This window comes from Malurus melanocephalus, unplaced genomic scaffold, assembly GCF_030028575.1.
Source record: "Malurus melanocephalus ecotype Western Australia unplaced genomic scaffold, MMel_1.1 scaffold_179, whole genome shotgun sequence".
NCBI classification, from domain to species: domain Eukaryota; kingdom Metazoa; phylum Chordata; class Aves; order Passeriformes; family Maluridae; genus Malurus; species Malurus melanocephalus.
Window position 1 is genome coordinate 91,349 of NW_026623411.1, and position 144,179 is coordinate 235,527.

Sequence of the window (144,179 nt, forward strand, 5' to 3'; positions counted from 1 at the left end):
AACATTAGAATAACCAGAGTATCAGAGAAGCCACAATTCAAAACAAAGATATGAAACCAGAGCAAAATCGGTGTTAAAATTGAAGCYAGAACCCAAAACCCCAAGTAGATGTAACTTCTGAAAGCAAAAGTTTTATTGTCATGTAAGAAGTGATGATTTCAACCATGTATTTACAGAGTATCTAAGCTGGTTTTGAGACAGAGGTTTACTTGCAAGTGTGACATTCTTATTTTTGGTATGTGTTTTCTATTACATGATATAGCCTAATACAGTAATTTTCCTGCATTATGAAAAAAGCCTTTAGGACTTTGACACAGCATTCTAGGTATTGAAAAGGAATTGTCTGTGTGCAGAGTAGCACAAAGCCTTCCCCCAGGGCAGAGCACCCACCACCCGGGGCTGGSTATCTTGTAAAGCTCCCTGTAAAGCCAGCCTGTTCCAAACATCACCCAACACACCCTCAGGAGCACAGCCAGCTGATCATATGACAGAGGACATGGACACAGGTCACAAGGACACAAATAAAAATCCYTCTGTTTTGGCTACACTGGTACAGTCATAGTGTTTATACTACAGTCATCTGTTTCCACAAGGGAAAGGGAGTGACTCTTTAAATTATGACACGACTTTGCAGTAGGAGGATTTCTACCAATATAATTACTCAGGAAGGAAAAGGGTATTAGGCAGAGAGCAAATTTCAATGTATTCCAGGCTCATGTTACCTGTGCTAAGATATTCATGAGCAATTATCTTCTATAAATAGCTCTTTTTTGAAAAGGTAAGCACCACTAGGCTCCAAGTCATGCATTTCTCCAACAATATAAGTATTAAATGACAGCTCTTAGGTGAATGAACAATGATCTTAATCAAATGTGCTCAACGAACCATAGCACTATAATTTGATCTTGTTCCTTTCATATTACGTGGCATTAGATAAACTGGAAGTAATTTTTGAATTTGCCAARCACAGCTGAGGTCTCTCCTTCATAATTCCTTCAATTAAACACATAAAGATGTTGACTTTCACACTGTATTTTGCGTTATTTAACTTCACAGCACATCATAGCTCATAATAATGAACACACAGTATAAACCTCCATGCGAGGTAAAGTTTTAAATATGCTAAGATCTTTCATGTTTGGAACATTCAGATAAACAGCTGGAGGAACTGGACTAGAAAAGGTTCAATAAATGTAGGCTCTTAAAAATTTACTCTCACATAAATCCTCAGGTGATGCTTTAATTCTGCAGTCCACAGGCAAATACAGAGGAAGAGATGTACTTAAAGTGATGTGGTAAGCTAATAAAAAATTATATATTCCAATCTTTCAGATTACTCTGTGACCAGCATAGTCTATTCCCAGTTTTACAGGATAAACAGATATCTATGTTACACCATCTGCTAGTAACTGCTGGCAATAAAACATACCATTGAGAGCAAGTCCTGGAGGAAACAAGCATTTATTTTTCATTAAATGGGCACTTCAGGATATGCCTACCCTTATGATTTGTACAGTTTCAACTTTCTTTTGGAGGCAGTTTGGAGCTCCCTGTWCCTCAGGTCCCACTGCTGGGAATAGACACATTAGCCCAGCTTCTCTGCTGCCAAGGCAATGTTCGTCAGACTTTGTTAAACCTGTGCCCAAGGCTAACCCTGTTCCTGACATTGTCCAAGACACTCATTTCTATTCCACATTGGAAACACAAGTAGCTAGCTGAGAGACTTTACTCTGACAGCACTAGAGCACTTTGCTTCTGGGTCCTACCGTATCACATAACATATCATGTCAGTGGATGTCTTCCCTGCCTTACTTCAAACTAGTCCAAAGAGCATATTTAGGATAAAAAAAGTTGCTTCATACTGGCAACATCATCAACAGAATAACTAACTTCTTCTACTCTAGGCTCAGTTGCTSTCTGTGTGTCAGGTATGCTCACTCTTTCAAGGCAGAGTTTAACCACCACTCAGGTCAACACCTCATCAAGAAACATCAGCAGATTGATACAGAACTACAATATTTGCCAGCAGAGCACAGTTTTGTTCTGTTGAGTGACAATCACCTGGCATACATGGAGTATGAGTCAAAGTACTTCACAAACATATTAGAGCAAATTCATAGTCTCAGCAAGATCAGCCAGGCTTACAGACTAAACAATCCAAGTAATTCTTTGCATCACAATTACACACTTATCTTTCCTTACTTTAAATTATTTTTAAAATAGCCTGGATTTGGATACTCCTAATATTTCACAAGAAGGTATTTTAAGATAGGGAAAAAAAACCATAGAAATTGTAATTAGGATAGAAAGTATCACGATATGCTGTGTAACAGGTAGTCCCTGCCATAGAGTCTTACTGCAAATATGTCATATTGAGCAAAGATTTCACCTGCCTTCTGTAGCACAGATTATTACTGCCCAAGCCTTCAACTACTTGATTACCTCCTTGTTACTAAATCAACTAAGCTTTGTCCTACCAATGCTCCTTTATGACCTATGGTGATTAAGGAGATAGATGATGATTCAAGAACAAAGCAGTCACTGAGTGCAGATATGCTATGAGTTTGCAGAAGGACAATAAACCTACTGGCCTGGATGCCACCAAAACCAGGAGTGCCACAGGGGACTGCCCTGGAATCTGTCCTGTCCAACATCTTTATCAGTGACCTGAAAGAGGCAGTGAAGTGGTTGCTGTTAAAGTTTGCAATGATATCAACTGGATGCAGCCTGAGAGAGAAAACGATATGCTGCTCAAAGACAGGGYTACCTTTTGGATGGACCTAGGCAGCCTGGAGGAATGGGCTGATAGGAACGTCACCTAAACAAAGGACAAGTAAAAAGTCCAATACCTGGGAAGCAGGAGCCCCTTTCAATCACAGGCTGGCAGACAGCTCTGTGAAAAAAAGGCCTGTGGATATTGGTAGAACATGAGTCAATATTATCTCTGGCAGCAAGAGAGGCCAACAGTATTCTGAGCTGTATCAAGAGGAGCACAGACAGCAGAGCAAAGGAAATCATCCTCCTTTACTCAGGTCTCATTAGATCCCACTAGAATATCACACACAATTTTGGGTTTGAAAATATAAGGAAGACATCAATAAATTGGAAATTGGAAAGAATTCAGTGGAGGGCTACTGCAGTGGTCAGAGCAGGGGCCTGTCCAGGTAGAGAAAAGAGAGCTGCCAGGGGACCTATTCCCATAGGGAGATGTATCAAGGTAGAGCCAGGCTATCCACAGGTGCATGGCAGGAGGACAAAAGACAACACCATACACTGAAATAGGACCGACTCATGTACGTAAAGGAAATATCCCACTTTATGTAAAGGAAAGACTCTGCCCCCTGAGGACAAACACTGGAGCAGGCTGCACAGAAAGGCTGTGCCTCCACATGCCTGACTGTTTCTGAGAGCTGACCAAACGAAGCTCTGAGCAATGAGCAGTGACCCCTATTTGATCTCATAGCTGACATTGTTTTGGGTAAGAGGCTGACCTAGACATACATCCTGAGGTCACATCTGATCTGCTGTAACACCAGTCTTTTGCCCTGACCATTAGAAAGGAGGCATGCAAAAYTACAAGTTTAAAGAATTAATCGATTCAGTGAAGACATAAACAACTGAATAGAAATTTCTGCACACAATACAAGCATGAACAATCATATGAGTCACAGAACCTCCTGTGACAGCTACTACACTGCAAATGGCTATTGGGCAAGATTCACAGAATATTGCACTGCCACACCATCATTCAGCACAATTCAGAAAAATACCTCAAGGGTCAAATGAGAGCTCTTTAAAGTGAAGGTCAACAGTGACAAAATCACAAGTGTGTATAATTGAATATTTCTAGGCTGCAATCAGAAGATTTTTAGCCTTCTGGGGAAWTAAATTCTGGAACAATCTGGTAATAGAAGTAATAGGGAATTAGAGCTCAGTGCGTTCAATAGCTAAGGAACTTTATCAAAGTGGTAAGTTAATCAACATCCATAAAAAAAATTAACAAATACCTCATACATAGAAGACTCAGGAGAGTGCTATTTGCTATGCTGAAAAAGTATCTGGCAAAATTCTACATCCTATGTGATCAAAGTAAAAATTGCCTTTAATATAYAATATTGAAATGCAAAGTAGCACTGATATGCAGTGTTTGATGAAAGGATCTGAGACAAAAGTACACATTAGTATTACTCTTGCCCAGTCCTTCCCAATCCAGAATATTTTCCCTGAAACAGTAGATTTTTTTTGTTAGGATTAAAAAACCATACAAAATCCAACCCAAATATCATTATTATTCTGTATTATACTGGACTAAAGTTGTAGGTGTTGGATTATTTAGAGAAAAGTCACAAAAATTACTAATGCACTGGTTACCATCTTCCAGATTACAGAGGAGAAATGGCCCAATTGAACATTGTGGCCCAAACCCTTCAGACATACGTTTTTCTGAGAGATACATGGATCACTCCATGGGAACTTGCTGCTAAACAGACTATAATTGCCCATAACAAAGAAACAGTGTGACTCAGCATTCATGAATGTTTTCTCCACTGCAGGAGATACAAAAATTACAGGAAGAGAYGTCAATGTTTTGGTCAGATGAGGTCTTCAGCATAAGACCCACACTTCCTCCAGAAGAGACTACATGGTCTGCCCTTACTAAAAAAGTGATCTCCTGCTGTATYGAGGGAACAATAACATATAGCTACTACTTTTTCTAACCACCAATGAAAAAAGAAAATTAATCATCTAGTGGCAGACTGTTTTTATTGACCTGCTGGAAAATAACACTATCTCATCTCACCTACACCTCAGGCAAACAGTGTTAAATACCTTCTCAACACCTCCCTCAAACCAATCACATYACTGCAAAACAGAGAAGTAAAACAAATTATGCTGATATGAATGACACATTCAAAGAATTTTAAATCTGACACTCTTTCTATAAATACTGTACATTCTGCCCATTAGTTGTCTGCATTTCAGGATGCTAAGTACTTTTCAGATGGCAAGCTTCATTTGGAAAAATTGTTACTATATCATCATTGGAAGTTATTTTTCTCACCTGTATTGTCCTTGTTYCAATACAACTGCACTTTCCAACACATGAACGATGCATATTAMTGATAGAACATTCACCTTCAACAGCTATTTAACCACAGTGTCACAGCTTCTTTCACATCTTCCAAGTACAGAATACAGCTTCTCACATTAAGTTGGGAAGAACTCACACCAACTTCAGTATCTTAACTTCTCTATCAATATTCATCTGATACTCCCAATCATGTCTGGCTTCTTGCAAAGTGCTGTGAGAACAGTACAGTGCCAGAGGCAATGAAAGCCAGGTTCCTCACAGGGTACAGAGGCTGACTGAAACAGGGATAAGTTGCTTTCAAATACAACTATTCTATATAGATATTGTTCAGATCGTCAATATTCTGAAAAAAAATTACCCAATTCCACATTCACAGAGCATAAATGTTTTTGGCTGATGTGTGTGACAAGTTTTCACATTTCACAACTCTTCAACTGTTTCTTTCTTTCTGATTTAATAGGCACCAGTCCCTTGTTTTAAATGTAATCCCATTTTCAGTGGTTTATGTACAGCTGTAAGAATTTATTTTCCTTTTGAAAATGAGAGATCAAAGCTAAAGCAACAAAGCAAAATGGAGCAGCACAACTGAATTCTATTGTCATTTCTGCAGCTAGAGTACACTGAAACTGAGCTGTRTCTTCTATTAGTAATTGGAGTTAGCATAACACATCTTGTCTTTGCCATGTACAGAGTTAATTAAAGTTCTGATAAACATTTTAATCCAATAAAGTGGAGTAAAAACCACACTTAGTACCTGGCCATCAAGAATACCTATTACTGGGAACATCTGATCACAAGACTGACACAGCAAGAGCAGTGAAATGTCAGAGTAGAACATCTGTTTTATTCCATGATAACTGGGCTAAAATATTTTTTAATTAGCAGACTGGGGAAAAAAATATCAATTTTGAAGACAGTTATTTTGCATTCAAATAGCACTGGACTTTGTATATGCTACTCTAGTGCCCCAGTGAAAAAAAMCCCCACCGTTTCCTTCATGGCCTATCAAAATTGTAAGCATTTCTTGTAAGCATTTTCCCTTTTATTATTCTAGTAAACAAGTTACTTTGCTAAATAGAAAAATAGCACAAATACAGTTAGACTGAGACTTAAATCTATGCACAGTCAATTTAGATTACAGCTGTTATAGCAGAGGTATAGCCATTCACCTAGTAATTAACAAAATATGCCTGGGATTATTTTGACCATAAAAAAATACAAAATATGATTTATTTCCTTTAACTTCTGCAGTTTAAAAGCACATGGTATAAATGCAAAGAATTCAAGATCCCATGACAAACTAAACTGTCTGAAAATTACATTAATATTTTCCACATAATWCTTAACTATGCACTCATTTTAGTATAGAAATAATCAAGTTACACAAAAAATTGCAAGGCATTATAAACTGAATACAAACATTTTCCTCAGAGGCAGGTGCCAAACTTCTTTTAGACAATCTATAGTTCTCTGTTGCTATTATATACCTAATCATTTGACTCCCCACAGTTCCTGTTTATTTGAGTACACGAAAGATTTATTTCGTGTATATACTAGATTCTGGAATTTCCAGAGTATAATGTCCATCAACAGCCACATGCTTGCATGGAAACTGACTTTTTATGGTGTCTCAATCTTGTGGTAAAATTAAGTATTAATATGATTTCTATSCCTTTACATTAATTTGAATCATTCTCAGAACAAAATTGCAATTTAAAACCAGAACAGACCAACATAAGCAAGTGATATAAAGTAAATAGTGAAAATAAGAGTAATTATGAGTCTTTATGATTGTTTTTAAGGATAGCACCACAGAGCTTTTCATATGCATACCACACTATAAGGTCAGTGTCTATGGGTTTGGTGTACCTTCCATGCTTTAGCTGCTCTCTGGCAATAAGTTGCTCAAAAATATTCCAGTAAGAAAAAAAAACAAACCCAAGAGAATACCCCAATAGTTGCATAGCAAGCAGAAAGCTAAACTGAATTTAATTGTGCATTTTGTCATTCTTCAGGCTTACATACCTCTCAAGAAAGTGCTTTACAAGAGTTGGATCAAGTCATGTGATGAAGAGCCAGTTGAATTAGAATTGTTCTTCAAAACAGCACCGATAGAGAATCACTCCAAATGATATGTTCCTGTGTTTGCATAAAAGCACTGGAGATTTTTCTGTATGAAGTTTCTTCTGATCATARTGACAGAAAGAGACTGTACATCCTGTACTGCCAATTATTTCAGCTACCAACCTTCATTAATTATTTGTCTGTTCTCTTGCAAATATCTCTTCAGATTCACCTCAAGCTAWATCTTCATGTATCTAATGCCAAGTACATCTTAAGTATAAGATTTGTCATTCTTGTGGTATCARTTTGCAACCCAATGAAAATATGTTGTTAATACTACCTTGGGAAGCCATATTCCCCCCACAAGTTTCAGCTGCACAAGGCTCAAGCCAAGAGATTCTGCAGACAAAATTCCAGCAGTGTTTCTTGGAAGAGCAACCTTGTCAAGTAATCCTCAAAACACTTTGTATAGTTGTTGCCAAAGACTTAAAAAGAACGCACCTGCTAGTGACAAAAAGAAAAGCTGCATTAAAATATGTATGTGAGTATCTATCAGAAGATGTTAGACCAAGGAAGAATTTTAAATGAAAACATGACAATTTCAATCAGATTTTAATACAAAATTCTGAAAACCTGTAAGATAAAACCACAACATTTCCACCTTTTGTTTCAAAATGATTTTAACTCTCAAGAATATAAAGGAGAAAAAAAAACCTAGTCAATGATAGTATAATCAATTTGGCATATAACTTTTAGAATAATTTAAACAGGAAATTCTTTTTTTTTTTTCATTTGGTAAAAATGTTATACACAAGTCCAAAGCAAGAAAAACACCTCATTAGAATTGCACTCCTAATTTCAACAGATTTTTTCTCAAAAGCTCTAGCTATAATYCTAGCAAAGGAAAGCCATGAACCAGGGACCTACCAGTTCACAGGTTGGCTCATGTCCAACTTGCAAAGGACAAAGCTCCTCTGTGACAGGTTTGTCTCAGCAACAGATAACCAARAACATGCAAAATAGAGACACAATTCAAGCTAGTAAATAAACAGTGTGCATGACCTGGATCCAGTGCTCCTTATCAGCTTCTTCCCTTTAACTACACAGACGTGGCCACACAAAGTTCAGGAGATTGCTTTTGCTGTTACTTTTGATGAACTAGAAGTTAACAGTCACATGAGTTTTGAAGACCTATCAAGACATGGTAACTTCTTCTGAACACAAAAGCAAAATAAATTAACRTTGTTCTTGTGCATGCAATTTTTAYTACAGTATGACTGGCAAATTATTATATTTTTGGTTTTGATGGACTATGCAAATCAAGAATATAATTTATATACCTACCTAGTTTATCRTCTGTTGTTTCCAGATACAGGGATCAATAATCATGAATATATGAATTCTTGCTTTTCAAAACAGGTTGATACAATAAGTTTTTAACTATTTAAACAACAGTTCTTCAGATCCTGAAAGCTTTCAGAATATGCTATTTCAGTTGAAACCAAAACAGAAAAAAATAATAAAACATAAAAAGGCTGCATAACTTTTCAAGAAGACTCTGGAGCTGTTTGCTTACTCGTGCTTTCTAGATCCACAGAGGACATGGTYTTTTCTGTTTTACAAAGAAAAACAACATTCTCAAAGAATGAATTCTCAATTCATTTGTCTACAGCTGCACATACATGCCACAATCTCAGAATGTCACAGCCACTAGAGGAATGCTGTTTTGTATTTGTAGAGTCTTAAAATTTCATAACTAGGCATTTATTTTTTAAAGTTCACTAAATCAGACTGTAATTTTCGGAATTTTATGATTTAGTTCACAGAAAGAAGGAAAGGTCAAAAAACATAAAAGTTATTTTAATTTCAGAAATTGCTTTGGTACCATAAACAAGACCATAGGGCTTGTTTAATGTGCATCCTATTTGCAAAGCAAAACCACAACTGCTTAAACCAATGCTATGGCTGCATTTCTTTATGAMGGTGAATAGCTGCTGTCAGTGGTCTTAGCAATAATTCTGGAAGTAAAGCATCCAACATACAGAGTATTAGATCTACAGTTTATTTATTTGCTGGTACAATTTAGCAGAACTTACCAGGATGATTCATACTATTTGGAAAGTGGTTTCTAACGTAAATCTAACAAACTTCATAAAATTGCTTGCATGTTTGTTGATAGTGAAGAACTTCAACATTGTACATCTCATGTTTTATACTTCCAATTTTTTTTAGAATTATTAGTAAGCTTCATTGTAATTATGAAGAAGCTGCTTAGGATCCACTAAGACAGCAAAACATTTCATTCCTTACTATTCTGTAAAAATTTACGTGATTGGTAAGATTTGACTGCATTCAGATAGTAATCCACATTCTGTACTGCAGATACATTCAATTACATCCTCAATATAAAACTTCTTATAATCCAAATAAACAAGGTTCTATTCAAACAGTTTTGTATGAGCACTCAGAGAGAAATTTAGYGGAATTAACTGTACAACTTATACCATCAATATACCAACCCAAGAATAATTCTATCTTTACAAAACTACCTCAAACCATGCGTGCTATTTCAGTCTTAAACTATCAGAATAAAGCTTAAAAGGGATTTGCATGTTACCTAGATTTTGAGTGCTTCTCAGCTGAAGAAATAGTGAAATTTCAACTATTTATCATAATTACATAAGATTCAAAGATAACACCTTAGAATGAAAAGTAGTTTGACATAAGATTCTTTCAAGCATTTAACGACAGTTGAAAAAACTCTAGTAATATGAAGCAATAAAAGCTACAATAAAATTAGTACCTACTATCCAACAGATTGCACATATGTGCATTTATACACATATTTATGCTTAAAATACCAATGTGCATCTTTCAGTATTTTTTGTTTAAGTGACTTTTCTGTACCTTTTAGAAACGTTTCTATTTCTTTAATATAAATATTCCTATAAAGAAATTATTTACTTAAAATTATTTAGAAAATTATTATTAAACTGATGACTTTTCTTTTTTCTTCCCTTTGACCCACAGATCATGAAAAATGCAATAAGCAAATCTGCAATTTGGCCTTCAGCAACTCTGGAAAATAAACACAGAAAACATAGTCAAARCCTATTCAGAATTTTACTGTACAATTAGCTGAATTTTTTTTTTAACACATTTTGCTGATGCTAGCCAAAAATCTAAATTAAATGCCCAATCCTGTCAGCTTTTGAGAAAATATAAATTTTMATTTTATTTTACTAGAAGCAATATTAGAAGCAGAATCAGTTCAAAATTTAAAAAAATCATGATGCATTATTATGTTAACAATGGAGGCTCAGTAAAAAGAATACAAGGCAAAGAACAGAATAGTGCACTGTGGTTTTATTGATGGCAGCAATGACAATTTGCCTCTTTCATATGTAAAAAGTGTTCAGCTTCATTCAACTAAGAACTTTAAAAAAGTCTTTTGTGGTGTCAGGTCCAAATTCCTTCTGCTCACACGAGCTTTCTTTGTTCCATCCTGCTGCTTGGAAAAACCCAGGATTTCTTCTAGAAGAAGTGTTCAGCAAGTTGGGAGCTGCCAGTGAATTTCCCCCGACTCCAAGAAGGTTTCTAAATTAAAAAACTAAAATACAACACGTAAGGACAAAAAATATTGGCACTCAAGAAACCATAAGTATCCCCTATCCCCAGGCTCTTTGCACAACTTAGGCTTCACTGTCACTTAATTTTCATCCTCCAAAAGAGTGGATATCTCCTTTYCAGTACTTACAGAGACACAATTCTTTAAAAGAATAAATCAGTAGGCTGCACTTCAATGCAACAGATGTGACTGGTCTACTACAAAGAACACTTTCTGATAGACCTCTCTGTCACAGAAACACAATTTCTCCATTGTTAAGGACTTCAATACAGATTTTATAACAAATGTGACAAGGTGTAGATTAGTTTTGCAATGAAGCAAAGGAAGACCCAAAAAACATATAATGACCAAGCACTTACAGGTTCACTCTCGTAGGTTCTTTCAATCTCCTCCAAAAGCTATGACCCTTCAAAACACTCATTTCTGATTACTTGCTCCCCTTCTATTTCAGACTATTCTGACATTCTATACAAAAATGCAACCTCTGGATGTATTTCTATTATTGTTAGATTCCAATTCTTATATCTTGACTCTCTATGAAGAGTATTTTATTTTTCAGAACCTGTTAAACCTAGTATTTGACTCATACCCACAGAAAATTCCCTCTGATAAAATTCTGAGTTAGTGTTCTCCACCTCACACTGCTGGATATTAATAAAGGATAATTTCTAGGTCAACTGCAACAACAGTGAGGTACTGACTACTCCTTATTTCATTATTTCACCTTAACATGTCTACTTTATCYCTCTGTCTTCATAAAAATCACCTGGTCAAAACTTCCTGCAAGTCTGAAGTAATTGCTTRTCCCTCTCCATTGTTTTTAGAATTMCCCTTTTTAATTACTGAAATAYTGCRTTAAGGTCCCTTTAGAGACTTCYCTTCCCCAGACTGAACAGCTCCATGGATTCAAATTCCATTTTTAAAAAACAACTCAGAATTTATAATCTTGAACATCCTCATACTTAAGACTCCTTCCACTACAAATTAAGATTTTGAACAGATTATTTGGTAATAATAATTCCAGATTTGGATGCCCAAATTCAACACCTGAGCGAGTGTGCTGAACACTAATYCAGGAAGCAGTACAGCTTCGTTTCTGCATTGCTGCACCACTGCACTAATAGTCCTCCTTGTGAAGTGATATAAGATTACACAGGCAGATCTAAAAGGTTTTGGGTATGAGGTGAAGGGTTGACTCTATGGACTCATGCTTCATCTTTGATACAACCCTATCATACCCAACACAAATACAGCAAACCTCAGTTTTAGTATTGTCTAAGTTGCCTTTGAGAACAAGATASCTTGGAATTTTAAATATTACAAACTACAACATTAAATTTCTATAGTATTTACCATCAACTGGTATCAATAATATTAAATAATAATCAACAAGGATTTTCCATCCCTTCAGGAAAAAACATTACATCACTTTACATAACAGAGAGGTACTCCCTTTCAGTAAAGGTGTCATTAATAAATGATCTGTTGAAGAGGTAAAGCATCCTGCAGCAGAAAGTTGTGTTCACACTATGTCTCACTGGATCCCTTAAAACTTCCCCAATAAATCTTGTTTTCATTTAACAGGTTATCAAAAACTTGAAATAAGAACAATATGCCATGCTCTCAAAAGATTAAAGAAKGAAAAGGAGGGAAAATCCATACAGAAATCCACTTCTAGGAACTGACATTTAATATTCCTGAACTTCTACATGTCAAGACATTAATGCTACATTGTTGTACAAGTCCACATAAGCTGAAAACAGTTTAGAAAAGGACTGTGTTTGATTTTATGCCTACATTTAAAATCAGTGAAGAATTAATTACAACCATTTATTTTTGGGAAAGCTCAATAGAAGGGAAAAGCTGTAAAGGTTTATTTTCTAAGCCAGATAGGTTTTAATAGCAGATGTGCTGTCCATTTAAATCAGGATCCTATTATAATCTTTAAATAAAGTACAGGAACACCTGCAAGGAACAATTGCCTGTGCCTTAGAAAGGTTGTTCCTTATCTGCCAACAATTAATTTGCTCCTGAGGTACAGGAGTTACTATCACTCACCACTCTCCCTGTGGTGCCTCACAGCTGACCAAAGCTAAGTACAGTTTTCCAGATTTATACTGTAAAATTAGAGAAATACCAAAAAAATTACCTAAAGATACAAAAAATTCCCTGGCTTTGACTGCTGTGTACACTTCACATATCTCATTCAACTGATCACCCTGACACTGCCCAGAGCCARCTGAGCTGGTTAAAACTCTGCTCAGTGCATATTCCAGAATAATTTCTACACAAACTATCTCAGGACATGTTTAYTGATAGTGATTCATACATGTACTTAAAACGGAAAATCAAATTATATTGGCAAAAGTAGAATAATTATCACCTTGGCAAGTGTCAGATATTAAATACACTCTTACATTGCCAGTACTGCCACAAATGAAAAATGTGKTTTAGCATATAATAAAGAAAGTAGAATCATATGTTATTGCATGTCAGAAATATCAAAAGGTACAGAGATCAGCAGCACCTGTTAAGCCAACAAAACATGGACGACTGGAGCAATTGAAGGATTGCTCTGGCTAGTAAATAAAATTAGAATCAAGATAAAGACACCCTGTGGATGTACATCAAATAGCATGTGACTAACCAAAGCTTTCTTTAGTCAGAAAAAAAGACTTTTGACCATCATTTGTAAATTAAGAATTTAAAATATCCACAAGTGAAATGAAAACAGCTCAGCTTATGAGATTTGTTCAGTAAAATTATTCTCTCTTATCTGGGTGGCCTTTTTAAATTTATGAATGTACGTAGCAGGTGTCTTTTCTAAGGATGATATCTAATCCCTTAACTTCTGGTAATTAATAAAGTATAGCTGCAAGTATATCTTCAAGATCCAGCATGTGGTAAATATTCTTTGTCTTTGCACCTCCCCATTCAACAGTGAATTCACAGATTTTATATTTCTTCTCATGCAAGCAAAACAACAGAAAATATATTTATTTACATAAAWGGCTTCTAAAAGTAGAATATGAGACCTTGGACAGAGCTGGATAGTCCTGAGTTCAGCAGGGACTGCAGCCACTTATTTCAGAGGAGCTGGTTCAATGTATGTGAATGAGCTAATTTTGCTGCTGCTCTCAGGTGGAAAATAATCACGTAAAAATCATGCTCAGATGACATGAGTCTTGACATAAAGCAAAAGTCAAAAGCTATTTGCTGAAGTGTCGTTATTGCTTTCCCTCTTTCCACAGGTATATTAAGTCTTCCTAAGCCACAAAATTCAGAGAAACAGAGATATCCAACTTCAGTAACAAATTTACCAATATCTCTAAGAAAAGTTTAGAACAACCCAGATTTGTTTTTCTTGAAATCTAAACCAACACACAAAGCACAATCATTTTATATTTACCTTTTTTTCTTTAATAATCAGTTTCTAGCTCGGGGGGGTTGATAAAATTGTTGAGTGGGTCGTGTGGACCTTCGTGGCTGACCATCACCTCCTCTGCGGAATTCCAGAGTTTGCTCATATGTTTCCTCTTCGTCCTCCTGCAGGTAAATAGCATTGTTTTAAATGAAAGAGCTGGRAAATGCATTAGGCATGAGCTGGTATATGAACACACATAAACACACACCACATACAGACATACACACGTAAGGGTGAATCCATGCACATACAGCAACTGCTGCTTCTGCGCTGATGACCACTTAATAAAATAAGTGAGGTATGGGAACAGACTTTTCAAATCTAGGAAAGCTAGCAAAATCAAGGTGGAGAACCTCAAAACTCAATCTCCAGATCAGCAGCAGAAGTTAATAGGTATTTGCAGGGAAAAAAAAATGTATGTATTAAAAAAGAATTATTTTCCAAGAGTCATACAGGAAACAAACTCAAGAAGCAAGGTAACCTCAATAACTTGCCAGAGCAAGAGAAATATCAGCTTTTAGGAATTCACAAATGTGTGTGGAACGAAATAAAAGAATTAGGAAATAGAATTACAAGGGACAGCATCTGGAAATATGCATGCTAAAAACACACGTCTGAAACAGCAGATAAAAACCTATGATGCAGTAATAATGAAAAAAGCCTACAAGTAGAGTGAACAACAATTTAGAGSCATATCTGCTATGTGCAGCAGTAATAAATATACACTCTGAATAATGAGAGGAGAGGTAAATGTATTTGCAATATTCAATCAYTCCTAGGCATCTTCCTACCAGAAAGACAGTCACAAAGTACATGGAATTCAGAGGTGAAAAAAAATTTAAAAAATAACCAAGATACTGAAGAACAAATTACAGAGAATGATTAAAATAATTACAKCTATATTTTGGTCAAGAAATATCGAATGGAAAAATATTCATGCAGTGGAATATTTGAAGGTGGTAAAAATTAAAGATAGAAAAACTTTATGAGTGTAAAATTTTATATCAAAGAGAAATAGAAAAAAAAATTGTAGACTGAAAAAAGTTCCTGAGAATGAGAATGATTGTCATATGCTGTCTCAGAAAAAGTTTTAATTTCTTTAATGTCTTAACACTGTACTGTAGCAGACACCAGGTCCAGTGGGAACATCACTGGAAGAAAAGTGGGGAGTAAATCACTTTTGAGAAAAAGTAATGAATATGTAACTCTCTTTTTTATTCACAACATAGGAACATAAAGCAACAAAAAGCAAGAGCACTGAATGATTCATCAGAAGTTCATCAACCATTCCAGCACCCAGGAACTGTCACAGTGCTGCATGCACATAACAGAATAAGCAAATCACAGCGGTAAAATGTTTCATTGTAAGCGACARAAAGGAAAACCTACAGCCTAAGTTWCTTTCTRTTGTGAAAARTGAGATCTTACTCAAGAAACCTCTCTTTCTGAATTATCCTGAATATCAGTAAACATGCATTTTTAAAATAACAGGTACAAACAACCACATTTCTCATGGTAAGGTCTCCTATTTACAGGGTACATCTGTGGTCATAGCTATATTTCCAGATTAAGTATTACTACAGAGAGCCTGAAACAACTGTGGAAAAAACACCATATTTTCAGCACTGAATACAGCATAATTGATTCATTCCTCTTAGTTTCACTGTAGCCAAAGGCTGAGATGCAGAGTTCTGGCATAAAACTTAGTTTTCCCAATTGATTTCTTTTACCACCTGTAGCACTATAAATTCCCTCATATAAAGAGGTTCAGAGACACTGATTATCAAAAAAAAAAAATCTATAGAGCATTAAATGTCTGTCACAAAAGTCCACAGAGTTTGCAATATTGCAAGACCTAGTGCAGTCAACTTAGTATATGAGACTATCTCCCATCACTGACAATGCAAGCTGTAATAGTTATCAAATACTAAAAGATTAGTTAAATGCTTGAAATGCTAAACACCTTTAGCTCTTTCAGTATACTTACTCTAAGAAACATGAACAGCTAAAAACAGCACACAAATTAAATAGTTCAGGGTATCGCATCTCACCTGCAATAGCCAACCTCTTTCTGAGGGTAAGCACATCAGAGTAAATTTCTACAGCAGCAAATCTTCATAAAATCTCAAATGTAATGTTGTTGTCCTTTGAACTCAGTAAAGTCAAATTAAAACCAGTATTTGTCTTACACTCTTCTATTTTGGCATAGTTGTCCTTACACACAGAATGAAAGGCTTGATATTCATGCATTACAAATCAAGTATTTTTACTGCAATAGGCAAGAGTGAAATATGAAATCACATTCACTTTCTTGAGGCTCTTAATAATGTGGAAGAGAGCAATGCAGCAAGTGGTAATAACGAATGAGTAACAGAACACTTTTCAAGTGTTCCTCATTCCTTTCTAAGCACAGTGGCTCCACACACTTACTGATCATCTTGTTGAATTCTGCCATCTTCACATCACATGATACATTGTYATTTCTTGGGTCTTACCAATTCACCTTTGATCCTAAATGGATCCGATGCTCTCCAAAATAAATTTGCCAAGTCACATGTTCATTAAAAATTTCTTACTTTACAAGTAACTGAATTTCTTTTCTGTCACAATTTTTTAATAATTTACCCTCAATTCACTACTGCTTATCTTTGASCTTCTATTGCCATTTTATTTCCACAGAATCGCAGAATGGATCATGTTAGAAGGGACCACTGTGGGTCATCCGGTCCAACCTTCTGCTCAGGGAGGGTCAACCCAGAGCACATGGCACAAGATTGTGTCCAGACAGTTCTTGAATATCTCCAGTAAGGGACAGTCCACACCCTCTMAGGACAATCTGTTCGAGTCACCTGYACATTAAAGTTCTCCCTCATATTTAAGTGGAATTTCGTGTGCATCAGCTTTTTCCCATTGCCTCTTGTTCTACTGGTTGGAAGCACTGAGAAGAGCCTGGTCCATCCTTTATACACCCTCCCTACAACGTTAAGATTTCACTGTCAGTCTTGTTCAAGCAAAACAGGCACAGCCTATTTATCCTTATTTCTATTTTAAGGATATTTCTTGCTACCTTAAAGAAACATTTCAATTTTATGGACTTTTATCTCACTTTAAAATCTCTTCACCCTACACTAAAAACTGCCATTTTCTGGAACAGCATGCACTCCTTGCTGGCAAAAACAGCTATGCCTTATGTTGACTTCCTTGTTTTTTTCTGTTTTTCAGCCAAAAAACTTCATCTGTCATCACTTTGTCCATTATAACTGCAGTCAGTTAGGTCACACATCTGGCCACYAACTCTACTTCTCCTATCTTTCTTACGCTTGCTCTCAATTTATCAGTTGGTTGCGACTCATTCCAAATTATTCTTATCCATATAAATCTAGATTACATTTTATAAAGCAAAGGTGGTCACAAATCTCTCTTAGAGCATCTTCATTCTCCTTCTATTACCAATRGAGGTTTTATATTAATACACTGCTCCAAAAACTGATATATTTTATTATCTCTGTACTTCAGCTTATTTGTCATCATTTCTCTAAAATTCCAGGATCCAGGACTCACTTTGTTAGTACTTACACAATGCTCACCTCAGACTATGAACACTAAGATTAAATTATAGGAATAAGCACAGCTGCAAAAGACAGGAAAAACTGGGAGATCCACAGGAAAAAGCAAGAAAGGTTCACAATGCAAACAATGAAATGCACAAAGAAATTTCTGCACTAATAGGTTAGAATTAAGAGAGAGAGGGTAGAGGATGCCAGCAATCTTTAGATAATTTAAAAAAGAGGACAAACAGGCAGGTATAGGTAATTTGAAAATCTTCCATTCAAAGTATTGCTGTAAAAATCTGCTGTTACTTTTGATGGCTTTGTTCCATTTCATAAGAGAAGGGAGAACTACACAAGGGTAAAATGGGAAAATGTGCACACCCAGTGCTTTTATTTTGGACCCATATACTCTGTACCACCACYATATCTGACCAGCTGAGTTTAGTGAATAAGAAGTAACTTCAGAGCTGGCAAGCAATTACCAGCCTGCTTTTACATAAAAAACTCAATTGATTTCATAGCTGCAGAATACAGTTATAAATGCAGCATTTAAAATACTTCACCAACCAATTTACTCTTCAAATGAACAATATTAGAGCAGAGTAAATTCATACYTCATTAAAAGCCTTCTCTCTGAATTTCAACTGCAAGACTTCTTTCATTGCATTCAAAAGAACCGTTTAGAAACTTTTTTTAAACAGTCCTTTGAAGCAAATACTTACTGCATAACTTCTGAAAATGAATAGGTGGATTATAGTAAAGAACCGGACAGAAGTTATGCATTGACACAAAAGCTTTGCTGAATACTGTGCTCACATATATTTAGGAAGCAGTTGCAAGTCACAGCTGAGCAGCTCCTGCACTTTTGCCACTCACAAAGTAGTTACCTCTGTCTGTTACTGCTTACGGACAGAAAATTCTGCTCCATTCACTGCGCCCTTCTGCTGTAGCTTTTCAATTATAGCTCTCTGTGGGCTATTAAGGGATGAGCACCCGAGCCCGTGCAGGGAGGCATGAAGAAGCAGCATGAAGAAGCAGCATGGGGCCAGGACTGTGGGACAAAGAGGAGACAGAAGGCAAAGAAGGCAGAAGACATTTTCCATTTCAGTAGCGTCAAACCACTCTTTCAGTTAAGCTGTAGTTTWGACTTCACCCACACACTGAATGCATGGGGAACTTGCTGGTTCAGTACAAAGAGAGTGTTAGCTTCCTTGCAAAATGACCTTTTCTTTCATGTGCATTTCAAATTCCATTTCCTGATCCAGATTTAATGCCTCTTTGCACTGCCCACTCTGCAGACAATAGCTGTCTCCTGCTGTTAACACACCAAGTGATCTCTTTTTTTCCTGCTTAAATTCCTTTCTCAGAATTTGCTTCTTTTACCTAATCATCCAGTGTTGAGCTCCTTGAGTACTTGTTTTGGTTTTTGCATTTTCTACTTACCAGTGCTTGGATCAACCAAAAAAAACCAGACTGCACAATTTTCCAGATGAATCAAAAAAAGAAAGCAGACAAAACTCATACTATGGCCATATTGAGAAATTCACAAGTACTCTAGAAATAGATAAATGTAATTATTTTTTAATTATTTTATATGCAATATATTATATATCCTACACTTGCAAGGAAAAATATAATTTGCAGAAGTGTCTACATTATTGTCTTGAAGTTTTACTTTACCTGAACACTTAAATGGATTCTCTGAACTCCATAATAACTAAGAATGAAGCAGGATTTTGTGGGGAAAAATAGGTTTGTTATACAATTTTAGAGTGGCTTTAGGCCATATTTTCAAAAATTACTATCAAATGAGGTGTAAAAATTTCAAGCAAAAGAGAAATTATGACTAATGTACATTTTTCAAGGGTCTTAAGCAAGTACTGACTTTTTTTGAAGCGTCTATTACAGAATAATTCAASATATTTGTTCTTGATCAATTTTCTTTGCAAATTAGGCTTGTTACTTAAAATATCAGCTCCTTTCACAGAGTCATCTTCTCCCAGAGTAATCTTTTTAAGCCTGCAGATGCTCACTTTTTTTCCCACAATGCACAGTCCATCTATATTAGACTGAGCSTACAGGCATTCAAATTCCTGAGTTAAATTATGATGAGAAGAGCCAGTGGGGTTCAAGGTCATACTGCTAGATCTGCATACAGCTGATCCCGAACTGACATCAGATCATTAATATAAACTCTTAGCCCTATTAATGCCTTGTCTTCTGTCTGTAAGGAACTCACAGGATAAGCAATTGTAAAGGATTGATAGGGTATACAAGTGTTTCTCCTACTCGAAACTCATGACCCAATAAGCACCTCACTGCATATAGGACTTGGCAAACATTAGGTAATTAGTACAGATAAGTAAGTATAAACTCATATATGCTGCATGTACAGTCCTCCATTTGTAACCCTGATTTGACTTTTGTATCAAAACCATCAGTAGCTTTGCTGAAGTTTTTAGCCCTAGCTTCACTCCAGTAAAACAGATTATGTAAAACCATGGTGACAGAAATGGAAATGTCAAATGTATTACAGCAGCTGCTAGGAAATTTATTTGTTCTTTAAGGGATAAAATTGACTTTCTGTTGGGTACTGTATKATTTACTAAAAACATCCTGCGACTCTGAACTGCAACTGCACAGTTATTATTTGCTGCCATGCTATATGCAGCCAGAACAACTCCTACCCATTCACAAAATGTTTTAATCTGCTATACTAGTGACATCTTTCTCCTCTGTTTCTCTATGAGATCTAGGAGATTTTGCTGTACAAATAAAACTCTACATTGTACTTTCAAGCTCTGTACAAAGCCTTTTATCCAAAAGAGAAAATCAGTTCATATTTCCCTAATGCAGGAGCAGTCAATTTCAATAGCTAATATGTTCCTAACTATGGTATGTAAAACTAAGTGGCATGGAACTATCCCACAATACCTGTTGCTTTTCCGCTTTCCAAATAATAATTCCAAGATTACCCTTCCCCAAGCAGTCTTTTCTTTAGCATCTGGAAGAATTTCATGATAATAATTCTTTTCTGTTGATTTTTATTAACCAAAACTCAGAAAATTTTATATTTGCTTGGCCAGTTCTTGCAAAATTTATAAAGCACTCTTCAGGACAAACAATTTTTCACCTAATGTCCTATTATACACCAATAAAAGATACTAGATTTATAAGTAAATTATTTGGTAATCMTGAAAAAATTTAATGTAACTATTTATTTTAATTAAAATCAACTCATTTTTCCTCTGCTTAAAATATAAAGAACCTGAGCTTCAAAACCATCTAATTTTTAAATGATCCTTTTAAAACTGTACACAGTCTGAGTTTCAAGTGAAGCAATAAACATTAGATAGCAAGTGACAGAAAATATGTAGATTTTTCGGAAAAAAAAATCAAGAAATGGAAAATGAATGGATGGGTAAGAAAAATAATTACACACTTAATCTGAGACAACTAAAACCACAACAGTTAACTTGGAATCAGACATGTCTTTGTATTTCATTGCTTCAGCTATGGAAACAAAGCACTCATTTGTTTTTTAAATAGACAATTTATCGACTACATTTCCATAAAACTAGGATAATGTAAGCCTGGGGCATGATTATCYCACAGACATCCTGTTGGCTCATTGGTTGCCCTTCAGGGTATTGCAGTTTATTCATACTTGCAGTCATTCCCTCTGGCACATATTGAAATAAACATGGAACTCCTCTTGTGAGGTTTGTGCTTGAAATAAACGTATTTTCCTGCAAATTTGTCACTGTATTCTCAATACAGGAAAAAGTAATGGATTCTAAAAATTCCTTACAACTACATATTTAAGCCATCCAGACCATATTCCTTTCACTAGTAAAAGCTTCTTCACTGAGCATATCAATATCAAACTATAAATATCTAAAGGTTTATTTTCAGCTTTGAAAAGAAAAATCAATACACTAAAGTGAGATATTCTATATAAATTAACTCAGAACCAACAGACACATCAGGTTTTCTCAGTTCATCCAGAAAAAGCCCCCTGCTGGAAATGTTTTCAACAGGCTGGTAATACAGACAGTCCTAAACTAYAGTGAAGAAGAATACTTGCATAGACTTTGAAAGAAATCAGCACTCAGTTTCTCTGCACTAAGTGTACTTGTGAGGAAAACCACACAAGTCCACAGAAGGGTAGGGAGGAGGGAGAAGTACTTGCTGTATTGTTGAACTTGTTTTAGCATGTAAACAGAAAATCCTGCCAACATACATTTCAGAAAGAAAACACTAAGTGATGCCATGAGAAACCATGTCATGCTTTCCTGTTAGGACACAAAATCACTATCAAAATCTAAACAGGGAATTAGGAAATTTTGGTGACATTTTACCAAATTTTTTTGGTTTACCATTTTTTTTKGTGAAAAAGAAGGGTGTGTGCACACCCTCACATGACAGAATTTGACATACGAATCCCCAAAGCTCCACAGAGAAATGCATATTTAGTAAACACCTATGTGAATTTATTTGTGAATGACTGACTACACACAAAAAAAATTAGAAAGTAAAACAGGGCAAAATTTATTTCCATAAATATACAGAAAAAATTTAATGAAACATATAAAAACCAACATCTAATTAAAAACCAAAACAAAACTGCAAGGTAGTGCAGGGACATAGGAATCTAAAAGAGTCTTGAAACAGAATCTGTCCATGAGACAACACAGAACAGCCCCATAAAAGAGAGAGTATCTAAACCTGAAAGTCAGGATCTCTACRTTACCTACACCTTGTATGCTTTACATTTTAAAATAAAATTTTCTGAACTGCACCTATATTTTAGCTAACAACCAAAACGTTAAAAAAAAAATTACCATGTCATCTTGCAAAAACTACAATATGCTCAAAAGACAATGATGGGCAAAATATGCTTAAAAACATTAGAAACTTTTTATACTGCTACAGGATAGAACAGATGGTGACTGGTCACAAATGGTGTTCTCCATTTGAGAATTGGGACCAGTTCTGCTTGATATATTTACCAGTGATCTGGATGAGAAGATCAAGCGCACCCCCAGTCAGTTTGCAGATGACACTGAGCTGGGTGGGAGTGTGGATCTGCTGGAGGTTAGGAAGGCTCTGCAGAGGGACCTGGACAAGCTGAGGCAAATTTTAAGAGGTTCAACAAGACCAAGTGCTGGGTTCTGTGCCTGGGTCACAACAACCCCAGGCAGGGCTAAAGGCTAGGGGCAGAGTGGCTGGAAAATGGCCCAGCAGAAAACAACCTGGGGTGGTGGTTCAGTGGCTGAACATGATCCAGTGAGTRCCCAGGTGGCTAAGAAGGCCAATGGCATCCTGGCCTGTATCAGCAACAGTGTGGCCAGCAGGAGCAGGGCAGTRATTGTACCCCAGTACTCAGCACTGGTGAGACCACATCTTGAGCACTGCATCCAGTTCTGGGCCCTGCATCCAAAAAAGGCATTGAGGTGCTGGAGCATGTCCAGAGAAGGGCAACAGAGCTGGTGAAGGGTCTGGAGCACAAGTTCAATGAGGAGCAGCTGAAGAAGCTGGGGTTGTTTAGCCTGGAAAAAAGAAGGCTCAGGGGAGGCTTTATCACTCTGTACAACTACCTTAAAAGAGGTTGCAGCAAAGTGGGGATCAGCCTCTTCTCCCAGGTAACAGGATAAGAGAAAAATAACCCAAGTTGTGCCAAGGGAGTTTTAGAYTGGATGTAAAGAGAAACATGAAAGGGAGGTCAAGCCTTGGAGCAGGTTGTCCAGGGAAGTGGTTGAGTCACCATCTCTCAGAGTACTTAAAAGACCTGTAGATGTGGAACTTAGGGATATGGTTTAGTGGTGGACTTGACAGTGCTGGATTCATGATTTTCATCAATGAAGATTGATGATCTTCAAGTCCTTTTCCAACCTAAGAAATTGTATTATTCTAAAGCTATAATATCCAATCTTCAGAAATTTTTACATCTACACAATGTTAGGAACAAAGTAAAAAAAAAATAAAAAACTCTACACAATCTTCCATGTGTAGAAGTAACCACTGTATAATAACCCCACAGCATCAATTTACATTCACAAGTATTTCCCTTCCCCCTTTGATATGAAGAGAAGTCCATTTCCAGGTTGAATGATGAACCTTTGTTGAGTAGCTCCCTCCTTCAACTGGCCTGGACTTGTGGAAGATTCAGCTCTCACTGGGTCTCAACTTTACTCCTCCCCCTAGCCACTGATGAAACTGTGATTTCAGTCAGCTGGGCCTCGAAATGACCAGGTATGAGGATTGCTGATGTAACCTCATGTATGTCCGACATCATCAAAAAGAGGCTAATTAGGTGTATGTGGAAAGAAGCGAGACTGGAAAGGGCCAGAAGGAATGCAAGCAAGAAGAGAAACCCCACAAGTCTGCATCCAAATCTTGTAAAATACTACTGTCAGTTCAAGCATTCAAGAATGTTCATCAGCAGCATCCTACATTGAAATTGGACAGTGGGAGAGCTCCATCAGGAAAGGAACAAAGATTATAGCAATAATTTAACACCACTGCTTTCATTTGCTCCTATATGCCATGTGACCCACAGTGGAAGTCATTTATGAGCACATGTAGGGGAAGAAGAAAAATTAGCAGATCAGAGAAGAAATGAAACAAGGAACAAATTCAAAAAGGGAACAGGAATCTATTACATAACAGGAATCTAYATACAAACCTTTTCAGCAAAAGATTTTATTAACTTGAACCTGCATGAAAYAGGATCTCAAGATTTTCAGTAAGAAGTCAGAAACAGCATTTCCAATTAGGTACCAAAGGAAAAAAAAAACAAAACAGCAAAACCAAATAGACCCCACAAAAAGAAAAGACCACTGATAAACAGGATTCCTAAGCATATGAGAATCTGAAGCTGTATTTCTGAGCAATGAGATAGTCCCTGATATCCTCCTGCATGCACAGCAGCATGTTCCAAGTGAGAAAGTTAGAAGGTCCTATCATGTTTGATGTTCAGTATGTATGGCATACAAATTAAATGCACTAAAAGTGGAAAATAAGCCCCTCTGTGTAGCCATCATATATTTATTGCTTTTTTATTAACCAACTCTCACTCTCATTAGACAAACATGCATTCCCCTTGRGCAAAGAGCTCTTTGACACTGAAAAAAACCCCACAAAAAACATACAACCCAACTCGCCCAATCTCCCCCCTTCTCCCCTCACCCCCCACAAAAAACAAAAGGGTAATTTCCTATGCTCAAATGTTTATGAAAAAAACAAATCACCTAGCTGTAAAAAACTGCCTCCATGGTAAACTTTTTTAGTTCTTATATTATCAAAGATTTCTTTATTAGATATTATTACTGATAACMCCTGTGAGCCATCAAACAAGGAAGAAAAACCCTCAAGCATTCCAGATACTAAACACCTATACAAGGGAAGTTCAGAACATTAAGTAATGTATTTATTCAACATATATTGCATACAGCTAGGGCTGTATATAGAAGAATTACTAAGATCTTGAATCATATACACATACTTCACATACCCCATAGMTTATATTCATCATTGCTTCTATTCTGTAACACCAAGCCAACAGTATCGYGTCTCTCCTCCCTAGAAAGCAGCCAGCCCAGAACACTGCATCAATTCCTCTAATTTCCTCTTTATTTAAAATCTTTTGAATTAATCTGTGAAATGTGGACAAACTCAAAACATAGGAAAGTGAAGGACACAAGGAAATCAGGAGAGAAACACTGATGGCAAGAACCATCCACACATTTTCACACAAGACKCCTTTTACTCAATATATTCAATCTCAACACAGGCAATACAGAGAAATCTGAGCATAATACCTTTCAGAATTCTCAAAATGAGATTCTGAAGAACTTTAATCACATGAGRGCAGGATCAAAAACAATACTTAAACCAGGTGAAGCTATGCTATCTCAAAACTGCAACTCAGTTTAAAGGAGAATATTTAATGAAAAACAGTCTCTATCAAACAACCCTAAGGGCCCATGTGCAGTCTCCAAATAATGAATCATTATTATGAAATTACAATTAATAAAAAGGGGAGAAGGAGAAGAACAGTGTAATGTTTCAAGTGTGCTGCTTAAACTGTCACAACTATTTTTGGTAATTATTAAACCTAAGAAGTATATGTCCTTAATCTGATTTGTAGAGCTGGTGATAATTTGTAACAGTATTTCATAGTCTGATGAATATGAAATGCTCAAGACTCAAATATATTTTATAATACCTAATGAAACACAGAAAATTGAAAGCCCATGGTTTATGTTCATTTGGTATCTATTACCTCCTCAACTGAAATTTGCCTCATTTTAGTTCATTAAAAATTAAAATGCAGTTTTTTAACCACCTTTTAATGTCAGTTACCACATTTCAGCTAAGGACTAGTAACTTTAGGAGCAAGAGCTAAATTGTGAACATCTGTCAATATTACAACATGGATACAACAAGTTAAAGACTGAAAAACTATGTAGATTCTCAGATGATCAAGGTGGTAAAGAAAAACACTTACTAGTAGTTCATCAGGATAAGTGATTTTCAAAAAGTTTGTCTCTAAATAACTCCCCTTAAAAGAAGGCTGAGGAAATAAATAAATTACATGAAGAATTGTCTTGACCGAACCTGACGGTTAATTGTGTGAAAGGCAAGTAGGACAGTGTTCTGTGAAAGATGTGATGGAATTTAAGGCTATATTTCCAGTGAGTACAAAAAGATTCAGGTTAAAAAGAAAAAAAAAGTGTAAGACTAGGAAAAGCATTTTTTCAGCCTAGCAGGACAGGGGGAATTAAAATCACATCTTGACAAGATGGAAAGTAAGGCACATCCCAACAAAATTACTGCCTATATCTCAAGTGCTTTCGTAAAGCCAAAAGAGATCCTTTTGTGGAAACTAAATTAACATTAKTAATGTTTTAGATTCATTTCAATAAATATCCACCACAACACAGGGAAATGAGTAATCCAAAATACTCAGCCTTCATTTGATGAATTGAGTCACTGAACTATTTTGAACTATAAAATTATCCTATAGATTTTCCTAACAGTATAGAAGCCAAAGCATTAAAGATAATTGAAGTCTTCTCTAATGCAATACTCAGGGACATTTTTTCTACAGGGGTCTTAGAATGGATCAAGTAGACTGCACAATTCTCTTTCACCAGCCTTGTTTTTAGTGTGATCAATGAGAATAGAAGATCCAACCAGGACACATTTGTCTACTGCACCTACTTAATTATTCAGTGGAAAAGATTTCCTGCCTGCCACACAACACAAAAAGACTACAGTGCGATGCCAAGGCCATCCAGGCCTAAGTGCCATAAAGAAATGGAACCCAGTCCTTCAAGCCTGTCATAAAGAAAGATACTTGAAWGGGTTTAAAACCTCCATAAAACAGGTAGGTAGAAGTCTTCTCCAGCATAAAGACACAGCTGTAAGCCTTTGCCTTAGTGGTTTTCAGTGCTGCCCTTTATATTGCTGGGGAGAGATTCGAACACCTTCAGAAAACTAACCCAAGTTTACCTCCTCACATACCTGAAGCGGGTCAGGTATAATGAAGCCCTGAATGATTAAGGTAATTCAYCACACACAGAAGCTCTTAAACCTCTGTGACAAGACACAAGGTTATCAAATTTGAACCCTGAACAGTCTGCCAGCAAGAATTAACTGCAATCCAAGACCCTTTGTTATTTCCTTTCCTCAGCTCATTCCTTAATGGGGGAATGAGTAGAGAAATGCTGTGAAGTGGACTTTCAGTCTCCACAAAACAAAACAAACTATAGAAAAAATGGGGGTATGTATATTTATGCCTTAATTATAATTGTCTTCTTATACCTGTATGCAGAAATACAGTGCAAGGTATGGCAGGAAAAGAAAACTAAGGTAAACTATAGGCTTCACYTCATAATTAGAATTTTTAAGTAATTAGACTAATCGTAAGCAAGGCATTTGTATGAATTCCAACTTGGTTTGAGAGCAATCAGATAAGGCCATAACATATATTGATRAAACTATATAACATATATAGGGAACACTATGATCTTTATTTCCTTCATACAGTAATAGAAAAGGTAATTGTAGTGAAAATAGGGTGGAAAAAAGCCTATGACATTACCAATGAAACAGAGAATGGAAAACAAAGCAAAGATTTACTTCSTTTTGGGGATAAATGTCACAAGATAAGCAATTACACTACACATTTTCATAGTTTATTAAGGAAAAATATCCTACAAATTAGAGAATAAAATTAAGACTTAAAGTTTAAAGTATTATCTTGACTTTATTTCTTTTTTCCACAGAACAAATTATTAAGTGATTCAGGAAGGACCTTTAGATGCTTTTGAGGTGTTAGTATCATTTTACATCAYTTACAAGAAAAAACAAGCAGTTTTTACTTCTACAATGGCTTTTCAGTGACTTTTTTTTTTATTTGGATTATAATACTTCCATTAAGTGACCCCTGCTATATGGAGGGAACTAGTGGAATACAGTATTGTAGTGTTACATACAGGACATTTATGAACTCTAGAACAGTGGAATCCAAATGCAGTTTTATTATTAAAAATATTTATKAATTGCATACCTAGGACATATTTTTCAGGCACTAAGAAAAACAATAAACAGTTTCAGTGTTCTTAAATGTATTTATATTGGTATTGTATGTGATTATGGAAGAAAGTTCCCCACCACCTTTCTCGTTTGCCTAATGTAAAACTCAGCTTTATCTTCTATTTCTAGCCATCTGAAAGATAAATAGCTGCATGTAAGGTGTCAAGACAGACAGAAAACTTACAAGGACTCTGGGCAAACTGGTAGTRGACAGTACAAAGCCAGTTATCAAGGGGTCTTGGCCTTCTAGTTAGGCTTTTTTCATTAAGGTGGTAAACACAATGTATTCTGAGAATATGAGGCAGATCTGACCCACAGTCAAGACAAGACAAGACAAAACAAAGCCAAAAAAACCCAAAAACACAAAAGCAACAAACAAACCAAAAAGCACTCATAAAGGTTGCCAAAAGCAGACCAGAAGCTCAGGTGCTTAAATACTATGTAACRTCATCAAAATAAGGTCACTGTGGTACTTTGGCTGTTCTTTCAAGTGACTTGTCAAGCGAACCTGAAGGTTTTGTTTAGTTTTCTTGGTTTTTCCAATGTTTTGTTTTGTTTTCTTGGTTTTTTTCTTCCTCCCAGTAGTATACTTTCATCTGTTTTTATTTTTTGGACAAAAAATTAAATTCAACACATGAATACGAAATAAACTGTGCTGAAATAAACAATAATGAATAATAAATTCTAAGACATAGACTAAATTTATGCCTTAATAGGGGTCACTAAATACGTTCTCAATATCAACAACTCTTTCAAAAAGGAGTCTGAATTAGGACATCAGAACTCACATGCAGTAAATCTCCACAAGTATTCAGCACGGATAGCTAAGAAAGATTAAGAATCATGTAATCACAGAATATGTTGAATGGAAGGSACACACAAGGATCATTAAGTCCAACTCCTGACTCTGCACAGGCCACCCCAAGGGTCACACCATGTGCCTGAGAGCGTTGGGCAAATGCTTCTTGAACTMTGTCARTCTTGGTGCTGTGAYTTGCTTCCCTGGGGAGCCTACTCCAGTGTTCAGCAACCCTCTGGGCATAAAACCTTTTCCTGCTATCCTCCCTTGACTCAGGCCGTTTCATGCCATTTCCTTGGGTCCTGTCACTGGTCACCAGAGTGAAGAGATGGCTACCTGCCCCTCCTCTTCCCCTCATGAAGATGCTGAAGACCCCAATGAGGTCTCCCCTCAGTCTCTTCTTCTCCAGGCTGGACAGACCAAGTGACCTCAGCTGCTCCCCACAAGGCTTCCACCAGATCCTTCACCATACTTGTGCCCTCCTCTGAATGTTCTCTAACAGCTTAATGTCTTTCTTAAACTATGACGCCCCAAACTGCACACAGGACTCAAGGTRAGGCCCCATCAGTGCAGAGCAGAACCATCACCTCCTTTGACYGGCTGATGATGCTGTGTCTGATGCACCCCAGGACACAGCAGCMCCCCCCGGCTGCCAGGGCACGATGATGACTTAACTTGSCATTGACCAGGACCTCCAGGTCCCCTCCTGCAGCACTGCTCTCATTCCCTAAAGCATCCATACAATCAGAGTTGCCCCATCCCAGGTACAGAATCCAGCACCTGTCCTTGTTAAACCTCATATATTTGGTGAGAGCCCAGCCCTCCAATCTGTCTGGGTCTCTCTGAAGAGCCCCTCTGCCCTCAAGGGAGTTGACAGCTCCTCCCAATTTGGTGTCATTAGCAAACTTATTCCTTTGAGACCTATGTCCAAGCCACTAATGAACATATTGAAGAGCACAGGGCTAAGTATGAAGCCTGCAGAACCCCACTAATGACCTGTCATCACACCTCTGATGTCACCCCATTCACTACAGCCCTTTGCACCTGACCTGAGAGCCAGCTGCTCACCCATCACATGATGTGTTTACCCAGCTGTGTGCTGGACATTTTGTCCAGAAGAATACTGTGAGAAACTGCATCAAATGCTTTAATGAAATCCAAAAAGATTACATCAACTGTCTTTCCTAGGTCAGCTAGGTGGGTTATTCTGTCATAAAAGGAAATCAGGTTTGACAAGCAGGACTTTCTCCACACAAAGTCGTGCTAGCTGTGACTGAACAGTGCATTGTCCTCCAGCTGTTTTTCAATATCTCCCAGAATAATATTTTCCATGATTTTACCAGGCACTTAAGTGAGACTGAAAGGTCTGTAGTTTCCAGGGTCCTCCTTGCCCTTCCTGAAAATTGGGACAGCATTCACCAGCTTCCCGTGAGCTGGGACCTCTCCAGATTCCCAAGACCACTCAAAAATCACTGAGAGAGGTTTTGGGATAACACTGCAAGCTCTTTGAGGATTCTTGGATGAATCCCATCAGGCCYCAAAGATTTGYAGGAAGCCAGCTGGACCAGTAGATCCCACACTAGAGTCACTCCCAGAGTCAACTGGGAGTTGAGCATTCTCACAGTCATCATTCTCCAGCTCAGGGCACTGAAACTCCCTTGATCCATCATCCATGTTGAAGATGGAGGCAAAGAATGTGCTCAACCCCTGAGCCATGTMCAYATTGCTGTTTGTGAGGTGACCATCCTCAWCCTGGTAACAGGCTGATGTTATTTTTATAYTGCCTATTGCAATTAATATATTTGAAACAACCCCTCTTTTTTATTGCCCCCCACACATCTAGCAGCTTCAACTCCTTTTGGGCTTCAGTTACTCGAATTTTTTCCCTACAGTGGCAAGCAGCATCTCTGTATTCTTCCTATGTCACTTAACCCTGCTTCCACTAGGCATACACCTTCCTTTTTGCCTTATTTCCAAGAGAAGATTCTTGTTCAGCCAAGCCAGCCCTCTGCCTTGTCTGCTTAAMTTCCAACATTTGGGAATTGCTTGTTCCTGTGCCCTTAGGAAGTGATGWTTAAAAAGTGACTAGCACTGATGGACCCAAGCACCTGCAAAAACATTTTCCCAAGGGACTTTACTTAGCTATCTAGAAATTATCTGRAAGGGCTGGAATTAAAATCGACATAATATTTCCAGTAACACATGCCCCTTGATGCCAATAGCATCGATCAGTGAAAGAAAAGTAATTACTGAAGTCAGTTTAAAATTTGCCTTGTTCTCTTGTAAAGARGAAATGCAACAAAGCTACCTGAATCTTAAATCAAAGAATCAAGCATGATAACTTCATTTTGCCTTTATGCACGTTATCTAAATTTATATATTAGTAAGAACACTGAGACAAAAATGACCAGCAGTGTTCAGCTTAAAAGACAAAACCTGAGTATCAATGCATGACTCCAATGGGCGATTAAGAACTGCAAACGCATAATGAGGATTATTCTTAGCACCCAAACACAAATGAAGAGGTAAGTCCTAATCAACTTTCCACTGCAAAAATCCTATAGCTGCAAGGACCTTCTAGCAACAAAACAGTAATTTGTCAGAAAAAAAACCCCATTAAAATGTTGTTTACTGTGGAGATGTCGATTGGCATTTATCTTGTGTATCTATAATGATTTTGAAATTTAGTTGTTTTAATTCATGCGATTCAACTAGGCTACCTTAAGTGAAAAAAAGAACCTTGAGAAAGATATCTCTCACTTCTGAATGGACTTGGAAATTCCTCATTTGTCTCCAGTAACAACAGAGGAAACCTCAATGATTCAATCAGGATGTCAGGACTATGGTACTTAGTGCCAGAATCCCCTCTCCCTATTGTCCACCCTTGTGTCAGCTTTAACAAACTAACTCTGAAATAAAACAAGCCAACCTGTGGTAACAAAAACATGGTCCATTTCATTCCACTCATCCTGTGGCCACATGACTGACAACCCAACATAGGAGGAGAGCAATGAGGAAGAACACATGGTAGACATACACAGAAGAGGCAGGGAAAATGACCACCTCACTGCTAGGATCAAGTAGGAAATGGTACCTTACTACTAGGATCAACTCAGTCTYAATACCAGGCCAAGTTCTTAAGAGTGTGAAAGCTAATTTTCAGTGGTTTCAAGTAAAATGAAAGCCATTCCTCAAAACTGTAATCAAAAGCATGAAGAAAAGTCTGATTTTTAACTCAGAAGAAGGGTTAAAATAATACAACCATACAGCAAGTAACTAGAACCTTACAGGTCAGCTAGCAGGACAAAAACAAGGGGGAAGAAAGGTATATTTTCATAAAAACAGCAATGCATCAGCTGGGAAGAGCTTCAGGTATCTTTTTAAGGACAAAAAGGCCATCTCAGAATCCATTAGGGCATCTGAGAGGTACAGGCAACAATCCTGTGAAGAAAGAGGAGCTGACTGTTCAGTCTCTGTACCAGTAGTAACATGGTTCTGTGACCCAAAAGTAACAAAATAAGCACAATCAACTCATCATTAAGGAATCAATATGCAGATGTGTATTTTTTTTGTGCAGCTTTTTATAGTAAGAGTAAACAGCAAAGAATTGTGCACTCCTGATATTTTTTAATCAAAATGTTATCTGTGTTTCCATGATATTCACTAATAAAGCCTTTTGAAATTTCCAACTTCCATARGGCTAATACATTCTAAGCTTCATAAAACAGATTTTGAAGCATACAGGACAACCACAATATTTGGCAAAGAAGAAATCATTGAAACAAGAATAAAATCATGATACAAAATAAAGGGATACAGATGTCTATTTTTAGTCATACATAAACATGTAGTGAAACGCTTCAGAACACATGTTTTAAATGACTGTTTCCTAACCTTACAGAACAACATACAATGTACATGAAGTAAAACAAAAAACTGGGTTGGATAGAGTAAGTAACAACTTTTAAGAGAGAAGACATGCATAAACTGTTTGGCTGACAGATCAATTATTCATTTTCAAACAATATAATTGGAATTTATTATACAGGAAGAATATCATATCATAACACACTTCTGTCAGGTTTCATATAGACAACTAAAACCTGAAATATTGTTCATGTATTTGCGCAACTATTTTTCTACACATGTAGGTAGCATTCTTTGCATGAGTAGGCATTAATTCCTTAACAGTTACATATTTTGTACAGACTATGTAGTTTATATTTTTAATACAATTTGTTATCACATACCCATGTGTCTGCATGAACAGGCCTGATGTTGCTGAGAAGGACCTCTTCATAATTTCCATAATCACTGAATTTAACAACTGCAGTTGTCCCAGAAGAATGGAGAGCTTCAATTTCTGCCCGGTAGAACTTAAAAGAGAAATTTTCAAAGGTCATAAAATATTACCAGAAACACCACAAATACTTAACAATTTCCTTTTCACATATGTCTCTCTGTGTGTATATATATATTTAACCTTAATCAGTATTACACTTCGTTTTAAATTTTTACCAGATATTAAACCAGATATCTTAAAATTCCACAKGGCAGACTCTATGGGCATGGCAGAATGTATTTAGAATACTCACTGAGAAAAAATGCAGTTTATTAAAGTAAACTGAGCTTTAAAAAGACCCATTTTCATCTCTCTGAAAGCAGAATAAATTTGTCTCTAACACAAAGGCTCCTGTATACAGAAGTGCTATTGTAAGATGTTTACTTAAAATATACATTAGTAAGTGCTTATCAGCCATATACACGATACGTATTTGTACATCTAACCCTCCTAATCACATAATTAAACATGAAAAAATATGATAAAAATRTGATAAAACTGCCCCTTCAAAAAGTCCTTTTTCTAAACACAAAACTTGATTTTTATACATTTATGAAAATATAGCTTTCTTGAAGGTATTCAATCACTTTTATCTGACTGAACACAAAGAAATCACTGCCTCCTAACATGGTTAAGCTCAATACTGTATTTATCATCACATTTCAAAATTGGACTAGAAGTGAGTAGCAGCATTTATTTTAACTACCAAGAAATTGRTTACTGTCCAAAACACACCTTCTACTCTGCTGAACACTCTTCAGGTAACCCTAGATTATCTCATATGTATTTATCTTGCAAGTTTCACACTTTCCAAAATTTCAAAATCTCATCTCACAGTAATGCAAGTACGCTTCCCAAAATAGGAAACAATTCAGTAATATGCCATTATACTTCACACTAATCCATCCACTCAAACTACATGTTCCTATTTAAGAGAGTCAACTCACTATATACTGCTACCATCAAAAATCCATGATATTTTATCATTGGTTTTAGTCATACCAACGAAAGAGAGAAAAATAAAATTATGCTGCTGAGCTAATATAGACCCCAAAAAAAGGAAAATGCTTATAATAAATGACATGAAACAGACATAACAAAAAATTCTTAAAAAGCAGAAAGAGGTGTGAATAAAACACACTGAATGAACAACAATATTTAAGGTAGTTCTCAGACTATCAGAAAGGGTCAAAACCCAAAGAAACTACCCACGAAGAGCGACAGAGAACTCCTGAACCATGTTGACAAATCAAAGAAAACAGCCTAAAACTTTCTTAGCAAAGAGAAAAAAGAAAAATGCCATGCTGCAGGAGAAATCTTATTAATGGGGGAAAGAGCTGAAAAGGAAGTATCTAAACTTGAAAAAAATCAGTTAAACAAAACCATCATGCAGCATAATTCATTTGTTCCACAAATTCTTCAGCTAGTAGGCTACCAGTGCTAATCAAAATTAAGCCTTTTGTTGTTTATGTTCTGCAATGATTGAAATAAAGCAGCAGGTTTTTTACAGCCCCGTTACTGCAGACTTTGGTCTTCCTTTGCACTGCTAAAGGTTGCACACTGACTTGGTCTAGAAAAAGGTATTACACATCTACCATTATGGATATTCTAGACAGCACAGCATCCTGGTTTTGCTCCTAAGCAAAGAATATGGGCACCCAGATCCATATTCATCCCTTCAAATTTTTGGCACTAAAATGCTTCAGTGAAGAGCTTAAGTCATCCTAAACTCCACCTACATGAGAGAAACAGGGACTTGATTTAAGCATTTAAAAGTTTCATGCAATGAATAYAAATGACACATCTCATAAAAACATAAAAAACAGATAGCAGAGCCAGGCAAGAAGCACACTACAYACCTATGAATAAAGGCCATGTCTGATTAGTTGTGCTAAATATCTCCCATATATGCACAAGAAAATAGAAGTACAATTTGAGATACTTCTCATTTGGCAAAAGCATACCTTGTTGTCTTCCCAATAAAGAGCAAAACATTCATCCCCTGGTCTCCAACTTTTTCCATATTCCATGTGAATTGATGGTTCCAATATTTTCTCTGGTTTGATGGGCCCAGTTCTCCTTTTGGGACCGGTGTTGTAATACAACATTTTATCATCAAAAGATGGGATCGTAGTGGGTCCTGATGATTTGATAGGTCCTATTCGTCTTCCTTTCTGATGATGCTCAGTATCTCCATTTGGTACAACATTAAAATTGTCTGTTCTACTGGGATTTTGGTAATCATTATTAACACCAAAATGCTGCTCGCTTTTTACCATAAAGGCTTCACTACTTATTGTCCGTGCCTTCCTATCACAAAAATTTTCAGAATTGTGTGTTTGGTTTTCCCTTTTCCCACGTTTCTGGTTATTGTTGTCTGTCACATCTTGAGCAACAGAGTTTTCCTTGAATTCTGTAAAAGACACTCCTTTTCCTACTCTGTTTTGCAGGTTGTTATCCCTTTTTTTGAAAGTAATATCACTCTGGTGAGTGGTTATGGGATAACCCAAATCCTTTGACCTATCATTTCTAGGATAATGTCTGTCACTTTTATTTTTTTCATCTGTCCAGTGTTCTAAAGAGCTGTGCCTTTCAGGACCTCTGTTTCTTGGTAACCCACCACTTTCCAAAGCCTGCCTTGAATTCTGAAAATCCCTTTGAAAACGAGGGGGTTTCTCATTCCTSGGTTGTCTCATGTCATTGCGAGAAACATGTCTTGAATGATTCTCTTTGATGCCATTCTGTTCCGTATTCATAACTTTGTGCTGTACTTGATGTGGTGGCTGAAATTGCAATTTTGGTTCTACAAAGAAAAAAATTATTTCAATTAACATATTTTACACAAATATATTTTAGAARTTATGTTTCAGGCTCTGATAAAGCAAGAATGTTCTTTAGAAATGCATGCATCTGTGTGACACAGAAATGGAATGGTATACACAGAAAATGTAGCAGGCACATTTCAACTGCAATTCCTAGTTACTCGAAAATATACACTACTCTGGGCTGTACTTAGAACTAAACCACCTATGAGCAAGAGAAAAACCAGGCATAAATTTCCAGATTACTCATTCCTCTCTATGGACATCAACAACTGACTTGACTAAGAGCCATTTAAGACAGTAAAATAGAATTCCAAGATGGAGAAAGGGAGGAAAATGAGGAGGACAAAGGAATACTTCTAATCTGAATTGAAACCTTTATGTAAAAATACCTTGTTAACAGCTATTCAGTATAAAAGAGAAAAGCAAGAAATAGAAGTGATAAAATGAATACAGCTGACAAAAATGTAGGTAACAGGAATAATACCAAAGCACAGAAGTCTGGAAACTTTGATCAGTGAGCCATAACAGAAGCTGCTCAAGCATCACCTTTCAGAGCTTCAATCAGAACTTTTAACTGATGAGAACAAAGACAAGATTATCATGAATATCATGAGAAAGAGGAAATGAGCTATGGCCTGCTGGAGAGGAGGGGAAATGTGGGCATCTGTGAAGCTTTTTATGAAATTATCAGCTTTTTAGGCAAACCCTGAATTTTTAATGGGTTGTTTAGGTGAAGAGCAAAGGGAGGGGAGAAATGAAGATGAGTCCAGGGAAAATAAAGAAGAAATTTGATGAAACAGGAGAGCTGCAAGTAAGTAGGTTCCTGGCCAACACACTCCTGCATGTGATCACTGTAACCTGTCTCATCTCCTCATTAAATTCTAAGTTCTCTGCTGCACATGTGACGGGACATGTTTTCAAACCTACTACTGGCAAATTTGAGGCAGGATAATCTGATAATGGGGACAAGGAAGACCTGGCAGCTGAATACGGGGGAGACAGACCATGGGTCTCAAGGGCCGCCCAGCAAGGAGATGCCAGGTCTGGGCTCTCCTAGTGGCCAGACCTATGTAAATACACTCGTGTAACCCCCTACCAGCTCCAGGCTGCACCAGCCCACAGGCTGGACCTTGTGTCTGAGGTGGGTACCAGAGATCAGGGGTCTCCTGGACAGGAGAGACTCACATGGGGGRGGCCGGGTTGGTGGCTGGGTAGGAGATCTGCTAGCAGACTTTAAACCAGGTGGARAAGGAAAACATCAACCCATTAGAGAGATTCATGTTTATATAAGCAATTTTGTGCCATGTGGGTGGTTGCAAAGCTGTCATTCTCTTGCCTGTGTCCATGAGCCTGGTGTGTGCACTCARGCTCTCATACACTCCCATGGGAAAGAATGTTACCACCAGAAACAATGAATGCTGATACCTGACAGCAAATGGATCAACTTTCATAATTAAATGCTACATKGCAAGTTAAAATCAACATGTAAATTTTACCTGGTTTTGTTTTTTTTTAGAAAAATACTTCCAAGCATCACATTATTATTAGTACCTCACAGAATTTTTATCAATTTAGTTTACTAAATTGCCTTACAAGAATCTAGCTCTATTTTTACATATATTTGACACAGCATAACCTTTAGAAGTCATATTTGTCATACTAAAATGACCTAATGTTTTCATTTTTTAACATGACATAAGCATACATAAGGCTTTGCATGAACATGATCTTGGTAAAAATACATCTTACTCTATAATTGATTACTTTGAAACCCATTAAATTTTTAATGCATGAATATGTAAATATATACTACTCAGATACAAGAGTTACATAAATACACATTTTCTTTTTGAAAATGCAAAGATGACTTTAAATCTTGTATCATCTATTTTTTTTGTTAGTGTAAAGCCTTTAAAATTAAGAACACCTCTTTATTTGTTCTTACAAATGGGAYATGAAAATACTGTTTTTCTTCACTTTATAGCTGTAACTTTTCACTAAGTATCTTCTTTACACTTTTCCACTTCTGTATAATACCAATCTTCAGACTCCCTATTATCTAGAAAGATTTAAYTTCCTAATTAATTAACTGTCTTTGTTCACAACATTCTTAATKTATACCTCTTTTCCTCTGGTAGTAAAATGCTCAGGCTTCCACTCTTCCCATGTCCTACCTAAGCTCTTATGTCTGTTCCTAATGTTAATGACACATGGAATAACTGAACAGTTTGATGACTGCTGAATGTTAACTCCCKTGTACACACACCACTAAATAAAAAGGTGCATAAAACTCTAACCTGATTCACTATAAATCATCTTATTTAATATTTTGTAACATTAAATTCATTAAACAAAAGTCACTGTTCCAACTGAAAATAAAAGCAGAAATGGGTTCATGACTAGACTGGGCATGGTAATACTTTGTTAGGTGGCAGGATTTTAGGTTTGACTTAGACTCGAAGCATTTTCTCTTGAGAGCTGTCCTTAGCCCCTTTTTCTAAATGAATAAACATTTCCTAAGMTGAGATGGGTAGTGACCTCAGACAGTATATAACACATACAAGGACTCTATATGACACAAAAGCATGCAAAGCAGTTACATTTTAGTTAAAGCCTCAAGGAAAAACTGAAACATAGACATATTCTTCTATAATTGAAAAAAAATTACTGAAATTTCTATTCAGTTTCATAGCAGGTAATGAGTAGTTTCAGCTATTGTCTACCCAACATAATGTGATCATAACATAAAAGCAACAAGGTGTTTTGAAAGTGTGTTGGATCCTTTTTTTTATAGTTGTGGAAACTTAAAATAATACTACATGTTAGATAGCAGGTAAGGTCACTGGAGAATTTGTAAACCGTGAATACGGGTTCTTTTTTTTCTAGGTCTCTTTACTGTGATATGCAAAAGCTGACACAAAGCACCTGGTATTTTTCTAGTCTAACCTTAAGGTATGCAAAATCCAATAAACATGTTTTCTACAGAGGTGCAGTTCTTCTCACAGTCTCTTTCCCTGGAGACTGTGTCAGACACAGCAGCCTTGGATGAAGCAGGACACATTAACTGATTATTTGACCTTTAAACGTAAATCACTCACAAATGGAAACTGCCATGTGACAGTAAATGCTATTTTGACAACAGCAGTCAACAAGAAACACCACAGGAGATGAGAACAGTACTGTTTCTTTGCATATTTGTGCTGTCTTGCCTGGTCACCAAAAAAATGAAGAGATTCTAAAGTTTCCTTATGAGAAACAGGGATCAATAAAAGCATCAAAGGATCCCATTAACAGATTGCCTACCACAACAACTTCTACTTCCTGTCCCAACTCCAACAAACCATTAGAAAAAAACTGTTCCCAGAAAAGTAATGCTTCCTACAGGGCAATAACTATTAATTTGGTATTTAACAAGAAGATTTARTAAGCTACTCTCAAACAGCAAGATGGGTCAACTCAGTCATCATCATGGTAACCAGAGGTTTGGGAACATGGTCCAGAAAAAATACAATTCAAAATTAATGATAAGGCTCTTGTCATCTAGTGGGAAGTTTTGAGATGACAAGTAGCATTTGTGAGTTTGGAACCCCTCACTCACTTACATTACTCATTCTGGCTTTCGTATGYGATGACGCAAAAAGACCATACAGAACCAATCACATTCCCCCGATTACAAAAAACCAGCAGGACCTGCTGCACTTGGAAATCAATACAATTTATAAAGCACTGCTCAAGGCACAATGGAATTTAAAGCATACGGTTTCCTGTGGTCCTCTCCTGTGGATTTTATCGTGTTTAATAATGTGGTTAAATTCAAAGACCATGGCCCTTCCCACACGGGCAGCAATGTTTTGGGTTTCTCCTCTGGAACAGAATAATATTTTTATTTAACTGTATGGAAGTACATCTAACTATATGGAAGTGTATCTTTGAGACAGCTACATCTGGGGCATGTTCTATCTTGTAGTGGCCAAAAGATTTTAAAAAGTATATGAAAATTAGTGATTTATTTGCACACACTTCATGTCATGAAATAAAATTCCCATTACTCAACAGCTTTGTCAAGTTAAATAAATATCAGTATAATTCTTTCCAAAATGTAGCAACACTGAGGAATGGGGACCTGAGTGCAAGTTTMTGTTGGAACAAAACAAATGCAAGCTGAAGGGGAGAGTGATAATAAAGAGGTGGACAAAAAAATCCAAAATATTCTCCTGCTGCACTCACTACAAACTTTAACTAACAGGATTAAAGGGCTGGAACAAAAACTGATGATTTTTTTAATATTCTTTGAAATGTATGACATGTACTATCTTTTTCTCAAAATAAAAACACAAGCCTTGCAACATATATCATCAATGCTAACATACTACTACAATAAATATATGTGATTTTCTTGATAGTCACAATTAGCCCTAACTGGAGTTCAATTTTTAGAAGTAAAGCTGAATAAGAAACATGACTATTACTCAGTTTGCATCACTTGTCAATAGTGTATTTGCTGAAAACATGGCTACTGCATGGTAGATTTCAATGTTATATATTTAACTCCAAAAAGTCAGACTTTTCTTCCCCCCCCCCAAATACCCTCACTCCCAGATATCCAAATAAATTGTGTGACCCCAAAATGAAACAAGTATTTTTAATTATATTGTATTGCATTACCAATTTATGTCAAACTTTTAATTTATTTGGGACTATATAATGTTCATTATTCCTTAACACTACAGCCAGAGCTCTTGGCACTGTCTTATTCTCTCTCATAATCCTTGTGTTTACTTATTTAAGYTGGCAAAGATAGATGAGTTGCTCCTCATAACAAAAGAAAACAATAAGGAGATTAATGRAAAAAATCTTTTGTGCTCAGTAGCAGAAATTACCCAAGTGCAAACATAGGCAGCTAATTGAAAGCAATTTTGCCTACTATTTTTGTTATCTCTTGCAGTCAGAAGGTTTCACTTGCCAAAATTCAAACTACTTAATTTCAATACAGAAATATTTTTGTAGACACCACCAACCATTCACAGTTAAAAATAAATAAATAAATACGCAGCTTAAAGCTATGGATATGTTTCTKTTATGTCTGCATTTCATTTAAATAAACTGTTCACAGTACACAATGTTTTACAATTAAAGAACTAGCAGATCATGAAGTCAGGTATTTAATATTTTGATAGCTGTGATTACTTAAAACAGTCTTTCATTAACTCAAAAGAGGAGATAAAACATAAAAAAAACATCACTAGACACCACTTATGGGGCAAAAGACAAACATGCTTTCTCATAACTAATATGTAATTCTTTAAAAACAAAGAACACCAAACAACAAGAAACTTAATACCTTATCTTTTAAAATTAATATAAGTACGTCATAAAAAAATATTAAGGTATTTCAATTCATATATGTTTTTCTACTTGGTCTAAATGCAAGTATGAAAAGGTACCAAATCAAAGAAAAAAATTCAACAACAGTTCTGCAGTTCCTGTTCAGGAACAGAACCACATAGCCAGAAGTGAATTTAGACATTCTCCACAGTGCTGMGGTTTTCAGGTACAATTAGAAACAGAGGATAAGAAAAACAAGGAGGGATGCACCAAGCAAATCAATCCTCCACATCCTTTAAAAGAGAAACAATTCTTCTTTTCAGACCCTTTTGCTCCCTAAACCACGTAAGATTTTGTAGAAAATGTGATGCAGCACAGAATTAAAAAAAAAAAAAATTAGCTCAATTCAGCAAAACTTTTGTTTCTTGGATTTTACATCAATTCTTAGTCATTTAGAAAGAATTACAATCTATCTGAAGTGTATAGGACTTCAGTGTTGGCAATAATGAGAAATACAGCCATTCCAGGTAATCATCTGCTCTGGGTCATATGCAATCATGTAATAGTATCAGCATGCTCATTTACTCAAAACCACTGTCCCTATACAAGCCCCTTTCTTTCTGAATACCTAAAAACAGTATAAGATTTCAGAGACCATACAGGACACTGCAGAGAAATCTATCTTCTTTTATATGTAATATAGCACAGTGTCTGGTGAATACAAATGGAGAAAAGCCTGCCAGCCTGGGTGCTCCTTTTTGTACTACTGTGCAGGAAAATCAATGAACAGACATCCTTGGCTATGTAACACTACATATTTGAATTGTTTCAATCAGTTTCTCCAACATGTCTTTCATTTCTGACCAATACTTTCCTAATTCTAAGTGAAACTGTATGTCTCTACTGCTCACAACTGAGRGGATCAAATTACATTTAAGACATACTAGTAATATATATGTTCTGTTTTCTGCAGACATTTGGATGCAGACCTCATGACTGAAGAGTTCACAGTGCCAAGTATGGTCACTGCAGATAGATCACTCTTCAAATACTTTTAAAACTCCAGCCATCTCAGTTTGAATGGAACTTCAGACAAGTATTAATTAAGAATTTAACTGAAATTATTTTCAACTGCAGAGGCAGTAAAATGGCAGAAAATTAACTTTTAATACATGATTTAAAGGATATGTTTGAATTCACCAAACTGCAGAGTTTTTTTCAAATTTGGCAAGGAGAAAAGCACTTTTAAAAGTAAAAAATGCATATGCCTATGTACCTCTTGAAAAAATCCATTTAAAAGACCCTGTAAGCAAAAGTAAAACCTGGCATAGAAACAGACATGCAATCCTATGGGCTACAAACACTCAATAAGGAAAATAAAAGCTAAGAACATGAAACCAAGCAACCACTTCAAAGTCTTAAAAAGTAAGTCTACTTTTTTTTTAGAAGAAAAAAGGGCAGAAAGATTGAAAAGGACTTCACAGAATAATCAGAACTCTTTCAAAAATGTTAGGAAGTTGGTTTTGGGGTTTTTCCAGGTAAGCATGATTCAGAAATAGTACACTGGATTACTTATTGATCATTCAGATAAAGCGAGAAAAACATACATAGTGATAAAAAATATAAAACCAAAAACCCCGTGTGTCAGGCTAGGAAATATGCCAGAACCTTTGAAGGTAATAAACTGAAGTAAATGTAACAAACATATCTATTCTTTTACACATATAACACTATACTTTATTGTCTAYATACATGTGCTAAATCCAAAGGACCATATAAGTCCCTCTAAGCAATCACTAATATAATTTTAAAAGAAGCAATTCACTCATTTCACAAGTCTTGATAAACTATTACTACTTTTACAAAAATCACTGACAATCAAAAATATATATAACCCACAGGGATTATTTCTTTTATTTTCCTTTAAATGTCTTTCAGTCAAACATAGAAGTTTTCTSTATCATCTCAATATAAGCACAAAATGTTTGAATAAGAAAAATCAATGTTTGCAATTTAAGTGGATAACACTACCACTGTTTTCATTTCTGTTCACTGTAAAAAAATCTAATGTATCTTTGGTAAGTAAAATGAGTGACCAAGAAATACTTCAAACCTTATTCCCTATAACTGCTTTCTGAAAAGATAATTATATTCATTACCTCAACACTTTATAAAATTTTATCAGCTAATGCAGAATGCTGGTATATTTGTAACRTATTTTCTTTGAACATTTTAGATTTCCGATAAATACTGTGAAGACTTCCGATGAGTGAAGACTCACTCAGGAAGAATCCAATCAGAATAAAAAACTGCAATTTATGTAATCTTATTTCAAATTACTGACTTTTAGACATCTAACCACCACATAGCAATTTATTTGACCGTTCTTCAAAGAAGAGGAACAGTTCTCCAAGCACTCATTTTTTTTTAATGACTGACTGTGGAGGAAGTTCTAGGAATCAACTTTTAGATGACAGAGTCAGGAAAAGAATTCTATCAACACTGTCCAACATTTGTTAATTTCAGTAACTCACCCTCTACTGTTAGAGTACCCATTTTGGATTCCAGAAAATCAAACAGTGTGCTTGGTGCAGATGGTCTGGCATTTCCCAGCTCTTCTTCATCTTCAGGCCTTATTCGGCCTCGGCCCTTCCCCTTACCTAAAAGCATTAAAGGTTTTTTGTGAATGGGGAATTAAAAAAAAAAAGCATATATACTCTTTCATTTGATTTACAAAACTTTCGCATTTTCTGTCTCTAAAAAATTCTGTCTCAGAAAGGCAGTGATAGGACAAAGGAGAAAAATTTTAAACTAAAAACTGGAGAAATTTAGATTAGATGTGAGGAGGAAATTCTTTACTGTGAGGGTGGTGAGGCACTGGAACAGGCTGGCCAAAGAAACTCAGAATGTTCCATCCCACGAAGAGTTCAAAGCCAGGTTGGATGGGGCCCTGAGCAACTGATCTAGTGGGTGGCCTCTCGTCTGGGGGGTAGGAATGGTGGATCAAGATGATCTGTAAGGTCCATTCCAACCCATGACCTTCTGTGATTCTAGGATACATGTTTCYCATTTAAGGATAATTAAATATCTGACTTCCAATTCAAAAGTTTTGACAGTAATTTAACAAAGAGAGGCTTTTCTTAGGGATCTGTTTTCAGGTTTGCAATGCATTCTAACTTGCAGGAAAAAAATATGCAGATATGCCCTTCTATAACTACATTAGCAAAATACCTTGGTTTGTAAACACTGTTTTAAAGCAYCTCTTTTGAAGTTTTACCTCGAGGTGGTGGTCCCTGAATGGGTTTCTGTTTACTGTTGTTCAGAAGAAAATTTAATGCTGCCTCTAGGCTGTTGCTGTTATCCATAAGTGCCTGTCTTGCAGCTTCTTTGCTAAAACCCATCTCTGTTATGTGTTTCAGAGCTTTTTCATCAACCTGAAATAAAGGGTACACACAGAACTAATAAATACAAGACTCTATAAAACCATCAGAGTTTAAATGAATTTTCCTTTAATTTCTAATTGAAACAATATTTCTTGTTTARTTGATTATAAACATTTCAGTTTTATATAAAATCTTTACATACAATTTCAAAATAACCAGCAAATAAAGGGAGGGTTTATTAGTAGTGTGGTTTTTAATTCATTACTTTTCAGTTCTACTATTACATGCTTTCAAGCACAGATTTTCCTAGTCTGTACAAAAACTGAAGAAATACCTCAAAATAATACCGGTATCAAAACTAACCATCTGTTCCTGGTTGAAGTCTTACACAACTTTTRCAAATGTTACAATGTAACAAAACACAGTTACTTCTTAAAACATGGAACAAATATAATTGGCTAGCAATTTTGTCAAAGAAAACTAAGAAATGCAAACTATTTACTTCTGCAGAAATGCAGGCTCCATTACTCCAAAATGTATAGAGCATGATGACAAAAAGACAAAGCAGGAATCACCAAGCATTAAGTACAGAAAATAACCTGCACTTGCACCAAAATTATACCATTGACCCTTCTAGTGCAACAGCTGCATCCTTAACTGGAATCCCATGAATATAATAGTGTGTTTACAGATTCAAAAACAGCCCTATCAAGACCCTCGAAAAAAAATCACAAAAGCCCAAGCCTAATGGAATCTAACCTCTAAGACACATATGTAAATTTTACTCAATTAACTGTTTTACCCAAGAACCACAGTGAAACTCTTAACTATCTTAGTAATGTACAGAAGTACTCTAACACATAAGTATTCTAAACAGACCTCAAAGTTACTCGAAAGTCATTATTCCTTGAGATATTTTAATTTTATTCTCATTACGTTTGGGTTTTYGTTTTTTAATACTACACATTCAAGATTCCATTTAAGTCTTCCACCTTACCAGCTCTCGGTAGACACCTTCATTCTTCCCCTCAGGTTTTGCTATCTTCTCTTTCTGGAACAGTTCCCTGTTTCGATTCCCTCCAGCACTCACACTGAGATTGCTTCTGCTACTACCACCACCTCCTCCAAATGTCTTGGTCTTTAGATAAGCACAAAAATAACATTTCAGCAAACAGAACTTATGAAAATAAGCCTCAATATTTAGCTAGTAGAAAAAGTGCAGAACTTTTGTTGCAGTGTTATTTTTGCTTGATTATGCTCTGGGTCAATAAATAAAGCACTAATTCACACACATAGAAAGAGRTAAATTTATTAGTTAGAATTTTTTTCCTCCTGTGCCAAAATGAGGCTGTAAAAAGGATATATAATTCTAGCTTTTATGACTTACTAAGCAAATTTAAGAAATAAACTAAAAGGAAGACCAAAGGAGAACATAAAAGCCTGACACATTATAACTAAATTTCGGTATTCTTTCAGACTGAGTTCAGGGAATCATGGAGGTTTTGAGAATTAAAAAAAAAGCACAGGAAAATTGATACCCATATTTATTACTTTAATCTTACTAGCTAAATTGTAAACCTCTCATTTTTTAGTAGTGGTATCAAAATCTTTTCTACCATAAAACATTATGATACTTTTATTAGTTTTATTAAAATAAGAACATAGCCATGAATCCAAAAGGACTCTCAATTCTGATTCATCATTTTAAAGATACAGGAGCAGAACTATAAGCAGGCAAATATCAGAAAGCATTTGTCATTTAAGAGAGAAATACTTAAAATAACAAGAAAAGATCAATCACAGTAAGKTAAATGCTGCAACAGGTGAATTCTAACCTCTTTGCTCTTTGCTACTTCTGCAATAGCAGCTGTTCTCTGCTTTTCAAATTCATCATTGTCCGCAACAGTTTTTACAGTATTTGTCATTTGCAGAGTCTTTCTGCGATCAAGGTCTCTGCTATCCACTTGCACRTGAGATGCACATTTCTGAAAATTTGCAAAAAAAAAAATTTAATTAATCCTTCTGCCTACTTTCATTTGTAAAAGAATGAATTATTATTCCATTAGAGTAGCAGATGCTCAGATAAAGAATATGATCACAAAAACGTATGCCTAGGACATCTAGATCTGCCTTCACTGAAAGCATAAGACTCTGRTCCACTAGAAAGGCCAAAAAATAAAAACCAAACTATTTACATTTTAAGCTTAGTTCACAATATAGCTAAGACAYTGTGTTGTAATTACAATGATTCTTGGAAATTTTATGATCCTTGCCAAATTCTTMCACATTTAAAATGCGACCGCATTAGTTCCTACACAATCTGACCAGCAGAACCAAAGGCTCCACAGACAAAACAAAGTTAAGTTTGAAATTGAGAGGAAAAACGCTACTGGAAACTGTCACAACAAAAATACAGGATTAACAYTTTTTTTTTTTTTAAACAGGCACATTTTTTATAGCCAAGTTATCAAGATGTTAGGTGTTTTGATAGCCTTTAGCTAACTGGAACAAGGTACCTAGATATCATWATACTACTTTTATGAAGTGACAAAGAGAAGCACACTATACCTGCCCAAAAGGTACAAAAGGAGGAGGACCACCTTCTGTTCCAATGTTACTCCTATTGTGTTTTGCCAAACTCTGCAAAAGAAAATTGATAATTAATAAATTGCAAACAGAAACTAGATTACATGATAAATGTCTCTATTTCAGAAAGTATATGAAACTGGCCAGATGGACATTTTAAGCAGAAAAAAAGATTTCTATTTTTAAATAAATAAATCTTGGGTCACTGAAGAAGAAGGTYGGAGGAGAAGCAGAGAAAGGAAGAAAATTATGAAATTTTCCATAATCACTAAGGCAGTACACATGGATCAGTTAATATACAAAAATCTACACTAATAGAACAAAGCAGCACACAAATAGGCAGCAGATGTTTCTTGAAGCAGTGTACAATGATGCTAGTAGAGACTGTAAAGGCACACAGCACATTTTAAAAGGGAATGGACCAATCCAGCCCAGAGAAGTGAAGATTCAGGGCAATTGTAGCAATCTACACAACCGAGACAGGTTCTTCCCAGTGGCGCTCAGCAAGATGACAAAGACAATACATAGAGAAACATAAGAGATTCCCTCCATTACCAAACACTTTTTTGTGAGGGTGACCGAGACAGGGAGGTTGTGGAGTCCCTGGGACTCTCCACATTCTGGGAGATACTCCAAAGCTGGTAGGATGCTGCCCTGGACAATTGGCTCGAGCTGGCCTTAATTTAGCCAGATGACCTCCATCCTCAAGCATTCTAWGAAATTAATGATCCCATGCATAAGCAAACACAGAAAGGCTTAGTCAGAATTGTATCCCCTGATATAATACAGCAATTCTGGATGTATAGGATAGGATTCTGGATATATATAATTCAAGGTTGTGTAAGTCCTCAGACTGGGACATCTCCCTAAAAAACAATCCCCTTTTTGCCACTGCTGGAAACAAAATGCTCTGCTACTAGGGAAAAAAGGGACAAAATGCACCAAAATTGCATTTCCTATAATGTATCTCTTTTATCATCTTTATTTCTTACTGTCCTTTCCCCCCAATGGACAGTCATGCATGACTACATACATCATTTACTACTTCTGTTGTCAGAGACAGCCTTAATRACTGAGGACTATATATGACATTTACCTATATATTTATTATCCTGATGTAAAACTGATTTAAATCCATCAGGTGAAAAATGGAGTATAAGCATGCATAAGCCTTAAGCCACCATATTATCTGASAATTTTTTAAACTAAGTAATAGAATAATTTAGCTAATACATACCCAAATTAAAACTTTTGGTCCRCTCCTTTTAAGCTAACTAGTTTTACTCAGAAGCCAACGACTGTTTTCTACATCATTTATGGTTATTAATTCCTTTCAAGGTTGAAAAAAAAAATCCTTTTCCTCATGCCTTGGAGCAAAAAACACTGACAAAGTATTTGATTAATTATTAAAAAAAAGCACTTAGAAGTGCAGTAATCATAAAATTTTTCTGYTTTAGTTTCAATCAGTTCACTTAGTGCTGCCTTAGAATTATGAGCTAACCAAGGGCTGATCACTGCAGCATGCTCACATTCAGTGTACCCATTATCTGAAGTAGCACAGTACAAMAGTGACTTCACAGCAAAGCCCCTTCAACCAGAGCAGGCACTCAGATCCAATAAAACCCCTACATATTCTGAGGCTTCTGTTTGCTTGCTTGTTTGTTTATACCCAGAGAAATGCAGGCAATTCTGCAATGAACTCCCACACTAAGTCAAATTATAATAAAAAAAATTATACTCTAGCCGAGATTTAAAGCACAGGATTAATTCCTCAGGAAATACATGCTGAATTTWAAATTTGTACTTTTTTCCTTTCTTTCCCAAATTACAATCAAGAAAACACATAGAAGAAAAAGATTGTTCTAATCTACCGCTCAAAGTGCAATTGGGCAAATGGAAAAAAGCCCTTAAAAACTGACTGCCTATTTACTAACATTTAGCTACACTAATTTTGAATCATAGCAATTTATTGCATAAAACTGTTATCCATAATGAAAGAATTCTAATTATATAATGGAAAATAGGAGCCCTGACACCTTCTTCCCAATGAGCACTCTCTACTAAGAAGTGAGAGCAGTTGCTTTAGAAACCAAGTTTCACATTGCACCAAATAAAAAGCAAACTGGCAACACAAACATCTTTTTTAACTTAAAATTAATTTTCCTCATAGCCCAGCAGTAACAATCATTTACAATAAACTTTGTTATAAATACATTTAGGATGCTTCTTTTACCCGTTTTGCTCTATTTGCATCGTGACACTAAAAAAGTATTTCCTAGATAATCTCTTTAAGAAACTAAGGTTTACAATATGATACTAAAAGATATTATGGACTATTGTACCCTCAGTCTTCTTTCTACATGTATTTCCATGTATACAAAACTACTCCCTTTTYCCATGAGGGAAACTCAGTATTTAGCCTTACCTTCACCAAAAGAGAAAGATGATTAAGTATACAAGAGAGCTCTTTTASACAATCTGTAATTCTAAGTTTTAAAAATGTAAGAGTCTACCAAACAGTCGCACCRTTCATGTGAGCAGATTTGCTTCACATTTCACTTACGTATTGTCTGGTGGTTTTTTTAATAGCAATACAAAATACTCTTCCTTCATAAGAAGGGTATGAGCAATATCTCGCAGATACAGACCTTTTATCTTTGGAACACCAGTCACCATCAGARCCATGAGGAAAACCATGAAGCAATAATTATTTGGAAGTGTATTTTTTCCTAAAGATGTCCATGACGCTTTACCTTGTATTTCCAAACAGTCTAGAAAAAACTCTAACAGTAACAGTCTCACTTGCTCCTTCCTTATTTATTTACTGTTGCWTAAAGAGGGACACTTGAAAATATCTGAAATTTCCAGGCAAGAATTTACCTTATAATAAAATTGAATGCTACAAGGAAGAGCACATTTATTCCTCATGCAGTGTGATAATACTGCATTCATTCCACATATGCTACATTGTACTGTGAGTCTTTCATTAGTAAAATTTGATTCCTCCTGAAAGCAATTTCAAACACTGCTCTGAATGGAATAAAACTGAAAAACCAGAAGCTGACAAGTATGTGCAAGGGCAATAACTTAAGACTGGATAAACAACTTTTATTCTGAAGTTTCATAATGTTATTTGGCTTAGTAATATCAACTTTAATTATGGAACCTCCTTATTTCATAATCTACACAAAAAGCCAAACTAACACATCTCAGACTTTCTAGGGGAGAGAAAATAAAAAACTGCCTTCAAAAATAAAAAAAAAACTAGCTCCAAGTAATTTGAAACAGCCACACAAATAAAAGTTTTATGTCTTTTTATGCAAACACAGCTCAGCCTTTCATTTAAGCTTCTGTTGCAAGACTAGACAAGCAGTGGCAATATCCTTATCACCTCTCAGATATTTTAGTAATCATGCTTACTTGTCAACTGTTCTCTTCTGCAAACCTTTCTGAACAGGACAGAAGCCCCAGGTTCATGGGGAAASTGCTATCATGTAGCACCTGGCTTCTACAGACGTGTTTGAGTCCTATCTGTCTAGCTGTCAGTCTGGATACAGAACTGCAACCACAATTTCCAGTGGTCATGGTTCACCTGTCCAAACTGATTTCTTGTCACCTGCAGCTTTTCTGACACGGCCACATTCATGCGCTGTGAGGTGGTCAACAAGAAAAAGAAAACAATCCTCTGGCAAACTCCAAAAGTTTGAGAACCAGAGGGCAGWGGGGATAGCCTTAGGCAATAGTTAACTTTCTATATCTTAGCAGTGACAGCTACCACTCTGTTAAATATACCACATGCAGCCAGTAGAACTCCCCAACAAATGCCAAAAATTCTAGTCAACAGCACAGTTCTGGTTATTAAATGCTTTGTTTTCTTTATTTACATAGAGTCTGTTCCAAGTTATCTCTTGATATTGATTTCAAAAACAAATTAATAATTATAAAGCAAAACTTGCTTGTTACAGGTAGAAGAAATACAAAAACAGACTGCCCAAAATATCACCAAGAAAGTGAACCAATTCTATTCTTGTCTGATGAATTACACAGCATTCTTAAGAATGTCTCAGCTCTATGTTCTCTCTTCTGCCACATCTATCTTGGAACTCTGTGTTTTTTTAAATGAAGAGAGAACTCACAAGACTTAATACTAAGTAAGAATAAAAATCATAAAATGGCATGTTTCTGCTGTTGGCCTSAGAACCTTTTTTATTCTGAAAGCTTCATTTAAAACCAGGAATGCTTTTGTGTTTTAAAAAACCCTTGTTTTCAGCTATAAAAGCACCAAAAGGATGCCAAACAGAATCTACGTGAATGTGTAACTCTAACATTCAAATAAATTTTGGACCAATTTGCTGAAATTTATAAAGTGCAACCAAACACCGAAGAAGGCTAGTTCTAACAAAAATGACTGAGCCCAACTTAGCAGAAGCGACAATAAAAGTACTTCAGACAGATATTCATAAGCATCTACTCTGTTTCAGAGATGYGGATGCAAAACTACAGAGATTTTCATGGTTGTAGTAGCTATAGCTGATCTGGCAATGGTAGTAGGGTCACAACTTCCTGCTCTAGGAACTTCCACCTATTTTTGAGAAATTGTATGAAAAAATATTCCTGCAACCACTTTTGTTCTACTGGGACAGAAAGCAGAGCAAAGGKGCTTACAGATATTTATGCCTTGTTGTAAGAATTTTAAACCTCTAATTTGACTTTAAAACCACAGCTTATCTAAAGTACTGATGAAATCTACAACACAGGGCTCCTATCAGAGGTTACCAACTTCAATGCTTTCTGTACATTTATTCTTTTTGCCTCAGAAAGACACAGTCTGCAGACAGCAACTGTAAAAGGCAGAACTCCACAGTATTTTGGTACCAAACACACTATTTAGGGAAAAAAMCACCATTTAATATGTTCAATCAATGTTTTCAATTCCCGCAGAATAYAAAAAGGAATCAGTTCCTATGCAAAGATCACTTGTAATTTCTTAACTTGCAACATTATACCTAATACCCACTTGCATATTTTTGGCTGCAGTCCTGAAACCATTGGGACAGCACAGTTCTAAAAGTTCACAGTCATCACATTAAGCTTGATGTCTTTAAATGTAATATACAATTTGTAAGACAAGCATTTCTAATGGTGTTACCTCACCCTTTGTAATTCCCACTTTTCTATAAGATGCTCCACTTCACCTCCAAGAACTGCTGTGTTACTGTCATCCAACAACAAGAATCCATTTCTCACTTCAACAATTCCTGAAAGCTTAATTTTTGTTCCAGGTGGAGTGTTCAAGCTAGAGGTAGAAACAAAGACAAATAATTCAAATACATTAATAATATTCTGTCACAAAGAAACATACAAAAACCTACTCTTTTAATTCCAACATTTTCATATGCCATAACAAAAAATTAGCATCGAAAAGCACAGTACTTTTCAATAGCTTTATTGGAACTCTTCCCACCCATTATACAAAAACACCATACTGAAAATTAGATTCTAACAGAAATGAATATTGGCAATTTTTCTGGTTAAAATCCAATTTCACAACACCAGACTCAGGATATGATTTGTTTAGATTAACAGACTATATTCTTAGACAACTGACTTTGAGGTAAGTTCCTCATATTTACAGTTAAGAGTGGATCTTCAGGTAGTTAATAATTTCAGATTTTTTAGGCATTTAACTTAGTAGACACAAGAGTGGTTAGAAAGGAATTTGTCTACACATTGCCAAAAGCTAAGACTGTACTAGCATAACAAGCATGCATCTCATAGTGCTTCTTCTCTCATTATTCTGTAATTTAAAAACATATGAATGTTTTCTGCCATCAGTCCCACAAGGAGTCAACTTTTCATCTTCTCATGTGAATCTACCTTAGGCAAGCAACAGCAGAGGCATGAAAGAATAACGTATTTCCAACGCATTATTGAAAGATAAGACAAGCAGTGCAATCTGGAAACTGCTTCTTGTGGGAAGCAGGACACAGCCAGTTAAAACCTTTCAACTGAGAGACAATAATCTCTTTAAAATATGCTAAAGCTACTGTTGCAATCACAGGCCTATACCACATGGTGAGGAACATTCTTAGTGGAGTCAGCCAATTACAGTACCAGTGGCATTTAACCTTAGGAATGTTAATGGATTTTTGGATTGATCTGATAAAAGCAAAGAAAATGAGATAAAAAAATAGACATGAAGGAAATACAGAAAAAAATTCAATTATGCAAGGGGGAAGGGGTAAATGGAAACCATACTCATGAAAAACCTATAATTTTAAAGAAAATTGTGATTTTTACTTATTTAAAGTAACGCTATGTCCTTAAACAGCATAACATTCCAGTTTAACAGTCCAACATCAGACCTGAAACAATKACATATAACACAAATCTTTAAATGTTACATAAAAAGAAGAACTCACAACATTACTAGAGCGATGAGTTCTCTAACGTTTTTGAGATGTTATCAAAAACTTTCAAATTATGCCATGTACTGGGAGTTCATCTTTAAACATTTTGTGATCTAGAATCTACTTACACAGGAGTGTRTTTGCCTTCCTTTACTGCTGTCTTTATATTCGCATTGGAATATCATATTCCAAGTTCTGCTGKCTCAAGCTAAAATTAAAATATCATTAAATGTTCTGACAGCATCACTCTAAACTGCAAGCTGGCTCCTGCTCAGAAGGAGCAGYTTAACAGTAAAAGATGATATTCAAAAATTAAGTATATATCTATATCTAACYGTTGCAGCTGGCAGAGAAAGACAGAGGAAGGTTTGTTTTTTTTTAAAAGTTATCTGAACTAGAAGAGTGCAGAGCACATGGCGACTGCAGACTAAATACCAGAGATCATTTTTAGCATGTCCATAACTGAACACACAAAACATCCYCATGTTCAGCAGTAATCAGCTCTCTTACYCTTCACTTTCAGCTGAAGAAACACYCAAGTTAAAGGCCTGCCCATGGTTAAGCAGCGTTAGTTGCATTGGCTTAGGTGTGTCAAGCCTGCGGCATTCCTGCTACAAAGGTAAGGCAAGAGATCTGCTACTATTAAAAATTGGGAATTCGGCCGAAGTTTACACACACACACAAAATGCTGCGTACCATGAAATTACAACTCAGTAGATGGCTGCAAAAATCCACTTTCTTCCATTACATACTTCAGCATGAACAGAACTGTAAATTACATTCATATATACCTGTGCATGCAGAATTTAAGTTTCTCCTTTATATASAAAGCTGAGAAAGAAACCTCTTTTACAAAGCAATCTTTTTCATAAATTTCTAAGGACACTTCCATTATTTCAAGCACATTTAAGTATCAAAGCAAAACATGGAAAAGAAAGTTGTTCACCTTATTTTTGACATGCTACTGTATTCTATAGCTGTGCAGCTTGTGTGTCCATCAGTCATCTGTAAACGTAACATTCTGGGAGCAGCCTGAGATTCCTCATTATCCTTTGGTGCAGCAACATTGCGAATTTTCTGTATTTGCAGGACACATGGCCCTTCCAGCTAGATCAGTCAAACAGAAAAGACAAAACKGTTAGCACTCTTAAGCAAACACACTGCAGTATCTAGACACACCAACAGATGCCCCCAGGCAAAGAAAAGYGTAATTTGATCAGTCAGTCATGTTCAATTTCTATCACTCATGTACTGTATATTCTAAAGCATGATRAAGATGGCTTTTTCAGAGAAACAGTGGTGATGTTTCACACATCTCTGAGATATCCGTTATAAAATAAAAATGAACGAAAAACGTTGAGGAGGCAAACAAACAAAAGCACAGACATTGTCACTTTCAACATAGTATGGAGTTCAGATAAGATTTYACATGCTGTACTGCAGGGTGTCTCTGACAAAGTCTTCTCACKTACAAGACTATCTGTTTAGATCAAGAGGAAATTTCATGTACAACTGCTTTGTAAACACCAACTATAAGGACACCTTCTTTGAACAATGGTCCAATCAAAACATAACAAACTGAAGGGACATCACTTGTCTGCTGATTACGTAAAAATGCAGCATACCCTAATATACACACCACAACCTATGTTACAAAAAATAAAAATAATAATTTTAAAAAATTTTAAAAATAAAAACAAAAAAGAACAACAAAAAAAAACCCCACAAACTCAAAACCCCAAAATAAAGCAAAATAAACCCAGCTGGAAAAACCCAAGCCCAAACTAACCACCTAAACCACTTTTCACATTACAGCGATAGCAGAGTCATTTTAATTTCTCTGAAAAGTAAAATTAATTGTCTGTTGCTGCTCAATTGACCTCTAGCTCCTAAGACAGTAGAAAAATTTCAAAGTACACATTTCACCAGCTTCTAACCTTGAAGAAACAGAATAGGTAGCCAAGAAGAACACAATATGAGAGCAGATAACTAGTAGGTAATTATAAATAAAGGTAAATTAATGAATAAGAGAATGGGAGCACAGTAGCACCACAGAAGACCTGATGTAACAATTACTCTCACTGTACGAGGCTTTTTTAAATGCAGATCAGTTTTAACTGGAACAGCAAATCTGATAACAACTTTGAAAAAATAAATTAGAGAAAAAAGGCTGTAGGAAGCAAAAAAACCCGATGAAACAGAAATTGGGAAGCATACAAGTAATCTTAAACAGGAAATAAATTGCTGGCGCGTTATGTTTCTACTGCTTACCATCAATYTGTCAGCACTCAGAAAGAAACTGAGATCACAACTTAAATCCTTTGAATGCTTCTTCTGCAATTAACTGTTTCCATTGTAATGAAACTAAGTTCTCAAAACAAAACCAGTAATACCCTAAATGAAACAGCTATTATACATTGTAACTTTACAGTCTTCACTTTTATTCCTTTAAAAGTACTTAACATATATTTATAGTATATAGTAACCTAGACAGAAAAGGGAGGATTCTGTTCTTCCAAATCCTATGCAAATGTGGCCATCTTGTGGTTAATGCTGGTAATATTGATTTTTTTATAAATCTATATAAAACACAGATATTAATCTATGTATTAATGACTGAAGTTCATAACCATCTGTAATGGGCAAATTCCCATGTTTCATACTAGGACTCTGCCAGCTTTTATGCAATTATTTTCCTATTATAATAGTGCTACAAAATGAAGTTATTTTCTATGCAAGATGTGGAAACATAGGTTCTAAAGATAGAGATAAATAACACTGGTATTAGTCTTGGCTAAGAGGAACAACAGTAGCACGTAATTTCTATTTTTCACTGAATCACTTCTGAACAACAAATTACTACTTTCTACTGAGGGATTATATCAACAARTTGCTCCTTTCCCATAAAGCAAATATACTGTATTTGCAGACATTGCATGCTAAATGGCAGCACTGATCAAGGAGTCAGATTTGCTTTATGTGACTTAAAAAAAAAGGAAACTACAGTTAAGAAAGCAAGGATTCAGCATACTAACTAATAGCTTGAGCTGAAACTTATAATTAGGAATCCTTCTTAAACAGATTTTTTTCCGTGCAATCASTCTTTTCAAAACCTGATGGATCATCACCCTCCAGGAAATGTTTTGCAAGAGGCTGGTTTGGCATTTTGTAGAATAATTTTTGAAAGATCTATGAATATAGATGAAGTTAATAAAATTCTTCCCATAAAGTTGGCTTACTAAGTTATATGCTGCAAGCATAGATCTGCTCCCTAGATAAAATCTATGATCCTGCAATGGACTCTCTCTCAAGTGTGCTTTGCATAACTGGCAATAATGTTTGTGCTTTTTTTCTTATAGAAGAATAAGATTTTTCTTATCTGTGCTTACAGCAGTAATCACTTCATTTAGACAAGAGAACAAACAAATCCTAACAGCTCTTGACAAYTTCTCTCATCAATCAATCCTGCTTTCTTAAAACAAACCCACCTYAACTTACTACTAACCAGATGAATTTCAACATTAATGAAATATGCTTCCCCACTTTTACATCACTRAAATATGTATCACTTTTACATCAGTGATATAGACTGTCAGTATTTGAAGTAAGGGATAAAAAAATGAAGTGAGAACTACTGCTAGGTTTAAAATAAAAATTCCTTTATTTATCCACTCTCTGAATTACAAGTAAGGAACAAAACAGGAAGGGTATATGGAAGGACAKAAACTTTATTTTAATCTAAACACACAACATATGTTAAAATCTAACACATCCAAGTTTCAAATACAATACTCTTCTCTAAAATATGTTAGATGGTGTAACACTTTATCTATGTAACACGTAGAAAGCACAGTCTTAGAAAAGGTACATAAAGCATATAGCTACCGCCATGGATGTCAGTAGGCAAGTAAAACAGCATTAATGTGCATCATTATGTATCAGAATCCCACAGCTACTTTGCTTTATTCCTGAACTATTTTGTTGCCCTCAAAGGATAATGGAGGGRAAAAAATGAACTTTTCATATTTTTGACATTCAATGTCAAGACCAAACAGGTTAAATGACTTCTCAGCAACAAATGAAATTGCTAGGATTGTTCAGATTTTTATATAAGCATTTCAAAGTTGTGAAATAAAAATCAGAATGTCTGCTTTCATGAAGCTTATATTAATATATTTACACAATATTATATTGAAATTTTTTGTATGCTAAGTGATGACAAAAGCAGACTAATGTGCCATAGAAGACTGACATMACAGAACACAGGAAAGTGAAGTAAAAATATTGTCTACCTTTTCCACCTTTCCACCATTGATGTCACTGGGGAGGAACTTCTTGCCAATCGTTCTTAAATCTGTCTGAAATTAATACAGAAGACAAGAGAATATTAACTTAAAATATCAACTTCAAAATGTTTATTAAATAGGTAAAAGAGCATTTTTTCCATAATGACAACTCTTTATTCTAGAAATCCACTCCTCCGGGTGTGATAAAAAATAATTCAGCAATTATTATTATACAAGGAGTATACAAAAGAAATCCTTTAGCTTTTAAAATTACATTTGTAAGCACATTTTCAATGTTGATTAGGATGTTTTTAAATAGATGAAGCCAAATGACTATGCAATGTTTAATTGTCAAACATAACTGTGAGGTTTAATTCAGGCAAACACCTTTCTTTGCCCTCCATCTAGCAGTTAAAGTATTTTTAGTTTGTGYCCTTTTACATGCACAAAACCTTATTTACTATGATCACAGAAAACACTTTCAAACAAAAATGTGCCAAATGTAATTATTACAAGAACTTGAACAGTAATTTGCCATTAATATATGTCAGTGGCCTACTGTTCTGGCATCCTGATCTAGAACAGAGCAGGACTGTATTTTAGTATCTGAAATATTGCAAACAATTTATTCTGGCTTTCAGTGAGAAACACTGTTATGTTACCAATAAAAAACAATCATAGGAATGTGCTTTCAGTATATTTACTGAGTATCTATAGAGGGGGTAAATGCCCAGTCCTCTCTCTGTTGCACAAGATAGCCAGGTAGTGATAAGGAAGCCCATTCAGTTTTTAATTTGAGCCCATCTGAGGAAACTGATCTGTCATCTGTCAGTTACATGTCTCTGAATTGCACACAGGCTCTTATAAACTGTTCCCKTGTGTTCCACATCTGTATCACAGGATCATCATAGAATGGTTTGGGTTGAAAGGGACCTCAAAGATCATCTAGTTCCACTCCTATGGGCAGGGTACACCTTCCATTAGGACCATAATGCTCAGAGCCCCATCCAACTCAACCACTTCCAGGAATGGGGCATCCACAACCTCTCTGGACAACCTGTACCAGTGCCTCACCAACCTCATGGTGGCAAAGAATGTCTTCCTAATATCTACCTAAACYTACTCTCAGTTTGAGGGCATTCCCCTTTGTCSTTTYACTACATGTCCTTGTAAAAAGTCTCTCCATCTTTCTCATAAGCTCCCTTCAGGCACTGGAAGGCCACAATTAGGTCACCCCCAAACCTTCTCTTTTCTTGGCTGAGCCATTCCCATTCTCCAGCCTTTCCTCACAGGACAGCCACTCTGTCTCTCTGATCATTTTGGTGTCTGGACTTGCTCCCACAGGTCAATGTCCTTCCTACACTGGGGACCCCTGAACTTGATGCAGCACTCCAAGTGGAGTCCCACCAGAGTAGAGCAGAGGGGCACAAYCCCCTGCCTTGCCCTGCTGCCCACRCTGCTTTGGATGCAGCCCAGGACACGTTTGGCTCTCTGGGCTCTGAGTGCATATGGCTGGGTCATGTACAGCCTCTCATCCAGCAGCACCCCCACTTCCTTCTCAGCAGGGCTGCTCTCCACCCCGACACCAGGGATTGCCCTGACCCAGRTGCAGCACCTTGTGCTTGGTCCTGTTAAATCTCAAGAAATTCCCAGGCACCCACATCTTGAGCTTGTYCAGGTGCCTCTGGATGGCATCCTGTCCTTCAGGTGTGTCAACAGCACTGCACAGGAAGCTTGGTGTCATCTACAAATTTGCTGAGGGTGCACTTGGTCCCTTCATCTATGGCAATAATGAAGATATTCAACAACACTGGTCCTGAGGGAAACCACTCATCACTGATGCCCACAGGACTCTGAGCTGTTGACCACCAGCCTGTGGATGGGACTGTCCAACTACTTTCTTATACCCCTATCCGCCCACTCATTAAATCCATCTTTCTCCAATTTAGAGACAAGGATGTTCTCAGGGACTGTGTCAAAGGCTTTACAGAAGYCCAGCTWAAKGACATCTGTAGCCCTTCCCTGGTTCACTGATGCAGTCACCCCATCACAGAAGGTCACTGGGYTGCTCAGGCAGGACTTGCCCTTTATGAAGTCTCCAGCTTTGCAATTGGAGCAGCGGGAAGGGGACACAACTTTTACAAATTCATTTTAAGTTCTTATACAAAATAAAAATATTTGAAGGACTGAAGATACATTTATGTCAATTTCACATTTAAGCAATTCACACACACACACACACACACACACACACACACACACACACACACGCTCAAACAAAGTAAAAAGGTCAGCTGACTTCTGGATTTCTTCTGCATGCAATGTGCCTCTAGCAGTCAAAGAAGAATTTGTAAGAAGTGGAATATAAATCCACTGTTATCCTTGCCATTAAAGACACACTGCTACTCTCCACTTAGCCAACAGAAAAGTTAATCTTCCAGGCACAAAAACAACTGACTTAATGATAAAATGTGCTAAGCAATTAATTCTGGCTTAGGAGTATTAGTGCAATGTTTCTGGTTAATTTGTATTATCTATCAAACAAACCTGAAATAACAACATAAGCACAATTTAACATGTCAATACTTGTTACAGCACATGATTACATGCAGGGTAATACCCAAAAACTCATTTTATCTGGGTTGTGTAYAAAGCAGCAATGCATTCTCAAATACATGGACATGCTAACACGGTCCAGAAATCAAMTGTTTACCCTCTGCATGTTTTGTGTTACATTGCTTGCATCTTTGCATTTATTATTTTGCTTTAATTCTTTTCATATTACTTACATGAATTGGTACATATACATGTGATTGCATATATGCTTTCAAGAACAAGTGCAAGGAGCAGAGGGGACACTCTTTCCAGAGTATCATCTAAAACCATCTAGTGGTTGAATCTTGAGGGMGGACAAAATAATCCCCAACAGCTCTCACATAATTCCATTATTTTATTATTCCTATTTTCATCAAGGAAGCATATTTTTCTCTTAAGCACTTSACTACATTGTTTTCCCCCTTGAAACTACACATAGTTATTACAAAGRACAAAGTTTATATTAAACCATATAAAGCTTTTAAACATCTGAGTATGGATTTGRTAAAATATGTTAAAATATAATACCAAATACATCAAGAAAGGCAGCAAACTTACTAATGTTTACCAACAATGTATATGCTAGAATTCTAAAAAACAGGGATTCACAGGCACACTTTTCTCATACTCTTAAAATATTACAGTTTATTACTTCAAAGAGATTTCTCTAACTTGTATATTCCTGTTATTTTTTTGGCAGAAATTGTGACTACTAATCCAGATTTCTACAGGAAAGAAAAAAACCTGTTAGTGTTTACATAAATATGTAGACCACATTGATATGTAGTCTGAATGTGCTTTAAGGAGTGTCATGTCCAGGAATCAAACTAAGTAAGGTGTTTTACTGATCCCAACAAACTTATTTTGCACTAAAATTTKATAYTCATTTCATTACATAGCACTTTTGGTTGTATTACTGCTTGTAGTTTTAGTTCTATAATCCATAAACAAAARAATGTTTTCCTGCTGCTAAATCTGTTCGTTTTTTCTCTTTTAGGTTTCACAGTTTGGAATAGGTGCTGTTTCCAAATAAAACTCMCAGTTCATACAGGCAAGGAGAGAGATAAGTACTCTGTCCTTTATGTAAATCACACAGACAACGGTACACTTAATTAGACACACAAATCTATACTTAAGCCATTASACAAATAATTTTTAGCACAATTTCTCAGAAAAAAAATTTCACTACCATAACTTACATTAAGGGCAACTAGGATAATATCATTTGTATTAACTTTTTCAGATGAACTTAAGCAAGCTTCAATTCCTTCATCTGAAAGATACCTGTTAAAGAAAAGAAAAATTAGAATATCACATGAYGTATTAATGAGACAAACATTTATTCTGTGTATGAGACTGTCTTTAGTCCCTATCTTTTGCACTGRTGAAGCATAGATGCAAAAATACTTTAAAAATTGCTTAATGTAATCAGTTTCCTTGCACTGAGATGAGGTTAAGAAAAACATTTATTTTTTCAGAATTTCTAAACGGAAGAAAATTCTAAAAAACGCAAACCTGAACAAAAGTTGCACTTACAAAGTAATCAGAGCCATCACAAAAAGGGTAGCACTGTGCCCCTCATGCTCACCCCCCAAAATTACATGAACCTGGTTTCAAGATCAGGCCTTTGACCTTTACTTAATGGAAGAGGCATATTTTTACTTGTGCATTTGCTAAGAAAAACAAAACAAAACAAAACAAACAATTCCCATCCTGCTCAAAACACAACTACATCTATTTGTAAAGAGCAAGGCTGTACAGTTAATCCCTCAAGGGCTGGGTCACACAACACTGCCATCCTATAAAATGTATTTTGGTTGCCTGGGCTGCAAAGCAACTGGTAAAAATGAAAGTGCATTACAGTTTAGGAAAGGTCAAATATGGTGAAAAGTATGAAATGAGAATAAAAATTCTCCTCCACAATCACATTTGGAAAAGTATTTGTGTGACTGATGGTGGCAGTWCAGGATCAGTATCTTTCTGCAAAAATTCTGTAAGTATACAGTAAACTTGTTCATCTGAACACTAAGTAAGTTTTGAATTAATTACGTGAATCCATTTAAAAGGGCTGACCTACTCTAACTTTCAAAAAACACTTTTAAAAAAAGATAATTTTAACTTGAGTGGTCACAGTTTGTGACATCTGTTGTTCATTTTGCCTAGCATAACCTATTTGTAGTTTCAGTTTTCAATTTTATGTAGCTGGCAACCTGCCTTCTCTGCACAGCTCTTCATTTYATTCAAATACATCACAGCAACTATTAAATAATTGATAGATACCCAATCTAAAGCACAGTACCTCCTCAACATTTAAATAACTACTCACCATGATATCACCATTTCCCAAATAATAAAAGAATGATTTAAGAAACAAAGAGYAATAGACCCTAAGAAACACTAAAAATAAATATTCCTGGGTGCTTCAAGAAATATTCCCTTTYAAAGAAAATAACATGCACAGTGTAACATATAAACAAGGCAGAATACTTGCAGGGAAGTACACTTGACAGAYGTTTTTGATTCCAGCCCTGGTAACTTTAACATTGCCCTCTCCAGGCCTGCCAGTGYTCCCAGACTAATTACTGGTCCAGCTGTGCTCTAACAGAGACACTTGATGGGATGTAACTGCTCACATCAAACATTGGGATCTAGTAAATCTTGAGTCAACAGCCCACCATCACCAAAAAGAAGAAAAAACAATAATGAAAGAATTCAGACAGCAAAAAAAGTATATATAAGCCTAAGAAGAAAAAATCCTATTTTTTTTATAAAAGACAGATGCTTGAGAAGAATAAGGWAGCAAGATGTGTTGACTTGCATGGGAATATAGGGTTTCCCAGCTGAGCAACTCTGAGCTCCAGTACAATGATTAATGCAACTCGTGTGCATTAGTAGATCTCATTAGCTGGAGTCAGAAGGTAAAGCAGAACAGCATTCCCACTCTGTGCCAGGGGAAACAGATACATCCAACAGACTATCCTGCTCTCAAGGCTTCAACTGTGGCTTAATTACACCAACAGMCTTCCTAGAAAGAGTAGTATCATAAACTCCCTTCTGCTGTCTTCGGTATAAAACTGAACATAAGTTGAACAGCAGGGGCTGGGGGGAGTACAAAATCCATAGGCTGAGTTTTAGACTGTTGGCTAAGTCACGGAAGGATTCTTCCTCTTCTGCTCCAAATGCAAATGAAGTCATTCTTCATTCTACCAAAGCCAAAGGGACTGCAGTTGTCTTACAGTTACTCAAGCCAAGTACTTTGACATAAGTGCTACCATTTCCCAGCAAGAAACACTGTTTTTGAAGAATGAGTAAACAAGAATCTGACCTACAATTAACCTTTATACAGGACAAGATTAATTCTGCTATTACAAAATTCACTGCTGAAGTTTTAGCTTTAAATATTTCTTGCTACAGGCCCACAAAATATTTATAGAAATAAAAATAAATATTCTCATTACATTTATTTTTAAATAATTATATTTAAACAGGAGCACATATATATTTATCTTGCTCCAGTATGAAAAGTGAGTTCCAATACACAAAGCTACCTCTTCAGATAGCATAATCCTTCCCTCCACAACATGAAGATTATTAAGTCTGAGCTTTTTCCAGGCTCTGAAGGAAACAGAGTTCCCTTCTCTAYCTGTTCTTAATGAGGGCATTGATATGCTGAAGATAGGACCTTTACGCCATAAGGCCACTCAATTCTTTGCTCTCTGTATTAGATCTAGGAAGAAAAAAAAAATCTGACCCTGAATCAAACCAAAGACAGTAAAAAGCTGCTCTCGAGTCAAAAAGAACAGTCCTGCAGCTCTGTGTCTCTACTGTATTCACTGAAGTGTCACACAGCACCTGCATTACCTGTTCTGCCCATTCTGCAAAATACCATGACCTTAGATAACAAAATGTGACCTACAGTGTAATCCTGTTACATTAATCCCACACATTTCCTATTRCCAAGGGGAAGGAAGCAATCCTAAACCACCCATGAAGCAAACCGTGCTGCTGGAAGTGCTCATAAGCTCCCAATTCCCAAGATCTACCTGGCAGTCCTGWACAAGCAGAGTCTATCAATTCTTGCTCTGCACAACTCCATCCCAAAATGTCCCCACTATGTTTCCTTTATAAAGCCAGGGACACTGGGAATAACCTGGCACAGAAGTRCTGCTGCCACAATCAAGAAACTTTCCCTTGTCCTTCTGTAAACAAATGTTTCAGAATTAAGCACTTTTGCTTAAYGTGAAGTAGCAAATAAATAAAAGGTAAAATAAATGTGTGAGAAGCATAGAGTGAGCAGCAGCCAAGCTCCACAAATCTCTCCAAGAAGTYCAAAACAACAGTGGCTGATCACTGACATCTTATATAAAGTCAGCAATGACACAAATTACTTCCCAAAACCAAAAAAAMCACCACCACACATACTCCACAACACAACCTTCTGGTATGAGGACTGGTAACTAGACTAACATACACTGCAAGCACCTTCAGTTTCCAAGAAATAAATTACTCACTAGACTTCTTTTTTTACATGTTTTAAACAATCTTAAAAGTTATATAYTGAAGTCATGAAAAGAACTGCACTGATTTCAAGGGAATTTTAGTAAGTTGTGCTGCAGGAGTCACATAGGGATTATGTGGCCATGGAACATTAATACAAATTAGAAGAAAAAAGAAATAAAATCACAGTTTGTAACCAAATGGGCATAGTGCTTCCACAAATGGTTGAGGTGGTTATTTGTGGAGCATTCTCAAGAGAAAGGAGCTCAGAAGAGAGAGGAAAATAAATGTTTCTACTGCAATTCTTTTGCATTATGGTTGCTGAAACCCGAGGGATATATCACCTATTCCTCCCCCAGTCCAGCTCCATTCATCTGAGACATGCAGCAGTACAATCCTCTTAGCAACAGCTTTGTCAGAAAAACATCTCCTAGAAAGTATCTGCATCCTCACCTTGAAATGAAACATTGAATTAAAACCATTAGTAATGAATCAGCATTTTCTACATGAACCATTCACATATAAATCCAAATCTGCAATTTTTCTGTCAAAATGTTCTCAACAAATTTCTATGAAAAACAGATTTCAGTAATTCTTCCTTTGTAATACACAGAAAAACATATTGCATCAGTGACAGGCAGAGCTGTTTTCCCACTGCTTCTTCATATCAAGTATAACATCAATTTAATAACCCTTTTTTGCACATTATCGGTGTGCACACTCTCCTTTTTGGTACTTCCCACTGCTGTGGGATACAACCGTAGTGCCATTCTTCCCTGTGYCTCTACTTAGCTCGCTTTAGGTTCTGCTTTACTCCACAAAGAACAAATTACACCTGATGTGGCCCRAATAGACAGATTTCTGTACTGTTCCATATTACCTATGTCTGAAACACTCAAGAAATTGGTGATATCAAAGCAAGATTTTTTGCCTGCTCTATACTGCTGGATCGAACACTTCATCTGCAAACACACACATACAAAAGGTTTTAAATGAGAACCTTATTCTGTAATTAAATCTACCAGGTAAACAACTCTCCTAATAATGCCAATTTTTCATTAGCAGCTTTCATGAAAAGCATGTTTTCTCTCTCTGTAATTAACAGTTCATGCACAAACACAAATCTTTAAGCTTCTMTCCTTCTCTATCACATATTATAATTTTTCTATAAATCCTCTCTGATTTTCTTCCACATCTCTAGAATTAACATCATATTAAATAGAAGCTTTCTTTAAGGAAAGAAGTAAATTAGGAAAATTGTAATCACTAAATAAATAAAAAATCAATAATAATTAATTATTAAACATGTTCTACAAAATTTATGTACTTCAAATTCCCAACTCTTCCCAGAATCACTGTGATATTTGCAGCAAACACAAGCTGCACTACCACTTCTAATTCAGTGCCAGCCACACAAAACATTTCAGTTTTATGGTAAATTTTATATGGTTATTTTCACTCTGTTTATGCAAAAAAACAGAATGTTCCTTACATTTCTTTGCTACAGAAGCAGATTTATACAATYGTGCCATAAAAGGGTAAGGTTTTCAAAGGAAAAAAAATCACAGAAAGCTTTCAAATTTTTCTTACTTGATAACTCCACAAAAGAAAACACTTGAAGCAATTAAGCAGAGCATCTTAAAAGACCGCACTAGTACGAGACCACCACTGGGTGCCAGTGTTGTTCCATAACAGAAAACTGWATCTCTATAGCAACTATTTTTAAAACTTGGGACTTCTCTTAATAGGGCTTCAAATTGTTTTGCTGAATTTCGGTTGTATGAAGGAATTACACTACAATGCTAGAAATTTCACTGAGGGGTTATCCATTAGAGCTGTTTAAAAAAGAAAAACAAACCACATTATCATCCAAATATAAAAATAAGATTTTCAAGGAAGCTTTTCCATATCCTTTAACCTACATGAGAATTACTGGGAAGCAATTGACGCTGTTCTTCCCTTCAGCTTCTAAGCTTTTAGTTTAAAGAACTAAATGGGCAAAATTAGGGCCAATAGTTCCTTTATCCACAAGGCAAATATCTGCAAGGAATGACAAACCTGGATTCAAGTGGCATTCTTGTCAATTTTGTTATTAATAGTCTCACACCAAGAAATGTCTTTTCGTTTTGCAATTACATTAAAATATTTCTTTCCTACATCTTGTTCTTGTCTTGTATGTTTGGTATATCTTTCTCTGTATTTTGCACATACACCACTGATTATTGCTATACACTGTATTTTTGTTCTCCTATCATTTTTTCAATTTGTTAACAACACTTTGAACTCTGACCCGAGCAATCACAGCTTTGCGGTAYTAAAGAGCTTTATCTCATGTCTGAGCTTAGTACTCCATCCAGGTGTTTAATGATAATATCAATTCAAGCATGACCTAGAAGACGTTTTGACACAGCCTCAGATTTTCACAGGGAACCATCTGTAGCCATTCTTCCTAGTTTTACTATACTAGTTTTATAATTGCCTTACAGGAACTTAATCTAAACTGTTTCCCTATTTCATTCCTTAAAGATGTAAACCCAAAATGTTTAAATAACAGAACAGACTGTATTGTATTGCTATTGAAACCCACTAAGTTTTAAGTGGATTTATACTAGCAAAAGTCTATTTGAACCATCCAGAAAGCACGCTAAGAAATACAAAACTTTARTTACAAGTCAGTAAGCATTGAGATGAACAGACACCAAGGTTTTAAGTCTATCTTTAAAATGTTACTGACATTTCTAAAGCTGGTGCACAGCTGCTACATCCTCCCAGTTCCCCAGGTAGTTAAACTTGCATCCCAGTTACCTAACTTTTCACCCCTGGGAATACAACACTTCTTTAAGTGCAGTCTCCAGCCCAAGCCAAGCTGAAACCCCAGAAAGGAACTCATAAAATATACATTCACAAGCTCATGTTCTCAGATGTTTAGCTGACAAAACTTAAGGCCTAAGCCTCTCTCAGATGTCTATGACACTTGACTTTCAATGAAAACATGAACTAAGAAAGTCAACGTATTTTTAGAACAAAACAAACAAAATAGGTTGGAGTTTTTTTACATTACATAATAAAAGCAAAATGACTGTCATTACTGCCCGCACCTTTTTTTTTTTTTTTAATGTGAGAAAGCAAAACCAAGTTAATTAGCAGTAAAATCCATTTTGGCAGTAAAATCCTGACCTAAGGAAAGAAAGCACAGCAAACAGCACCAAGGAAAAGGAGAAAAACCAAAATGAATACAAAATCCGAAAGTGCAGTACTTAAACAAGACCAATGCATTACCTTCTTCCTACTTTTACCRTACCTCAGCAGGAATGGAATAAAGACTAATAATTTAGAAGCACTATAGTCCTAAACATGCAATATCAAACACTACAAATATTATGTGATGGTGTAAGTAACCTTAGTCCAGCAGCCGACAATGAGGCCCAACRCAAGCACCCCCTGTGCTTCTCATTCATGAACCTCCTGCTCTTACCCARCCTACCCCATCTTGTTGCAGAGCTACTCCCTTGCCCCTCTACCAACACTAGAAAGGTGAAGAGCTCAGATGGAACTGCTCTCCCTAAAAAGGAGCATTTTACCTCTCTCCCACAGCAACCCTGGAGAGGAGAGCTGCCTTATCCCTACGTCAGTAGGTCTTGATACGGAATTTGGTGGTAAGGAGGTTTCTGCTTGTCAGGGCAGAGGTCACAGCAATCCCTCAAGGACTTTAAAGTCATTTTTTAGTCACCTTAACCAAGCCAGCCTCTTACCCATTTCCAAAAGACAAAGACTACTGTCATACAAAAGCTTAAGTAAACAGTGATAGTTTTAGAATTAATCTTTAATGCATTTGACATGCAAAGAGAACTGTAAGTCTATTATTAGGCTATCCTGACAGTCAGTCATTCTCTCTCCACCTCCCTAGACCCACACACCACTGTTCTCTTTTTAATTACTGGAACACATATTATTTTGGGGGGKTTTGCCCCGCCAGTCTCTCTGAAATTACTCCGTTCCAAACATTAAGTATCAGAAGCAAGTCTTCAGCATACTCTTTGATCGAGTTCCTGCACATAGAACATGAATTTTAAGACATTTTAACAGCTGCATTGGTGAGGTCTTTACAGTGGCACCTCCCGTAGTGTGATACAGAGTGTGACATGGATTCTTTTTACATCTATTTTCTTCTATAAAACTCCTACTGCTGGGAATGCTTATAGTAGGAGACTGGCAGCACATCTTTAAAAAGTATTTCACAACAAAGAAAATCAAAACTTTGTTCTTGAACCAAACATAAAGCTTGTTTACTTTTACARCCACATTACACATCTCTAATAACATCACCATCAAAAATCTCACACTCTCCCCACTAGCTCTTTCCTAAATTCAAAATACTTCTTTCACCAAAAGCTTTATCTAAGCTTGGTAAACAAAACTAAAAACCACAATCAACCTTCCTTTATAATTTCAGTTCCCAACAGAAGAATAAAAAATAATCACTTGCAAAGCCCTAAACCAGAGTCAGAAATTCTAGAAACTGGAGAATGTCTCATCACACAGCTCTGCAAGAAGCTGATATCAGGACACCTACAGTTCTTCCACAAGCAGGCAACTGGGCAAGGGAGAAATGCATGTGGAAAAGCCTTGCTTGAACTGACAAGAATCTACTAAGCATGGCACTCTCTCAAAGGGTTGCACAGACAATGAATTTACTTCCTTATGCTTTCAAAAAGCTCGAATCAGTTGGACTCCACGGAGTGCTGCAATGTTGGTCTCTTCATTGGTATCTCTAAACAGTGTGTGAAACCACTGAAGGTCAGGGAAAAAGTTACAAAGACATCAAATCTCCATGTGGTATGTYTTAAAAAACTGTACAGTGGTACTTTTAGGTTTTATTTGTAATACAGTTTTAAACCGCACTAGCAGCAATGTGAGTATTATGCAAAGGTAACTACTCTCAAGGCTTATGTAAGTAAAGAATCATTAAATTTTCCACTTTAAAGCAACTGCAAAAGCTACTGATAAATACTTTGACAGGTAATTTACATTCAAAATTTATCTAACGAAGTATATATTTTTCATATTAAAGATGGCAAAATTCAAAGCACTTGTTAGGAAGTAGGGAATGAAGGGGATTGAAAGGATGAAAGCAAACAGAATTTCCCCCAAATAAAAGATTAAATCACCAGCTTCATAGCATCAATCTAGAAGGAACTTTTGCCCATCTGACTCATGACTTCATTTCCACTTCTTGTGAGCTGCATTAACACAGCAAACACAGAGCATAACTTTCTCTGCTGAAAGTAACCAACCAAGTTGTGCAGCCATAATCATCAATCACATCAAAATGCAGACACAGGAGTTACTTATTTCACCACCATGTACGTAACACTAGGAGTGCCACAGTCAAGCTGAGAGTGCCCTTCTGCATCAGTGACTACACTCCTTTTACGATGAAGGTTAGAAGGTGTATTCAGCATATAGTTACACACAGAATCTCTGAGAGAATAAGCTGGGTAACCAAGCTCAAGAAAACCACCAAAAGCCCAGGACAAACCAGAAACTTCAGTAATAATAAAAAACTGCATTTAAACTGTAAGGAATTCTTATTTCATGATGAAATAAATGGTTTCAGGGTTTTGTGACTTCCAGAGAAMCTTATTCAAAGACCATTATTACTGGTGGCTTAGACAAAACAGTAAAGAGGTAGCAAATTTTACATTTTAAATATAAAAGGACATATTTCAAAGGAAAAAGGATGGTTAATTATATCAACTAAACAAAAAAAAAAGTCCAAAGAAAGACTGAATAAGATATTCTGGAGGATTAATTTGATAAAAGCTAATAAAAAAAAAGACATTTTAAAGCAGATAGAAGAATTCTGACAAGTGACAATGATGACAAATGACTGAGTGGCAAAACAATTGATAAAAAAGAGTTATACTACGTAAGTTGGTTTTCTTTGGGTTTTTGGTTGGTTCATTTTCATTTTATTATTTCTAAACTTCATCTCTACAGAGATTTGAAAGTTTTCCAAACTAAAGTTCTTATTCAAATACATATCTAAGTTTCTCAAACTGATATTACAATATAAAAGGCCTTAGAATATATACAGAATGGACAGCAAACCTCACTGGGATCAGCAAATATTCATCCAACAGCTCTACTGGAACCAAAATTCAGAACTGCTGATATGTTTTAAATAAAYACCTACACCAGAAGAATGGAAAACAATAAAACATCTGACATGATGATCATATGAAATTCTATGAGTTACACAGACCCTTATGAGCAAACTTGTATAAGCTATAACAGAGACTACAATTTGTAGCCTCGTGACAACCCTGTGAGCTTTAGGGGGAAGACAGTATTTCTGGCAGATAGAAAATACCCTATCCACAGCTATTAGACTTTTCTGAAAGATAAAGAAAATGAGTGGAGAGCAGAAGTATGTTGAAATAGCTTTGGCAGGACTCTTCAAAGGTTTTTAAAGAATATGAATTTAGGCACAAGAAGAAASAATGTTTTCTCACATACTAAAACATGGGAAGGGAAGGGTATGAACACAACGAATCCTAATCTAGAGGATTAGTTAACACTAATGTATTCCATTGGTTTACATAGCATACCACAAATTCTAAGGCAAAGGACTGCATAGCAAGGCGGGAATTGGTGAKGATTATATAGTTCTAGATGGCACCAAAATCTATGTCTTACTGTTCTCTGACCTTAGGGTAAGATGTCAGGTGAATTTCAACATTAATATAAACACAAAGCACTGCACAATGAGAAGGAAAAGACCCTCATGAAATGTGCACAGTCCTGAGCTCTAATTTAGTTATTAATGAAAAAGATGTAGCCATGTGGTTATTTCTGGACAGTAAGTTATGGCTCAGTAGCAATCCAAATCACAAAGAATGCTAGAATCTGTTTTGAAAACAACACAAAACACATTATAAAACAAAGSAAATCAAATAATTACTAAGTGACAGTGTTGCTATATGTAATTATGTATTATATGAAATTATAAAATTTCAAGTTGATTAATTTTCCASGCAGGCCTCCACCACAGGTCACACTGTGAAGCAGATTTCTCCGAACTAGTTGCAGAACCTCCATCCATGGACTTCTTCCAAGAGACAGCTAAGCAAAGCTGATCTAATCTAGAGCCCTCTTGGAACAGAAGTTTTAATTAGGAGATTTCAGAGATTTCTCAAAATCAAACTTTCCATTACTTCAAGAACTCAATGCAATTTGCAACTCTATCTGAGAATTACATTTTAATATGCAAAAACATAAGCTCAGTTGAAAAGATCCTGAAGTTATGCTGCCCTTGGTTAACACACTTTATTTTTATTTCCATATTAACTTTAAATACATATATTTATTTTTATTTCCACTGTGTTTTAAAATGAACTGGAATTATGGCACAATTTCATAGATGTTCTTGTTGGCCCTTCAGGTCATTGTTCTGTTTGAATGCTTTTTCATACCTTAGAAGGAAGAATATATTTAGCTTCTATAAATTGATTTGGCAATCCTTTAGCAAATATACATTCAACATTTAGTAACAAGAGAAATGTAGAATCTTTTGCTAATACCAATAAAGAGAGACAAACATACCAAATCCCAGTTCAGAATACATTTAACACTCTATATGGTAGGCTTTCCATCCTTCTGAGAGTGTTGTTGGTACTGCTGCTTCAGCATAGGTTCAATGCACATGCTTTCAAATGTGACAATTCTTTACTTTATAAGGCATACACCAAACAGTTGATACTTGTGTGGCCTCTGTGTAACCAAGCTGATTACACAATAGAGTCCTTAGCTTCTTATAAAAAGCCAGACAAGAATTAACTAAGACCAGCTCTGACTGCACACAACACAACCAATGAAGTGGTGATTTACTGCACAGCAACTTAACACGTATTTTGATCAACTAACGAATTGGGAAGGCATTGTGAATCAGTAGTGCCTCCAATACTAAACCAGATCTAACAAATTATCACATAGATAAATGTCAGAAATTGAGTTTTTCTGTTACCAATACTGACTTGTTCTCGTCACCCCCAAAAGAATCCCAATTACAAGTTTTAAGTGCTATAACAAGAACTTTTAAGAATCTGAATGCAATTTTGTTATTGGTATTTAAGAGATTTTAGTTGGCTGGATCTTTTAAGGTGACTTAGCTCAATCCCTGGCAGGAACACAGCAATTCATTGCAATCTACCAACATCATCAGTCATCCTAAGTTAAGATCCCACTACCACTTAATTAACCAAATGACAGAAGTCTTCAGTTTGATGACACAGAGCATCCTGAACATCACCATCTCTGATTTCTCTAATTAAATGCCAGCACGGAAAAACTTGATCAGATACAAGTCCTTCATCCAGAGAAACCACTTTCATACTCAAGAATGGCACAAAAAAAAGGCAAGATTAGAATCTGGATGCAGAGAAAGATGACTGAAGGGCTATCAAGTAATTAAGTATTACCAGTAGTAGCCTGATGACATAAAAATTACAAAAAATACCCTCTTGACTGGGCATAAAACCATATGACTAAGTCATCATCTTGCCGCCAAAATCTGGTTTGCACCTTCATAAGCACATATTTGTCAATACATAGTTCCAGAACCACCTTGGTTATTTCATTTTTTAATGAATTTAGTACTGTTTTTCTTTTCCTCGTGCACTCAAACTGATGTTACTGCCTTCTAAATTCCTGTAATTTATAACTATGTTTTTCCAGCTTACAAAATGAAGGTAAATGCAGCAATTATAGTGCTTATGCTAAATTATTATTACTAGATGCAAAGTAAGGCTGTGATGCTTCTGGCGTTCCATTGCATAGAAACGCCAAGTCTACCATCAGACAATGATTAGTTCTCTGCCAAAACAAAAGGAAACATTTAAAAATTTAAAACATGAAAGCATGGCAGGAAAAAGTAAATTCCATCAACCAAATCAAAATTCAGACAAAGGAAAAGCAGCTCCAACATAAACACATCCATGAGTTAATCACTGTTTTTCATTTCTATGTCTTTCCCTTCTATATCTTCCTCTTCCCCATGGATCTAAACCCTTCTTAATCTTAAAGTGCAGCACAGCAGGNAAAAAAAAAAAAAAAAAAAAAAAAAAAAAAAAAAAAAAAAAAAAGCAGATCTTACATAATAATGTGCAAGAAGCCATGTAAGGTACCAGGGCTTTATGACCAATATATAACATGACAGCTTTCAAATGGGGAGCTCACAATATTTTCACAGAAAAGATCCACAACATAAATACCTTTCCCTGAAAGCACACCATTCTCCATGTCACTAAAGTATTATTACACTCCTATATACAGAATATACATTCTAGACTTTAAATCGTATAGCAATTGATCTACTCAACCCTACTTTTATTTTCAGCATTAGACACACATTAATCATACAAGCAAAAATATGTATGCAGATACTTTGCAGAAGATGAAGAATCAGGTACAGAAATCAGATGTAACCCTAACCCCGACACCTCAAGCATTACTGCCCTTCAAGTATTACAGATGTCTWTGAGAAGAGATTAGGTTTTAAATATTTGAAGACTGGAATTTCCTAGGCTTCTCCTCTTCAACTACACTATCCAACTCTTTTAGCTTTTCCCTCGAAGGTCATGTTGTTTTCTAGTTCTCTACTTCTTTTTCTCTCTTCCCTTCTTGCCACTCACACAGCTTTCAYGCAGTGCTGTGTCCAAACTGGACACTTATCCCAGCTAATGTCTTWCAGAACTGACCCGACTGAAAGAACCTTTTCAGGTATCTTACAAACACCATATAAACAACCAGGATGGCTGCTTTTTATACCCCATTCAACAGCATGATACTGCATCATACTTTGTATGGTATATAACCAAATATATAAAAAGAACCCTCAAAATATTTTCCTGCAGAACTGCTTCTCATGAACCCTTGTGATACTCCTACCTACACCCACAAAAAAATCTGCATTAAGCCGTTTGAAATACATTTGTTACCATTCTATTCCAGMCCCTTTTCAAAGTAACTTTTAATTCCAAAGACTTGCTACTGAAGTGCTTGCAACCCTTCAGGTTAGACATTGTCTCACACTGTAAGTAATCATCCATCTTAGAAGCAACTGTGTCTGCTGTATACAAACTACATTTCCTCTTAAGTACCTAAAAAACCCCAAAGCTTCATTAAATAAACAAGACAGCATTGTTTTTTCCCTTGTCAAAACTTGTCATGCCTTGTTTTGAAATTTGTTTGTGGTTGCTTGTCATCCTATTATGCTTGTCTATAAAAACAGTGAAAATTATTAAACTGTTTACAGAACACCACATTAGTCTGAGTGTTTTAAGATTCTCATTTTTACAGGGGAAAAAACTAAAGGAGCAGTAACAATAGCTAAAGCCCACAAATCTTTTCTCACAGTATTCTTCTGCTGCCACATTTACAGAAGTGTGAAGTGTGAATCATTCAATTTTACATAAAGTAAAAAGCAGGAATTTTGGCGGTAATCTTGTTACCCAACTATAGGCACACAATTTTAACCCAATCCTAGTTGGAGATAATGCAGACAAACAGATCAAAGACTCAAAATGAGAAAGGAAGAGTACTTTATAAAATAGGACTCCTGTCTCAATATGTTCCCTGGGAGAACATGAATACAAGGGAACTTGAAAGTTCTTGAATATAAGGKAACATAAAAGAATTATCTTCTAGAAAGAAAGCCTATTTCTCATCCCTAATTAATGTAAGTTTAGAGAAAGGAAAAAACCAAAATCACAACACAAAACATTCACCAAGTCTTGCCTCAAAAGATTTGTCCTACTGGTCAGATTTTGGAGCACATCGTCATTTAAACTTTCCCTCTGTGTTAATTGCTAACGGCTGGACCTTTATGTTAAGTGCTGGCATTTAAGTATGGCATCTCAATTTTCACTGACGTCAGCTTCCAGTGYCAGTGTTTACAGTCCTCTCCTCACGTGATGTCCCAGATCCCAGGTCACAACATCTTTCACTTGCTGTTACCACTCATGTCACATGCCAGATGAAAGTGAACAGACAGGAACCATTACTTGTTCCTGAACGTGACAYTGTGGCAGTATGCAGTGACTCAGTCATGTGGAATCTTAAGGTGAAAAGAGGATTTACTTTCTACAAGGGTAGTTTCTCACAGACAYTGCCTCACAGTGGGGAAGCCTCTCAGCAACAACTGCTAGAGACTTTAATTGCATAGTTTGCATGCAAGCTATCAAATACAGGCAAAGTATTCCTATAAATAGACCGGATTTATTCCCCAGAGACAGCACATGTTGATTTGAGATGGGTTAAAAAGGTTAACCTACACATGATTTGGCATCAGAATTTGGATGCGGTCTGTTCTTGTTGCAGGATGGCAGCCAAGTAGCTGCTGGCAGCATCTTACAGCAAAATTTTTGCTATGACTAATTCAGGTGACTGTACCAGTACAATAGAGAAGAATGAATATATCTTTCCCAGGGAAAAAAAAAAAAAAAGCAACTGCCTGTATGAAGTAGTGAAATTCAGGGCAAAGATTATCTGGAACCTCTCAGTGGCAGTCCCAATCCTTTCTATAGAGACATGGTATGCTTTTGCTATCAAAAGAGCAGCTTGCAGGTAGTTCAAGCAGCTATAACCACCTTTAGCTACAAAATGTAAATCCATTCCTTTCCTTCACTGAACAAAGCAATAAAAATAACGTAGCTTGTACAAACACTTCTGTAARCTTGTTAGGCAATTCAGCACATTTCCCCAATCCTAGTCCCTGCAAACTCCCAGGAGGTGCCTGCTTTTAACTGAAAGTACAGGGGCTTCCCAACCTTCTTAAATACATTTGTCAAGCTTTTTAATCGAGATTTATTAAATACCCYGGTTCTAACCCACCCTCCTGCAACTCATGAAGAAAAGTGCTCACTCGTTAGTCCAAGCTGTGTTAGAGCAAAGGTCTGTTCCAATTCTCAYCCTACTAAAACAGCAAGGATATAAACTAAAAGCAAATTCATTTTCAGCATACTGCAATGGCTTTGCATTGCTGGAGATTTGCAGCTATATACTAATATTCATCTCCCTCTGCTAAGTAGAAAATAACACATGCTATGGCAAGCAGAGTATCCCAATTTTGCCACYGATGCGGTATGCACGAAGATTTATCAATCCGTAAAGCCAAGACACACTAAGCACAGGAGCAGTCACATCTGAGAGGCTCAGCAAATAGGGAAAAAACTTCCTAGACAGAACTAAGCTAGTATCTCACAGAAGGAATTCAAACAATAAACATGTAAGACTCCCAGACACCAAGAAAAACCTTTTTCATAAATCAAATGCCACACCTAAAAATCTCAGGCACGATCTACAAGGAAAGAGTGTTCCTTCTTCCACCTTTTTCTCCCTTTATCTAGTGGATGCTAAATTCCCTTTTCCAACACCTCTCACACTCTCAACCCAGCAGATCTCCCATGTAAAAGTTTAGCTGTTGATCAAGAATAATTGTATCTATGTTTTTGTCACATATTCTCATTCCTCTCTCTGGCTGCTATTTGCTCTGGCACAGTAACATTTCCCCCCTACTTTACTCTGATACCCCAGAGGTGCTGCCACGGTCACTGATGGGCTCAGCCTTGGCCAGCAGCATCTCTATCCTGGAGCCAGCTGGCACTGGCTCTRTACACATGGGGAAGCTTCTGGCAGCTTCTTACAGAAGCCACCTCTGTAGTCCCCCACTACCAAAACCTTGCCAGTCAAACCCAATAAACAACCTGTCATGCTTTAAGTCTAAACACAAAAGAATGCTAACATGCTTTTTACAAATGAAAAAAAAACATATGTTTGCAAAAAAATGTTGTTTTCTTTGTATAAATAGCTGTAGTTTTCAAAGTTTTCTACTTTAAAAGGAAATTTATTTACCAGCTAATGGTAGTCAACAAGTCATGCAAAAAAATTCAGCTCAGACTGACAATTTTCATTTCCCCAGGGAAGTGGARCATTTGGACATTACAGGAATATGGCAGAAAATTAAGGTAACTCTAGGAACAAGGACCTTGAAACCTCCATGTGCCCAATTGAAAGAGCTGTCTATGGAGGTATGCTGTAGAAGTATGTGAGACAGCACCAGCTTCCAGCTCAGACGCAGGCCCGGGTGCTGTGTGACACCTGGCAGCCCTCAGCCTCATCCAGCATTAGGCACCTGCCCGTCAGGTAGCACGGCAGAGCCCTCGCCCTGCAGGACTTGGYACTCAGCTCACATGGGCACGCTGCCCACTCCACTCACAATGGAAAAGCAAAGCCTCTGCCACAGCTGCCATCCATAAAAGAGCGATAACAACATCTCTGACTCACAAAAGTACTGCAGGGAAAATTGAATTTGAGGTGGGAAACATTCAGAGACAAAAAGTGGATATTTTTATGAGCAAATCTGGAGTCTTTTTAATCAACAACTAAACATTAGAAGCAACACGGTTTAYACCTTGCATTCAAAAATACTGCAAAGATCATATACACAAAACCACAGTCCTTCCTCTGTTACCTTCCTCCACATCCTCCAAGGAAATGCCASAAAGAAAAGCACATTTATTTTATATACAGTGATACATTGCATTTGATGCTATAATTAAAAGCATAATTAAGAGGCAAAACCAATTAATATTGTCCACTATGATAAAAGAAATTAAATCATTGGACCGTATCATGCATTCATCTTAACTATGGCTAACTAACCCAAAAAACAAATACTACTTTAAAAATGGCTCAGATGAAAAGGAACATTTTATGAACTAACACTGTCCTTCTGAACTGGGCCCCCAGAACCAAAAYGTGAAGCAAATAACAGGAACTTACCCAAAACTCCAGAGCTTCAAATGCACAAAGCTTCAATGCCTTACACCCCAAAGACAAACACAAATTCATAAAATCATATCAGTTGGAAAAGATTTTTAAGATCATTGAGTCCAACTGTAAACAAAACACTGCCAAGTCGACTACTTAAACATGTCCCTGAGCACCACACCTACGTATCTTTTAAAAAACTCCAGGGGTAGAGATTCAACCTCTTCCCTAAACAGCCTMCTCTAAGTCTTGACCACCCTTTCAGTGAAGAAATTTTTCATAACATCCAACCTAAACCTCCCCTGGGAACCAAATGAGGTTGTCTCCGCTTGTCCTACAACTCATTACTTGGGACAAGAGACTGATCCCTATCTGGCTACATCCTCCTTTCAGGCACTCGCAGAAGACCGATSAAGTCTCCTCTGAGTTGCCTTTCCTCCAGGTTTAACAACCCAAATTTCTTCAGCCACTCTTAAGAATTTTACTCCAGACCCTTCACCAGCCTCATTCCTCCTCTTTGGACACCTCCAGCACGTATACATAAATATGTAAATATATAAACAAAATCTACATAGCTTAAAACAGGAAAAAGCAATCTGCAACTAACCAGTGCCATCTGAACAGCTCTGATGGGATTCACTGACCCTCACTGCAGAGGCTAGGCTGGATATTTGAATCTGAATGAGTCACTGCCCCATTTGCAATCACCACAGCAATTTATCTTTCTTATCTTGGACACCTAGCTTAGAAAGAGATGAATGGCCTTCTGGAGGTAATTATTTCTGTAAATTTAATGGAGATATAAGAGTAACCAGCTCAACACAGGCATCTAAATTTTAGGCAATTAAATTTGGACAGAGAATTAAACTTGTGTCTACTGTTGGAGCATAACTCTAAGACTACACATTCCTGACAACAAGCATCAAGACAAGAGTACAAGAGCTACATTTTGCAATGCACAGGCTAATATTTGAATGCAACTGCAAGAAAAGCTTTCAGTATTGTCAGAAAAGATAAAGCTTCTGCAAAACTGAGAGAACCATAACACTAGGGAAAACAAAATTCTGCCCTTATAAATAGCAAATAAAAACATATATATCCATAATCAAACTCTTCTAAGAATCCTAAGAAATCCCCGAGTTTCCTGAATGCCAAAGTCCTTCTTAGGAAGAACTAAATTTGTCCTTCCTACTCTTTCCTCTAACAGGAGGACAGAAACAGCTACTACAGTTAAGTCTTGTAGAGGACTTCTCCAAGAAGTTAACCAATCATTTTACTACACTTCACCCATGTCTGAACTTCTTGACTCAGGGACATGACACAAATTGATCTGGATGATATCAGATGCTACTTCCAGCACTGAATTCCCTTTATACCTAAAACACCAGTGGCTGCCACAGATTCCAGAAATCCCTCCAGAAGGAAGACAATGTAAGTTGGGGTGACTGAATCATGTCCTTCTGAGAGTCAACATCTCCAAGCACATGCAGGACCACAACTCTCACAGTCAACAGCATGGCTACAGCCATAAACTGCTTGCATAGCCTAGTCTAGAATATTTTTACACCAGAAAGTAAATGACTCCCTCAACATTAAAGACAGAAACACCTGACAAGTGAATAATGAACATAACTGTAAAACTTTGCAAGTCTGCTAATTCGGGTTTCTGCTTTCAAAAAAAATTRCTAGTAATTTTTCCACTGAACAGACACCCCCATAAACTTCTAYTTTGTAACTCAAACCTGCCACAAACGGTATGCAGACAGTTCACAGGAGCAATAAGGCAGACTCTTACAATTTCTACTGTTTCATCCTATGAACACCACAAAAAATTCTTCCATCTTGCACCACCTCTAGCAGATTTTTGAAGTTGGTTTTATAACTAGAGTTTCACATGTAGATAGAAAATTCAGGAATAGAAAAATAAAGCTCTTAGTAATTTATCTGATAGGTTATATTAAAAAACTACATGTTGTTTTCAAAACCTGTGTATTACCACACAAAAATTGCATTAAAGACACAGAAAGACAATTCCAGAAGAGAGAGAAAATACAAACATTTTATGTCAGACAAGTTGCATAAACAGTATTTTTATGTGTATTTACTCACACCACTTCAGGCATAGGCAATATCATAATATACYGTAACTCTGATCTTCAATAGATACTATTTGCAATCCACACTAAATACATTGTGCCACCATTAAGACTTTTTTCTTTTTTGCTACTGTTGTAAGGATATTGTGATCATAGAATCCAAGTGAACAATATGAAATAATTAAACATGCCTTCATGGGCTTCCATAAGGTCAGATGATATTACCCTCCTTTCATAAAATGGAATTAAGAACAGTTAGGTTTTAGTTTAAAAGCATCAAAAAGACAAGCATTAACTCTGGGTGCAACACCTACAGTTTTTTGGACCAAGTCATTATCATTTTGATAAGAATTTAGAGAYGTGCACTGAATGTGCAACCCATACTTCTGAAAATCTTGACTCCAGCTTTTTACATTGCTCTGTTTTCATTCCTAGTCAGAATTCCTAGTCATTCACTCCTCAGCCTTCTCAAKCTGATGGAAAAAACAATCTTTCCTCAGTCACTGCCCAAAAATGAGGAGATTTTTGATCTTTTTTTATTTGAGATTTGAGATCAGTGAATTGTTACAGAGGGAAGCAGGCAAAGAGCACTTCATAAATGTGCCCAGACAAAGAACCTTGGCATCTGTTTTGCCATTTTTCTGTTCTGGCAACACCAAACTAAGCAGAGTAGTTGACACACCTGAGAGACAGGATTCCATCCAGAGGGACAAGCTCAAGAACTGAGCCCATGGGAACCTCAGGAGGTTCCACAAAACCTAGTGGATGGTCCTGCACCTGGGTYGGGGCAACCCCCAGTTAYCAGCACAGGCTGGGGGATGAAGGCATTGASAGCAGCCCTGCTAAGAAGGACTTGGGGGTGCTACTGGATGAAAAGATGGACGTGAATTGGAAGAATGTGCTCACAGCCCAAAATGTCAGTGGTATCCCAAGCTGCATCAAATGWAGAAGGATCAGCAGGTTGAAGGAGGTGATTGCATCCCTCTATTCTGCTTTGATGAGACCCCACATGGAGGGCTGCATCCAGCTCTGGGGTCCCCAGCACTGAAAAGACRTGGACCTGTTGGAGGAAGTCCAGAGGAGGGTCACAAAAAAGATCAGAGGGATGAACACCTCTCCTGTGAGGAAAGGCTGAGAGAGTGGGATTGTTCAGCAAGTAGAAGGTTCCAGGGCAACCTTAATGCAGCCTTTCAATATGTAAAGGGGCTTATAAAAAGGATGGGGACAAACTTTTAAGCAGAGCCTGCTTAAAAGACAGCAGTGATACAATAAGGGGTAATGGCTTTAAATTAAAAGAGAGTAGGACTACAACTAAATATAAGGAAGACTTTTTTTTAAATGAGGGTGAGGAAACACTGGAACAGGTTGCTCAAAAAGGTTGGTGGATGCCCCATTCCTGGAAACACTCAAGRTCGGGTTGAATGAGGCTATGAGCAACCTGACCTAGCTGAAGATGTCCCTGCCCATGGCARAGGGGCTGGATTAGATGTCCTTTAAAGGTCCCCTCTGACCCACACTATTCAACTAATTTATGAATGACAYGAAGTTGGTTGGATATGCATGCTACAAAATTTCCTCATGATCTTTAAGCCTCAGAGATATTTTTATACACAAGAGCTCTTTAATTCACCCTGAACACAGGAAAACACTGTCGATACAATTTACAAAGAGATTCAATACAAGACATCCCACTGCCCACTGTCTATATTCCACTGACAAACTGTGAATGCCTACCTAAGCAACTCAGTAAGGGCTTCTGTCTTGCTGCCTATGCTTATCCTTTATGGCCAACTATTTAGTCTTCACCGATTTATGGATCTAGACACTGCTCAAAAATAAAATTTAAAAATATAATATGCTACTAATGAGAGCATTTTCACACGCCTCTCCACAAACAGGATTCACTCCCTTTTCTTTGATATTGCTCATAACTCTTTCAAAGATCAAGTCACTCCCTAACTTTTGCAAGACTATTACTCTGTTAAGTTAATCGTTTGACAACAGAAAATTTGGCTTTCATGCAGACTGGTCAAATAGCCATATGACTCACAGTGCTGATCTCATGAAGTTGCTTTGCCCATACAAATTTGATCAGAGAACTCCCTCTTTACTCACAGACTTCTTCCTGAACCAGGCACCACCTAGTTCTTCATCAGCCTTTTGCTATGCCTTTTGCCTAACTGCACATATACCTGTATCACCTCTGAAGTTTGGTTAATGGGTAGATGTAATTCCTGATCTCTATGCTAACAACTACAATCACAAAATTTACTGTGAAGAGTCCCACTTCACAATAAATTGTACAATAGTACACATCCAAGTACTCTTACATGAATTAAATTCATACATTCTACTCCTAATTCTGAAAATTTTAATGGGTCTGAATCAATTCCAGGTCTACCTTCTATAGGCAAATGACAATATATCATCAAAATTTATATAACAATAAGTACAAATGTATTCATAGCTCCACCTATTTTATCAGTGAGATGAGATGGGCTAATTTGTGAGCAAGCCTTGGGGTATAGAGGGGTGTTCTACAGGCAGTAAAGCTTGATATATTCACCTCCAGCCATGAGCAGCATTTACACAGTGCAGCTTTCTCTTGACCAAAAACATCTATTTAAACTCTTATTACAATTGAAAACTGCAAACTTCAGTACAAAGAAATGCAMAGGACACAGATCAAATACAGTAAAAGAATCAAAAAAAAGGTGAAGAACAAAGGTAAAAGAAAATGACAAAATAAGTAAACTTGTCTCATATTTTTTTTAATATTACTTCAACTGAGACCATTCAGTTTTCTGCACTGTGATGTTCTTTCAGCAGTATTCAGAAASGATATGCAGAAAAAATGGAGCAACAGGAGGCATGTCTTTATTGTCGTGAACAGGTAACCAGTATGACAGCCATTTTGTCAGATAACCACCAGCTTTTTTTTAAATGCTTTTCTCTTTTTACTTTAGGACTATTTGACTGGAACTAATATATTAGCACATGTGAAAACATTGTGAGAGGAGACTCACATTCTTATTATCTATTCAGTCTACTGCTGATTAACTGAAAGTCCTAATTACCTGCAATTCTGCCATCCTTCATTAAGACACATCCACCCCTGCCAGCTACTTMAAGTTCTGTTTTCCTTACAAGTTTTACAGACAGTTAAATTCCAGTCTACTTCCTTCTAAAGTATTAAGAGCTAAACACCTTAGTRCACACCACCTCTTGATCTCTGACAGTTCAGGGAAGGGTTAGAGAGCAAAACTAATGCATCAGAATAAATAGAGAAGTTAAATTCACAACTCCTGCTTTCTGATTTCCAGGGAGAATACAACTAATTTGAAGTTAGGACAAGTTATGGTGCCTCAACATAAGAGTGAGGAAAATGTAAAATTTTTAAAACAATGCTCAGGGCCATCATCTTCTTTATTTTGAATAAATTAAGGTAAGTTCAACTGAAGYGACAGTCCCCCTCAAAAATTACCCTCTCCTGCAGGACAATTATCTACCAATAATCATATAAGTTCAATAAAATAAACTGTAAGAGAACATCATCCCTCTCAGCCATTTTTGTTTTGGACAAATTACGATAAAATCCTGCTTAAATTTTATCTCTCTCAATATTTCAAGAAATAGTCACTTTCAACCTGTCTTGAATGAAGAGCTTAGCTTCTGCTTCTGAAAGCAAGAAGATATTAAAAAATATTTTACCACAGYTGCATGTTATCCTAGCAAAGAATAACTGCACTGGATAATTGTACAGCAAATAACATCACACAGAAAAATTAGAATTCATCTTACAGCACTGCATAAACATAGCATCTCTCCACAATTTCAGTGCTAGGTATCTGAGCCTTTGCCACTGTCTTCTGTTGAATTTGGTCTAAATACTAAAATACACACAAGGCGATAAAAAAACCCAAATAAAGCCTCAGACTGACTCACTAGGCCTAAGGGGTAATTTGCCTGAGATCCTGAGGCAAGTTTGAAGAAAGTTTGATTATATATAAAATAGAGAATGRCATCAAAGAAGAATGACTATTCACAACAGTGTGTATTACAGATTCACAAAGCACAGGAGGCAGAATACACGTTTCAAATCCCCAGGGCCTGAGCTGGTATCCATTTTACCTAGACTGAAACACTCCAGCTGCTGAACTAATGAGCATAAGGCAGAGACAGACATTTTTGCCAAATTTCTCTTCCCTCCTTTTGTATTCAGTGCTTGGAAAAAGCAAATACTTCACAGATGAAATGCATAAACCATTTCACATGAAGTCTAGTTTCCTCATTTTTGTTTTGGTCACTTCATTTTAGTGACCAAATCCAATTTTTTTTTTTAAATGCAGTTCAATTTCTCTTAGAAAACAATGATTATATATTATGCAGTCTGTCTAGCAGCCATGAATTCTAATCACGCAAGCCAATTTTAGCCAAATTTGACAAAGAAACAGAGGTCTCAAAGACACCTAAGTTTCCCCTAAGTTTTGCAGAAAAATCAGCTCCTGGTAGAAGCAAGACATACAAATTAGCAATTGCATTGTGGAAAAAGGAAACAGAACTTGGCTGTCATCCATCTCCAGCAGCAGCAATCAACTGGTCAATTGAAGCACTCGCCTAGCTCCAAACCAGCCATAACACAGGCTGGTGCTTGCCAAATGCAGAGGGACGTGAAAGGAAGCCAAATGTGTTCTGGGGTAGGACAGGMCACATGAAAGAAATGAAGGCACAATAGTACACAGGCACTGGGGAGCACCAAGGGCACTGCCACAGCAAAGTTCACAATTATTACTTTTAGGAGCCTGAAGACAACCTCTTTCAGATTTCCACAGCTCTGAAAAGATTATTTTCAACTTGTTTTTAATTTCATCAGTGGAGCCAAGTAATCATATGATGCTATGAGTCAAAACTGGACTTTCTTCAATACATGAGTTATAAAGTTTATGCTCTAATATTATGATTAAGAAATAATTAAATCAAATCTGTGCCACAATATTTAGTAAGCAGTATTAAAAAAAGTACACAGTGAAATATACACCTGAATCCTGTAGAAAAGTATAATTCACATTATACAATGAAGGCAGGTAGGCAAACAAGAACCAGCAGAAAGAAGACAGCTCAAGCAATAACACCTCTCAGCTGAGAAGYAGGAACTGAAGACACCCTCCATCTGCCAAGCAGTAAAACAGGTAGATCATTTTCAAAAGAGAAAGATGACATGATAAAGCTAAACTTTTTCATTCTGCATAGGAACAGACCCACATCCAGTCACCAATTCTCACAGAACTGTGCAAGCCAAGTCCTACCTCTTGTAGCTGCAAATGGCTGTTGGCACTCTCRCACTCAAGTCTTCTACCCAAAATCACAAGTACATAATGGGCTAAAAGGCACCATGCAAAGGCCACACACTTGCAGATTTCAAACTTTAATGTAATTTAACACACAATAATAAGCTGTTAATTAACCTCTTATTTTTGAGTGGTAGGAGGTTGAMTAATACCATAGCTGCATCACACCACGTTTTCTCAATCACATGGTACTCTCCTCCATAATGACCGAGATCATACATCTCCCTTATTCTTCCTTTCTTCCTGTTATCCTCTTTTCCTAAACTCTTCYTCCTGTCTGCTACTTGATAGCAACAAAGCAGATCAAAAATACAGAACACCTTTCCTTTGAAAACTGAAAGACAAGGTTTCTTCACCACAAAAAATACCAAAGACAGTATTTACCATATCCATATGCTTGCAAGTGATATTATGGAGATAAGAAGGGATTGGCTACTCACAGTCTCTAAGTTAGCAGGTGGGAAATTGAGCAAACATATGAAAAGTGTGCTTCATACAGCATAGGAAATTATTATTCACTATTCTGTGGCTGCTAAAATTTTACATAGGTTCAAGAAGCAACTTCATAGATCCATGCAAAAGAAGTGCATCAAAAGTTTACTAGAAAGAAAACATCTAGCTGAGGAAATGGCTGAAAAGAACCCAACAACTAAATGCAGGGGTAACATTCTGAGACATCATCTCTGCATATTTGTCACACTCTCAGGCTTCTCTCAAACATGAGTTATTCACTTGATTAGAGACAGTTCTGGGACAGAAACTTTGATCGACACAGAAAGGACAGCACAAGACCATCCCCTGTTGGGATTAGACAAGGAAAGATGTGCATGACAGAATGATTTAAGCTTCTTGGACCTGTTGCAAAATCAACTCAAAATACCACTTCCACTTAAAATGAAGAGCTCTTTTTGCTGGTCTCTACACACTTCAGTTAAATTAAAGAAATCAGAAGTTTAGGTAGCTGTCAGACCAAAAAAAAATCATTTTAGTAATGGTTCTTATAAAGTATTTACTTTCTATGTAATGTTCTATAATGAATTAATACATTTCATTTTTTTYGCTACACATCAGTATAGCTTGTGCTGGCATAAGCATGTCAAAATTTTATTAACATGACTACACTACAGTTTAAGAGAGATACATAACTTTTCATCAAAAAAAGTAACAGAACTAGTTTTTCTGAAAAAAAACAGAAAGGTTTTTTTCCTTTGGGTGGGGAGGGGGAGAATGTAGAGGATGCCATGCTAGTAAAAATTGAACAATGCAAGATGTACCACCATAGCAATTCCTTGGCCAAAAGTAACATCACAGGCTCAACAAGAGCCAAGATATTCTACTCCTCCTGCCCACTGAGGCTGGCAAGCAGATGAACAGCAAACAGCTCTGTGGGTTCATGGTGTAGAACAATTCAAACACAAACCAGTGTCCCCACACTATGGTAAAGTCTAAGGACATACTGAGCTGCAACAGCAAGACTGTAGTCAGCAATCAAAAACTGTCATTATTTCTTTCCTCACAGCAYAAAGCCATGTCTAAAGTATTATGTCCAGTTTCAGGGATCCCCATTATGAGAGAACACCCACAAACTGAAGACAGGACACTGAGATSATTTGGGAGCTGCAACCCATGTTCATAGGAGGAGACACTGAGAGCATCATTGTTCAYCTCAAAAGAGAACAAACCCAAGAAGGAAGTTATTGCCCTGCCCCACCATCTGAATATTGCTTAAGGAGACAAAGACAATTCTGAGCACAGTGAAGTAAAATAAGAAAGTGCAAGAAACACAAGGAAACATGGGAAATCTCAAATGGACAAAAGAGAGACAAAAAAATTCCCACAGCTAAGCACTAGAGCAAGACACCTTGGAGATATTCAAAGGTTAACTACAAGACCTTCAACAAGGCGACCTGGTTTGAGTTAGCCCTGCTCTGAGCAAGGGCTGGGACTAGGATGGCCTCTTCAGAATCTGGCAAAGTACATTTTTTTTTAAATTATATATTAAGCAAAATAGGCAAAACCTGGCATATTTATAAGAATTCATTTCCAAAAATAGTTTCTCAAAGGGATTTTTTCTATATTTTTTTCCCCAGCAAGGATACTTAAAAGTTGGCTGACTGAGACTGGAATGTGTAACACAATACTCTGACATAAATAACAGAAGGTTCTATCTTTAGTAGACCAAGTATAAATTTGATCATTTTGATCATATTTAGCTTATCAATTGTGCTCATGAAGAAGGCTATTAATATTTCTCAATTCAAGCTGTAAAATCTTACTTCATTACCACACAAACGCAGCAGTGAACAATAAAACCATAAAATGAAACTTGGAAACACTATTGGTATTTTGTTTTTAAAGCATGTCTTCCATACCAGCATTAAAGACCTGGGCTACTTCTGCTTCAAGACACTTCATATCAATTTCTGACATAGTAGAAGCTTAATATGCCCAATGTTTCCTGACTCAAAAAGCAAGATGCTAAGCAAATACCTTCAGTTTTATTTGAAACATTTAAAATATAATTTTATCACCAATACAAACATGTCAAGAATAGTTGCTGTAGTGGGTACTGCTCTTAGAGAATCGATTCAAGTGCTCTAACTAAAAAAACTTAGCTTTTCAAGACACCTAAGGCACATACCTCCCTCCTACATATCAAAATTGGCACAAACAAAAAAAGAATTTACAATCTGTTCAGAAGTCAAGGACGAAAGATGACAATCACTACTGAAACAATGAAGTACATCAAAAATGAAATGCCAGGCAGACAGTAATTTCTTTTACAACTGTGGTCATCAATGCTTAAAACATACACATGYCTAGTACTACTATTGCATAATTTTACCTCAGCGCAGAAAATTTTTCTGGATACAGAGCAGTTATTTCCAACCCTGCAAAGGTGTCATTTTTATCCTACTTTGTGCTAAAATAGTAATTTCTATAGACCTTTAACACTAGATTTACAGCATATTTACAAAGTATCACTCAAAAGTAAGCAGCATGAAGGCATGCACTCTTGCAATGTAAAAGAACACACACAAAGTTTATGATTAATTTGAAAAATTCTACAGCTACAGAGGTTCATATATTCCTTAAATTAAAAAAATACTACTGTATCTATATGGCATTCCAAAGGGCTTCCAGTGATTTTATCCAAGTTGCAGTTCATCAGTGTTGTGGTTTAATCCAGCAGGTAGGTAAACATCACACAGCCACTCACACACTCCCCACATTCGTTCAGGGGTGAAATTGCAAAATTTAGAGGTGACCACTGTACCAGCCACTTGGCTGTACTATCCCACACACCCTGGGCCCTGGGGCAAATCTCTGTGTAGCATTCTTAAATAGTTGTTTCRCCCTGAACAAGACCTGAAACACATTCAGGAGACATAGCAACAGAAACATGCAGGTTTGAATATGCCGAGGATACTAAAAGCTCTCCAGAGCTACTGTAATTAGCTTGGAGGAGAGGGGAAAGATAGTCTCCCACGCAGACAAGACGGTTTGAGAAAAGGYGCACAGTGCAATTATTGCAGGTTCCCGTAGATGGCTCCCGAAGCTCGGAGATGCCAGCAGCGCAGAGMACACGCACCACAGCAGCCTCACAAGCACAGTGTTATCATGAGCCAGCGCGACAAGTTCAATACCATGAAAAACTCAACCCAGCCCCCAGAGGTGATAAACAGCACAACACGGAACACATACAGCAAGTATTGCTACTTATAGAGCATACACATGTATACACTTAGACATTTAAAGAAAGTACTGTCGATTTACAACACAACTCTGAACATACACATCAATACTGTWAACTAAAAGAGGGTAGATGAAGATGGAATATTAGAAAGAATTTTTTATTGTGGGGAGGCACTGGAACAGATTACTAAGAGAAGCTGTGGAAGTCTTCGAGGACAGGCTGGGTGCTGTTTCAAGCAATCCAGTCCAGTGGAATGCGTCCCTGTCCATTGTAAGGGGGTTGGATGGAACTAGGTAATCATTAAGGTCCCTTCAAACCCAAGACATTCTATGACTCTACAATTACAATGAATTTGTTTTAAGATGCTCCAGTCACAATTTCCACTATTTCAAACCTTTATGTCCCATACTGGGTACCAAAAAAGGACTGTCATGGTTTAACCAGTACGCAGCTAAACACCACACAGCCACTCATTCCCTCATCCCTAGTGGAGTGGGGAAAAATGTTGTGAAGAAAAAAGTAAAATTTGAAGGTTGGGATAAAGATTGATTAACAGGACACAAAAATAAAATAAAATAATAAAATGTATTATCATAATGAATTAGTATATACATAACAAGTGTTGCACAATTAATTGCTCAGCACTCATTGGCCAAGGCCCAGCCAGTTCCCAAGCAGCAGTCCCTGGTCAGCTTTCCCCCTAGTATATACACTGACCATCATGCCAGATGGTATGGAATATCCCTTGGGAAAACTGGGGTCAGCTGTCCCAGCTGTGTCCCATCCCAGCTCCTTGTGACCACCAGCCTCCTTGCTGGTGGGGTGGAGTGAGAAGCTGAAAAGTCCTTGACAATACAAACATGCTTGGTAACAACTAAAACATCAGCATGTTACCAACAGTATTCTCATCCTAAATTTAAGTACAGGTCTGTAAAAAAGGTGAAGGTGATCATCCAAACTACTGCAAAACCAAGTTAAGCAGAACAAACATACAACCAGGAGCACACTTTTCCTAACTGGTAGTATTCTTTCACTAAAATTCTTGTAGTTACACCTGCAGAGTTATAATGGAGAAAACTTTTTTTCTCAAAGCTAGTAAAAAYGGCAAGACAACTTTGCACAAGAGAAAATCTTCACTGAGCCCTTCACTACTAATGCTACAAATAAAGTGCAAAAAAACCTGCCATGGTAAGACACCAAATGATGACCCTTTTCATACTGTTTACTTAAAGTTCTTTGAAGTAATAGGTAAAAATCAGGTGCTGAAGTAGCTAACTACTAAGATTTATTTTCATATTCTTTGATTTAATTAATACTTTCAATTTAGTGTTTTGGCATTGCATGCTCAGGAAGAGGAAGGATTTAAATTAAGGGCTCTAACACTCAAGAGATTCTAACCTCCCAGCAAAATTATGTGCAACCAGAGAACAACATTCCATCTTTATTCTCCCTGCCTTTTTTGAATGATCCTTTAATTAAACCTCTTAGTTACTTTCCTTCCCAAGTCAGTCACAAAAATGTTTCATTTGACAGAAGATTATTTTCTGCCAGTAAATGGGGGGGGGTGAATGTTTGGTGAGGAAGAAGGTGGAATCAGTTACTATTACTAAAAGATACAAATTACATTTTTAATTTAAGCATCAAAAAACACTGGCCAACAGCAGTTACTCTGAACAGAGAAAAATACTTGAACACATTTGAAAGTAGACTKACTTAGTTACAAAGTACTCAGTTCACCCCTAGTGCAACAGCATGAAGAAAATATGACACCAGCCAAAGCGTAACAACAATCATTCTCCTAGACTAAATTTTTCATTTCATCATGTTACTATCATAGGGTAACGCAGTTTAGTTAGGAACTAAAATGCAAATTAAGAAAACAGAACAGAGACTACTGAAATGTTCAGAAAGACAGTCTCTTTCTTTCTCCTCCCCATTTCCAAACCTACAGAAAATTACACACACACCCTCACAACATCATTGTCCAACGAAATCTTTTTCATCTCAAAACCATGAATAGAGAATCTTTTTGCCTAAGCATCAGAAATCATAAATGAGCACCAATTTTCTGCAAATTTCTGCAATAGTTATCTGATCAAGGCTGATAACATGGTGGATTACAAACTTAACTTTAACAGAACACCTTAGGCATAAAAACACCTTCAAATTCTTGTTTCCTCATTTGCTTACTCCACAGCAATTTTCTCCATTTTAGACAATTCTTCAAAATAAAATTATGAAATGTATGCAAGAAATTTTTCAGACCAAACTCAGAGATTACTTTGGCCATTAAGAAAAAAAATTATCAAAACCCGTTATTTACTATTTAATGACACAAAAACTGATTGAAATTATTTATGCTACATATTTGAGAATGACTATTACACAAACCCAAACCTGTTTATCTTTAAATATTAGATATAAACAATAATGCATCCACTTCTTCACTTACTCTGATTTTCATAGTTACAAATAAATCTCATATTTTTTTGTATGAAAAATTGTAGATAACACTCAAGTGAAAAGTTGCAGAGGTATTTGGCAAGTATTTGCCAAAAGACAGAACTCCAGAATATTTCTAAAACTAGCTGAACTGCAACCCTAATCTAACAATACCTACTTGAGTACTACACAGATGACTGTGATTTGTTCCTTACACTTGAATTTAAAGAAACAAATTTGAGTAAGTTTTTTAAACCAAGAACCATGACCATGCTCATTATACATTCTGTTTTCAATGAAAAACAGCTTGATGGATCATATTTTTATGTAAGGATCCTCTCAGCATTCCTTAGCASCTCATTACTTCAACACAAAGTGTGCCTCATTCAGAAATCACTACTCTGCACAGTCAGAATCAGACCCTTGAAAATCACCCACCTTCGCTTCAGTTTCTTTACTGATGTTTCCCCCCTTACRCTCTTCTCCAAATAACAGCTACATGGAAAACTTCATACTCACTAGTACTTTCCACTACGTAACACAAAGTATGCTAAGAATTTGAAAAATGTAATATTCATTAGCATTACAATTCCAACTGTATCACAGTTACAAAAGTATGTATTTGGAAGCTCTGAGTAAACTTGACTACCCTGATGACTTTTAAAACCTCCCCTACTCCCACTGTATAATGAACCTAACAGTAATTATGGCAACATCAACCAAAAGAAGTAAGTGGAAATGTGCTTCCATAATAAATGGTAATTTCCATTTCTATAGTTCGAACAAGCAATACCATGAAACAAGATGATCCGGCTGTTGAAAGACATATTTTAGCCATTCAGTACACTGTCATCAACACCAGATCTAAGTGATTTTGTATCCTCATTAAATAGGAGAATAATATTATCAAAGCCCTTGGTAAGGGTACTCGATAATATACATTTCTAGTCTGTGTTTTAATGCTGTATCCTGATTTGCATCTGTAAATATCTGAACACTGAGGTAACAACATATTGTATTTTACAACAGTAAAAGAATATAACACAGTGAAACTTCAGCAGACTGGAAAAAACAAGAGAACACGAGTCTCTAACAACTATTTAACAGAAGAAATTTAATGATAACACAGCCACACTGTTATCTAGCAGTAATAGCTGTGATGCAAAAATATCAAACTTTTCCAGGTAACACACAGAGATTTGCCCAAGATAACCTCACTAACTCCAAAGTTTGATAAGATAAGCTTCCAGCAAGAAGCACTGCTGTAAAACAGCAGATGCTAGAAACAGCCCCTGCAGTCAGAGACTGCTGGACAAGTGCTCTTGCAAGCTTTCTGCTCCTTGAGATTTGCTACTCCATGATTCATAACAGGCCAGCAGGCCACAGCAATTTGACACACAAAAGTCACAACACTGTGGAGGGTTTTCTTTGTTCATGTAACAAAATTCTTGGKTTTTTTTCTCAGATACAAGCTGTGAACGCTCTCACTCACATTTTCCCAAGAAAATGCTGGCAGCCACCCTAAAGCATTAAATTGAACAAAAATATTCTAAGGCTGGGGCCATGCCAAAGACACAGCTGCCACACCACTGAGAGTATCTTGAAGCTGTCTGAACACACATGGCTTTTTCTCCTCTGGCTTTCTTCAACAGCTTTTTTTCAGATATGACACAGCACTAGAAGCTCAAGCTGTTCCTGGAGCACTAGGAGACAAACAACAGGAAAGAAAAAGGCAGTTTTGACCACAGCCCTCAGACAGCACTCCCTCACAAAGAAGCAAGTTCAGTAATCTGTTCTGCAGTAAATCTTCGCTTGATGTCAGTTAATGCCTGCACTCCCATTTCCAAAACCTAGGCTACATTTCCCAAAGCGAAGTGTGAAAAATGATGCCAATACAAGAACGCCCATCATCCTTCAATTACCTACCAGTGGTACAAAGATTATTTAATCCACTCTCTTCTTTCTTAACTGTGCAAAGAAGCTCAAAGGTTGTACTTCAGTCCTAGAGCTGTCCAGTCCTCCTAAATTCTGACACCTCATGACTATGCATTACACTAAGTACATAAAATGTGATTAGAAACATTCACATACTATTCATCCCCCAGAGAGCCTTTCCTCCTTCCTGCCAGCTCTATTAGAATTACTCTTACTAAAATTAAATATGCTCCTTTTGCTCTGAAGAAGTAGCAAATGCATTATTCCTGAAAGTATGAACAATATGCACAGCTTGGAGAATCAGTCTTAAATTTATTTAAATTGTATTCCCATGACAATCACAAAAAAAAAAAAGAAACCCCAGTGTATAGGATATTTAATATTCAGTGTTTCCAAGTGTAATTCTATCTAAGTAAAACTTCAGGACAGCTTCTTACTTCTACGTGCTCCTACATGTATTATTTACATAAAGCAGTATTTTAAACAGCAGTAATACATAAAGCATACACATGGAAAATCCTAATGGTTTTCACTTGTTATCAGTATGCATGATAACAGCACCCTACTACATAATCACCAGCTACCCTCCCACCAGCTTGCTGCTCAAGTACTCAGGGTCTGGGGAGTGTGAGCACACAGAAATTGAAGGGAGAAAAAAGCATCTGTCTCAAGAGTCTTAWAACATGATTTCAGAATGCAAAATTTTTGCAAAGGTCTTTCTCCTGAGACCTTGTTCATTTATATGAGAGATCTACCCTAAATGCCTCAAATCTCCACCTTCTAGATGACACAGGCTTTCTGAGTAATAATTCAAATTACCAAGAACATACAAGTTTGAAAAAACCTAATTTTGCTCAAATTGTACTATACTRACCTCCAGAAAAATACAGACTTCTTAAACACACTGCTGCTTTTATTAATTCACCCTTCTACTGGGAAGTTCATTTGGGTTTGTTGGAAAAGGCAAATAACAATCAAGCATGCTGCTATTCTATCCTTCCCTCAAATCCCTACCAAAATCCCATTTTTACATATTTTGCTTATACTACACTGAGGAACAAAATTTCTCTGAGAGAAGAAGTAATCAGCCCAGAACAGCAAATCTCAATTGTGTAACAAGCTCCACCCCATTACCTTTGCTTATGTGATCATATCAATTAGTTTAACAACAGAGAAATTGACAGAAAGTGTTACAAAACCAGCAGACAGGAGATAATGTGAAGTGTTTAATATGAGTTCTCCAAAGAGAACCACCATAAAAACAGGTAGAAAGAGGGAAGCTAGTTTGTCACTGAGTCAAACCCACTGCATAATGCTTGTCCTAATGAAGCATTTGCATCCCATAAAGAAGGCAAAGCCTAAGAATCACAATGCTAAGTAAATAACTTCTGAAACAAGACTCAGTACATYCAAAATTCAAGGACTCCAAAAAGGAGACTAGCTATGGAAAACTTACACACTCCCAGAGAACTCACTGATTGGAAAGAATCAATCTGAGACACASTAGACCAAGAAAAGTAAGGCCACTGAAAAGGTGGGCGTAAAAGAAAAGTCTGCCTCACTTCAAAGCACTTTTAACATTAAATGTGTTGCAAGTAGAGCAAGCTTTTTTCTTTCCCTTTGTTTTTCTTTTGTTGAGTAAAGGTTTCACAGTAGCAACAACTACACTTTAAGTTGCAACAATTCTATAAATCAAGGACATATTAGTGCTAGAGCTTCCTAGTAGAGAAACCAGCAGGTAAAATCTGTGTGTCCAAAGATGATGCATAAATCGATTTGAGATTTCACATAAAAAGATGCAGGGAGTATCTCTCCCAACAGCTAATGAAAACCAGGAGGGTGAGCTGCAGCAAGGCAGTGAAACTCACAGCTGAGACAGAGTGCATAACAGACTGTCACACTTGCTTTCCTTTTTTTCTCTATCCTGTTTCCAACAGTCCGGTTCATTTCTTTCTAAATCCTCACTCCCTCTTCCCTCATCTCCAATCAAGAGGAGAAAATCCTTTCTTCAGCAGAACTATGGTGTGAAGACACTTACCTAACAATATAAAAATACGAACATAAATGGTGTTTTAACTTACGCAGAGTAGGTCTATCTAGTACAGCTCCATTTTTGTCAAGGGTGGCCAGAGGCAGATGATCCAGGTCAAGAATGCAAACCACAACAAATATCTAGACTTAAGTGTCTGGAGTAATTCCTTGCTATCAGCCATTTTAGAGCTGGTACTCCAACTTCACTGCAGAGTTCAGTATTCAGTGCATCTATCCCTACCTGGCATTGCCTAATTACAGTCTTAACTCACTTGTATTTTTTCTGCTCCACAATATCATGCAGCAAATAAGTTCCACAATTTAATTACACATTGCTTGACAAGCTGTTTTAATTTTCTTCAGGTAGCAAGTTTAATTCACCATGTGGCCTAATTCTTGTCCTCAGAAAAACAGCTACTCTTGCCTTCTATTCATCATTTCTGTAYGATCTATGGATTTTATAGATCTCTATCATCTCTCCTACTACTGTTCTGTTTTTCAGAATAAAGATCTTCATCTTCCCAGCACAGAGTGTCTTCCACACCTCTCATCCACTTTCTCACTGTCTATGAAACCCTTGCTGCACCGGGATGATTACATTAATGCACACCGTTAATGATTTGGACACACGACTAATAAACATAATGTCCTAACAATGATTTAATTCTTTGTGAAGAATTCCCAATAGCTGTCTGACCATTGCCCTTCTCTGAGTAAGTAACAAGAGCAAATTTAGAGCTTATCACTGTGTATGGGTTTGCATTATTTCCCCCGAAAGAGCATCATTTAGCATTCACCAGAACTGAACTACAGCTGTATGTGAAAGAACTGGACAATGGCTTCAGAAGAGTTTGCTGCAAATATCCAATTAGTTTAGATTTTACCAATCCTCACAGATCAACAAATTGCTMTAGTGCCACTGTACTGATGTTGCTTAATATTTTTTAATATAATAAACCTCTAAATCCCAGTAGAAACCTACTGCTAACATTATTCCAACATGAACCACTCATTTATCTATCTAGTTTCTCATCTTTTAACCAACTGTACTAATCCACAGGATAACCATCTGTCTTTGGCAAATAAGCTTTGGTTGAGGTCCTTAGTCAAAAATTTTATCCACTTTTAAATCAATCTGCTACTGACTTAGGTAAGTGCTTTCCAATTCTAGAGTTGCAGCATGCAGTGTGCAATAATTGTGTAGGATTTGGTGAGTAAGAGATCTGCTTCCATTTTATGTCCTACCTGCAGATTACATAAACTTCACCAAGTTAATCCACTTTAGTTTTCTCTTTTCAAGACCCAAGATCTGTGAACCATGGGCTAAATCTGCTGTAGGCCGTGGCATATTGTTTATTTTTGACCATATCTTGGCATTTCCACGTAATAAACTCCCAAAAACTCCAAATATATAGGAACACTGAAGAGGCCTTGGCTTGTCATATTCTCTTATGAAATGCCACTCATGAGACTTCCAGAAAAAAAAAAAGGAGAAAAAAAAAAAAACCACAAAAGAACTCAACCAACCAAAAAATTCTGTTGCAAGCCAGTGAGAAGTGCTTTGCAACTCATTGATAACATAAGGGTATGTATTCTGCAGTCCATCTTGTCTTCACTTCTAGTAATAAAACCAGATTCACTAAGTCATCCTCCATTAAGATCCAYATTTTAATGAGAACACTGGAAAACTGGTTCTGAAATTCATTAATGTAACTGTAACAGTACAAAAAAGCAATTCTGCCATTTGGTCTTCCTCCTCATGTTTGATAACTAAATAAAAAGTTAATACAGAACTTCTGTTCCAAGACAGAATATCTTTTTCACTGACATGTAATACAAACACCTTATCTGTCCCCTAGTTGGGGCCAATATCTCATTCCAAGGAACAGTGTAGTGCATAACAAAAAGAACTAGCATCAAAAAATGTGGGCTTTCAATGAGAGCTGCAGGGGTCTGTCTTCAGAAAAACTACAATTCTGCACACTAACTACAGGAGCCATTTATTCATTTTAATAAAACACCCGTATCACCAAAAAAAAAAAAAGTCTCAGCTTTACCTACCTCTGTTACATTTAGGTAGGGCTACTTTGCCCTTCAGAAACTGACAAAAAAAGTAATTGATATGCTGAAGGCAAATATTACAAATTTCCAGACAATTTTATAACAGATTACTCTGACAATACCTAGTTGGGGGAGGGGAATAGGTATACAATGACTGTTCTGTATTAACTACACTGTATAAAAGGTTTACTTGAAAAATATTTTCAGAATTCAGAATCATAAAATGTAAACACTAGTTGCAGAAATAGCTATAAACAAGTGTCTATGTTAACTCTTCCAACCTTGTAAAATTTTAGAAACTTATTGTAAAAGCCATCAGTACAGGMRGTATTTTACAAGCTAGCAGATACTCAACTAAGCAAGAACAACTTTTTTCTTTACTTGACACACCATGCAGTGCTTCTGCAGTTTAAGTGGGGACAGATTTTAACATAWAAACTCAATTTTGGTTTTGTACTAGAAAACTTATCATTCTGACATCAGGTGACAGCAACAGTAACAACCAGTTTGGTACAAAACATTATATAATCACCAGTATAGTCAGACATATACTACATTAAACACCATTGAAGGTTCACTCACAGATGCRTTAAATAACTCTAAGATCTAATAATATGAGAAAAGTCATATGCATAAGAGCAGCAGCAAAGCAGTCAAAAGCATGGATGCTTAGGTTACTATTATTTTTAAGTGAACACAAGCTAAGATTTCCAAATCATTATTTCTTGTTCCAYTCCACCTCACATTCCTCAAAAGTATATGCATTAATTTCTCCTGCTTTCATACTATTCCCAGTGCAACTAGGTCAAGGCATAATTCCAGTGGACCTGATAATCAGCCCATTACTTGCCCAATCAACTTTCAGCCTCTGGCTCCCACCCTACAGGACTGCAAGAATTACAAGTGTTTAMAACCATTCAAGAGTCTACACCCCCAAGGAGGGCAACAAACTCTGCAGAGGAACAGATTGTTTCAGAGGCACCTCACATTTGTACTGCAAAAACCTGAAAGACATTTACCAATGGCACTCGTTCAGCTGAAAAGGCAGTAAACTAAGACCTGAAACTGTGATAAAATTTTGAATAGGCAACAGAAAGTAATTAAAGCAAATGATGAAAATAAAACCACTTTTATGGAAAACTTTTGTATTTTGAGAGAGGAATAAGTGTACGAGAGAAAAGTGGTGAGTTTCAAGTCAAAATTCCAGTTAAATAAGCTGATGTTATAAAAAGTAGCAGAGACAGTTACAATTATTTCAATTCAGCAATAGCCAGGAACCACAGGATTGTGCACTCTAGAAACACTGAGAACATTTTTTAAGTATTTTTGAAGCTTGATACACTTATCCAAGAAGCAGACACAAGGACACTTAATTGTTGTTTGGTTACTATTACCACAAAGCACTGCAAAAGCTGGGCTAACAAACACAGCATCACCATCCGGTTCAAGATGATGATCCCTCTGTATTCAGCACTGGTGTGGCCTTACCTGGACTACTGTGCACACAACAGGAAAACTACGTGAAGGTCCTTAAATAAGTCCAGAGGAGGGCAAGAAAGCTGATGGCATGTCCCGTGAGAAACAGCTGAGAAGTTCGGCCTGTCTAGAYTGGGGAATAGGAAGCTGAGGGGCAACCTCATTGCTCTCTACAGCCTCCTGGGGGCGYGGGGAAGTGGAGAGGGAGGTGTTGATCTCTTCTACTTGGGATCCAGCAATAGGATGGATCAAAGGTGTGTCAGGGAGGGTTCAAACTGGATAGAAGGAAGAATTTAATTGCCAAGAGCATGGTCAAACACTGGAAGAGGTTTCCTAGACATGTGGTCAATGCCAGTCAAATGTTTAAGAGGCACTTGGCCAGTGCCCTTATAACACACCAAGATTTGGTCAGGCCTGGGGTGGTCAAGCAATAGGACTAGATGATTGTTGTAGGTCCCTTCCAAGTGAATTGTCCTGTTTTATTCTAAATAACCCACTTTAATATTTTCCATTTTAGAGGTACATGAAACCACAAACCAGGAAGACCACTAACTTATACAGTAAAACAGAAATATCCCCAAAACGCCACTGGAAATAACTTCATCTAATACGAGCAGCTTATCTCAATTACATCCAAAGTATGTTGCTCTGTGCTTTAGCAGTTAGCACTGAACTTTAGGTTTAGTGAAAGATTTCCAAGCAGTTAAGGAAAAAAGTCAGTGTTGACTAGTAAGCAAACTACTTCAACCAGTAAACAAAACAAACAAACCAAAACAAAAACTTCTTACAGTGCAAACCCACTTCTAGACTAGCAAATACGCGTTTGCTGTAGATATTTGAAAAGTGCAACTCGTTGAAACACATCGTTCCAAAATGTATACTGTGTGCCCAGCGATTGGGACCAAGTATAAAACACAGCTACCTGAGTTCAAGCTTCATGTGTGCCTGACTTACCCTACCTTCACTTTTTTCATCTTGGCTTCCTTACTGAAGGGGCGCACAGTGCAATTACCGACCCCAGCGGTACGGGCAGCCGCCAGGCCTCCAGGCTCGGCCAGCCCCGGGGCAGGTGGGCAGGAGGGGAGGCGGGAGGCCGCCGATCCCGGGAGGGCTCGGGGACAGCCCCAGGATGRGGTACCGGCCCTTCCCGCAGCAGCRCCGGGACGGGCCGGGAGCTGCTCCCCAGGGCGAGCCAGCGCCAGGCCCCGAGCGCACCGGGGGACGGCACAAACCCCTGCCCGCGGCCCACGGGCTCCGAGCGGTGCTCGGGAGGGGACGCTCCCCGGCACCGCAGCCAAACACGGGGCACTGCCCACCCCGCTCCGCCGCTCGGAGTCACCCCGGAGGCGAAGGCGGCGGCGCGGCCGAGCTCGGCCCCACTTACCAGCCCGCCTCGGAGAGCGCCGCCCGCGCCCGGTCGGCCATGGCGCCTCCCCCGCCGCTCGCCCGCAGCACTCGGGGCCGGCGGGCACTGCGGCGACCCCCGGCACTCGCTCGCAGCGGGAGCAGGGACAAGGGGCCCGCTCTTTCCCCCGCCCCGCGGGCCTCTCCGGGAGCTCGGGCCGGCCAGGGGGAGGGAGGGAAGGGGGGAGGGAGGGGAGAGAAGGGAAGGAAGGAGGAAGGAAGGGGCGGAGGCGGCGCAGGCAGGGACGAACAAAGCCCGCGACCGGCGGCTGCCTGGAAGCTGCGGCCGCCATGGCGGGCAAGGGAAGRAGTRAGGGCAGCGCSGGGCGGCAGCGCTCTTGTGGTTCGGGGCCTGCCGCCGTGTGGTGTCGGGAACGGATTGTTTTAAACGCGTTTCGTCTGTGAATAATATTATTGATAGTAGCGTTATGCTGGAAAGGCTCTCCTCCGTGCCCTGGTGCGGGTGTGAGGGATGAGGAGGGTTTTTTGGAAGGATCTGGAGCACAGGTCACAGGAGGAGCAGCTGGGGGAGCTGGGGTTGTTTAGCCTGGAGAGGAGGAGGATCAGGAGGGACCTTTTCACTCTCTACAATTCCCTGAAAGGAGCTCRTAGCCGGGGGGCGTAGGCCTCTTCTCCCAAGTAACAAATGGTAGAGCGCGTGGAAATGGCCCGGAAACGGCCTCAGGTTGTGCCACAGGAGATTTAGATGGGATATCAGGAAAAATTTCTTCACAGAAAAGGTGAAACATTGGAATAGGCTGCTCAGGGAAGTAGTGGAATCCCTGTCTTTCACCAAGCGTTTGGAAAAGCTGCAGTGTGGTACTCAAGGACATGGTTTAGTGGTAGACTTGGCACTGCTCAGTTAATGGTTGGGCCCAATGTTAATGGTCTTTTCCGACATTAATGATTTTATATGACAGGAAGGTTTTTCCTGTGTTTCTTTTATGTTTGGTGGTTCGTTGTTTGACCTTTTTTCTGTWGTGATTTGCCCTAAAATGCTGGGCACTGACATGAACATTTTGAGGTTTTTTTTTTATCTTCCTTTTTAAAGGCAATTATACTTTAACAGAATAGTATTATCTCATTATTACTGTTCCAAGTGCCCAGGGACCTCGGGTGCCAGTGATGGGTGAGGTGGGAGCAYTGACCTCCTGTTTACTCTGTTCCAGCATTCAGAGAAAAGGCCAGAAGGTGAAGGTGAACATGAGCAGATGAGGAGTTAAGAAAATGCCTGTCAAGGCCTTGGTGCTCTGCAGGTGAGGTCAGCTGCTCTGCAGAAAACACTGACAATTTGCATTAGTGATTCTTGTCCAGCTACTTCCATAACCCATCAATGTTAATACATTTTTACTGCGCTGAGGTTTCAAAACTTATTTACCTACTAAGTCTATTAAAGATGGACTTTTCTTCATGTATCATTCTCTTCCTTKGCGTGTTTCAGTTTTATGCAGCATCTTCAAGTCAAAGCTTTAAATTTGGGTTTGTTTGGTAGGTGGTTTTGTTGGTTTTTTGGGCTTTGATTTGGTTATTTTCATCTACCTGAAGACCTCTCTTTGTTATACTGACTACAAATCACTCAGGATATTTACACGCAACACTCTGTACTGCTCATTCTTGGTATTTCTTCTGTGTCTATAGGTTATATATACTCCAGGTATATGGTGTCCTGTGTGGCTGCTCTTTTTAAGAAGCACATATGTCTTTAGGTTGATAATTATTAAAAACTTGACACAAATGGAGGAAACAATGAATACAACAATAGCAAAGTTTTAATCCTTGCAGCGGTCATTAAACAACAACAAAAAAAATAACAGCGTGAGTATTATTAATTGGGAAAATGGATTTTCAGAGGTCCCATACCATGACAAGGCTTCAGGTGAACATGAGTTTCCAAAGGAATAATTTCAAGGAGAACTAACTAACCTAAGAGCCTTGAAACAGACCTACTGTATGTCTGTACTAACGAAACTCTCAAATTAGTGATGAGGAATGCCATGAAGCAGAAAAGTTCCAGTGAAATGTTGGTTTCAAAGTCACACCTGTGTTGCAACAGTAGCAGACACAGCCACTAACAGATRGGTGGAAGTGTACTGCCAGTTCCGAACTTATTACACAAAAGAAATGGGAATAAAAACACCTTGCATTCGGAGTCTGACCTGTCTGCACCTTAGATTATCAGGAAAAGGTTGTAAACATTGTAACTCAAAATGGGGTGCCCACAGAGCCAATTAGTAAGGGATGGAGTATGACCTAGGAGAAGATAATGAGAAGTACAGACTTTATGCATTGCCTTATGTTAGTTTAAGACATGGAGGCTTTTCCTTACTTAAATCTTCATTGAAAACCCCAGACAATTAAGTCAGCATAGGGCTAGCTGTTGCACGTCATGGCACTAAACACCATCTATATAAAGAAAATATAGGTCCTGTCCTTCTTAAAGGTCTGCAGGCATCTGCTCTAACGAATTCATTATAYTCAAGCTGAGATATGTGTGTATACMAAAATGTGGAACCAAGGCTGACCTGTCGTGTCTTATGGCAATCAAGTGGTTGTCATCTGTTATGGCAACTGAAGAAGGAATTGACTTTTCACAGACTAAAGAGAAGAAGGGAAAATTACAGAACTAAAGATATTTTTCGTGGGGGAGAGGAAGGAGAGAGGTTTGGAAAGGAGCAGGATAAAGGAAAAACAAAGGGCAAGTACGTATCCAACATGGAAATGATAAAGGATTATGAAGTCTTGGACATAATACCACTACCTATAGCCACAGGCTGTAGTTGAGGTGGTCTTGTAAGGAGAGCTTATTTCCACTAAGGCCAAGGCTAAGATTTTTGTCAGGCTGCTCTAAGTAATTTTGTCACCTGACTGTCCTCATCTGGAGCTCTTCAGTTTGACCACACTCCCCACTTCCTCCTGCAAATCACTAAATGTAATGCCACGGGCATCTTAAAGGTACAGTTCACACGGGCATTATGTCAGTCAAACAGATCACATCATTCTGTCAGGACACTCAGCAAGGCACTGTGGTTGTCAGGATGGGGGCATTTATATGTGGCACAATGATGCTCTTGTGAAGTCTGAATGGCTGCTTATCAAAATGTCAGCAGTTCAGACCCAAAAGTGTAGATGAACCACTGCAATGATCACTAGGGTACGATGGATCAGTAAGTACTGCAGAATGTAAGCTCATATAATTATGATGCTTTCAGGGCCCCTCGTGGGCCAGCAGAAGGGCTGGTGTTTGTCAGCCATTCTGGCACAGCTCAGACTGCTGCCCCTCTGGACACTGACTTGGTAAATAGCCAGGGAGCAGAGGATCAAACAGCATATGGCTTTGCAGACTTTRCTGGGCTGCAGTAAACATCCCAGCCCTGAACAGCTGTGCCTTGTCTCTAAAAAGATTACTTTTAAGAGACTGGTACCTTCTGGACTGGATGAAAATCTGGAAATAAGCATGTTGTTGTCMGGGCTTTGAGTGCACCAAGAGGCTCTGCAGCCTCTTCCCCTCTCTTCGGGGTTTGGTTGCCCATCCTCCATTGCAGCTCGGATATGGTGCGGCTGTAGCCTTGGATCAGCGTGCTGGGGCCAGAGCYGTGTGAGAAGGGACTATGGGAAGCCTCACGGGGGCCTCCTGCTCTTTCCTGGGGAGCTGCCTTGAAGCTCAGGCTTCCATCCTTGAGACCTGTCTTAGCCAGTCCGGGTACCTTGCTGATCCTGAACCACTGATTTGATTTTGACCTTGCACTTGCTTCAGTGCTTGCAGATGTGTCTTTTAAGCCTGAATACTGCCTCACCCTGCTTCCCAGTATGGCATCTGCTCAGGTACTTTGGGACTGTGCACTCCTGGGTGGGACCATTGCCCTACCTGCCTTGCTATTGCACTCAGCTCCTGGCTTCCTTCCCTGTGGGGCAGCCCATGCTCGCTGCTTCCTGAGAGCTCCTATCCATGAATGTGGTATGTTACATGGACAAGTCAGTGTCCCATGGGCTGTCACCTGATGTCTGAAACCAGTACACACGGTGCCACTAAACAAAGCTCAGTAACTGTGAAGACACTGCTGGAGGCCAGCTGCTGGCGGTAGAGTCACTCAATGGACAGGACAGAACAGTGCCCTCAGATAGAAGGAGAGCAGGTAGGGAATGCCTGCTCCTCTCTGCAGGCTTCTGCTTCCCTCATGCTTCCCCAGCTTTCAAGTTGAAAGCTTGTCTCGGTGAAATTAAGGTCAATACTTATGAGCACTACTGGGCAGAGCTGCTCACGAAGGGCTGCATGCTGGAAAATTGTGGCCTATATATGAGACAAGTTTGGGACAGCACTTGTGCAGCCTTCACAAATGAGCTAGAGGCCTTGTGGAGTGAATGCCATGCCAGAGGATACCTCACACAGTGTCAGGGAGCTTTCAGCAGGACGTAAAGAACCTGCAGGATGGGGATGGGTAGAATACCGTAGAGTTTCCTGTCCAGCCACATGGACATCCCTGTTAAAACTAAGCCAAATTCTCTAGGGTAGGACAGCAATACCCCAAACACCAAGGTAATGGAAGCCTGTAGATGAGCCTGTCAGAGCCACACAGGCACAGACACCACCATCCTACACAGTACACAGAGTATGTCCTTAACTATAAACACAGATTAGATTGGAGAGCACAGCTATGCAGCAAAACAGTGATTACTGTGGCCACCTATTGCTTATATACCATATATACGTGACTGTGTAATAATTCTGCATGTTGGATTTACTATTATTACTATTGAAAGCCATAAAGTTTTCATTTTGTGTATCCACAATACCAGAAAATATCATCTCTGTTGTACAGTTAGGGGCATAAATGACCCAGTAATCTGTGTCAGCTCTTGACTTAATTGCAAGGTGAGAGAAAAAGCCTGAATAAATAAGTGCTTTCTTCTCATAAAAATCTAAAAAGATTATTTTTGGATTATAAAAGATTTACTCTGTGGTTTTCTTCAAGTGCTGCCGTATGTTTGTGCTTGAGGAAAAGCAAGTTATTGGAAATCTATGCCAGACTCTAGATAAGCAGTTGACTTTCTATCCATGATTTAATACCCACTAAACAGGCAAGAATGTTTCTTCGTTATTTCCTGGCAGTGAAAATATACTGCTAGGCATCTTTCCTATTCAGATGTGGCAGCTTTTGCCTATCACTGCTCTTCCCCTGTAGTCTGTATGCCCAAAGCAGTACAGTTTGGAAAAATAATAAATTTCTTAAGAACTTTCAAGAAGCAGCAAAATCAATGCTTCCAACAGTCAAGTGCAATAACTGGGCATGCTGTTTCCTGACCTTCACTTACGAGGGACTCAGTTCCTTTCTGTTCTAATTCTACTTTTATTTATCTATCTCTTCTGTCTCTGTCGATTTTAATTGTTCTGTCCTCTGTGCTCCTTCTTTCCTGCCTGTTAGCAAAACACAAGAAACCAAAAGAATGTGAGTCATCTGATCTTCMTGGTAGTTTTTAATCTTACTTCAAGAGAGAATTGGGCCCTATTTTCTGAGTAACTGCAGTATTATGAAGGGAATCACAAAATAATAGAATAATCCATGAAGCATCCTTTCATATTTTAAGTTATTAAAAACAACATATTCTTTTTCCAACTATGTTTCAGCTAACTTTTTGATTAAATTTTGCTGTTCTCAAAAGTGAAGGATGAAAAGAAACAGAACTGCTAGAGCCCTGAACAAATTCTCACAAAGATTTTACAAAGATACACTTGAAACTTCCCTGGCCTGGGTATTTATCCTGAGTAGCTAAGACATTTCAAATGGAGTCCATACAGCAACAGGGCATAAGAGCAAAGTGAAGAGCTTCAGGGACTAAAAAAGATTCATAGCCCCACATCCTCAAGTGGGCTCCTGTCACCACAGTTGTTTTAAAAGTTTCCGTTCCTTTATTTTAATACAAAATCATAATTTCACTTTTTTGCAGCCTACAAAAAAAATCTTGATTTAGTTCAAAAGCAGAACATAGTGTTAATGCAGCAACTGTTCTGCACAGGCTCCAACAGTTGCAGTCTGGACACAAATATAGTCCAGAAAGCACAGTGCTGTTTGGCAAAGTAGCAAACCACTGAAAACTGGCACTCACCACAAAAAATTACCAAAAGGGGAAAAAATGGATTAGAAGAAAAAGTTGTAGAGGAAGACCATAAAAAAATGAGAGAATAAAGAAAAATTGGCAACAACTTGGCCACAGCATAGAGCAATAATTTGGGCTGCCTGTGTCAACTGCAATTCAGACCAGTAAAATAAGATGCAGTGAATGAAAATAATACCTTATCATGAAAATAATACATCAAGTAATGATGCTAGTAAACAAACCAAAGTAGACACAATATAAAAAATGTATTTATTACATTTATGTCATAARTGTCATTAATGATTCCCTTTTTCTTCTCATGTAAATTAGGCTTTTGGCTTGGAGAGTGAATACAGATTTTATAAATTTATCTTTTTCCCTCATCTGGCCACAAAATAAGAAATAATCAGTACTCTGTTCCACCCTCTATAAAATTCACTGAGGCATTCCTGTAATCATGTTTACATATGCTCAGGCTTGTGGGGCTTCTGTGTGAACCAGGCACCTGGCTTAAAAAGAGGGAAGTTGGAGAGAAGGGGTACTGAAGTTCTTGCTTTGTAGTGGGTCTCTTTTCTGGTCTGATTCACATTACAGTCCTGCACCTTGTTGACATAGGGGTAGAAATTAATTAAGTCAGCACTGATGCTGGAGACAGTATATCATCAGATCATTGCCTCTCTGGAAAAAAAAAAACAAACCCATTACTTGTGGAGCAGTGTAACTACAAATTAAAGGTGTGAGGAAAACACATAACTGAGGGGCATATGAAAGACAAATGTGAGAGGGACAGGAAATGTGTGTGTGGGAAAAGCATTTGGAAAACAATCAAGGGATAGGAAGAAGTATAATRTATGATAGCAACACTTCGACCAACTTGCTGACCATCTTTATAGAACCTAATTAAAACTTTCAAATTTTGTTGGGTTTGTCTTATTTTCAGATTTCTGCAATTTCTGCTGTAAATTGCCAGTTTACCTCAGCAGAGCACAAGCATGGGCTAACACCTCATGCAAAGAATGAAACTGTTTTTTCCCATCAAAGCACAAGAAGCAAAGCAGCAGAGGAGAATCAACCAGCAGTTATTTACCAGCAGTTTGTTATCTATTTCAGTGCTCACAACCATGTTCTCTTAGCCCGATAAACAGGGTGGCCTGCTGTTAACAAATATTGCCTGAAGCAAAACACTAAACAATCTAAAAGAACCTTTTATACCTATTTTACATATTTATTTCCAAACAGTTCCTAACAGCTCCAGTTAATGCATTAACGTGCCCAGCCCTTACTGGCTGCACAGATCAGTTCTTCATGCTGACGCCAGCAGCATTGCCATGGTTACATTATTAGAGTGGCTTAACCTGGCAGGTGGTTTAGCAAAATGCCGAGTGCCAAAACAATCCTAGCACGCAATCTATACTTTTCCGTCAAACAAATTAATATATCACAGGTGCTGTTGTCCAGATCATGGTAGGGTGGGTTGTTTTTTGTTTGCCCTTTTTTTTCCTGGATAATAATGCTGTTCTCAAAATTCTACCACTTATCAGCAATAAAATTGCAAACAAACTATTTTATAAAAAAAAAAAGTTTCCTCTACTCACAGTTCTGTAGATCTAACAATCTCAGTAAAGTCAACATCCAAGAAATAAAAAAGATTGCATAAACCACAAAAATTCCATCTGAAGTTTATATTTATAACTACATTTAAGGCTGGACTTTAAATCTGAAATGATCCAATATCTGCTGAAGGCTGGCCAGCTATTACTTATTTGTGAAGATTTCTTGGGAAATGTGAAGGTCTGTATTATTTGGCTTTTTTTCAACTGATTATTTCAAAGCTGACATCCAGAATCTTTGCATATAGATTCAGCTGTAAACAATCGTGGTTGACAATACCAGAACTGCTCCATCATAGTATGAAAATATTTGCCTACCAAGTTCACATACAAATAGTAAAATTGCTTAAAGCAATGTGCCTTCTTGAGAGGAAAAAGTATCAGAAAAATATAGAAAGTGAAAACATAATGGACAGATCAGACTTTGGCAAACAAGGTAATGCTAGCATTTTCTTAGATGGAAGTTACTAGACTTTGCAAATTGCAAACTAATAAAAGCCTTAATATCTGAGTTGGTATTTTAGCTTTAATTATAAATATATTGTAATTGCTATATGTGCTACATGCAAAAACTTCCTTTTGTTTCCTTTCTGTTGAGTGGGGTACAAWGCTAAAAGAGCAGAGAGGGAGTTTTCATTCTTAACACTTTCACACTGCTTGCCAATATCCATTTTCTGATCTGAATATATGACARTGTAGTAGCTTATATAATACCTAAAGTATAAAAACACCTTGGAGTGTGTAGAAGTTTATAGCTGTTTCATAGATTCATTCATACAATTGCCCTGTATATTTTCTGTGTCACCTCAAAAAAACCTGACGGGTTGTTTTTCCCAGCTTGTTTGCCATCTCCCCTTTCTCATGCTGATTTCACTGCAGTGTTGATGAAGCTCCAGCCCGCTGGTCTTTATACTGTAGCATWCAAGTTTAGAGATTCTGAAGTCTTCCTTAGAAGTGACTCAAGTAATTTTTTGCATTTGGAGGAGAGAGCTGAAAAGCCTTCAATATTTAAATAGAAACATAAGTTTCAAGTGTAGTATAAAGGCTTCAGATCTCTTAACTTTATTCATCAATTAACATATCTGCAGCAGCTGGGGTTTGATCCATATTTTCAGAGAACAGTAATGTTGCTGATACAGCATTTCCCGTTCAGTCGAAGGAATACTGAAGTGGYTTTCAGAAGATAATTTAAAAAGTACTCAGTTGACAGGATGTTTCTTCAGGGAACCATTGATCGCATTCTCAAATTGCAACAGAGCCAGAGATTGTCTTCATTTCAATTTCAATATCAGGAATGCCTTAACTGACGATCACAGCTAACCCATTTTAATGACAACCCTGAACATTTTGAAACTCTTATCTATTCAATATACTTCTGTGCAGAGAAACAAGAACAGATGGATACTTCCTTAACACCTGCTGCTGTGGGAGTCTTTTGAAACACTTTCAAGTAAGAAATTATTACTGCTATAAAGTATCTCCCAGTTTTATTTGATAAGACGATCTCTATAGAACATGCATACAATTTATTTTAGGTTTCTCAACTTAGGTCGTGCTTTTGGAACACTGAGGAAGGATCACTCACTGAAGGAAAGCTTATTTCTATGCCTCATTAGAAAAAGRGTTTAGGATATCAGATTGGATATTTTCTGGAACATGTTGTGTAAGGAGGCTGAAGAATGCACATGGTGTACTACTCCAGAAGTGAAGGAACAGCTCCAGGGACAATAAAGCCCAGTCCTGCAAAGCAGGAGGAGTTCCAYTGGAGAAGAGAGGCCTTTCTATAGAAAACCATGGAAAATTGATACTAATGCTTTTCTGACTGAACTGAAAGATGAAGTGCAGAAGTTTCAGGTCATAATTGCCCTAAGAGCTTTCCATGGGTAATATAAATGTTTCTCTGCTTCCACATGTCTCCAAAAGTAGACCRACAAATTATTTCTTAGATTTGGAACACTGTTCTTTTCTGAAGTTATATGCATATGGTTTTGTTTGTTTTGTTGACTTTCATATACAGTAGATTCAAAAAATAAAATGGAAGTTCAAAGGATCTACAAGTGAAGTGTTATTAGGGATTCTAATCCACTGGGATTATTTAATAGGTCTCATTTTCATCATGCTTTGTGGTCAAACACTGCCCTAAAAAATCTAGTTCATTGCAACAGGAGATTCAACCCAAGTTGAAATATCAAAGAAGACAGTCCATCTTTTGAACAAATGTTGCAATAATGAATGCAGGTGATCACAAATTCATAAAATAGAGACTATGGCAGTATCTAACACAGAAGGAAAGTGTTTCTTCCAGTCTAGGAAGCCATTGGGGATTAACCTTGTAGCACATCACTTTGATTCCATTTTATAGGTCCACAGACATAAAACTTGAAATAACTATGTGGACAGTTTACTCTGAGCTTTTGCATAATAGAGGTCACAATACTTCACCCAGTCATTCTTGACCTATAATTTCTGACTGGGCTGAAGAACATCTCTTAGAAAGACACATAGTCATAATTTAAAGGCTTAATATAGTGATAAATTCCTTAATTCCCAAGGTAAGTTGTTTTGATTGTAAATTTGATTGGGAAATGCTGAAATTATGTACAATATTTTAGCTTTAATTGATATATTTGTCTTCCAGCTACAGAACTTTTATATGTATCTTACTGTTGTATGATGTGTCAAATCCCACTGTACAAGCAAATCGAATAACCACTGACTTGCCCCTTGCTTAAACTTATTAAATGAAACTCATTAACTTCTTCTGGCTTTAAGGTATAGATTTCCAAACCTTGCCAAACTGAAAAAGATTTTGAAGAAAGCTACAAGTATTTACTGTATAGTTTTTAATTCTAGACAGAAGAAAATAGCATTATTCCTTACGCATCTCTGAAGTAATGCTATATATAAGCATAGAAATGCATCTTTGTTAATTTATCTAAGGATCGCAGCAATTAATTCAGACACTTTAGATATTAGGTTATCCTGCCAATTTGCATGCATCTAAGATAAATCKTGTAATTTGTTTTGGCTCGTCTGTCTCCTGAACACAAAGATAAATTTGCTGCATGTCTAGAATTTGAGTTCCAGGAGCTGAACTCTATACGATGTTTAACGCACAAGTTTAGATAAACCATTTATCTATTCTGGGTGATTAAAACCTGAAGTACATGACTTATGAGGAAAAACTTGAAAGAACTGAAACTTTGTTTAGCCTGTAGAAGGCTGGGGGAGTCATTGTCTACAAATGTGCACTGTGGGGTGTAGGGAAGATAAAGCTGAGCTCTCCTTGAAGGTGCAGAGTGAAAGCATGAGGTGTAGTGCACACAAACTGCCACAGAGGAAATTCTGGTAAAATACGAAGAGGAAAAAAAATTGCTCCTACTGGGGGAAGGCAGCCACAGCTATCTGCACTGGTAGGAGCCACCACCCTTAGAAACRCTCATTGCTCAACTTGGTGACCTGAGCAACCTGCCAGACTTTCTGTAAAGGGTGGATCAGACCGGATCGATTCCAGAGAAAGTCCTTCCAGTTTAAATAACTCCAGATCTATGACTAAGTAATTAGCTCTGTTAGCCTAACTCAGTAGTGTAATTGAACCTATGCTGTAATTTAGGCTTGAAATGCAGACCTTTCTTTGCAGACCTTACAGGATACTTGACAGGAACAGGGATTTTTATCAGGGGGCTGATTCATACTAGGCTACTCAGGAGACAAGAGTTGAATATCCACCTCTTCCAAGCATCTGTTCTGTTTGTCTTGGCCATCCCTGTCTCTTCTTGAACTAAACTACTTCACTTAACACCACAACCTGACATGATAAACTAGTGCAAATTCCCGTCCTACACAACAGACATGTTTCAGTTCCTCAGACTAGACCATGCCRTAATTTCCAGCAATGTTGTTCCAGCTCCTGCATAAAACACTGACTTTTGTCCAAGGCAGGTAGAGAGCAGATGGCTGAATCAGCAGCCTTCTTTTTTCCTTTACTGCAACTAAAAGTTGGTCCAAAGAGTTATGTTCTTGGTGAAGCTACATGCTGTGTCAAAGCTAAATGTTACTGAGCTTGCTTATCAGACATGATAAGCAATGCAAGGTATATAATATACTTAACAACTTAATTTGTACCTGTTGTGTTCAAACGAATCATCCTATTATCTTTACTTAACATTCTTTTACACCCAGTTAAACTAATCCAGYGAAATACACATACGTAAGAATTAGGCCTTTGATATGATCAGTAAATTAAATTAGCTTGACTCCAGGAAGAAAAAGATAAGAAAACGCCTGTCCTTATGAGAAAGGTCACGAAGAAAGAATGAGAAGAATGTGCATTAAAAAATTCCAGAAGTTAAAGAAGTAATGGCCAGACCGATAAGGGGCCTGCCTTTTCTGTAGGTTTTTGTCTGTCGCACAGAAATATCTTTCCTTAATACTTTACTGTATTCCAGATTAAGGACACTTGCTGGTTATGTTCTAACTTGATATACCTAATGGGGAAAGATGGCTGGGGGTTAAAATCAGAGGAAGCAGAGAACTTATATTCACATCCTGACAGAAGTTATAATGGTATAGAAGTTATAGGGTGAAATGCAGTTRCTTCTCCCTCAATTGAATGCAGTCAGCATGCACAAAACCTGTTCCATGRAGATTCCCYACMCCCATCTGCAGCCATAAGCACCCRCTGAGGGGGCTGGAACAGAGGGTGGARCAGAGTGGAAACCCTGAGGCCAAGGCTCAGCTGAACCCCTTGCAGGAAGGGGAACTCGATGCTTCTTTGCAGCTGATAAACCCCACAGCAGCTGTCAGTCAGGGGAGGCAGGASAARGTGTCTTGTGCCAAGCCAACARCTCTGGTGAAATCACTCTCCTCAGATGAGCTGGGTTTATTACAGCTTAATTGYAATATTAACTCACAGCTCCATCCCAGAGTTACCCACCCCAGAGGTACGACCACCCATCACTGAGGAAGTGCTCTGTGTTTTATTGACTGTACCTGTTAGAGCAAAGTGAGAGAATTTATACCCATCAATAACAATCAAGTGAATAGAGTCACTCCAGCTCCACCTAAACATAAAAAAATAATACTAAACTATGCTGGAAATGGGGCAAATTAGGGAAGAATTCACTACAACTGCTGGGATCAGTTGATGGGCTGAGCCYGTCTTCTCCCCTGTAGGGATGCCTGTTGTGTAGGAACCATACACAATGTGTCCTGAATATTTTCATTGGGGATTAGAGCTTGTCTGTGCATTGCTTTGAATACATTTTTGCAGTCAGGTATTATCACAGGCAATCCTCAAATCTTAACCTGTCACAGTTTTATATTAACAAAGAGTGTTATTCCATAAACTGTTGGTGTGAGTCCTTCATGGACACTGGCAATTTGTGGCAGAGGGGAAACGCTGTAATAAAGTTGAAGACTCACTGAGGGGTGTCCCTCATGCTGTCCATGTGAGTCCCTGAGCAAGTCACCCTCTGATCCAGCAGGATTGCTCAGTGAAGGGTCCCCATAACAGAACAATGACAGACTGGTCAGGCACGAGGGTCTTGGCTTTCCTGGGGCACTGACAAATCAAACACTGCTCAAGGAAATATCCCCCTTTCATGTGACTCCTAAAATGCTGCACTTCTATTGCAGAAACCATACATACTCTATTGCGGCAAAAAGCGAGAAATAAACACATTAAGGGATTAAACAGCAGCTATGATAGCCAGTGTGTTGTAAATATGYATCTTCTTGGCTGTTTTCCTTTCCAGCTTGAGGGTCACACAAAAGTCTTGTCACTGTATTGACAGGAGAAGTCAATATTGAAAACAATGGAGAAAACAGAATGTAAAACAGTSAATGTGCAGTGTGGGTTGCTCAACTAAGGCTGTGGATATGGATATGGAAGAAGTGTCTTGCATAGGTATGACACCCTGGGAAGGGGACAAAGTGTGTCTTCTGTAATTACTCCAAGATCAAATGTAGTTGAGGAGGTGGATGTGTAAAACTAGTTTCAGAACTTTTTACTTCTCTTTSCAAAAGCAATTGTTTCACCTTAGCTTTCAAAAGGTCCAGTCCACAGCATCATCTGCTCACACAGCCCTGGAGTTTTAAGTSATGTGAATATGTCCTGGAAAGGGCAGCTAAGTCAAAGTTGGGCRACTTGACTGGAAAAACAAACATTTTCTGCAGCAGAAGAAATACCCACTAGTCTTAATGACTGCAGTGGCTGCAGTGAGGTTTGTCCAGTTAATTTCATTGAAATATATTGGCTTCAAAAATAAACAAAAAATCTTTCTTCCAATTTTTAAGTGGATGCGTGAGTCACCTCTTGGAATCCAGCTTGAGCAAAAGAAGACATAAACTTGCTTAAACTCTGTCTTTTCAAGTGTCTTTGTAGACTGTGTGAGGTATTTCAGATTGCAAGTTTGTCTCTTTAACTGTGTATAATAGTTTGGTTTTCAGTCTTGGCACGTGATAAAGTGATCACACCCAAATAACATTACCAAGAACCTTCTTTTGCTATGACAGCTCACCCACACCTTCTAGCAGTCTGTTCAGTGACTCAACTCTCTCTGTTGCTACACAATTTTTCCCTTTCTCCTGAGAGCAGGGAACAGCAGTAGTTTCATCTTTGGCTGTTCATCCCAGAGCCCTTTGCAATTCTGTTCCTACTCATCTGGTTCATCTCCATTTTCTTAATTGAAAACTGAGATTTTTGTCCRTACAATGCATAATAGTGTGTGGGGTTGCCTTTCACCTCTATTTATCTGATAAAAAATGTATTTGCAAGTGTTATATCAAAGATTCTGGAGCCATAACAAGACTTGTAACTGCAATACAACTGAAGGTGTGAAATGAGTGTGTGCGTATGCATATACTTGTCCCTGTCTTCTCACACAATAACTTAATGTGAAACTTTGAGTGTTATTTATGCATCTACTTAAAGCTCTAGAGTAATTACAGTAGAGTAAATTAAAAAAAAAAAAAAAAGAGCGATGCAAAAATTATAAATCTTGCTTTATGTTTGGGGGCTGTACTAAACATAACTTGCCACAAAGCTGCATCTTGTGTTTGCAGAGTGTTTATCAGCTTTCACTATTTATAACAGATGGAACTAGAGCTTTTCTGAATGTTTCTATTAAACAGTAAATGGCACTGCAACATAAACACAATATTGCGGAAGTTTGGTCTTGCAAATTAAATTCTGCAACCTGGCAGATAGCTCACAAAATTATCTCATCCTCTTTTTTGTAGAGTGTAACTTCAGCAGATACCCCTTGCCACATGCTCAGTCAAAGCAGCATTATGGCTGCATACTCTGAAACAGGAAAGGGAGAATAGCACGGATATTCCACATGGACCTTGCATGGATTTTATGAGACACTATCACTTATGAAAATAAATGAATGGACAAGCAACAAAGACAATCTCTCCCTGCAGCTAAACAAATTTCAGTCTGATTCTGATCCTTAGGTAATTCTGTCCCACCACATTACTGGTTAAAATACTTTACCAAACTGTTTTTGTTTTTGTTTTTTTTAAGTCATTAAACAAAATAACAGTGTAACTACAACCATCCCACACTGAACAAATGGTCACTGCTGATCTTGCAGAAACATCCTCTTCCAATGAACAACATGTGCTCCCAAACCTCTGATTCTGGCCATCTTCAAAGATTGTGAATAATTGTTTACTCATGGGCATTTATATATGTCTTTTCAGCTGGTAAGTGTCTCCTTTTCCAATTTCCAGCATCTTTTCTCACAGGCTGAAGTGTCTTTTCTCCTGGGTTTCCATAACACCCTTCCTTGTTACAGGTCCACACAAGACTAGAGGTAGACAGTCATTCATTGCCTATAATTTCTGTCTTCATTTATTTAAAACAAACAAACAAACAAACAAACAAACAAACACACAAACTTCAGGTGTGCAAATAAAATCATAGCAGCTTAAGGACCAGTGGTTCAACATGTTCAAACACCCCCACCCTGATTAGTTTTTAATCCCCTTGAAAACCAGTCCAACAGAGATGGCCACAAAATGGCAACATGATCTGYAGCTTTGTTCACATGAAATGTTTTATTAGTTTCTATCTTTAAGTGCTTGCAGAAGCATTAACCTGAGATCCACATTAACCATGAAGGACTGCAGGGGATGGGCACATGCTGGAGCCATGGAGAGGAAAAGTAAGTGGAGGAAGGAGGAAAACCAGGAGCTTCTATGGACTGACTGCAACCCCCRTTCTCTCTRTACCAGGCTGGGGGCAAGAGTGAGTTGGAAATGAAGGAATGATGTGGAGCTGGKAAAAACGGGAATGAGTATGTGGGAAAGTGCTTTAGTTTTTGCTCATTCTTCTTATCATCCTACTCTATTTTAATTGTTAATATTAACTAATYTTCCCCCAATCAAGTCTATGTTGCSCATGACAATCATTGGTGAGCAATCTCCTTGCCCTCATCTTTACCCATTAGTTCTTCTTATTTTTCCATCCTGTCCCACTGAGGAAAAACAAGGAAAAAGCAGCTCAGTAGGAGATTGTTAGCCATGGCTGACCCACAATATCAGTGTATCTTCATTGTGGCATCCCAGATTTGATCTCTACCAAATGAGAGTATTCAAAAASTCACAATTCTAAAAAAATACATGCATGTAGCTTCATGTTCTCAGGCTAAGCACAGGAAAGATTTTGTTTGACACTTTGTGGGTAAAACTGGACATTCCAGTAAAAGACACATATATACCCATGTCTTATTATTTTTTTAATTTCACAAAAGTTATTTTCAGTAATTTTTTTCATTTCTAATTTTTAGTTACAGCAAAGGGGTGGAAATKAATTCCAATTACCCTGAATAACTTCTGAAAAATAATTCCTGTTCTTCGAATAGGTCCAATYTGTAAAATGTATGTACAAAGTAACATCTGTCAAGATGTGAGCACATAACCATAATGACATTAATGTCTTATCCAGGAGTCCCTGAAACACTGCTGGGGCATCACACTTGCCAAGCAGAGCAGAAACAGTCTTCTGTATCTTCCTGTTCCTTTCTKCAGTCRGGCTCTGGGCCATTAACTCCTCCARTCAAGCATGATTGCGTACATGGATTCAGCTGGCATTCTCACAATTCAAGGTGTCAGACAGTGACAGATATAAACAATGCTYTTAGATTTGGGAATCACTATGTATGAGGTATGGTTGAACTTTGGAACTAATACAAGCTGTGTCACTATAATACAAGGAATACTGCAAATGGTATTAGACATTCCAACAACATCTATATTAAGTACCTTTAAACCTTCCAATATATATTTACAGTATCTGGAAGTGATTCTAATGGATCTGTTGCACACGCAGTGTTCAGTCAAGTGGATTGCCCCTGCAGAGGTTATGAACACATCTGATCCATAAAACTCAGCTTCCTCACTGACCTGTGTTTTGCCTTGTGACAGCTAATTATTTAAGCTACCAGACCTAAAATGTGCTTAATAGATTTTTAATTTTATCCTGAGTGAAGAATCAACTCAATCAGACTTCCATCCAATTTCAGAATGGCGTTAAACAAATTTGGCAGCTGAAAAACTGTTAAGATGTTTTAATCAAAACAGTTGGAAATTATACTTCTGAAATTGCCTGTGGCTGTTTACAAGTTTGTTTTYTTTAAAAAACAGTTCCTCTTTATTTATGACAGTGACTCATCTATTGCTATAAACCAAAGCAAAAAATTTCAACATAACACTAAAGTTTGAAGCTGAGTTTCTTCAAAAAGGTTCTGATTTTTAGGTTCAGSTACTGCCATGTCTTTTTATTTCATGTTTAATGACATGGTTTTTTGCCTGTGAGAGTCTTTTATTTCTGAAACATGGTATGACATAATGTATTATTAATCAGCATTTTACACACTCCAGTCTCAACCTTTTCCATTGCCCCAACTGCCATGAAAACATAAGGAAGACAAAYATCTCAACTGAAAACCTGAATCTTAATGTTTTGTCTTCAGGTGGTATAGAACCACAGATTTTAGAGAGGTGATGTGGTTAGCAAGGCCAGCTATTTCATTTAATCCAAACAAGGAAGCAGTACAATTTCTGATTGTTTTAGTAATGGCAGAGAGCAATGGAACCTTAGAATGGGATRGTTCAGTTGGAAGGGGCTTGAGACAATCATCTAATCCCACTGAGTGAGCAGTTCAGGACTGACCAAAAGTTAAAGCATGCTATTAAGGGCATTGTCCAAATGCCTCTCAAACACTGACAGACTTGGGGCATTGACCACTTCTCTAGGAAGTGTGTGTGGAATGTTCTCTTAGGAACATTCCAGTGTTTGACCATCTTCTCATGAAGGAATGCTTCCTAGTGTCCAGTTTGAACCTCCTGTGATGCATGTCTGAACCATTCCTTTCTGTCCCATCATYGGGTCAGAAGTAGAAGTGATCAGAATCTCCCTCTCCACTTCCCCTCTTCAGGAAGCTGCTCCAGAGARCAATGAGGTCACCCCTCAGCCTCCTTCACTCCAAACTGGACAAACCCAAATTCCTCAGCTGCACATAGGGCATAGGACATACAGCATACACAGCAGGACTCATGTTCAAAGTTCAGAATAARTGTTAATAGATGATCAGAGTTGAAATTACTATGTCTGCATGTGTGTACACCTGAAGGAAAACACAGGAAACAGCAAGAGAATTAAGTCAGAGAGCAACCCAAATGAGAGAGCCCAGAGTAAAATGTTATCAGGTGAAAGATGTGTCTCCTGTTTCTTTTTTTCCACCATATTCAGGAAAATAGSATTTCATGTACATTTTTCAAAAATAAACAAGATTACAACATAGACATTTCTGATTGCAAAATCAATTTCAAGGGAAAATAAAACAATCTGAAAGGTCTCAAACTGCTTAACTTCTCAAGCTATATCTCTATGGAATTGCATCTTGCTACTCTTCTTATTATAGACCTGTAAGAGAAAAGAAGGGTGTTATTTCCAAAATGTTATAGTTTGTGAGTTACAAACTGAAGGAAAAACAAAAATATATTTGTGAGGCAGTGAAAGATTATTGCCCATTCATTTAAAGCCAAAACATACAGTTTATAATTTAAAAGTAAATCATTCTATATTCAAATGTTATATTTTTCTTATGAAGTGATTTACCCCAGCAAAACAGCAATGTTGATTTGTCATAAGAAAACCATTTTGCCATACAGAAATGGAGTATTTTTCAGTTCAAGTTATTTTGATCATTCTGTGATATAGCTTTTTCTTCTTACATTATTATTTTTTAACTCTTAAAAATAATCCTGTATTCGGTAAAGGAATAGAACAACTTTTCAAAGTTTACATTTGTGTTCCTAAAAAGAAAACATGTTACAAAAGAAAAAACACAAACTGTCCAATCTTCTAACGCTATAACAGGAAGTGTTCAGGGCATTCTGGTAGGACATGAGGAGGAAGCTTTGGTCCTTGCTCTGAAGGTTGCTGGTATTTTTAAACAAATAAAGTTTAATATAAAGCATTCCTGTTTGAGAAGCTTTGTCTGGAAATTGGTGATCTCTTTCCTCTTGGGCGAYTCCCTTATCCACAAGCCTTTATTTAGGCTCACCTTCTCTGCTTTTCCACATGATCCTTGTATGCTGAGCTATAAAATGGTGCATAAATTAGGCTGTGATTGTGTTTGAAAATCAGAGTATATTGAGGGGATTTGGGCTGAGTCAAAGGAATGCCTGCCTATATGCAGATTGCAGTGGAGCACGAAGTGACAGGCAGGAATGCAGCACCACCAAATTAGAGTGTATAAGGGATTAGACCAAGTTGGAATATATGGCTGTGGGCAACATAGCTGAATTTTACCCTCATTTAAAAAGGGTTCATCTAGACTGGATTCTTTCTGATCAAGTCAGCATCGTTCGAATTTATCTGTTGGTATAGATAGTCACTGCCTTCTTCCCACAGATAAAATCTTTTTACTATTTGTTGTACAATTACAGTAGTAAACAAAATAGTTTTGTTTACTATTGTTGTACAATTACAGCAGCCAAAAAGCGTGAATGCCCCCAAATGCTGGGTGATGAGGTGTGTGGCTTAGAGGTGTTTCCGAGGCAGATTGACTCTCCTGGAGCACAAATGGCCCAGTTTGGACAAAGATTTTTCCTATGGAGTGTAGCAATACAGCAGCCACAGTGAACAAACAATTGCAATACAGGAAAACAACATTGACACATCATCRCTCAAATATCACCAAGACAAATATTCCCCGGTTTTGGCATCCAGAGACCACAGAGCTCTAGATATGCTGTAGCAATTCTTTGGGGCTTCCAACRGTGGTAGAAAACAGTTCTTGCCTTTCCTGGAGGAAAAAATTACAACTGCAGCTCCCAGGGCAACAACTCCCATGCATGCTGAGAGTGAGAAAATCCCTGTGTCTTTACCTCTGCTCTTTCAGCTTTGGCCATCAGAGGTTTCCTTTTGCATCAATGGTGAAAGGTAGGAATGAYATTTAGGTGTTCTGAGGTCTCATTGGAGCCCCTCATCTCCTCCATTTTGCACATCTCACATCACTCTGCTCTRATGGGCTGGGACTCTGCTTTTCAAACACCACAAAGATGTGAGAGAAAGAGCCTGAGATGGATCTGTGTTTCTCAATCAGTGGAACAGATCTCAGCACTGTATAAGAATGATGACACTCAGGCTAGAATTACTGTGCACTTTTGAAGAATCTTCTAATCAAAATTAACTGTACCCAACAAGCAAAAATTTGGTTTCTTTCCTATTATATGGTAAATCACTACAAGCTTTTATAGAGCATCTAAAACTGAAATAGACTTTGGTTTCAAATGCAAGATAGTAATGAAAATAAAACTCAGAGATATTCTTTGTGAAGACTGACAAATTTCAAAGAATGCAAAACACAAGCATTCCAAATATACAATTACATAAACTATTTCATTTTGTGATAAAACTCAGTAAAACATTAAATTTTTAATGCTGCCTTACCACAGAATATGCAAATCAACTTTTTACAAGTCTACATCTTCCAACAATAGATAGCACCACAAATTCCTACTTTCACCACAACATTAAATAATGTTATAGCATTTTAACATTTGCAGAACTAATCATAACTGCCTAAGTAAAATACGATGATCAACTTAGCTCTAAAACACTTACATAGTTTTTTTTCCTCACAAAATGGAAAGTTATGATACAGGGAGCAACATCTCAAAATATTTTACTGCTTGCATTGATTTATCTGAACTGGGAACTAGGAAAATATTCCACTATCAATTGCAATGGTGTAAATCGCAATGTTCACTGTCAAAGAATAGGAGGATGTTTCTGCTTATTAGCACCCATAAAGCCTGTAGTGTACTTGTAGGAGCAAGAGGCTGAGTTTTACGTTTCATTTAAAAATCAGCAAAGTCATTCTAGGGACAGTTCTTCCATAGAACAGTGTGAGAGTCCCTTTTAAATGGACACAAAGCCTGTTGATGTCTATTTGTACAACAGRAACACGCCTGCTGCTTCAGGAGAGRAACCACATGAGCTTTCCTTCAGAGAACTGAGGCTCAGGAGCTGCACATCACRAGGAGTACTGCAAAGACAGCTCGGTATCTGAGAGTGCTGCTGTGGCAGARGAGGGATCCAGACTGTGGCATGCACACCTTGACACAGCCCCAGGTTAGACACCCAGGCTGTTWTTCAGCAACCACAGAAGGCTATTAATCTTCATGTAAGATCATATATACACAGCATTCCCTGTGCTCTTCAGCAAGGTGAAGGTGGGATTAAAATCAGCTGATTAGCTGAGAGAATAGGCACAGATTTATGAAGTAGTGAACAGAGCAAAAAGGACAATTTACATATGGCACATTTGGAATCATGCATTAACAAATCACAAATCAATCTTCTTGTGCCTGTGATTTCCATAACAAAACAATTTCTTATTAGTCTGTGGGTTGTTGAAGTGTCTTCAGCAGGCCAAAAGAAAAGGAGGAGATGGACTGGAATGTGGACTTGACATCAGTGTGGTTTTTCATGCTGATATGAATATGCAGGTGTAAGAGGTGTCAGAACACWGGGATGACTGACCTCTGTCTTAACTGGAATAGCCCATTCCACGGTCTACTTTCCATCAAATATCTTCCTTTTTATAGACCAGCATTGGCTCAGATCATCACCATCATTACAGAGARCYCTAARGAAAATCATGTTAAAGATTTTAGGYAATAAAAAGCATGACTTCAGAAACTGGAAAATAGTGTGGGGTGGCAGTGTCTTCTTTGGCATTGGTAGTAGMAACAGTTTCAAGTTATTTTGCAATTATCCCCTTATTCACCCATTACCAAAACACACTTGTGCATCACTAGTTACTAACTGTTGAATCTCAGTGAGAGTCCTGGGGAGGGAAATGCTATCAGGCAAGTCAGGGAGCCCTGCATGCACCTCTGAAATCCAGTCCTCCTTCTCCAAGTAATGAGGATAGTCCRTTCCATGTACTGTGGCAGATATCCAAGCATCACGCAGGGCTGAACTTTAGATGAAGTTGGCATATTTGAAACAGCCAGGCTAAGTCAGTTTCATTGTTTGGATCAACCATCTATAAACAGACCTTAGAAATAACCATTCARTTTCTCGTTTAATAACTTCATTTTTAATTGGCTTGTTGCATTCTTTATATGCATTGAAATTCTAGTACACTAGCTCCTGTGGGAAAATAGTACTCAGCAATCTGAATTTGTTAGCTGCTCTGAACATAGGGGACCTGATTCTCATTTATGTTACAGTCGCTTTATATTGCTCAGGCAGTAAATTGCATTTACACCCRGTAAATGAGCAACCGGAGTAGTGTAAAGTAACTTTAGCATGGATGAGAATTAGGCCCAAAGCCTTCCTAAGTTTTTATAGCAACTCTGTTATTCATCTCAATTGGTGAGATAGGGATTGATTGACAAACAAATAGCAACACGGTATTGCCTAGTTTGGAAGGAGAATTGAGCCAGGGATTAGAAAATCCCAATTCAGTGAAGGAAATCAGACTGGCTATTAAAAGCCTGGAGTCCAACAAAGCACTAAGGCCAGATGGTTTCGGCATACATTTTTRCAATCAGCTAAGTATAAAAGATGAAATAGCTCCCCTGCTGGTTAAAGTATTTCAAAATTATTTACAGATGGGAATTAATGTTAATGAGTCATGTAGCTAACTCCCTATATACCATGCTGAAAATTTACCACCCTTAAGTTTAGTCCCAGCCAATGCACCAGAAAGTTTCATCATTTGAAAATGAAAATAGATTCTCCTTATTTTACCACGTACAACTAACTGTTTCAATTTCCCATCTAAGAGGCTTAAACAGAAGTAGGATAATGAAGGACAGAGCTAATACCAGAAATGTCCACAACGTGAAGGTTATTTTAATTGTAAATTCCCATGGCTGGAAGATTTAGGCATAAAATACAGCTTACACTATGAGTGTGCTATGGAGACRACTGATATTAAAGATATGTGCAAGGGTGGTTCAGGGGATTATGGAGCTCTCTTTCTGAGTGAGTGACTCAGAACTGTGTTAGGTCAAAATGCAGATTTCACCATTTCACATTCCCACGGGAGAGCCACTCACATAATAAAAGTGCTAATGGACCACCTAATTGCACGTGTTGGTGAAACGCTGAGAATATTCTGCTCTTTTTGTCTGAACATATGTGTTGATTATTTGCACAGACACAATTTATTAGATCTAACCCAATAAAGAATTTATAACAAACAATAAAGAAAACAGAAAATTCCCCCACTGTGGACTTTTAGTCAGCTTAAATTAATGCAGATTTTCTCCTGTGTACAAATTTAAAATCAAGCTTTTGCCTCACTAAGTGGCACAGGTGAAGTAGACTGGAATCTGAATGAGCAGTTTTAGATTTCTCTCCTCTCCACAGATAAAAATCTCCCTAATCATTGCACTCCCTTAACATATTCATTTCACTGAGGTACAGCTAGCTTACTGTTTGATCTCTCTTCTCTCATTAAAAAGCAAACAATTTAAAAATACTCCTTGATTAAGGTCCTTTCAATTGCTCATTTTACAAATAGGGATAATCCAAAATGAATGAGACCAAGAATAAATTTCTGCTATTAGTCATATATAATTACAGCCAGACAAATGATACCTTTTAATTTTAAGATTGCATTCAGGATTTGGGCTAACATGGCACTTTAATGCAGCACTCACCTTTCAGCTTTTCCTTTGTTTCATTTGGACTTCTTTAATTACATTTGTTTGGTCTGCAATAGCAACTCACCTAACCACTTCTGTATACGAAGAAACTACTATGAAGATGTATTATTTCAATAGTCTGGGTTTAGAGAAAGATGAAGAGAGGTAAAACTTCTGCAGAGATCATTAGATGATCAACCTTTAGCCCTGCTGAGAGAAAACAAACAAAAMCACTCAACTGCTAGAGGAACTGGTTTTAGAAATATATCTCCAGGAAAGGTAAGAAGTTTCCTTTAACAACCCTCTCCTGACTTTCCCTTCATTCATTTGATGCACTCTTATGCTGGACAGCTGTGGATTTTATTTTTTTTAAGCTCCAGCAGTATGGAGTGCAAAAACCACACCCCACCGAAAACCAACAGCAAAACCCAAAACAAAAGTAAAGAGCCATTGCTGAAGGAAACTGGAGTTACTTTTGGAGGGAACYCCATGACGAGGACTTGTGGCAGCTCTGCTCTGTAGCAGGTTCCCASCATTTCCATGATTTCGGCATGGGCTGCTCAGTGACCGACAGCAGCGCTGCGGGAGGCGCCGGTGGGTACCGAGGAGTGCTGACGGACCCATTCTGGGTCCAGATTAGCAAAATTCAGCTAACAGCTGATTCACTTGTAGTATGTTCACTCACTAGTAATAAGGACAGTCACTGAAAAGCCTGGGGGCAAATCTCTAAAATGCAGGTTATTATCCAGATGGTGAGAGGTAATTCCTGAYGGCACCAGCATGCACAGAGCTGGCRGTCWGCAGGCACTAACTGCAAGGAGTCACACATGTGCCACACCTTGCCAACAACACATAAAAGCACATTTCTCAGAGATATCCACTAACAATGACGGTCATCAACACTTACTGCCCATGTCAAWGGTAACAAACTCATAATAGCTACTGGGAAAAGTCCATTTCCACTTCTATGTTTTCAGGCAACTTAGCTTAAATATCTGTTCTGCCCTTGTGAGAACTCCACCTGGAATACTGTGTCCAAATCTAGAATCCTCAGTACATGAAAGACGTGGACCAGTTACAGACAGTTCAGAGGAAGACCAAAAAAATTATCAGAGGGCTGGAGTATCTGTGCTATGAGCACAGGCTGAGAGAGCTGAGGCTCTTTTGCCTGGAGAAAAGAATGCTCTGGGGAGACCTTATAGAGCCTTACAGTACCTGAAGGGTACTCTAAAATGGAGGGACAGTGAGTTTTCACATGGGCAGATATTGATGGGGCAAAGGGAAATCGTTTTAATGGTTTTAAAGTAAAAGAAGAGTGATTTAGATTAGATGTGAAGAAAAAAATTCTTTACTGTGAGGGTGGTGAGGCACAGGAGCAGGTTGGCCAGAGCAGCTGTGGATGCTCCATCCCTGGAAGTGTTCAAAGCCAGGTTGGATTGAACCCTGACAAACTGATTTAGTGGAAGGGTGTCCCACTAAATCATTGCTGGGTGTTAGCACTAGGTGATTTCTAAGGTCCCTTCTAACCCAAATTTTCTATGGTTCTGTCATTCTGATTCTATATACCCTGTCAAATCAATTACTGTCATTTCAGAATCTCGAACGTGTTGTCTGTTTTCTGTGAGAGGGGATTTTCTCCAAAGCCATCTCCGTTAACTATTTGTCTGCTGATACATTATTTTTCACTGAAATTTTTTTGTCTTCCCTCCAGTTCCTTTCTCTCAGCTTCTTTTTTTTTTTTTTGAAATTTTTTATTATAAGGAAGAGAAATAATGGGTACACAAATACTATAGCTGATATATTTCAGCCTTGACATGCTGAAACAGATACAGTTTTAAAGAACAAATTACTCTCTACAGTTTTCCTTATTGCATATTAAAAGAAATTTAGTTTGCAATATAAAGATTTAACAAACACATTAAGATGTAAAGACCATTACTTATTTCTAAACTAAAACTGAGATAATGCAACAAACAAATTAAAAACACTGTTGCAAATAAATCAGCAAGTTGATGGTTGTTTATTCAGATTATCAAATTAATCCAACTATGAGTCAAAGCCAGTTGTGAGGCTGAGCAAGAAAAAAGAGGGAGTTTTCTTTTTTTTTTTTTTCTAGTACTGTACTGGGAAAGTAACTGGTTTTGTGTCTCAGGTTAATACAAGTATTTTGTTCCCTTTTTTTTCTATAGAAATAGGGATTTTCTGACAAAGATTCAATTGTCATGACTGCTTTCACGGAGTTATGCATAGAGTGCATATTCTCAAGCAAGTATAGAGACCAAATAAGCTTCCTTAGCTACATTCTCACCACTGTTTTCCCTTTTCCTTAAATGTCATAATTGTTCTAGTAGCTATTCTTTTGGTTTTCTTATTACCTTCCCTATAGCACTATTGCACATAACAACATAAAAACTAAGCAACAGAAATAAAAGAGTGTTTACTACGACAGGTTTCTACACAACAGTTGCTCAAAAAAGCACTTCTGTAACTTYGACAGCACTTACATAAAAGACCAATTTGGGAGCTCATTTTAAGGTTTCAAGAAACTATTATCAGAAGGTTGTTTTTTTTTCACAAGCACATAAATTCATTCTTTGTGCTTTCATGAGCTGGCAGGACCCAAAAGAAGTATTCCCTTAACACAAGGCAGAAAAAAAAAAAGCATAAATAGAAGGATATACATTCACTTCTTGGTCTATTGATCTTTGATACATGCAGGGTCTGCATATCAGATAGGTAATACAGTGTCTTGCTTAATTTTTTGACACCTGCATGCACCTGATGGAAAGCAGATTTGTTGCCTATCTCAACCGACAGCTCTTGCCTCCTCTTGCAGAGTGTGCAGTATCAAAGAGGTGGGCAGGGCACTTCTTTTATCTGCTCCGTGTCCACCTTAGGTGTACCTTTGATCAYCCCTGGAGGTAATTCTCGTATGCAGTCTCTGATAAAAGCAGCAGGATTCTTAAATATCAGATTAAATAGTACAACCTTAATGCTAGGCTGTATGGCCTGMGCACAGTTAACATAATCCAGTCATATTTCACATTTGATAGGCTTTAGGGCTGAGATCCCTATAGGGTCATTAAGCCACGGAGCAGCCACTCTTGGAAAAATTCTCTCTTCCATTTGCCAATGAGGTAAGCACCAAAAACATTACAGCTGAATCCTCTGTTGTCTGGGGTAAATCAAGACAAACTAATGTCAATCCCCCAAAATATGATTAGTAGGAAATACAGTGCTGGGATACTGAAGAAACACCACTGAAGTCAGCATTCAGCATGAGATGAAGCCGGGAACAGAAGAGACTCAGACTCCTTGCTGTGCCCTGTAGCACCCTCTGATCAATGGTTTCTGGCACACGGCCGCAGATGTGAGCCGGCTCTGTGTGCTCCCAAAGCACTGCTGAGGGAGTTAATAAGCCTCCTGSAATTCACTGCCCTGGGAGGAACGATGCAAAGCCGTGAGGTTGGCTCTCTGGTGCTCAGCGGGGTGCTGGGACTGAGCCAGAGCAAATGAGCCCGGCTGGTTCTGCTGAGGGACAGTTAATTGCCTCTGAAACAGGCACCCCAGGACTCTCGGTTCACTCTGAGGAGCAGGCTYAGGCTTGCAGGAGTCATGAATTGATCAATCAGCCATGGAGAAGTAGCTAAAACTGCTTTTGACTTACYAGTGCTGACCCTGGAAAGCAGTGCAGCTGTGATCCTGCAGTGTCTGTCTGAACCCACAGCCTCTGTACAGAGTCAGCTCCTGCCCTGCTCTCCCTGTCCGAGCCGCCCTCCAGCTGGACACTCACCCAGGGTTAGCTGCATTAGCTGCATGCAAACCTCAGGCAGAAGAGGTGGCGTAAGCCTTTCTACCTTTCTCTTAACAAATAAACCATATTTGAATAATTCGTTAAAAATTGCTAATGACCTTGTGAGCACTCAACAAATGCACTCGTTCATCTTTTTATCAAGAGATGTCAAGCCATGTACATTTGCATGAAGGAAAATTAAGGAAATGTGTTGTAAGATTTTTATCAAGGAGTATTTTCATTATCTGCTCAGCAGAAATGGCTTCTACACCTTCTTACTCTAAATTCTATTTAACAACTCTTAAATGGAAGGTATTCCCTTAACAGACAGTTCTCCCCCTCCACACACACTCCTTGTGGTCTCTCTAACATTTGCATTTATTGGGACTACTGGTAGCAAATTTAGTAGAAATGCTGGCAACAGTTTTCAACAGAAGGACACTTGCTGCAAGATTCCTCTTCCCTGCTCCCTTTCCACCTTTGCTTCTTAYTGAAGAGGATGGCAATTTAGTTTCCCCCACACCTCGCAGTTCCTTCTCTAGGCCACCTGTTGGATGTTATTACGCCACTATTACCTCTATGACATTGATTTCTGATGAATCTGCCTTAAAAACTGTGACTGTGTTTCTATTAGATGGGAATCATTCCACACCTGCRGTCTCATTGACATGAAATTAAATTAATTTTGTATTATGATCAGAAACATTAAATAGATTTGATTTTGCAGAAAGTTGACATTTCAGCTAAGAGAGATGTATATTATACTGATTTATGTGATTAGGGGGAAACACTGTGAGATGTTTTTCCATTATGGTACTCATCTGCAAGGAAGAGATTCCTTATTTATACAAGCAGAGGGAAAGTGCTTTGACCTAGGAATGAAGAAACTTGATTGTCCCCTCTTGCCATTGCTGTGCTCTGTGTCTGTATATCTCAGAAAGCTCACTGTGTAGCTAAACCCCAGACTTCCCCTCAGAAAGCTGACAGCTGTGGCCCCCCAGTCCATCATAAAGTGGCACTGCACATTAACTCTTAGCTAACATTTTGTCAGAGCTTGATGAAATCGCTTCCTTTCCGGAACCTTACWTGCTCGGACAGAGTTCTCCTGGAATGAACAAGGAAACAGCATTTTGGATATTTACTAGGAGGGCTAAAGAGCATTAAAATACCGCTGATGACCTGAGAAACTGAACACTGTGGGCATATAATAGGGCTTTTCTCCCCCTTCAGCTCTCTTTTAGATAATGTGTTGTTTAAGTTAAGTATCTCTTGGTTAACTATTAATTTAAAAGCTATAATCAGTCAATGATGGCCTCCCATACTAAGCACAGACATGTTGCTGCCATTAGGAGATATATGGATCTCCTTTATAAAATCTTTGTTAGCATTTAACACTTTATTGATACATCTTATCACATAGTGACAATATTGGAAGTTGAGGAACATATATATTGGACATTCACATTTGAAATGCAAAGCAAACATTGTGAATGTCTCTCTGCTCTTTATGCCACCTTCCGTTCTAGATAATTTTGTTTTGTTACGACACTTCCACAAGTTTTCATGGGATTACGCAGAAATCACAGAAAAATACGATCTTTGATTATTTTCCATTTTGGTTTGGTCGGTTTGGTCAGTTGGGGTCAGMTCTTCCTGATCTGTGCCCACTCCCAACCTCCTGCCCACCCTCAGCCTACTCACCTTTGGGAGAGCGGGGAGAAGGTGAGAGACAAGAGACATGAGAGGGTCTTGCTGCTGCTGGAGCGCAGCTCAGCCATAGCCAACACCCTGGTGTGTGATCCCAAAAGATCTGATGTTTCCTCCTCTTTGTTACAGCCTTACTAGGGCTGGCAAACATTAAAAGTCTGCATCTGGATTTTCTTATTCACTATGCCATGAGATGTAAACTCCCTCAYTTTAAAAAGAATAGCATATATTTAAAGCAATTTAATGCAAAGATAAAGATTTAAAAATTTTCCCCAAGCCAGAATTATTAAAAAATGAATACTTTGAATCTAGAGCTCTTCATTCATTTTAAGACTTCAGTTTTTGCAGAYGCCTGTCAAAGATAACTATTAAAAACTACAAGATACATAAAAAAGAAAAGTTTGGAAACAAATTTGTTTGAAATGGCAAATAGTTCTTGGCAGTGAAAGAAAGAAGCTGTGATGTGAGCAGTCCTCTTATTTTTGTTTGTTGTAATAAATGCCAACCTACAGATGGAATTCAAGCAGTAATTCAAGACTATTAAATTATCTACTTTAAAAAAATGAATCAAGTGAGTCCTCCCTTTTTAAAAGCTGTGAAAAAGAAATCATCTTTTTTTTTTTTTTTTTTTTAAATTTGCCAGTAGAAAAGGGGATAAGCGGGAAGTACAATTGATCCCATCTAAAACCTTATAGCTGAGAACATTCATTATGGCATAAGGCAGAAGGGGAGAGAGGCTTATAAATGAGATCCAACTGTCTCTCCAGATGCATTTTGYTGAAAGACTATTCAGAGTGAACCTTTTAAACTTGAATTTGGAAAGCATAAGCCATGATAAAATAAATCTAAGCTGATATATTCATTTGTAACAAAATGAATGTGACACATCATGGCTATGACAATATGCAATTTCACCCTGAGAATTCAGTTTTCAGAGGTGATTTAATTTTCTTTAAAACATTATTGAAAACTACAAGACATGGATTAGAATAAATATCCTTGTCTCATATGGATATTAATTTTGACAATGTTCACCCTACAACTAAAATACAATAGACAAACCCACTATTTGCTAAGCCATCTATGATGGAAAGGGTTGGTACATAATTATCTAAATACTCAATAGGATTATCACCGTAATGTTTAAAGACTCTGAGCAGGAGATAGGATAAAGGTTAGGAAAATTAGATGATTTATAAATGCTTCATTAAATATTTTTTCAGGCATTAACATAACCCAGAAGAAGGACACTAAGCCAACCTAYCACTCTGCAAAGTTTATACCTACAGTGTAAGACAGGGTAGAGCCAGACTGCAGTAAGAGACATGTCCATGGTATGGAGCTGTTTGATAAATGCTGTTGCAGTGTTTGTCTTAATCCCCAAACTGAGCCTGCTAAAGTCAATGGGAATTTTTTACAGCATCTACAGGCAATGAATAAGGCCCAGATTCTTTACATTTGCTTTTACAATGTGCTTGATATTCTCAAACACAGCGCCGTGCTCCCTGCGATTGTGTGTGTATGCAAATGGTCACAGACACGCCCCCTATTAAGACCTGGGTGTGGGATTGAACTCTCTGCCTCCCGCCCCAATGTCTACCAGGATGAGTTACCGAGCACCTTTCATGTCTCGGGGACGTACAGCCTTCGTTATCCAAGCTGCATAAAAGTCACAGCTCCAATCATTTGGATTTAGCAAAGCATTTAGTCCTGTGCCAACTTTAGGCATGTAAATCCTGGCGAATTAGTGGAGCTCCTCATGTGATTGAACTTGAGCATGTGCTCATTTGCTTGATTTGGGGCCAGAGCACCAAGAACGCTGTGGGAGAGAGCTGTGGGCARGGGAATGCGCTCTGCTAAGGCAGGCACTGCTCAGGTAGTAATGGCTTAGTTCAAAACTCTTTCCAACAGGCAAAAACTTTGAAGAAGCCAAAAGTTTTTGCAGTTGTTTGAAAGGATCATCATAGTTCAAAATTCAAGGCAATAGGGAGAGCAAGGTGGCAGTACAGACTGGATATAAACCAGCAGAAAATAGGATCAGAAAGAACAAGAAGATTATGAGAGATAGAAAAATGTCAAAACTAATAAGAGGAGATTTCAGCTACCCAGACACACAGGAACAGGGACACAATGAGAGAAATAAATCAAGCAACAGTCATGTACTATGTCCTCAATGTATTAAAAGGTGGCAAAAAAAGACGAAAGTTCTGACTTTCAACAGTGCAGCTATTAGGAGACAGAGGTGGAGGACTCACTAATGACCATAATCCAGTTGGATTCATTACTGYAGACTGAACCTACAAGAGGAATAAAAACCCCCCGAGGACTTTGAACATAGAAGAATGGGGAAGTGCTGGAGGCAATCCAGTGGGTTAAGCGTCTAATGGGAGGAGTGGGAGGAGGGAAGGACATGGAGGAAATGGAAACTGTTCAGAAAGCAATTACAGCAAATCCAAGGGTGATGCATACTATCCAACCATATGTACACTAGGAGGAGAAAAAGACCRTAGCAAATAAAAACAGGATTGAAAAAGATATTGAGAGATGAATAAAAAGGATACATAAGCAGTTTAAAATTTCAGATGCAGAGGCAGAACAGAAAATGTACACAATTAATTTAAGATAACTGCACACAGAGATACAAAAAGTGCAAGCAGATAATGAAATTAAATTAGAAATAGGCTAATATCAGAGTATATCCCTAGCAGTGTAACAAACACCCTACAAGGAAAGCAGCAGGTCTTCAAGGTGAAACCAAAGCAGCGTGATACCATGCACTGGTTCAAGGCCCGCTCCTCATGGCTGAGTTTGCCATTCCTGAAAGGTTTAAAACAATAAAACAATTGGAAACTCTTGTTTTTAGACTAAGTTTTCTCCATTTACTACACTCTGGGAGAAAGACAATCCTGCTATCCCCATCTCACAACCACCTTTCTCAGATCATYCCAGGTGGATAAAAAGTAACCACATATCATCCTTAGCAGACACTGCAAGATGCTTGGGCAATTGCTTCTTTCACTGCCATTCCAACTCCAATTTTCAGAAGCTGGAAATTAGAAATTATAGAGGGCACTGGGTTTGAAGAGATATTTACAGTTCYAGAAGGACACATTGATACTCTGAGGCCAGGTCAAGCAGTAAAATGGGAAACATACCCTGAGTGTAATTTTGGGTATAATCTTTGGATASACAGTTAGTTGGCCTGGGCCAAAAACATCCCAAGAAGCATCCTGAAAAATGGTAACTATCTACAGCTAGCATACCATGCCAGAGTGTTCCTCTCTGTTACTTCAGTCTTGACATGAGCCCTTGTGAAGAACACTCTTCTAAGGACACTTTTCTTTCTGTCTTTCCACTAACAGCTAAGAAAATTTATGGGGATCTTCCACCCCAAACCAGTCCTTGGCCTCTTTCCTTCTCCATCCCCCAGCTAACAATCTCAGCTCATACTACCAAAATAAGACAAGGTAGGGTGGTTCAGGTCAGAGCACTTCTACTATCTTGGCTTACAGCATTAGCAACTATTATCTTTCACATCTAATTGATGGAGTCTTACAGGACTTTATTAACTCATTTCGCAGGAATGGTGCAATTGGTTTTTGAGCTGTCCAGATTGGTGTTCCAAAGCCAGCCCTTCCTATGTGTTTTCTCCATGACAACATATTTCTGTCAGAAAGCTATGGTTGTMATTTGAAAACAGTTGGAAGAAGAAACAAAACAATAGACAAATAGCCAGCAAAGGAACACTACCTCTAGTATTAATCAGTGAAGTCCACAACMGAAAATCTTTTGCTAAAAGCAGAAGACTACATCTCCTAATTTACTCCTGTATTTGAACCACAGTAATAAACTGCATAGGACAGTAYTGTTACTTTAACCACTTCTGTTTAGATGTCTCATTTTGTGAGCAAATTATATCACWTTTTTTTTTTAATTCAGGACTCTTATTTTGTTTTGGAAGGAAAAAGCTAACACAGCTAAAGCCAGTAACAACAATGTTAAATGACAGGTGGCCCCTRGAGAAATGCCGTACAATTTGAGGAACTGTTCCAGTCAATCAAATGTTGTATTTGGAAAYAGCAGATAGGAGAGTGGGTACTTCCTTATCACCATTTGTAGTGGAACTACAGCTGCAGCTCTATTCTGTTTGAGATGGCATAGCACACAGTGGGATACAGAAATACAATAGTCAGAGAAGCTGCTTAAAGCCRCAAGAGAAAGCGTGGACTGGTTTGACAAAGATACAAAAAGCTCTTGATATTCATGAGATTCAGTAAGCACTGATATTAAACTTCTTCTGATACTTAACCCTTTATAACTTATATTGTTTTTATTCTCACTGTGGTATCTGCTCACACTCCTGTGAGCCATTGGGGAAACAATGAGAACCATATAAAACAGATATCATAAGSCACCCCTCCCCTTGTATGGTATACTGCAGTTAATTCCCTCATGACAGCTCCTAAAATGAGGAATATGTAAAATATATATAAAATATTTGGAAGTTTTTATTATATTTGTTTAGTATTTCTCACAATATCAAAACTGTAAAAGACTTCTGTGTTCAGCCATCTCTGAGCTCACTCTGTTCTTTCAGAAAAACAGTTTTCTTTAAGACAAAACAAACTCTGAAAACAACACAACTATCTTCATTTAAAATCCCAGTGTTAAGAAGAAACACAAACTTATCCTTTATCGATGGTTATACACTGAATTACTTTATTCTTTTGGTTACACATAAAATGTTCACTGCAGTTGAACACATCAGGGCTATCTAATGTACAGAGAAGCTGTTGCTCTTTATATAACTTTCACATGAAAAATATACAGATTTAATAGCATAACTTAACTCTATTAATCTCACTTAATCAGTACAAAATACACCTGACTAGAGACACTTCTGTCCCTTCTGATGTGAGTCTATAAAGCAGTGTATGTATGGCTCATCCTTTATAATTCCAGTCAGCAGCACACGTACTGTATATAAATGTGTCTTGATTTTATTTGCTTTCAGGTTCTGCATCAGTGAGAATCTTCAATAATGGAAGCAAAGCACTTAAAGCTCTCAGCTCCCCTCTGTACCTTTCAGCAATAAATAAATAAGGCCCCAGTCCTGAAGGTAAGGCTAACCCCTTGCTCTAGCAGGGAGACATTATTTCAGTAGTGTTTCACACAGATCAAGTTAAAGGATAAAGGTTTAAATTACTAATTGCAAAAACTCATCCTTTTTGTTTGTTTTTCWCAACTCTCTGTTTTCTCTACAAAGTGTTCTGAATTTCAGAACATAGAAAACCAGAACATTTGACAATAACTTTTCATTTGAGGTTTTTTTAAAGAGCTGAACATACATTTTATTTCTTCAGAACAATAAGAAAGGCATTTGAGAAAAATGCTTTGCTAAAACTTTAATTAAAAAAAAATCTTTYCTAGAACCTTCTTCAGGTGAACTAAATTATACTGGACATATATAAATAAAAAAGAGCAAAGAAGAACATGAACATATATTACTAGTGCAATTCATCAAAAACAGTTGACACTTCAATCTAATCCAGAAATGAAAACACAGAACTTTATGGAGTTATAGGAAGTAAGCAATTTAAACGTACCATGGCACAAGGTCATCTAACAATGAAGACAGGAAGATGTTCTCTTTTTATTCGCTCTCCTTCACTCCTTTAATCCTTCTGAATCTATCAAGTACAGATTAATATAAATCTTTTTAACAGCCAGAGGTGATCTTGAAATCAGATAATTAATAGTAGTGGTCCAAGTTTTGTATTACAGATCATTTTAATATAAAATGAAAGGRTACTTTATGTAACTGAGCTATCACTCTGGGAAAGGTTTCTTTCTCCACAATAAAGTAATGTATGTATTAAATAATTAGTGCATCATTTTAAAACATATTTTTTTTTAGTAAAATTCACTAAAATTCACTAAAATAGTTCATCTTCCTTAAAAGGGTGCTGATGTGGAAAAAAACAATCCTCAGAATACACTYACTGCTGCTCATTCAAAACACTCACTCACCAAGTCACTCCCCATGCAGTTCAGAGCTAAACRTATGAAGCAAAGGAAATGCACCCAATTTGCTTTGAAAGTAAACCTCCTAGGCAATTTCATAAGCAAAAATCATATTCATGTCATACAGATACTGTGGTTAAGTTTATGATTCCAATTTGGCCTGGAGAGCTTTCAATACTCTAGAAAAAAATACTTCACCAATCTATATGTAAATACTTCAGTAAAACCACTGAACGGTGATCAAGCTCATTATTAATATCACAAATTAAAGATGGCATCTGAAAATGTCCCATCTAGAAGAATGATCAGAGCTCAGGCTGAAGAATAACCTGTGTTTTCAACAGACTATAAGCACCATGGAAAAAACAGTGGTGTTGTATTCATTAAGTCACTGTTATATATAAAGAAAATACTAAATACTGAAATGCAGCCAATTGTTTGGTGGCAGCAGGGTGGGTAGCAGGCAATCACTTGTAAATGTCAGCCTAAAGAAACTCATGGTATGACAGACTTAGCAGAACTATGTTGTACAGTTCAAATTGGCAATTAAATATATTTAATGTGCATGTATTTCTTTTATACACTGTTAAACAAGAGAAAAAACAACCAAATAACCCAAATAACCTCTCAATTTCTAACCATTGGGTTGTCTTAATGAACGTGTTTATTTAAGCAGATGCAACAGCACATTTGCGTGCCCCAGGGAAGAGTGGGAAGAATTACYTAAATTCCCATTGAAGCCCTATTGAGAAGCAAAGATAGTTGTACTGGAGGGAGGTACAACCATTCCCATACTTTCCAATGGTTTAGGGTTTTTGTAGCTCCAAGACCCATCTTGTGTCACCTGCTTGCATCACTGCCCACCTTCATGTAGGCCAGCATTGCCCTGGGACTCACCTTTCGCACAGCAGCATGGAGAGAAGCCAGCTGGAATGGGAAAGTCCATGGCAAAGTCTCAACTGTTCCTCCTCCTGCTTCTGTCCCTTGGCTTCACCATCACAAATTGAATCTTCTGGATGTGGGACACAGATTTAGGCAGCATAATTTTTCAAAGAAGTCACTGAATTGACATGTAAGTTAGCTACAAGACATATGGGCAGGATTAAGGTCCAGACCACAGAWACCTAAATAGAGGTGACTCCCTATGCACCAAATACACAACAAAGCTGCTCAGTTTCACTTTAAGTGGGTACCCTAAGGTCTTAAGGACATCAGCCAAAGGTTAGCAGATGTTAATACAGAACTTAGAGGAGATCCTCAATTGCAACTGGTGTTAGTAATAGGGACTGGCATTAGAGCAGTATCCTACAGTGTCTCAAATGACACTACAGGACCATGGCAATGTCAYATTCCCCTGCCTTACCTTCATGAACCTTGTCACTGCACAACCTATTCTCTATTACAGAAATAGTGTCAACACAAAAATAAATGGTCCATCCATCCACAATTGCTCATTGCTGCACATTGTTGGACCAACCCAGCATAAAGAGCAGGAAGCACCTGAGTTCAATACRTGTACTGCCTGACAAGGCTGTTTTCACACAGAGACTCGGAGGGGAAAGGAGGATGCTCCACTTTTTGGGACAAGATAGCTGTAAAATGGTTTTAAATTGCAAGGGTTTAAATGCAATTTAAAAATGCAATTTTAAATAGCAAGGACATTCTCCCCAAGAGATGAGCTGCCACATCTCTCATTGCTGTGCCAGCGTGGKGATAGGCACACAGGGAAGCACTCTGGGCATCTCTGCCATGTGGGTGGTCACAAGAAACTTCAATGTGCAGTAGGCACCAAATGGAGGACAGGACATCTCTGCAGCAACAACCAAGAACCACAACTTAACAGACAAAAGTAAGTGATGAAAAAAATTGGTTTTCTTAATGTACATTAACGAATTAGMTATTCCTCTGAATGCTGTTGTGTCTAGACATTAGATATCTGCTGATTTTTGGTATGACCCACAAAAGAACTGAACTGGAGGAAGAGAAGGTMATCAGAGCTTTATGACCCATTTTTAAAATGGTTATTCTGCATGCTGTGAATAACATGGGATGTGACATACAGTTAGGCTGAGAGGGAAGTAGGAAAATGGCTACTGCAAAGCCAGAGGGTTAAAAAGTAGCAATAAGCCAATAAGTATATGCAAAGAAAGATAAGAAGGGCCCTGAATGTGCAGAAAGGAAATCTAAACCTGATGTGAAAGTCTAGTGCCAGATATCATGATAATTAAGCAAACCCTAAGAGACTGAAAATCTGCAGGAATCAAATTGCCTTGCTGGAGCACCGTCAGTGCAGATCTCCTCTGGATCAAGRCCAATCAGCTACACCCTTTTCTCTACTTACTCCCTGTTTTCCACATGGCAAAGAAAAGGTAGCAAAATACAGCTCAGAAAGTAAAACAGTTTTCATCCACAAATACAAAGAGACACGAAGACTCACGTAGTCATCCAGTGATGTGGGAGAAGTCTCTGTTCTCACAAAATTTCCAATAAACAAAAACAGGAGACATGGCAGCCAGGAAGCATACTAAAAACACTTACCACAAAGAAAAATTCCCTTGTAACTAGTTTTAGCTGATTTCAATCTTTCTCAGCTGGAATCCACTGAAACAATGCATTACAGTACAAAATATTTTATAGATATTGTCTACAACTGGAAATTGTGGCACCTACCCATGGCCAGAGTGCAAGGTATGTGCAACAGGGATGACCATTTGTCTTCATGAAAATTATTTTACCTCAATATGTTACAACAATCTATGATACTGCAAGTTTGTTATACCTTAAATAATGGCCCAGATTTGCCTATGGTTCCAGATCTTCATTTTGAACTCACTGTTTTATAACAGTACAAAGGGAGTTTAACTTGTCAAGTGGTTGGCAAAGCTGAAAATGAAATATCATAAGAAAATATGTCAGAGGCAGACCTTTCTGACCCAAACTTCTCTTTGGCCAGCTGAACAATTTGTCTCACCAGTCACTCTATGGGCTGCATCAATCRTACAGCTGATGTTTTTTCTGGACTTGCATCAAACAATCTCAGCAYATTGATCAGGACATTCTTAAATCTCTGTCCTTTCATGCTAAATCCAAAAGTTTCCTTTTCATGTGCACTCAACAAATAGACATTCATAACCTCAGAACATAAAATATGATGGATGTTATCTTGAAGGACCTAGAATAATTAAATGAAACCAACTTGTCTCTGAAAGGTTTTCTTCAGCTCTGCCTTCAAGATGTGACATGTTTGCTGTTTTTCTTGACTTTGATTTCTTTTGCTTTGKCAGGGAAAGCAATGCTGTTATACATCACACAAAATAGTGATGCAGTGGGGAGAGATGAGTGACAAAATCCAGCAGAGAAAAAGAGTTCAAATAAAAGTTTTCATATCTTAATCCCTACAGGATTTTTCCAATAACATAAAAAATGTTAAGACTTGGCAGATACTATTAACCAGGATTTGCTTTCCTTAGAGAATAGAAAAAAATTTTTTACATCAGAAAAGCATGACCAGTCAACAAAAAAAGCTCATCTTCCTTAGGAATGCAAATTCAGGGTAAATTTATCCAATGACTTCACTGAAGAACAAGTGTGAAAGTCAAAGTCTGGAAACAAAAGATTTGAAATCCATACTGCTGTCCATTGTTCGTTTTTTACATACATTCTATTTCACCTTATGCAGCTGTATAATTCTGTGGTATCTGCCATCACTGTATCCAACAATCTCCTAAACTCTCCAAATCCTTTTTTTTTTTTTTTTTTTTTTTTTTTATTTCCCTGCTTATAGTAATACTTCAACTGTTTTATGCACCTATACATATGAAAAGTTAGAACAATTACGTGAAGGACTTGTTTTTAAATGTTCTGTTCTAAACACAATGGTCTGCATGGTTACTCTCATGAAAGAGTGGCAAGTACGAGTCTACCAGGTAGCCTTGGCAGCACCGGGCCAGCAGGGCTAGCAAGGGCCCAGCAGCACGAGGCACAGCTAACCCCAAATACCACCATRATGGCTCACTCTAAATCAGTGCTTCCCAGTAATCCCAAATAATTTCAAAGTGTGAGTGCAAATAACTACAGGAGAAGGAGCTATTTACATACACACAGCTCCCACAGAGAATAAGACTACAAATTGTTATTGTTCTTTAGGAATTAATTATAGCTATTCTGTTTTTCTCATCTCCATCAAATAGCAATATTATTTATTGTGTCATTTGATTCATGATTGTGCTTGTCAAGTCCAGGCAGATGCCCAAACTAATAAAAATTCCAAATAACAAGTAAAATATATGCAATACCAGTTTTTAAAAGCTAGACAATCTTCCCTCAGAATAATTGCTCTACTCGAGATCTCATTTTGATAGGCTATAATAGCTGAATAAACAAAACTAACTAGATTAAAATTTGATCATGCAGACACCACTAGATTATGATTGCATTCTTTAGTGAAGGAAGGATTGTTTTAAAGAAAAATATGAARACTTATCCAGATACAAATCCCCATACTAAGTAAACACTATCTGTAAATAGAAAGTAAACACTTTTACAAAACAGCAAAGACATTCATTTAATCACTAACATAAAACTACCTCAGTAAATCCTAGGTAAGTTAAGATCATAAAATCAATTAAATTATATTACTGCTAATATCCCAGTTCCCATCGTTATTTCTGATATTCCAATTTGTAACTGTCAGCCCCATTGGAATTCAAGGATGTATACATGGAACTCACACTTAGTTGTCATTGTTGAATACTGCCATTTGAAACCAGGACTTTTTGTCACCAGAAGATGGAAAATCCTGTGGAGACCAAAGATGTAGAGATACTGTTAAAAAAATGGAGCCTCCAGATAAGTGAATGACGGGACAAAAGCAGTGTTAGGATTATGTTGATAATAGATCYCAGCCAGATGTTCACTGACTTTCTCTGTCTTTTAAAAGCAGTGAAGCTTGCCTAAGTGAGATGTTTTCAATAGTACTACTGTACCTGGGGGATTCTGAATAAAATTGTTGCTTGCGAATGTTTTGTACTTGAATTTTTTCCCCTAAGAATAACAAATTTAATAGTTACTAATTTTTATTTCTGGCCTGTATTTAATATCTTGTTACATTTCTTATAACTGCTTTCCATCTACTACAGCAGTCTACATGTGCAACCAACTGTCCCTTCCCAGGACATGAATGAAGTATCTTCTACCCCAGTTCTCTGCTTTGCTGGCATTCAGAGACACTGTCATGACTAAACGTGACTCAACAGGATGGGAAGCATTAAGCTCATAATTGTAAAGAAAATCTGGGGTTTATTTTRATGTCATCATGTTTCATAGGAAAAAAAATAGTTGAGTGCCATGTTCAGAGAACCCTGTGCAGGGAACAGAGCAGAAATGGTGCTATTTAACAAATAGACTGTCTTCTACACTGTTTCAGTACTTCCCTGTTGATACCTGCCGTGAAACACCACATCTTGTTTTTATTGACCAATGGCTTTCTTTGTGTAGAAGCCAGGGCTTCCTGGGAGTGTGGAGGCCACTCCAGAAGCTTTGTTTGCCACACATTTCCTTCATTGTATAGTCATGCTSATCCTGTTTTGTTCCACTGCTATTTGGATGTGACCTGCTTCCACCCACTAGCTTTCTTCCCTCAAAACAACATTCAGATTTCCTCCCAAATCAGAGATGCTGTCCTTAGTTAYCTGCAACCTGTTGGAATCTGCCAGTGAATGTATTGTACCTGCACCCCAGCACTGGTGAGGCCACCTGTGGACCATTCGATCYCCAATGCAAGACAGGGATTTGCTGGAGTGAGTCCAAATGAAAGCAAACAAATAAGTTTAAGGGACTGGAGCATCTTTCACATGAGGATACGTTGGGAGAGACAGGACTGTTCAGCCCCGAGAAGAGAAGGACCAGAAGGGTGCTACCAATGTATTTAAATACCTGATGGACTGAAATAAAGATGAGAGAGACAGGTTCTTTGCAGTAGTGACTAAGACAAGAGGCAATGGCATGGGATGGAACACATGAAATTACATTGGAACATAAGACAACACTTTTTTTWMTGTGAGGGTGATCAAACACAGGCATAGGTGGCCAAGAGAAGTGATGAGGTCTCCATCTGAGCAGGTATTTACACTGTGTTTGGACACAGACCTGGGCAACTTGCTGTGGCTGCCCCAGGCCTGAGCTGGTGATTGAACTGGATGATCTCCAGAGGTCCCTTCCTACCCAAATGTTTCTGTGACTCTATGAATCAGTCAAGATCCTTCCATTACAGACTCACAGGAGAAATGACATTGAACTAAACTAACAGTTTTACAAACATATGGAAAAAGTTCATTTGAAATTCTATATTGGTTTGTGTTTTTTTACATATTGTAAATTGTAACTGGCATCAACAGAAATGGAAATTTTGCAAAAGTCTATGCATGACAGATAAAACCAGCTAAACGAGATGTGAGTCCCCTTTTCCTATGCAAGCATCAGTATTTTTGCCAGATATCCTAAATCCTTTTTTTTTAAATTGGCTATTATCAAATAGAAGCAATTTATCTCTTTTGTAAGGTTAGGCAAATAATGCATTCAGAATTAACATGCAGCTTCTATCCTCAAGAATATTTTGTAGGAAATTATTTTAAAATAAGATTCAAATCTTTATAATTAAGAAGGGCAARTATATTAATAAGAATAAAGAGATACATTTCTAATCTCCAAGTTATGCAAATTACTCTGTGATTTTTGTCATTTACTTCAGAAACAGCAGAACAATGCTGTTTTTTCACATGCATGACAATCCTTCTCATTTATGTGCTTGACACATTGCAACTGGATATTTATTCTTACACAACAAACTTTAATGGCATTGAGAACTGTAAGTGCATATCTTTAATTTGAATACATTCACATTTTAAAACCACATTTATAAATATATTTCTTTACAAATGACCTTTACAGAACTCTCAAAACTCAACCTAGTATTGTTTGAAATATTTGTTAGATGCATAATTACAGATGATTAAGGGGATGACTTTGTTCCAGACA

At 37.5% G+C, this 144,179-nt stretch overlaps 1 protein-coding gene across 1 annotated transcript; it reads right to left on the reverse strand.

Moving 5' to 3' along the window:
- Positions 1–7,887: 7,887 nt before the first annotated feature.
- On the reverse strand, positions 7,888–101,952 carry TDRD3 (tudor domain containing 3). The gene is made up of 14 exons (XM_057372833.1): positions 101,713–101,952; positions 62,115–62,199; positions 58,327–58,392; positions 54,981–55,141; positions 52,779–52,920; positions 47,607–47,678; positions 46,874–47,023; positions 46,036–46,176; positions 44,933–45,089; positions 44,190–44,315; positions 35,470–36,308; positions 33,414–33,539; positions 14,194–14,330; positions 7,888–10,766 (listed from the first exon to the last, which is right to left on the reverse strand). The coding sequence occupies exons 1-13, from the start codon at positions 101,751–101,753 to the stop codon at positions 14,211–14,213; spliced, it is 2,226 nt and encodes a 741-aa protein (XP_057228816.1). The 5' UTR covers positions 101,754–101,952; the 3' UTR covers positions 7,888–10,766; positions 14,194–14,210.
- Positions 101,953–144,179: the final 42,227 nt, after the last annotated feature.